Source organism: Cibotium barometz, chromosome 1 (assembly GCF_041138505.1).
Source record: "Cibotium barometz isolate CiBa-2024 chromosome 1, ASM4113850v1, whole genome shotgun sequence".
Taxonomy (NCBI): domain Eukaryota; kingdom Viridiplantae; phylum Streptophyta; class Polypodiopsida; order Cyatheales; family Cibotiaceae; genus Cibotium; species Cibotium barometz.
In genome coordinates this window covers 24,507,650-24,651,828 of record NC_141046.1, presented here as the reverse complement: position 1 = coordinate 24,651,828, position 144,179 = coordinate 24,507,650, and the positions used below count along the sequence as shown (strand labels likewise).

Below are 144,179 nucleotides of genomic sequence, written 5' to 3'. Positions count from 1 at the left end.
CTTTTCAAAAATAGCACCATGCTGGAAACGTATATGTGTTATCCTTGTAGGTGTTATGGAAGAGCATGCATTGCTGGGAAGAACATGGATTGATGCAGCTGATTATTCCATAAAATGGAAAGAACAGACCATCCAAGTGCAAACAAAAGTAGAACCACTCTAGTCCCCGAGTTCTAAGAAATGTTTATCCTCGATAATAGCCCAAGGTTGATCAACCTCAAAGGATGATCCAACAAGTTAAGACATATACACAGACCTGAGGCAAAACAACAATTTAAACCAACCAACTAGAAGGCAATGGGTTCTTGTGAACCTCTTGAAGGTATTAAATTATTATGAAATAAATAATTAGGTTTAATTACTTAAGTCAAAGGATACAAGGGCCTTAGCTCAGAGCCAGAAAGGTGATGGCTCTGATAGCAACAAAAAAATGAACCAACAAAACATAGCCAAGATTGTTGCATAGTACTAAATGTTATGCTGCACAAGAAGGGCACTACCACATGGACCTCAAAGATTTGGATACCATGAGCCATAAAAAGTAAAAGTTGCAAAAATAGAAACACTAAAGGTCAAGCAGAAGTAGAATCAAGGACTTAGCCCCAACAAAAAGAAAATGACCATGGAAAGAATATATACATTTATCTCAAGAAAGAAAATGACCACAAAAAGAACACATACATTTGTCATCAGGAGAAAGAATATATACATTTATCTCAAGAAAGAAAATGACCACAAAAAGAACACATACATTTGTCAGGAGAAAGAAACTACAAATGCCAACTTGATCCATTAACAAAAATGCAACGATAGTTCAAAAGAAACATTGATAAACCAGAGCCATCAGTGTGACGAAGGCAAAAGTAAAGTAAACCCGCTAGATCTTGTCATGGATCCAACAACTAGTTTCATCACAAGTGGTTAGAAGAGACATAGAACTTAAGAAAGAAAGAACTAGAGCATCTTCAACAACAATATCCTTTAACGACAAGATGAGAAAGAGGATGTTAAGGATTTGAAGATGAAGATACCCAAAGGCTCAAAAGGAGTTAAAAAGGGAGGCATGTGAATAAGTTAAATTTTTCACACCTAGGAAGTCTCTCTAAAAGGAACAAGGATCATCCCAAATACACCACACAGTTCACAGGAATCAAGCTATGAACTCATAAGCAGGATACAATGAAGTTCATCTGGCATGGAAAACTACTCTGATCAAGTTTTTCACACCCAAAAAACTTGTTTCAATAAGCGTGAAATTCATACCCCACAAGTTAGGAGGATCATATGAACCAAGGCATCTTTTCAAAATAATGAAACTCAAAAGCTTTTTGGACATGAAAAACCAGTCAAAGCTCATGACCATGAGTATCTTGAGTTTTTCATATCAAATAAAGGTGGTACAAATGTAGTGGGAAGCATGCAAAGTGTTGGACAATAATTAAGTAATTTAGAGGCTCAGCTCAGATATATAAAATTTAAAAGTTTTTTTGATGTGAAAAACCAATAAATGTTCACAACTGTAAAAATATTAACTTTTTCATGCCTAAAAAGTACTTCAAAAATGTCTCTGAGGGAACAAAAAGGTTCTGGAAGGTGGGGTAAAAGCAACTAAATATTGCTTTAAAATCTTGCTACTAAGAGGTATTTCTCTAATGTGTAAAATTTCTTATGGTTCCAATTCTACTTGTCCTTGGGCTAGAAAAACAATTTGATTACTATGCAAAATATGACTGGGACATTTGAGTTCTCCACCCCATTGTTGTTAAAAACTTTTTTCTTGAGCATAGTATCAAATGGCAGGTCCTTTTTCTCCACTCTATGTGTGCGCGTGGTTGGGAGTGCCTTATGTCATCTTATTTGATCATAATCCTTCTTGTTCTCCCATCTAGCAATGAGACTTCAGTTGTCTTGGTCCTCTTATCATAAGTCTTTATAAACTCGGCACAGAGTGAGATGTTGATATCTTTGGCGCATATTGACTGAGCCCAATTGCTTCTATATTGATCTTGACTTTTAGTGTTTCCAAGAAAAGTAGGCATTCCCATCATGAATGGTATTGGAAGGAGACCTTGCCTTTTGGTGTTGGCACCTTTGTTGATGATGGTGTGCCTACCACATTTCTCAGGTATGGGCCTAAGTGGGTAACCATCTATGATGCCCTAGAGACTTTCTTTTTTCCCTTCCTTTTGGTTAGGGGAGTTCCAAGCTCTCTAGAGGCTTTGGGCTCCAAGGATGCATAATCTGAGTCCTCGTATTCTTTTATAGGGTGAGTCATCCTGTAACATTAAAAATTGGATATGTCTTGAGTGTCAAACCTACTTCGATGTAAGGGGGACTCCTCCCTACTCTTATATGCCCTTTTTTTTTTTAAAAGTTAGTGTGTTAATGACACAAGTTGATGTTAGTGAAGCCTTATGTATGATATGTGCTGCTTTAGATTAATTTTTGCTAAGCATTAAAAACCATACCAATTTTTCATAGCCTTGAATATCTAGAGATATTCACGTTATAAAAAGTTAGCAATTTTGAGTAAAATCAAGTTAGAATAGTTCAGTGACATAGGGAGTTGAGATTAAGTGCATGTGAACCGTGAGCAAAACTATCTTTGAGTGACATGAAAAACTTGTTTGGTCTTATCACCATGGTCGTTTATATCTAGAGATATTCTCATCGAGAAAATGTTAGTATGTGATGATAAAACATTGTTGGGATGATTCAGTCAAAGTATGACATTAGTTGGAAACTAGTTAGTTCTAAATAATTTTATTGACATGAAAAACCAAACTGTTCTTTTACAGGCATGAATATCTAGAGATATTCATGCCAAAAAAAATTGAGATCTATTTAATAAATGTGATTAATATTAGTAATGCATGCTATGTCCTTGATGATATAAAGTTAGTAATACATGCAATGTTTAAAAAATTTTGAGCGTGAAAAACTAGGGTGGTTTTTCACGTGTGATTTTCAAGAAGATAATCACGACAAGATAAAGTTAATCTATTTGGTTCAAGAGATGATGTTAGAAAGATGAGTGAGGGTTAGTAAGAGATGAAAGATGACAACACTAAGGTTTTAAGGGTTTTATTCAATGTGAAAAATTAGTGAATATCTAGAGAAACTCACGCAAATGAATTCTTGACCAAAAGTAATAAAAGGTTAATAAGCATACTCAAGGGTATGTTACTGGTCAAATCTTTGAATTTTCCCCTTCATTAGATGAGGTTGGTTTGGCATGAAAAATCAAACTCGTCTTTGAGAGATAGAAAACGAAAAAGTGCTTTGTGTTATGTATAATAAAAAGACTTGTTAATCACAACATTTCTAAGAGAGAAAAAGGAGAAGTGCTTTGCATTACGTATATTAAAAAGACAACATGTTTAATCATCGACATGAAAGACAATATAAAAGATATTTGGCTCATGTGATCCTCCTAACTTGCTGTGGGTATGCATTTAACACTTGTTGGAAAAACAATTTAGGCATGAAAAACTTGAGAATCGACTGTGAGTGTCCACCATCACTAGTTTTTCACGTCAGTTGAACTTTATTGTATCCTATTTTTGTGACTTTACTCTTTTTTAGCTCTTTACCCTTTTAGGTATCCAAATCTTTGTGGTTCCACTATAGTACCCTTGCGTTGTGAACATAACCTTTGGTACTACTCATCTTGGCTATGTTTTGTTGGTTCACTTTTTTGTAGTGGTACGAGCATCGTCTTTCCTGGTAGCCATGGCCTTGGTACAATGAAGTAGTGAGCTTGGGCCTTGTATGTAGTAGGAGTATTGATTCCTACAAAATCAATTCCGCGATTGTTAACGGGTTTCTAGACTATAATGAAAGTGAGGAGCAACTTGCCGTGGTACAATGAATCATTGTGAGCACTTATCCACAACATTTGACAAACTATGACATATATATCCACGGCCACCATAGACCTACTTGGAGAACCTTTTGTGATGTCACTTCTCTAGCAAAGTGTCCTTCTATAATTCCAAACTATGCATCCTTCTAATAGCTATATAAATTTATCCTCGCGAACACATCTCCATAAAATATCATCTTCATGAAGCCAGACTCTAAGAGTAAGACCAACCATCATGTAATTTGACCCATGGTACAAGGTTATTGACAATATATACAATGCCTGGTGACCCACAAAGAATACAAATTTGTTGGCCAAAAGATAATGTTTGTATTTTTTCACTGCATAAACCATGGCCAACCCTTCTCTTTCTATGGCTGTGTAGTTCATCTCAGCTTCATTAAGTTTTCTATTGGAAAAAACAAACAATGTAGTCCAATTTGTGCTCCCTTAGTTATACAACACACATCCAATAGTGAAATTGGATGCATCGATATACACATGAAAGATTAAGTCCCAATATGGGGGTCTTAAGATAGGTGCACTTGCAAGTGTCTTCTTAAGTTCATCATATGATTTTGCTAACATTCCTCAATCCATTGAAAGACCAGTAGTACTCGATACAGTGGCATTGTAATCTCTCCATAGAATACAATAAAGCTTATACAGTACCTGACATGTCCCATAAACTTTTGTACTCCCATGAAATTAGTGGGTGGTGGTAGTTCCAAAACCAATTTGACTTCACTTTCATTCATTGGAGATACCTTTTTTAGACATAATATGTCCCATTATAACCCTATGCCTTAGCCAAAATTGGCATTTCAATGGGTTTAAAGATATTCAATACAATCAACACCTTTAAAATACTTTTCTCAAGAAAGCTAGGTGATCTTTCCTTTTGGAGTGAGCACACAAATTGTCAATAAACTCTTCTAATAACCACTTCTATAAGTAGTCTTTGAAAGCTATGCATATAAGCCACTGAAATGTGGGGGCATTTGTTAGTCCAAAAGACATAACCCAATGGGCAAAAATCTCTCCCATAGTAGTAAATGCAATCTTATGTTGATTCTTAGGTGTGATGGACACTTGATTATAATTAAAAAAACCATCTAAAAAGTTGTAGGCTTCTTCATTGGCTACTCTTTCTAAAACGTGCTCAGTATGTAGCAATGAGTAGTGATCTTTTGGCCATGCCACATTAACCTTTTTTAAGTCCACACCACACACTCATAACTTTTCATTTTTCTTTGGCACGATGATAGTGGGTGATGCCTAATTAGTGGGTGATGCCTCATTAGTGGGTGATGCCTAATTAGTGGGCTTGATTTTATAGCTAAATCCCACATCAATAAGATTGTCAATTTCTTCTTGCACAATGGTAGAATATTTGGGACTTCATCTGATAAGATCTTTGCCTTATTGGTCTTGATCCCTCTATGATAGGGATTGTGTGTTGTGTGACACTCCCTCTATGATAGGGATTGTGTGTTATGTGGTACTCCCTCCAGGTAAAATAATTCTTAAACCCTCTCAACAAGGGTCTACCACTTCCCTTTCCTCATTTAGAGTTAGATCCTTCTAAGCAATTAACACTAGTTTGGGCTCCTCCTCCCTAGGTTCAGCTAGGTCCACCTCCTTGACTTTAGTGGGCTCATCAGAAATTCCTTCTTGCCCTTCCTTAAAGTGTCGGGCTCTAAGGCAAACAACTCTTTGTTCACCCACTGTATAGGATTGATAATGGTCAGGGATTCGTCTTTAGGTCCATTACATCATCTTTTTTTACCTTGGTCTGGGCTAATATCCTCTTGGCTTCTTGCTCTGCATCTTTATGATCTAAAAAGTCACAGTTCAAATTTTTTTAGGACCTGGGATTCCTCTTGTATCTTACCAAAGGTAGCCTTGACGTATCTTAGCCATTGTGCATATGTCCATTTACTTCATAACATGTTATTATGTCTAGCCTGATAGCACTTTTTTCTTAACCATTTTTAAAGGCATTTTCCTTTTGATAATGATTTGCTATCAGATCTTGTTGACAACTTTGTTTGTGACACATCAACAGCACTCCCAACTCTCATCATCATGATAGAAGTTGAAGGAATTTGCTTCATTGAGTACAAACCCATGTACTTAGTCCCCAGCTAGGGAATACATCAATTGTTGACAACACGTGCATCTAGTTTTCACTAAAATTCAAAGGAGGGAGGGATGCATATATCATGTCCTCCTCCTCATTCTTGTTTATAACCATTTTGGGTTTGCACACTTGCATTGACGTGGTATGATCGATGGTGACATAATCATTTCCAAAGAGGTTACCCTCTCTAGGATGAGTCTTCCATGTTTATAAATCCACCTTTAGAACTTAGGCATCTTTTTGTAAATAGATTTAGTCTAAGGCCCAATCATGCACCAACCTAGACTCCCTCATGAAAGGTATGCCAAGTATGACATCATACAAACCCAGTTGGTGCAAAAAAATTCATCACTACAAATGTGTGATGATCAAAACAAAAAGATTTATAGATGTTCCATTGACCATTTTTACAACAAGGTTTATTCGTTCCAAAGAAGCTAGATTTTTCCAACATTTCTTTGTGATGATGATCACCCTCACTTGATATTTGTTATCTCCTCTTGAGGGTGCATTATGTCAAGATTTTTACTGCTCTTTAGATTTTGTTACCTGATATCCATTATCTCCTCTCGAGGGTACATTATGTCAAGAGTTTTATTGCTGTTTAGATTTTGTTCAGAATTTCCCTGGGCTTCTCAAATCAATCCCTTTGTTGTTTCAAGTTTTTGCAATCTCTTTTATTGCGTTGGGATATTCTCCCACACCCTTTGGTGTTGCTAGCCTTTTTTGGGCCATTTGTTTGGGGGGTTTTTTGTATAGAGATGCTCTTTTAACTACAACTATCAACCATCTTTCTATAGTTTCCTTGTTAGAACCATCTTGGATAAGGACCATTGACTCACCCTTATCTACCTTCTTTGTTGGTCACCTTCACCTAGAAGCCAATGACTAGTGAACATCCACCTTATCTTTGTTCAATTAGTAGGCGTGGGCACGAGTTCGTACATTTAGTGGTGCGTGTTATAGGATTGGTGGAAGTTGTTGCTTTCCCGCTTGACGTGTATGGATAGGCCTCAATTAGATGATCCACTCCACACCTGATACATGTAAATATTGCAGTCGTTAATGCTTATTGTGAAACTTGTTGTTGAGCAGGAACAACCATTTTATGTGGGCACTGTGCTACTCCGCGAGATGAGCTCCTTGACAATGATAACATTGCAATGGGGCCCTCCAAGTTATTATATTCTTGTCCCTCCCCTTCCATTGTGTTTATGTGGAAACACACACCCAAAATCATACTCACATAGACACACAAAGATCAAGATGGAGAGAGACAGAGAGACAAGTTCCATCTTCTTCCTTCTTCATAACTGAAAATTGCACGTACAAGAAGGAGGCATGTAACTACTCATGTGCCTCTCCACGTCTCATGTGTACATGTGCCTTTGAAAATGCTAAGACTGCATGTACATGATAACTATTAAAGTGCACAAACACTATGGGCTAATTGGGTGCTAACACCTGGCACAGCCCGGTGGGTGGATTTGAAAAATCCAACCTAAACCCACTTATTTCCCTTGATCAATCTGATGGAATCTAATAGACCCTCAACTTGATGCACCAAGAAGAGCTTGGTGCAGTACCAAGGTTCAAATTAACGGCAAACACAGATGCCTACCAAACCCGAAAGAGACATTTTATTATGAGAAAATAACCTAACATTAGCATAATATTGAGCAAGAAGAAAGTCTCCCTACATTGGAGCATTTTCAAGGCTTTCTTGATAATCCACCTGCTCTCCTACACAATCCAATTCCCACACCTAAACTTTAAATTTCAACATTTCAGGCTGAAAATAATTGAATTTCAGTAGATTAGTGCTACTCATGATGCATCAGCATCTTCAAAGCCTTAATATATGAATTCTGAATTGCCATGACAGCAAAACCAGCTCAGAAAAACATCCAAATATGGTAGAATTGCTGCCCAATCCTCTTCAACTCCAAGAAATCCACTTCATTCCACTTTTTCTTACAGTCGGATCTTGGAAAATAGCAAACCAAATATCGTAACATCAACATTAACAATTTTGCTTAACGTCAATAAAGCATTAACAATTTTGCTTAACATCAATAAAGCATGCAAAACATCAGCAGCATGAACCACTTCGTGTCCTTCATAGTTGACTTTTGGCACTTCAACCAGGTTGACTTCTGGTTGAAGTTCTTGACCTTCCAAGTTGACTACTGGAATGCCATCATCATCATCAAACTTGACTACTGGAATGCCATCCGGGACTGAACCTAGACTATCCGGAGGAAATCTGATGCACCCTAAATCAGAGTTGCTGATAGACTTTGTTGATTAAACAGTAGGAACAGAATCCAACATAAGGAATAACTCATTTATGATCAAATCATCACTTTCCCATGCATGATTGTCAATTTTAGACTGTAGAAAATCACCTCTTTTTTTTGGGGGGGGGGGGCTGGAAAAACACCCTCGGACGAGTTGGTTAGACATATCCAAATCAAAAAAATATTTTAGGGTCATATTAAACTTCCGTAGGACTAACCTGTAGCCATCTCACATCATCCATATCCTTCCATTAAGCCCACTTTTGAAGCTCCCAAATACTGCCACAATTGAACGGCTGCAGTAGTGCAGTCCCCAACAACTAGGTAGGCAGCTTAGCATAGGCTTGAACATAACCAAATTATGTTCAAAAGAAAATCCAAGTTGATGGAAAGGTTGTAAATATTGGCATACCTAAACCTACTTGGAGAAACTCCATCATAGGGTCATTCAAAATGGCATCTGAATCAGCCTCCTGACATTGATATGGACTGCATACTGCAAACTGTGTCCATGGAATCTTCAAAGGATTGTTTGGATGACTCTTTTGTGAAATTTGACATATACACAAACTTTCAACTCGATCTACTAAAAATTTTTCATCAAGAACTCCTAATCATTATTTTGAAACTCTTCTTGTACATTCATAATGGATTGTTGTACCTCTGAGGTTGCATGTCTAAGATTGTCTGAGTTGATGTCAGACTTGTCATTGGAGACTTTGTTTTGATCTAACACATATTTCAAAGAGAGCAAGAAATGCTCCATGACCTCATCTTCATCACAAATATGCTTATCATCATGCAAGCATAAGACATCGAAATTAGCATCATCGGCGGCCACATCATGTAACGTTACCACATACTTAAGATCCGAATAATCCTCCTTGGTTTCTTGATCATGTTTTTGCTAATTTGCAACTTCCATGATCAAAGCGAATACAATATGTGAAATATCCAAGAAACTTAATAACCTCTTTTAGATCAGATTTTGATCTTCAAATTTTGGGTGCAACTCAATGGGACTCATTAGTGTTTGGTACAGGGATAGTGTCTCAACTCTTTTGGCTCTTGGGTTGCTCCTCAGGACTTCCTCCTGCATCCATCATCACCATCTTGCCTCCATGTAATTGGCTATTTTTTTTTTGGAAATTTGCATCTTCTTGCCTTGGAAATTGATTCACATCCACATAATTATCCGGCTCAGCACATAAGACATCACACAAACATTCAGAAACATAAATATTAGGCTTGATAACTTCAGACTTTTGGTATTCGACCAAGAAGACTGAAACTCTGGCACTCTATTGGCTATTTCTTGCACTGCATCAAGTGCATCTATAGATTTTGTTTGGATCTTGGTGTTGGCAACTTCTGTTGGCTCTACTTCCTTTTATTTGGTCACTGCTGAAAGAATTGGTGGTGGGTGGTAACCACCGCTCATCATCACCAGACACACCAATTGATCTTTACAGTACTTCTCCATCAAGTTTTCAACTGCTTCTTGGATACTCTTTGAATACTAGAGCATGACTTCCACTTCTTCCCATCATCGTACTCATGCCAATGACATGATTTATCAAGCAAATCAGCATACTTTTTCCCTTGCTTCCTCAATTTCAGCATATGCTGATGCTCTCCGAAAATGTTTGACAATCCGGTAGAACTTCTTGCAAAAATCAGGCATACAATGCTTTTGGCATACATTTTCCTTTGAGCACAGAGCACACAAGTATGCTTCAAGCATATGGAACACTTCTTCTTCCTCTTCTTTGCCATTTAACCAAGACTAAATTATGGAAAACCAGCATTCAGACCTGAATTTTCTTTTGGAGTCGTTGAAAGAATCATAACACGTTCTTTGCATAGTCTTCTCGAGAGCCATCATCGTGAAATTTTGCATTTGTAGCATCTTTGCACCAATTCTTGAAAAGAAAATTAGGTTAGACTGATCTTCATGCCTTGCTCCAGATCGAGGCAAAATCTCGAAACTGTCCAAAAGTGCAGGAAACTCCTTGGAAGTGGAGGAAATTGCTTGGATGTGCCTGGATCTGCAGGAAAACGCCTGGATCTACAGGAAACTATCTGGATGTGCACGAAACACCTAATAGTGTAGGAAACGCCTCGATGTGCAGGAAACGCCTCGGCATTGGGTCCAGTCTACCTCCCCATATGTAAGACTCACAGTCTCACATATGAGTATTTCAATGATTTATTAAGGTATGAAGTAATTTGATACAATCATACATCAGATCTCTCTCTCTCTCTCTCTCTCTCTCTCATGAAATAATTAAACCATATAAGGAAAACAATAAGAGAATTAATACTCCATGTAGATGTTTGCCTGTCTCAGCCTGACTTGACTCCCTGTATACAAGTACAAGCCTACAACTTTTGTATCTCTCTAGTTTTTCGTCAAAATATAGTCAAGTTGGTACTTAAAATTATGGGAATAGGCCTTGTCTACAAATTTACGTGAGCCGTTTTGCTAAATTCAACCATATGCAAACCCCGACCTAATTTTTGGGAACTCTATCATAAAGATGTTATTTTTATCACAAATTTATTTTCTTTAGATTTTTCTAATTATTTAGAGATATTCATATACTCTCATCTCTAACTATAATTTTTATTGAATAAATATAATTAAATTCTCAAAAAAGTTCACTCACATAACAATCTTCACAGTTAAGAAAGCAACTGTTCTCAGTTGCATAGCTTGCAAAACCTAGCGTGAAAATTTGACAAAAGAAAAGTCCAACAAACTAGCAGGGTTGTAGACATGGTACATTAGATCATACATTACCAATAAAATGTGTTTGGCAAGTCCTACCAAAACCATCAACAATAAAGTATGCATGTTGTTAAATATGTCTTTTTTTCTTCAAAAAAATACTAACAGTTGATAAGAAGCATACCCGTCATAGTATTGTTGTTAAGATACCAACCATCTTGATCCATTGTCTTATATTCATGCCATATTCACCCTAGCTAATGAGCAACACATGCTCACACTCTCTCCAACTATACTAGTTGCCCACCACCATCACATAATGTTAGCAGCTCACAACTACTAGCACCGACAGCAATCATGAGTACTAACCCGTAATCAAGTCCAGTTTTCTCTAAGCCATGGGTATCCCCAATGACCCTAGAGGGTGATCAAACACATCATATCAGTGCCTCTTTCCCGAGAAAACAACTATCATCCAGTATGTGGATAAGAAAATCCTTCTCAGTAATTACTCAAATCATATCACCACCATCACGTCCCAGTCATTCCGGCTTACGAGCACAAAGCCCGTCAATCTCACCAATCTACACAATGTTTTCCATTCAAATACACTACAAGTTAGCAACACATGCTAAAAGTCCACGACAATACATAAGTAATAAATCCAATACTTAGTTCCAGCTAGCCCTAATTTTATATATCCTACACATTGAATATTTAGAATCACACAAGTGCCATGCTACGAACATAGTGGTAATTAGGCATCCCCAATTACCCACAGAAAGATAGACGAACAAACCGTGACATCCCTCCTACCCAGGATATAGCAACTATCCTCAGTTGCATCATATCAAACTGGCCCGTGTTTGAAAGTAAGATTGGGTGAGGTGAGGATAGGTGGCATAAAACCGTTCAAGTATCCATTTAAGAATTGACAAATAGAGTATAATTGTTCTCCATTGTTGTGGTGTGATTGAAATTATCTGTCAAAACAACTTAACACTCCAAGAGATGTGAAACGTTATGGTTTCTATGAATAAGCAATATAAAATTCTTGAACATAATTCGTGTGAGAAACTTAACATCATAACAATGAAAGCTAAATTGATTATGGATACAAGATAATAGATACTAACCTTGAGGGTTGAAAAGTTATCTGAGAGGATGTGAGATTATAAATAAACAATAGATAGAAATGACTTTTCAATACATTGAAAGTTTAAATACAAATATAAATATGAATGACTAGGAACAATTCTAACGATCTTGATTAATAAAATGAAAACTTGAATTTAACTATTTAATAATAACTCACTCTTATGAATGAAAAATATCAAAGTTCAAGACATAAAAGAAAGATAGGTCAAATTAAGCTGAACAAAATAAACTTGTACAAAATGTAAGGCATCACTCTTATGAATTTAACTATTTAATAATAACTCACTCTTATGAATGAAAAATATCAAAGTTCAAGACATAAAAGATAGGTCAAATTAAGCTGAACAAAATAAACTTGTACAAAATGTAAGGCATCATTTCAATGAGGCTTGTATAAATACCTTTATAAGATATTTATAGCAAGAATCTCTCAAATTTGAGGAAAGCAATCCTTAGGTTTGAAATGACTCAAAGCAACAGGTCTAAATATTTGTGCTTACCTTAATGTCAAAGGAGATAATGATCAAAAGATTATTTCCTATTTGAAGTTAAAATAAACTTGAATAATAAATATGAAACTTGGCAATCATAAGATTGAGTTAAGAGTAGAAAGGTAGCACCTTACATAGATTCGATTGCAATGATGTTCTGCAAAATAGCAAAAGCACTATAGTCTAATTATTAATAGGTTAGTCCATAACCCACATCTTTGATTTTCTTTCCCTCTAAGCATGTGAAAAGATCTTGTACTTGGCATGTAGCTCTGATACCACTATTACAAGACCTTTTCTCCAAGTATAAGATTTCAATAAATTTTACAAATTACTTTAAATAAGTTAACTACTACAAGTTAATACATCAACCTTAGAAGAAGAATTAAACGAAAAACTTAAACGAAAAAATAATTTATTGAACACAAGACAAAAGCATTGGGTCCAATTTGCCCCCCATATGTAAGACCCGCGGTCTCACATATGAGTATTTCAATGATTTATTAAGGTATGAAGTAATTTGATACAATCATACATCTTCTCATCAAAGGAGAAAAGAGAAGATAGAAAGAAAAGAGAGCTTCATCCAAGGACCTTGCAATTCTTACAAACCATGTTTAATCTCTCTCTCTCTCTCTCTCTCTCTCTCTCTCTCTCTCTCATGAAATAATTAAACCATATAAGAAAAACAATAAGAGAATTAATACTCCCTGTAGATATTTGCCTGTCTCAGCCTGTCTTGACTCCCTCTATATACAAGTACAAGCCTACAACTTGTAGCCACTGTATCTCTCTGGTTTTTCGTCAGAATATAGTTGAATTGGTACTTAAAATTAGGGGAATAGGCCTTGTCTACAAGAAGTCAAACGCGAGCCATTTTGCTAAATTCAACCGTATGCAAAACCCAACCTACTTTTTGGGATCTATATCATAAAGATGCTATTTTTATCACAAATTTATTTTCTTTATATTTTTCTAATTGTTTAGAGATATTCATATACTCTCATCTCTAACTATAAATTTTATTGAATAAATATAATAAAATTCTCAAGAAAGTTTACTCACATAACATCTCCACATCTCATGTGTACATGTGCCTTTGAAAATGATTAGAGTGCATGCACATGATGACTATTACATTGCGCAAACACTATGGGCTAATCAGGCACTAACACATTGGATATAGGTTTGAAACATGAGCATGCTCCTTGCATAACATAGACATTAGGCATAATATTATGTGGCTCCTCCTAGTAGTCATGATTCAATTCAAACTCACGAGGATATTCACTTTCTTCCAAAAGGTTCTTCGACTAAAACTTGACTGATCAAGGTGATATTTGGTGGAGGTGGTTGTGGTGAAAGGATATGTAGTGGTAATAAGGTCACACTAGGTACCCTATACATTCCCTATGTGTATCCTTATCGTAGCATGGGTGTAGGTCTAGTATTACCTATATGGGAGGTTGGTGGCACTAGTAAAGCTAGGGCTGGTCTAGATACTAGTATTTGTGCTAGCATTTGAGTACTATATTTACACATGGATGTCTCATGGTTTCCCAAGAATCTATAATGTACACAATAGAGCAATTCTATGGGTCAAATGTAGGCATTCAGTACTTGTATAGTTTTATGTACATAGTGAGTACCAAATTAGCCTTGTCCTTGGGCATAGTGTGCATTGTTGGGAGATGGCCATGGTCAACTCATCAACCGTCATATTTTTTACCTACTTTTATCTAGTGTCTAAGTCATGATGATGACGACTTGACATTTGAGATGGCATAGCCAAGGATGGAGTCTCGTTTTCCTGAGGCTGGGGTGATTCTAATATGCTATCCTCAAATTCAATGGCCAATTTGCAACACGCAGCCAATGTGGTTGGTTTTTACAAAAGCATATAGACATGCATTTTAGGATCTCATACTTCCTTTTGGGAAGCACAACAATAACTATTCATCGGTGAGCCTCTCCTGAAGCTTACACACTAAGATTTTGAATGTTAAAGATGAGAGACATAATCTCTCATCAACTCATGCTCTTGTTACTTAAAGTTAAAGAAGTGTGCCATTAGGCTCCACTTGTCACCACTTCTAGTAAAGCTTGACATAAAGGCATTCTTAGGTTGAGTAAACTTGACCGTTTTCTCCAGCTTAAGCATCCTATACCACTAATATGTCTTCGCATCTAATGTTAGGAAAAAAGAATGGATCTTTGTAAGCTCATCGCTGTGTCCACATGGTTCACAAATAGACTGAAATATTTCCATGCATTTGATAGGATCCCCATCCCCATTAAAGCCTTGCATTACTTTTGCTATATGATACAGCTTCATGGGACTTTGCCTTGGGCATAAAATTGAGTAGTCCCCAATTCCCTTGTGATCCCACTGACTATTTTAACCACCATCCTTAATAAATCATCTAGGGTAATTGTGGTTAGAGCTTGCTCATAGGCTGGTTTTGTGAAGTGTATATATCCTCTCCCTCTTCCCCTTCCCCTTCTTAGATTAGCCTCTCGATGATACTCTTCTCTGGTCAAGCTCAAGGTTCTGGGAGGACATGATGGGATTTATGTATTCAGTACTTCTCTCTTTTAGGGGGAAAGCTCTTTGCCCTTAATAGCATTGTTTTCATATGTACACTAATCAAGATTGGTGATCGTTTTGTTTATTTCCTCAATGTAGAGTTATTCTTTAGGGGTTTCCCCTTTTTATGAATTGGGTTTTGCTAGCCCATGAGGGGTAGCCATTTCCCACTCACCCTTTGGTTCCTCTTAATTAGCTCTCGAGGAATCATTCCCTTTGTTGATGCTTGTGTCAATGCTTAGACTTGTGCCATGGCTGGTGTGAAGGATTATCCGAAAGGCGAGCGAGGCCCAAAAAGCGAGTGAAGAAAAACGAGCGAGATCCCTTCATAAAAAAATACTTCAAAATCTAGAACCCAAAATTCATTTAGCTATGAGATGGGTGCATCAAATATTAACGGGAAATTTTACCAAGAGAGCACGTCACATCTTAATCAGGGAACCTTAATTTCATTTAGATATTAGTATTGTGAACTAAAATCTATCATGATATTATCCAAGAAAATTACAATACAAAACATATTCTTGATACAAGAAAGTAGAAACAAAACAATTAAGATGGACCAATTTAGTTGAATCGGGCACTAGCAAGTCGCACTTCAGTTTTCCAAACACAAAAAAAGATACACACGATGTAGCTACCAAAGCATAATAGGCAAGGTTGCATTCTGCACGTGATATGTGGCACTCCATCTCATGTCTCTCTTTGAAACAATGCTTGTGATAACTCCAACTTTGATGAAGCTGCCTAGTGGATGAATCGATGCACCATTTCATCAAGTCTAAAGATCTTAATGAACACATAATATAGTTGCTTGTATGGCATGTAAGCCAATTTACCTACATCTCGTTGTGTGAAATCCTCACAGGAACATCGAGAAAACTAAGAAATGCTGATTAAATAAGTCAATCCTCACAAAGTAGAGCGTTTTGTCTTCAAACAAAACACATGGGTTTGCTTGGCCACAACAATGCTCTCTCGCACCACCTCTGCAGCCGTTGTCTTTGCTCTATTGGCCCTCTCAGTAAATTATTAAATTTGCTTCTCCACTTCAATAGCTTTTTATCCCTTTATGCTGGTCTCTCATGGCTTGCTGGCGGCATGGCATGATCCAATGCCTCACTTGTTGCAACTAGTTCTCCATCTCCCTCCAACACAAAACATGCTCTCTTTAATTTCTCTCTTTCTACGCGAGTTACCATTGTCCCCTAACAATCTTCCATGTTGCAAGAGCATCACCCGGTGGTTCCACCACTAACATATCAACCTTCCATGCATGTTAGACATCATCTTTTCAAAACCAAATGTACTAAGAAATTGTACAACCTGTATACCGTGAAACATGGTACTAGAACACCCATAGTTGCACTCACACCCTTCATATGTATCCCGAGCCCAGCTCAAAGGCCTTGTGGTCTCGGGTCATTCCATCCATCTTGAATCCATGATCCAACCGGCCCGGCCTCATCGACCCGTCGGCTCGGCATGGCTCGCCATTCCGGCACGTAGGCCTTTCCCGGCTCGGCATGGCTCGCCATTCCGACACGTAGGCCTTTCCCGGGTGCGGCTGGGGTTGCGTGGGTGCCAAGTGCCCTGCGGGATGCCCTCCCCACCTTCACGGAGTCAGGACTGAAAACGGTGGAAAAACGGCTGACCGCCGAACCGCTGAGACCGGCGGACCGACGAGAGGTGCCATGCCGACGGGCCGAGATGAGGCCGGGGCGACGGGTCGTGGATGGAAGGCAAGACCCGAGACGAGGTCGAGGGAGCCGAGTCGGGCATGAACGCAAGTGACCGGTGAGACTCGCAAGGAAAACGCGCGAGACGTGCTCGACGGGCCGATGGAGCCGAGTCATGAAGTATAGACCGTGGGAAGCCGCGTGTTGCGGCAAAGGCGTGTTAAGGTGGGGAGGGCATCCCTCGGGGCACTCGGCACCTAGGAACCCCCATTGCAACCCGGGAGGCCTAATGTGCCTACCTGGTGCGTGAGTACGTTCTAGTGTGCCTAGACATGTCTCTTCACTTTTAGGTTCCATCCTATGTATGGCCCATTGTGCTGGATGAAAAACACTCTCCTTACTACATATTTTCATGTTCTCATTTTCCACCACACTTTGCTTGCTACTTCCCCCTATGGTCCTCTTAACAGTTACGGTTGAGTACTCCAATCTATGGCTATCTGTGTGGGTAGTATTACTCTTGGATATGCATTACCTTTCTTCCTCCTGACACTTATCTCCTTTGTATGTGGCTTATACATTTTTGTTGATTGCATACTAGGTTTTGACATAACTGCATGTGTGAGGTCTATCAACTTCTCATCTAAAGCACAGCCATCACCCAACATAAATATATCTCGCAACTTCTCTATTGTAGACCCAATACCTAGTGCTATGAGTCATGAATGCCTCGTAATGGGCAATTTGCAACATTATCAAACCTAAATCTACACTACATGCCTCATAAAGTGTGATATACTTGGTGTGTCCAGGTGTTTCTCTCATGCTACAATTTTTTTTCTTTGACAAATTTGTTGTTGTTTTGTTGGAACAAAGCCCAAGTTCTCGTGTTGCTATAGAAACATTTCTCCCCCCATTAGGTCACCCTTACATCATCCCACCAATTGAACCAATTCATAAGCCCTAGGAGCTCACCATCCTTCACATGGTCTATGGACCAAAAATGCTTTGGAGCTTCTTTGCACTTTGTCTACCTCAACTGTAGAGCTTGTAGCTCTCCACTTCCCACATCAAAAATTGTGCTCCTCTAGGTATAGAGCCTTCACACATATTTTAGCATGTATAACCATGTTCATCTCTCCCAATGGAATGAACATGTTCTTTCCTTTCCTTCCATTACATTATTAGCCCCTCCATTATACACATCAATAGCTCCCTAATATGGGGATCATAAACATGTTCCCACATTGTATTCCAACCCTTGACCCAATGCACATGGTCAAAGTGGATCCATTGCTCTTCTAGAGACCCACCCTTCTGCATCCTATTCACTAGATTGACTCCTGAGCCTAGGCCTACAATTGACATTTTAAATATGTTTGGCATGCTATTATCTTCAAGTTGATCAAGAAACAACACACTATAGAAGTAGGGATACATGCACTTCCTTTTCAAAGCAAGGATTGCATCTAGGCCTGCGTCAAAATTTCCCATGCCTCTTCTAGCGATTTTCATCTAGTGGTGTGTTCCGTCTTAAATGGAATGTAGTAATATATATATGCATCACAAGCTTTCATGCACTCTCACGGTAATCCATAATGCTTACATTATAATGCTTACATTTTAATGTCTCATTCTCCTTACACAAAGTTACAATCAAGGGTTGTCTCCTTAGCTTTCCTTTCCACCACTGACACTCATTGATTGTACATGTCCTCTCTGTGTACAGGACAATCCACATTGTATCATCTTAGGTAACCACAACACCTGCTCATTCTCACAATACCAGGGAAGTTATCTTGTGAACTAGTATTGTACTCATTCCAAACATGTCCATCATTCTTTCGATACCAGGGAAGTTATCTTGTGAACTAGTATTGTACTCATTCCAAACATGTCCATCATTCTTTCGATCTGTGTCATGCATACTATTAATAGTAGCTATAGAAGGCAACTCAAAGACAATATAACCATTTTTCTAATTCAAAGGTAGCTAAGCTATCTCTTGCACATCCTTGGCACTTGAATATGCAACATGAACTGAGCTTAATAATGGAAGACTATCAATGAGAGTTAACACAATAACTATTTTGCTAGGAATCTTTGTTTCAGTCATAGGATTCTTCAAAGTAACATGGTATAAACTGTGTTGCTCACCATCCATCTTGCAACTCAAGGCTTCGTCTCCAAGTTATATAAGTTGCACTGCCGCACTCACATCAAAATGATTTGTAACCTAATTCATCTCAATAGCATCATTATCTGCAACTCCAAAATGCTCTTTTATCTCTTAAAGGCCAATCTCACACAAAGGTGTGTCATATCTTATAGAAAGTGTGTTGTAGTGGTTATATTTGATGCACAATGTGCATGGTGTGATGATCTTCTAGAGCAAGATACAAGTTTGCTCGTTGAAGAATTGCAAAGAGCTAAGGTGGTGTGTTTTTGTATGCAAGCAATGGTAGGTGCAAATTTTTAAAAATTATTCATTCATGTATAAGGAAAATAAGGTAGGTTGTTTAAAGTTTGCTATAATTTTGAGGTTATAATGTTGCTTAAACTTGATTTCCGTTGTGCATATTTGCATCAAGCTCAAAATATTCAACATTTAGTGTAGTTAGTGTAAAAGAACGTATACAAGGATAGATAGAAATTAAATTGATAAATGTTGGACCTTTATTCCACATTAAAGATCAAATACGGTGAAGCCTCAAAGGTGATCGAGAGAGAGAGAGAGAGAGAGAGAGAGAGAGAGAGAGAGAGAGAATTAGTGGCCCCATGGGAAAATGTGCTAGGGTAATTTTCCATCCACGCATGTCTTTGCTTTCTCTCCTTTGTGCTACTTGCATGTCTCCTCCTTTTCTTTCTCTCCTTTGTGCTTTGTGCCTATCTCCTCCTTTTCTTCGAAAGTGTTCTCCCAGGTTTGGTTCAACACAAATGGCCGGCTTCTCCAACATGACCACGTTCACCCCCTATCCGATAAGGTTGGAGCAAATACATCCTTGTTGATTATTTATTTTCTTTTGCATTTTCGGATTTTGTTGAGGCTGGTTATTGGTTAAAGTTGGGCAGTGTCGTCTATTGTCCCCTAAGGTGTGCCCATGGATTCTCTTGTGTTCCATGATATGACATACAATGGTAAGAGGTCTACGCTTTGACATGGCTTCACTGAAAAGTTATTTTCAGTATGAGGGTTATCTTCCAAAAAAGGGGTCATTTGTGATATCTACATGCAAATATGATGCGGGGAGGAGAGCCTTGTGACCCCATTGATAAGCGCATCTTGGTCACCCGTTATGGAGAGAAGTTGATGGAGAGTTTGAAAAGGATATTAAAGGTAGATGTGAATTCAAGTTTATTTCTAGAAAGAGTTTTTTTGGGGAGGAAGAAAACCATTGACTCGTAGCTTGGATGGATCTGATTACTCAAATACACAAGGACACTAGAGCACGCCATTTTCATGGTGTGTGCTCTATGATTGACCCTAAGCAAACATCAGAGATAGCACTTCTTTTGCTGGTTGTTGATAGAGAGTCAAAGCCTAAGAACCTCCTCTCATTTTGCTAAGATAAGTATAGTTTCTTTGTGCTCAATGAAATAGCTTGATTTTAAACTTTGTTGATATCAAATTAAATGAGCATGCCATGTGAAGCCTAGCTTACATGATGTACTGTGGAATTGTAATAAAATATGCAAATGTGATATCAATGCTTTGTTGGAAACCTTGCCACAAGAACAAGTGAAAGTACTTTAGTCATTGAGAGCCAAAGATACAAGTGCAAAAGGGAAACAACAAATTATGGTTCCACTGACTAGAGGATGCCATAAAGATGGACTATACTTTCGAGCTTAAAAAGGCTGAGGAGTTGGTGTCGAGTACAGTTCGTATTGAGAAGCAAGACGAAGCTTTAAAAAAGAGTGCACAAAAGTCCATAAGACACTATCTGATCATATGGCCATGCTATGTATCCACACTTCAAAATTAGCATGCTTAATCTAAGCGGGTGAGTGTCATGGTGTTATATTTGTTATAATATGTGTCTTTATCTTTGGTGTGTAGGTGCTCAATGTCCTCGATCTGAAGCTTGGTGATTAGTGGGTGTCTAGGGTTCTCGGCTTGAGGTTCAATAGTCTTGATTCTGTTATCACCCTATAGAAGCCGAGGGATTTGACAAATGTTTAGATAAGGGAACGCAAACAGTTGATGTCGTTGTCTCTACTAGATTCAAATAAGAGGATCAAGGATATGTATGGTATGCCGCCGCAGATAATGATTATCGAGTGTAAGTTCATTTTTTACTCATGCATTTTTGTACATCTTATACGTAAATTTTACATGAGATTGCATCTAGGTTTTATGTGTAAGGTGTATCTTTCTTAAATGAGCAGGTGGTTGGGTTTTGAATGCTTTTTGGAAAAGGTAGACATGGAAGCAGCACAATCTTTGGAGGACCTAGAGAGGCTGTGTTTACTAGGGAGCCCATTGGATCTTCCACAAGACTAAACCTTACAAGATCATCTGATCATCTGGATGGTATCAGACTAGAGGCTAGAGAAGTATTTATTTGCTCAAGTGACAGTAAGATAACAAGCCTTAGAGGCTAAGGAATCCAGAAAGGAGGAGGGGGGTCAACAAAGAAAGAGAAATGATCTACGCATACCAACATGATGTCGCGTTATGTTCATGTAAAGCTTGTACTTCTATAAATCTCATTTCCTTTAAGCATTGGTATTGGAATTGTATTTTCATTTTTGTGAAATTAGGAAATATGCATTTTTGATAATTTCATGAAGATATCTCACATTTGGTGCAGAGAAAAGATTGGCAAGATTACCCAATCATTGTAAGGGTTGGCTCGTCAGAAGTAATGAGGATACATGTATGTACACAAATAGCATGAATAATCTCTTAAGAGTGGGAGATAGTTCACTATCCATGGTGGATCGATATGGAAGGTGAACTTGTTTTGGCTAGAGAAAGAGATGCACAAAGTTCAATCAAAGGATAGTGCTCATGTTGAGAATGTGCATAGTGTCAGACATGCCCAACAAAAATTGAAAAAAGACAAGAAAGTTAGTTGAAAGTTCTAAATGGCAGATGGATTAAAACCTTGGCATTTCTTTAATTCATTATGCTAATGTATGGCCTTATTTTTCTCCAACTAGTTTTTAGTTGGACACAAATAAAAAATAACCTTATTTTTCTAAACATGGAAAATAGCTATGTCATAAACATGGACAAGGAGAGGAATAAAAATAAATGGTAAAATGATTCAAATGTTTTCATAATTATCATTGAGAAGAGTGCCTTTAAATAGGCTCCATACATGGTGCTAATACAGCTTAACATTTGTGATTAGGTGAGTGATTAGCTGTGTGTGGCTCCATGATTCTCTCCACCTTAGCGGCTTAGCCTTCAACTAGAACCTAGCACGATATGACCTCTATCTAAAAAGATCGACATTTGGGATACCTTGACCTTTGACTAGAAAGGTTAACAATCATAAGGGTATATTTGGTAAGTGTAAGCTTGGGGCGTGTAGTGATAGATTCAACCATGTGTCCAAGTGATAAAGATTATATATATAGAGAGAGGGGAGGGAAAGAAGACTATAGGGATCTTGCAAAGTACACCACACTGAGTGGGGAACAAGCCCAACCCCCTTTCAAGAATTTATTCAAGAATAATCCACGGGCACGATCAATACAACAATTAATATAAAAGCAAACAAATATGCCGATGAAGTATATCCAAGTCGATGTCCCTGTCGAGACACGAGATCTCTAATGATGAGCACACCACAGGGATGACCCACAAGACATTGTGATGCACCTACATACCAGCTTTTCTGTAGTCTTCATTATCCCTCCACCACGGCCATCCAATCTGGTACATTCTATCTCTGCGATATGAACTAATATGCTACTTCCCCGTTAGAATGCCTTTCTGTTGTAAATTGATTCTCAAGGTGTTAAATCCTTGTCTAATACTTCGGTCTCATAGTGGCTCTTTAGAATTCAGATATGGTGGTAATATGTTATATCAAGGCCACACCGAATCAATTATGCTATTGATGACGGCTACTCTTTCGCCTCCACAACAAAGTAATAACAGGAATCTAACTGTATGGTCTATGGTAGATCTGCTAATTTATTTGGAGAGCACCACCAAACCTCCACAAATATTTTACTACTTCACCATGCTTCATATATATCCTAAACTTTCATTTGAACTACTCCACTCAAAACACCTACAATTCACAACATTATTTATTTCTACTTTGTAGTTCTTGTTCGCTTCATACAAAAGTGTGCGACTCGTGCTACTACCAGCCTAGAAGCATAACTTTGTAAAATGCATCCAAGTTTCAAGGGGCTTCTTGCAATCATCTCATCCAATGCAAGAGATACAACACAAAAATGCCTGGAAGGGGGTATTACTTCATGTACTGATGGTAGATGATTGAGTTCCTATCGTAGAATATTTAGCTTTTCATGTAGCATGCACTTTGGGTCTGTTATGGGTCCCGTTAGATTGCCATCACACAAGCAGTACGCAGAAGTCGTAAGAGTGATTAGACATTCCAAGACACGTAACAAGCAAGAGACCAAGGCTGTTTACCTTGACATGTTGAGCATGCTACAAAATCATGCAGTTCCTTGCCTTTCAAAGAGAGGCCCAAGAGAGCACTCATAGGGGATTTACATGAGGTGCAATCAACACGGTACCACTTGCATATAAGGGCATTTGTCATCTCATTGTGTGTGACCAAGAGAAAATGTGTATCGGGGCATCTAATTATGTCACTCAAAGTGGGAAACCCAATATGTGACTTTCGTATCTAAACTATACCTGAAAGACATGCTCTTGATAGACCATGATTGCAAGGAGCCCAAGGAGCCCCTTGATAAACCATGTGACTACCTACACCCAATAACTTTGCCATAGCAAAAACCCTCCACCCATCACCAACCATCCTCTCCTGGTCATATTCCAAGACACTCAAGTGACGAGTAGAAACTAGGGAAGGGGTAGCCCTGCGAAGGACCTGCACCAACGCAAACATACATACCATTTTTTTTTATCTGACCCAGGTATATAGCACATTTAGACACTACTACAACTCTCACGATTCACAAGGAATAGAGTAGAAACCTACCACCTTAAGCTACGGTAGCACCCTTGCAACCTACAATATCATTAGAATAGAAGTATTGAAAGATGTGCAGCAGTAACACAAGTGTGACAACATATCTCGAAAGGACACCCTTGTAACAAAAGTAAAATGACTGGAACACAATCTTTTTCAACATGTACAGCATGGTAAACACTCATGCCACAAATAAGTCCACTCAATTCTACATTTTCTACTCTCCCAAAAGAACAATCCCTTCAACTTGTACCAACAATGTCATTGCGACAGCTACTCAGTAAAGTTGTGAGACATTGATGCAGGTGCAAAAGGGGACATTCCCAAAAGCTTCTAAGGCTTACATAGTCCGTAATACAAAATATCTATCTGCACCTGTGCACTGCAGAGATAAAGGTGCAAAGAAGTCTAGCTATCTCACTCAATATAATAACACCAAATAAAGATCTTGCAATGCACGACACTTTTTCGTTAAGGTTAGATTATAGTCTACAGCCTTCATATCTTTGTAATTATGGTACAATGAATGGAATTCTACTTTTAGTAAGAGCTGGAATTTCAGGGTAGACAACTAGGGAAGGGCGCAACTATAGAAACAACACAAAAGAAAGCCTCAATGCGTTCCAGTTCTCTGCACACAAGAAACTGTTCCGCATTGTTTTATTCTGGGCATTATATACAATCATATGATTGGCAACGAGGATGAACCACTAGTCACCTATAATCAAGCCCAAGTGCCAGAAGAGTTTATGATGGCAGCAACCACATTATGAAGTAAATATTAAAAATTAAGAAACAATACGACACCAACTGCCATGTGCATATATACATTGTGAGTGCCCCTGATTGGGCTGGATGGGACCTATGAGGGCAATGTGGCAAAAGTGGCAAAGAAACCTTCATTTGGACCCTCTCTCAGCTCTTGCGGAAAACTGGCGTAACAAAAGAGTAGCTCAAATAATGAGCAGGCAACTTATAGTAGACAAATAATTCCAAGCCCTCTTCCCATCCAGTATGCTTGCCACCGTATGTTTCACCACGCCTCATAGACCTTGTTGACTATATAAAATACCAAACAACTTCATCAGCCAAAGCTGGATGCTTTCTGAAAGAAATTTTAAAGTAACGTCTGTACAAGACGAGAAACCTGTAGCCCCTTCTAGTCACCCCCCACCCCCATTTGCTAAGCTTTGACAGAGCTGACCTACCCTTCAGACTGCTACACTTGCGTCTGCACCCAGTCAAGCAGCAGACATCCAGAGAAAAACTCCTCGGGAGCCTTGTCCACAGCAGCATCTGCACATCAGCAGGATGCAAGCAAACTATTTACAAAGTTGGATTTGCTGTGTACGCCTCTGTCAATCAGGATTCCCATTAGCTTACCAAATGCTTTTATCTGACAAAATGGCTCAGTCCAAGCCAAAGAATATAATTACAAATTCCTTCCACATCCTCCCTCCCACCACATTGCCTCCATCCACCAGGCATTCTCCAGAGTAGTTTCAGTAAAAACTATGTGCCGTTCTCTATATTGCTAAGACAAATTTGCCACTGGCAAGCATACACCTGAGGCATCCTTCCATGTCATGGAAGGCCACTGTCTCCAGAATAAATGGACACATTTGAGTCAGTAGCCCCTGCAGCTAGATATACTTTATATGGATGGAAAGAGAGTGCACTGACAGGCCCTATCCGTTGCCCAAGGAAGCTATTATGATACCGAATGACACTTAGCTGCTCACCCTGCAGATTGAAAACCTTAATGAATTGCTTGGCGGAACCACTTGCAATGAAAGGTGCATGCCTGTGTACAGCCATAGCTGACAGTGAGTTTTTATGTGCATCCACCTCCAAGTAGGGTGCTGCAGTTTTTCTCAAATCGTGGAACTTCAGATCTCCTGCTAGTGATGCTGACACTATCTGCAAGAGAGGTCACAAACCAGCCACCCAGTACTACCAGGTAAGAGAACTCTACAGCTAAAAAATGAGGAAATACAAAAATCACAAGCATCAGGTGACTCTAGCCCTAACCACGATGGATTATCAAATTAGCCTCTTATGTTTTAAGAGTATAAATACTATACACAGATAGGAATGATATGCTAGTAGAGGATGAGAGTCAAACTCAATGAACCTATTCCACGTACATTGGAAGAGGTACCTGCTAGAGAGAGAGAGAGAGAGAGAGAGAGAGAGAGAGAGACCTTGCTTGAATCAATGCCAGGTAAGAAGTCAATGCTCACAACCTTTTGTTTGTGTGGAGCTGCGGCGCAAATTCTGAAATTCAAAACAGCTCTTTTAAAAGCCAACAGAATAAGAGGCAACAACATTCATAGAAACATCCCCCAAAAAAACAAAAACAAAAACAAAACAAAAAAACTAGCCAAAAAGAAGAAAACTCTATTTTTAAAATTGTTCATGTTATATCCCTTAAAAGGACATGATTGGTTTGGCATAAATGATGAGGGTAGACTAATGCTAGTTAGCAGATTAAATCGAGCATTGGTTAACGAGAGTGCGTAAAGAGACTACCTCGTTTATCTAAACCCATAAGCGAGAAGAGAGTATATTATTGATACTTCTTCCATTGGAGAAACCAATGAGAATTCAAGACCTGGTACTGGCCTAGCACCCAGATCAAACCTAATACCCTGAGGTGGATCCTGCTGATGTGAGACATCATGATTGTGTGAGGAGGTGTGTGCTTGAAGGTGTTGACATGGTATTGGTCTAGTCTCAAGACCAAGGATACTCAAGGAGCTCTGACTGGCAGGTGAGGCAGCCAAACCCCTCAATGGGGAAACCCATGGGAAGTCCAGATGTGGTACAGACCTATTGCCAAGCGAAAGCTTAACAACCTGAGGTGGGTCCTGGTGATGTGAGCCATCATGGTTATGTGAGGAGCTGTTGACATTATTGCTCCCATACATAGTAGCAGGGGAACCCCGTTTCCCCCCATCCGTTTCCCCCCATTGGGAACGGTGGAACACGTTCCCCCATCGCCTGAACTAGTGGAACGTGGGAAACGAATGCTCGAACGTTGAGGTGGTCGAAAAGAGGTGGAACGGCAGGGAACGGTGGTGGAACGGGAGATGGAACGGGCGAGGGAACGCGAGCCTGCCGTTCCCCCACGTGGGAACATGCTGATGACGTGGATTTTTTTTTAAAAAAAATAGAAGCCCGTAAGCCTTGCGCCAGGCGCTTTTCGGAAATTCGCACCGGGTCCCGTACGCCTTTCGCCCGTCGCTTTTCGGAGTTCACGCCTGTACCAGTGTAGTCACCATTGCTGTCCACGACTCCACGAGTCCACTGCCCGTACTGTCCTGCCCGTACGGCAGTTGTTCTGACATTCTGTACTACATAGTACAGTCGCCCCAGCCACTGGCAGCCAGGCCCCCAGCCCTTGCACTGTGCAGACTTGCAGTGTACACTGTACATTGTACACACAGTGACTACATTCATCTAAAAGGCAAGGCAGCAAGAAGCTTTTCTCTTTCTTCTCTCTCTCTTTTTTGTTTGAACTTTGAACTTTTGGTGTTTTAAAAATTACCTATGGTGAATCACAATCTGGACTGCACACTGCACAGTCTCTCCCCATTAAACAGAAGAAAAAAAAAGGACACATTTCTCTGTAATGGTTAACTTTGAAAGCCTATTCAACTTTTTGCCCGAATTTGCAGACATCATGGCTTACTCGGGTTCAAAGCGATCGGCTTCGAATGCTACTTGGTGGGACGAGGTTGAAAGGCTAGAAAGGTGTTCATCTAAGGGAGGTGCAACACGATGGAAATGCAAGCAATGTAACAAAGAGAAGTCAGGAGGAGCAAACCGTGTGAGAGCACATCTATGCCATGTGAACAATGAAAAAGCACAAGTGAACAAATGCCCAGGGCCAACACCTGAAATGCGTAGAGAGCTTTTGGCAAAGTACCCAAGTGAAGAGGAGAAAGCATGTGCACGAAAGAAACCGGCAATTGATGCATCTTACTTCAGTAGACAAGGGGAAGATGTACACTTGGGAGATGGACAACAGTATGGAGGACTTGGGAGCTTTGCATTTTCCCAAGATTCGCAGTCTATGGGTGCAAGTTCCGGCAAGCAGCAAACCTTGGGAGCAGCTTGGGATCCCCGCAAGAAAGAGAGGGTAGATGCAGCTGTTGAAAGGTTCTTTTATCATGATCATGTAGCATTCAATGTTGCCAGGTCTCCATATTTCATTGAAATGGTCCAGGAGATTGCACGGTATGGCCCAACATACAAGCCTCCTTCATATGAGACACTACGCACCACCTTGTTGCAAAAGGAGAAAGCTACAATTGAATGTGCTTTAGAGTCTGTGCATGAAAGTTGGGCAAAGAATGGTGTGTCACTTATTGCAGATGGTTGGAGTGACACTTGAAAAAGGTCCATTCATGGCATGGTTGCTTATTCTGGAGGAAGACTGCAATTCATTTCCTCACATGATGCTTCTGGGACTGGAAAAACTGCAGATCAGCTTGTGGAAGAGTGGGCCGAAGGTATTGAGAAAGTTGGACCAGAGAATGTTATTTAGTTCTTAGCTGATGGTGAGGCAACAAATAGAGCAGCTGGTCTTAAGCTTGAAGACAAGCATCCGCATATCACATTTAGTCCATGCTTTGCTCATTGTTTGAGCAACTTATTGAAGGATGTTGGCAGCTTGCCATGGGTTGATCCACACATTCAAAAAGGTAAGGAGATAATAAGCTTCATTCAAAACCATCAGTTTATTTTGAATGAATTCCGCAAGAGATCGACCAAAAAGGATCTCTTGAAGTACTCAGAGACACGCTTTGGTTATAACTTTCTCATGATGAAGAGGTTATCCAAAGTGCAATTGCCTTTAAAGCAGTTGGTTGTATGCAATGAGTGGATGGGATGGGCACTTTCTCGCTCAAGAGCCGGCATAGAGGTTGCAAGAACCATACAAGACTTCACATTTTGGGATGAAGTCAATACTATCAATGCTATGATGAAGCTGATCATGCGCTTGATGCGGATTGCAGATGGACGGGAGCCATGCATTGGCAAGGCTTATGAGGGGGCTGACCGAATGATCGAGAAAATAGGGGAAATGGGCTTGTCTGATGAGAAATATGCAGAGGTTCGAGAATTATGTGAAGCACGATGGAATGGTTATCATTCTCCTATGCATGCCGCTGCGTATGTCTTGGATCCCGAGTTCCAAGGATGTGGACAAGAGGCCGATGATGAGATGATGGATTGTTGGGAGACAGTGCTTTCTAGGCAGGTTCGTGATGCAGATAAACGAAGGTTGGTGAAAGACCAACTTGGATTTTATCGCAGCAAGTTGGGAAGGTTTGAATCGGCTGATGCACAGAGAGATAGGTTTAAGATAGGGGCTACTTTATGGTGGGAGGATCATGGGGCTCGTACACCACAGCTTCAATCACTGGCAGTAAGGATCTTGTCTCAAGGTGCAAGCTCCTCTCCGATTGAGGAGCTATGGAGTGTGTTCGGCCATGTTGCATCCAAGAAGAGGAACAAATTTGGGACAAAACAAGTCAATGACTTGATTTTTGTAAGTGCTAATTTGCGCTTGCTTGGTGATATGGCATCTCCCAAACCAGAGAAGTTTATATTGCTTGATGAGGAGTCCTCGGATGATGAGGAGACACATGGACTTGCAGATCTTGGTCAGGATGGGATTGAAGATTTGGATGCTGCAGATAATGGTCTTGATGATATGGCTTTCTTGGATGACATAGATGATAGTCTCCTTGATGGCATCACTGGCAATAGCCATGCATGATATCTCCTTACTATTTGCATGTCACCTTGAGGCTTGGACTTTGGGCTTGGATTGTTTCTTTTATCTAGGCTGTGCCATGTGGGCCACATTTTGTGCTTTTTGTCACTTATCTCATCTATGATGTGGGCTAATTTATTTTGACTTGTGAGATCTATTCAGTGTTAGTATCTAGCCATGCAAATTATGGTGCACTAGACTTTAGTGTGTCTCTGATTTGGTTATTTAAATGAGCATTGTATGTTAAGATTTATCGTCATTTATAGGAATTATCTAGGTCGTTCCCTGTTTCCGTTCCCCCTCGTTCCTGTTCCCCCATTTTCTCGTTCTCGTTCCCCTAGTGGTGCTTTTGTTCCGTTCCCATTCCCGTTCCGTTGCTACTATGCTCCCATAGCCTCAGGCTCGGGAGACTGGAGTACTCCTAAGAAAAGCTCTGGCTGGGAGGACAGCTAGGTACACCCCTCCTTGGGTGGAGGGTGCTTCATCTAATCATGCTTGCGAGTACTAATCGCTTAACCAAAAGTTTCAGGTAAAACTGGTGTTGATGCCACATTGTATAATACCAACCACGTGTATGCCGTCTCATGCCAGTTATGTGCATACATTTCTTCAAGAGTGCACACAATTCACTGCCAGCCATGGAAATAAATATAGAAAAATCAACAGAATCTATGCTATGAATCATGGAGTTCATGACTTGAAGCTTTGTGACTAGACGCTTACAGAGTTTAAGATTTCCCTTTGGTTTTCATTTCAGCTCGGGAAAAAACTGACCTTTCCATTTGTATATCTGTGTGCTGAATTACTGGACATGGAAATTTGAAGTCTTTATTCAAGCTCCGGCTAGCTGATTTGTGAGCATGCACACGTAGTGCTAGCCTTCATCATGGCAAGGTCTGCCGTTCACCTCCGTTAAAGTTATAGAAACTCCGTATGGTGGTTAATGCATGAAGATTTGTGTACTAAAGCAGACATATCTTCGTGAATGAACCACCACTTAGTCATGGGCCCTGATAAGGTGAGTGTGGATGACATAGGCACGCGATCCACACTATGCATGATGGAGTTCATGATTCGAAATGTTGTGAGTAAACTCTCATGGAGTTAAGATTGCACCTTGGTTTCTGTTAAGTAACAGAAATCACCTCAACCTTCCATTGGTATATAGTAGCAAACACATACTTTGTGAATTTAAAGTCTAAACGGGGTCAATGCCCCTCCATGTCATACTGTGCACATTGTCTCATGAGTATAATGTCCACACATTTCTCTACCGGCCACATGCGTGCATGGAAATTGATAGGTAGGTGCGTGCTTTTTCTTTATCGAGTTTAATCTTACTGTATCTATTTGGTCCCCTAGCTCTTTTTCACATTATGGAACACGTGCCCAACAAGTTGAAGAAGGCATCGGACAAGAACCATAAGGTTTGCTCAAGAAAAAGCACAAGGCTTGGTCAAAAAGCAACAAAAAGGAAAAATTCAAGCTAGGTTGACCGTGAGCCAGGGACACCACTGGCAAGAGGAGACTGAGTGGACCCAAAAAGCTAAAAGCCGTTTTCTCAAAATGCAGCTATAAGGCCAAAAAGCAAGGCCTTAAAGCCAAAAAAGAAAAGCACAAGAACTTTATCAAAAGTTGAGTAATATTTTATTGATAAAAGTACAAAAAGAAAAAGCAAAGGCAAAAAGGGAAGAGCAAAAGCATAGGCAACCTTTTCAGCAAAGGCTTGAACCACTCCCTTCTCTTCATCGTTGAAGGTTGGAGCTAACTATCGCCTTCTCCTAGAGGGTTTTCAAGGCTGATCACTTGCAAGCAAAGCACATGTGCTGATCGTTGATATCTAAGGCTCCTGGGCTGAAAAGCATCCATCTTACATGCTGTTTTTGACTAAAACACCGACCCACAGGCTGGACAGAGCTGTAAACAGCCGCCTATGGCAGCATGCACAGTTACATAGGTTTCCACACATCATTGTGGATACTGTGGGTTTGCCATGTGCTGAAAACAGGGAATATTAGGCTGGACAGCAGATATATAAGAAAAGCAGCAAGGGTTATCGTGCACTTCTATGGTGCTTTCCATCCCATAACTTATATAGGGGTTGCCTGCTATTGGACAAGAGGATTCAGAGATATTTTGGAGACTTTGGTTGTGGAATGCAAGTTGCTTTTGTGGACCAAGGGTGTTTTCCATATCCACATGTTACTTCGGAGAGTTCTATCGCGAAAAGCAGATTGCTTTTATGGCTCAAGGTTACTTTTCAACCATTCAAGCTATTTCAGAGAGTCTATCGCAAAAAATAGGACTGCTTTTGTGGTCTTGAGTTGCTTTTTGTGGACTTGAGTTGCTTTTCAAACATATAGGCTGATTCGGAGAAATCTGTTGTGGAAAGAAGGTTGATGTAACTCGGACTCGGACTTGGACTAGGATATAAGATCTGGTACTCGCCCGATGAGAGATTCTTGTGGGTCATTCCTATGGTGTGCTTAACATCAGAGATCTTGTGCCTCAACATCGACATCGACTTGGATATACTACATCGGCATATTTGTTTGCTTTTGTATTCATTGTTGTATTGATCGTGCCGTGGATTGTTCTTGAATAAATTCTTGAAAGGCGGCGGGGCTTGTTCCCCACTCAGTGTGGTGTACTCTGCAAAATCCCTATACCCTTCTTTCCCTCCCCTCTCTCTCTCTCTATATATCTTTCTCTTGGACACGTGGTTGAATCTATCACTACAGGCCCCATGTATGGAGCCTATTTAAAGGCACTCTTCTCAATGATAATTATGAAAACATTTGAACGATTTTGCAACAATCATTTTTATTTATCTCCTTGTCCATGTTTATGCCATAGCCATTTTCCATGTTTCTCTATGATCCACCATAGCCTCCACTTTAGTGTTTTCTACAAGGTGACCATCCTATTATAAGATCCAGGGGAGATTTCATTGCAAGTTCCGAGATGGTTTCGGACCTCTCTCTCGAGCCACGCAACAAGGGGGATCCGAAATGTTTAGGCACACATTTACTCGAGCTAGAAAATCATGAGGGCATACTGTGACAATACCCCAGGATCAAGGTCACAAGGTCGCCTCCCATGTTTTAATAGTGAGCACGGAGGACTCCGGCTAATCTCAGCCCAAGCAACCTCAACCTAAAACACTCAAGGGGTGAGACCAAAGAGCGAGCTCGATTTATACCGAGTGCCAAATGGCCCTGACCTCCTTCAAAGGGGCAACCTTCCACCCACCAGCTACAAATCCATGACCTCTTCAGACGACATAGAGAGGTTTGCCTAACAATGTTGTGGCTCTACGAGAGATTATAAAGGAGGATGGTATCACTCTGAGAGCACACATCGGCATAATGTAGCACCACATGGCTATCCTACATCAGCTAGCTCTTTTATCGCACACTTCCATGGTTCATTACTCATCAAGGATACTTGGTACTACATTTGGTCTCATAGACCCTTTAGGTCTTTTGTAGACACTAATCTCTCTCTCTCTCCCTGTCTCTCTCTCTCTCCCTCTCTCTCTCTCTTCACCATGGTTGCCCGTTTCTTTCCCTCTCCCATCGCCTGTACTTGAACCCATGGCGTGAGTGAATAAATGCATGTGCTCTCTCTCTCTCTCTCTCTCTCTCTCTCTCTCTCTCTCTCTCTCTCATGTGCACAGTATCTATCTACCGTGTGCTACACGCACACAAGACTAGCTTTGAGGCTTGGGAAAGCTTGGAGCTAGGCAGGCTGATTGGTGAGCTAGGCTAGGGATAGACTAACGGGCAAGCACCACGCGCGGGCGCCCAACTGTGGACACCCAGTGGCCGGCCAAGAGCCTACAAAAGGTTGGCCAAGGTTACTCAATAGTTCATAGTATCTCGCGTGTCTTTGTGAGAGCTCTATGGTCACGAGCTTGGATCTAGTGGAGACGTGCACCTGCTTTATGGAGACAAGGCCGGCAGCAATCTCGAGGCCCACGAGGGTAGCTTTGTGGCGGTATGGGACGTCACAAGGTAGAGATTGGTCGATACGTCCAACTAGTTAGCTCAGCTCATAGCTCGGTGGGGACAGTCAGGACTTGTGGGTTTTACCCACGGCTTTCAAGGTTGGGAGGTGAGTCAGACCTGCACCCCCTTCCCGTTGCTTGGCTTTGTTTTGCAAGTTTTGAGTCTTGTACCAGGAGCATTCTACGAGGTGATCCTTTGGGGATTTGACAGTGGTATCACAGCAAGCCTAGAGAACATGCAAGTCGGTAGGTAGAGAAGAAACATGGTCATCAATGTCCGTCATAGCATTAGTTGAGCTCGGTATCTCAACATGCCCATGTGTCCGCTCCCCTGAACCTCGGCTCGCTTCATCGTATGCCCAAGCTTCAGTGGGTGGTCTCGGAGTCCGGTCGAGCTCCCTGTAGCCACTACTACGAGCTATGTAACAATTCTATAGTTGGAGCAAGATACCTTAGCGGGGTCACTTGGGGAGGCTGAGGTATGAATTTGAGAAGGCTGCTGTTTTTTGTGCATACTGCTGTTTTTCAGAGTTCACTCATAAGTTGTGGTCATAGAAAGGGTTATCTTGTTAAGCAAGAAGAGGAGTTATTTATTGACAAGGAGTAAAGCATGGGCTGTCGACTGTGTGAACAGCATGAGAAAGAGAGAGGGAGAGGAAAGCAGTCATGCAGCAAAGGAACAGCCGAGAGGTGTTTGCGTATCAAGGCGAACAGTCGGGCTCTGTTTTTTTTGGTATTTTCATTGCTGTTAGTAGGTGGCAAAGGCCTTCTTTCCTTCGATTAACGGGTGGCGATCAACGGGCTGCAGCAAAAAAAAAGCAGAAAGCATCAATCGACCAGCCAACAGGTGGCGATTGGGAAGCAATCGTTTTTTTGATATTTAAAGCATTCGTTTTTTTTTTAACACACGCCTTGCTCTTGTTTTTTGAACCTTGTTAAAAACAACCTTTCAAAAGCGTGTTTTTTTCAAAACAAAAAGGCATGTGTTTTTTTAAATTAAAAAAAATCTTCTAGGCGACTAGTTTATGTAGCTTATGTGTTTTTTTAACCAAGCTTTATGGGTGTTTTATTTTATTTTTTTAACCCTCAAGCATGGTTTTTTTTTAACACAAAAGCAATGCATAAAAACACATGCTTTTCGGAAGGCCTATAAAATTTTCCTCAAGAGCGCTTCTTGCCACACTCCTCCTCGTACTCTCTAGCACTCTTCCTTGTTCAAAGCCAAGCTTTTCTCTCATCTTGCCCTCTTCAAGATGTCGACCCAAGAATAGAGATGAAACCCATTCCCAAACGTGAAGACTTGCCGGCCACTGAGACCACTGATGGCGTTTTGTATCAAAATCTGATTTTCAGGAGTTTAAAGTTGCTTTTGAAGCTTCTTTCTCGGAACGCCAGGCACAAGTCGCCGCGCAATTGCAGACTTTACAAAAATCCATCTCTTTATTGACCACTACCCTGTCTACTCTCTCGGGTATGGATACCTTGGCATCTACTTTAGGCCCCAATATTACTCCGGAACAGTTTGGGGACGAGCAAAAGCAGCGTACCAAGGAGATAGTGGACACATGGCTACATAAGTGATAGGTCCATTTCCAGTTTCATCCATATGATGATGGCAAAAAGATTGAGTTAGCACCAGGTTTCCTCTCAGGTAAAGCTTTGCTTTGGTGAAAAGAACTCAAACCTAAACAAACAACTTGGGCACAGTTTGAAGAGGTCTTCAAAAAAGAATTCCTCAAGGAGAAGGATGACTACGATATCGTTCCTCCGTTTGCTAGTTTGACCATGACCTCGTAGAACCTCACTTATCAGGTCTTCCTCCAGAAATTTAGAGACTTGCAGATGAAAGCTACGAAGATGGATTCTACTACTCTTTTGGGTTTCTTTGTAGTCGGTTTACCTGACTCGTACCGTTTATAGGTTAAAAACAATAAATGCAAAACTTTGGACGAGCCCATTCATTCTACTCGTATTTATGACGATACAATGGTAGGATGTAAGTCTAGACCCAACAAGAAAACAATAACCTGAAACTCATTTTGTGCTATCTTTATGTCCTCTCCTCCTCCCCTCCCCCCCCCCTTCCCCCCCCCTCCAAATCCGAGTCACAGTAATTTAATGCTTTGTCCTAGAAGTAAGCATTTACAAGCTACCAAGTGAGTATTTAGATACTTACAGGAGTGTCCACTAGTGGATTTTGCTTTCACCTTGGTGATTCATGTATATAATAGCTTCGCAACGAGGAGCCGACATTGACAACTTTAGTTGTGAACTTGAGTAAAGGCAACTTTTATAGCGATTGTCGAGTGTATTGCTCAGATGCCTATTGGTAGATCTTGGTATTGGATAGTAGATGCCCACCTCCATCTTCACTAACAACCAAACTGCATTAGCCGTTTTGCAAGGAACCCGATGTTTTAAGCTCGCACAAAGCACAGTGAGGTACATTATCATTATATTAGGGGAGGCTCATTGTTAGAGAGATTAGCTTGGCTTATGTCTGTACACACGAGAATGTGGAAGATATATTTTTTGAGAGAAGTTTGAAGCTTTTCGCAAAGCTTTGGGCTTATTGCCATTTAGGGATGGATAAGCCACATCACTAGGGGTGGGGGGGTTACAGCCACTTATAAGCTAGTGGTTTGTGGACATAGGCCAATAATGGGCCGGGGCACTATTTTTCTCTTTAGAAGGTTTTTTCTCCCAAGCGTATGTATGCACTCTTTTGAGTATGTAAGTGACCTTATTATGTCCTTTCACTTGTGCTTCACGTATTCTCATCAATCTACTTTAAGTGTTGTGCTTATCTTTCCTTGCTTGTTGCATCTATGTGTATGTTGCTACCTTGATCTCCACTCCAGTACTCGGCTGAATCTGAAAAAATGAAGATGTAATCTACATAGAGTAGTTAGTATCCCTGTCAACCTGGAACCAGCCCCGCTAATCTCGCAATGTAGCTCGAGTTCCCATCGATGTAGAGGCCAAAGAGAGTGAGCTATAGAGGGCAGCTCTGTTTCATACCCATGGCAGATTGCCAAATCATCTGCATTGGGGGATGTTCCCACCTGCAGCTACTGTAGCCGCACAATAAGGGACAAGGTTTTTCCTGTGTTTTTTCTCCTCCAAGGACTCATGTATGATGCTTTGCGGGGGTTTGTGTCTCTTCACTACCTCCACCCAATCTTTTTTTGAAGTAAGGTGCTCTTCCCTCAATTTGTCATCTGCAGCCTTGAGCTGCTCCACATCGGTCTCCGAAAGTCCTCACGTGACTCTCCTTCTTTCCTCGGCATGGTCCCTAACAACGGCCTTCGGGGCCTCTATCTTTGCCCTAAGTTCGCCTATCAGTGGGGCAGGTTCTGGGGTTACCTGGGTCTCTTTCAGGGCCTGGTTCCTCCTCCTGTCAATTCAGCTTTGTTTCCAGCTCTGTATTTTGATCATCTTTGCCTTGGATTTCTTTGTAGGCCTTCTAGTTGTTTCTCATACTAATTTAAAACCTTGTCCAGCATCTTCTTTTGCTCAGACAGGGCCTTCTTAGCATTCTCCTTGATTGTTTTGAAATAAGCCTCCAGTTCTTGAAGATTCATCTTGGCACATTCTGTTGTTGCAAGTAAGAAAAAGGGGGCAAATGCAAATTGGAAGGCTAAGGAGAGGATGGAAAATGGAAAACAAAGGCAACATCGATATTTCCAAAATCAACAATGTTGAGTTGGGGGCTTCTGCAGGACGAATGGGTTTGGCAGGTCCGCGGAAGTGGGAGCAGAGGAGCGGCAAGCATTGGTGCTGAGGTGGATGTGCAGCATTGAAAAGAGGGTCTTAACGAATGGTGCAGCGAGTAGAGTGTAGGTGAAGAAGCAAGGGTTTCAAACAGAGAAAGCACCTGAGTAGGGTTTTGAAGAGAGAGAGAGGAAGGCAGTATAAAGCCTGGCATGGCCAACAGCGAATTAGGGTCTAGTGCAAGCTACAGGGCTTAATCCTTTGGGGAGGGAGAAAGAAAGAAAGAAAGATATATTGAGCGTCTACTAAAGACCCAATGGGCGGATGAGACCAAAGTGATACAATAATGTCCATGGCATATCTCATCATGGAATGGAAAATAAACAGAAAGAAAAAACATAGCTATCTGGCTAGGGTGATACAAAACTGTCCATGAAAACTCATCAAGGAATACTAAGAACATAGAAACATGAGAGCAACATCAGCTCCGAGTAGATGGTATACCACTCTCCAAAATATCAAGCATGGGGCTAATGAGTATGGCCAAGAGGTCGCCCTCAGCTATGTCACGTGGAAAGGTAGCTCGATGGCGGTGGAGCATGTCCTAGATTTGGAGCTGATGAGGTGATCGTGGCCGACACCGCGCGGGGGGGGGGGGGGGGGGGGGGGGGGGAGGGTTTAGGGTTTTATGAGGTGCATCTTGATTCCATGAGGTAGTGCCAAGGGATAAGCTACCTCATCAACTCGTAAAACCATACTAATTCTCATCATCTTAGAGTCCTTTGGGACTTGAAGATATACCCACATGCCATCCTATAACACTCTCAGGGTCCATCGTTGGTTAGCATAATACTAAGCGTGATCCTAAGCACTCTTTACGCTTTCGCTTGCAATTTTCAGCATATACTACAAGAAATCCACTGCTAATTGCAATCCCCCCTTAGCCCTAGGCAATGGGTGACTTCGGTTGATACCGTACATAAGCATAAATGGGTTGAACAAATAGCCACATGCTAACTAATGTTATAACCGAATTTAATGTGTGGGAGCTAGCGTTCTCACTCAAACTCTCTCTTGAAGACATAGGCCCTCAACATATCCTCCATAGCCTAGTTAGTCCTCTCTATCACTCAAACTATCTCTTGAAGACATAGGCCCTCAACATATCCTCCATAGCCTAGTTAGTCCTCTCTGTCTCACCATCCAGCTCGGAATGATCTCATTCACTGTTCCTCCAGCTGACTGCTCTACAATGAGACGGCTATCTCATACAAGGGGAAGGAAAGGTGGAGGGAATAACCACATAGGTGGTCTGTAGTGCCAAGTGGGATCACCACCTCTATCTCTGAGAAAGGGCCAAGCTGCCAGAGCCTCAAGAAAGCTTCCCGCCGCTTCCACATGCGTTGAGAGCCACCCTGCAGCTTCCCCCATTGACCACAGAGGGTATGGATGATGTCTAGCCAAATGCTCCTGATGGACTCCGCATGCAGAGTGTGGAAACCCTCAATGGCTCCACTGCATCGAGCTCTCCAAATGTGCGAGGCTGCAATGCTGCTACAAATTTCCCATCTCTTGCACAAGCCCCGAGTCTAATGATCAGTAGATGGAGCTGGGACTGAACTACTGAAATGTGAAGGCGAGAGACCTCAAGGGATAGCCCCCCACCTTCCTCCTCATAAGCCATGACAACCTCAGCTCTGTAGCCCAAGCAACAATGCCCCATGAAATAATACACGTCGAGGTCTCGCCATCGTGAAAATGCAGAGAATCCATTGCCAAATCTACTCAGCCTTCGAGCAATCCCAAAGACAATGTCCCTGGGACTCCCGAGGGTGGCCGCACCTCAGACAAGCTAGTGCTCCACCGCCAATGGCCAACCATGTGCCAACCGCCGAACTTCTGTGTGCCACCGGCCAAAGAAAGAGGGTGATCTTTGGAGACAAAAACTGTCCCAAAGCCTCTTGCAAAAATCTGAGATAAAACATTTTGAGAGGCCTTGTGACTGCCAGTGTACTATTGTTGTCAGGGTGACCTCAACCTCGGGCATCCGAATCTTGTGGCCTAACCCAGCGGTGTATGCGAAGAATGGGGTTTACAGTGTCTCCTCCATGTCAACAAAATCACGCCACGTCCACTCCCACCGGTCCCACTAGAGGCGTGTGAGGGGCCCGCTCTCCCAAATCCATAACCGCTAGAGTCTCTCCTTGGCCACCTTCGTTGGCAGGGGGCCAATGTGCCACTCATGTGTCTGATATCCGATCAACCTCACCCTCTATAAGGTTCAGCTGCTGAAATCATCAAGAGGGGGCTCTGGTCACTCTTACTGACGTGGGGTCCAATACAAAAAGTGAGCAAAGCACAGCTCGGATTCGCACCATGGACTGCCAAGAGAATATCATGCCTAGTAAACACGCCCATCCACTGAACCGGGGGGGGGGGGGGGGGGGGCCGGGTCTGGGACGGGGTCAACCACTTCCAGGGAATAGTAGAGTCGATGTCAAGGTTGAGTCTATCTCTACCCCGAATCCCAACCAGGCCTCTCTCCTGAGCCTCCCAAGGAAGCTGTCTGAATGAAAGCTAGTCTCCAACGGACCTTGTAGGTCCTATGCTCAATGCTCCCCATAATACATGATGTCGGGCCTCCACCATAGTGCCATTGAGTAAACGGATCAGGTGGTTCCAAATCAAGGGCTGCCAAAGACGCTCCTCCGAGGCTACCCGAGCAAACTACTGAAGGGCCGACCTAAGGTGATCCCAAGCTCGAAGTAGGCCAGCTGCAAATTTGTGCTGAAAAGCAAGCCTAAAGCCGCGGGCCCGCATCTCTGTAAAGATCCATCTATGCTCTAAGGCCAAGGGCCCCCCAAGCTTGGAGTATGGACTGAAATCCGGGCCAAGAGAAGTCCTTCCAAGGCTCACCACCTGGAAGAAGTCCTCTGACGATCAACTTGCCCAACAGGGTGCAACTCTGAATAGCAGGGTCAATGATGCCTAGACCCCCTCTGCATCACGGGGCTGAATGATCACTCTCCATGCCACCTTGGCCTTGGCAAACCTCCCATCACTACCGGCCCACAGGAAGTTCCAGATCAAATGTTGTACCTAGCCAATGCATGCTCTAGAGAAGGCCCAATAAGAAATGATGTACCACATGGTGGCAAGAAGGACTTGGTTCGCCACCACCACTCGGCCAACTAAGAAGAACCTCGCAAAGCACCAGTACAAAAGCTTCTTCCGAATGCTCAGAAGAGAGGCGAGCTCCTACTCCGAGGAGATATCAATGCCCACCTGGCATCCGAGATAATGGACTCGAGTGCCCCGTGGGATGCACTGGAATCTGTTCTTCCTCTCAGCCATATCATTTTGCTAAGGTGTATACGGCACTATGCATAGATGTTTTATGGCTCTTTCAGCCTTATATACATGAAACTCCTTTGATGTATACTCCCCCTCTCGATTCGTGCAAAGGGTGCCAATTTTACATGCACACACTTTCAGCCATAGAAACAAAGTATCTAATGCATGTAAAAACCTCCGAATTTGCTTTCAACAAATACGCCCAGATGTGTCTCACATAGTCATCAATAAAAGTCACAAAGTAGAGATATCCCCCAATATCAGTGAAGAGGCCTCACACCAAGATTGCTCGCTGAAGCTCCCGCCTTCACCCCTGCGCTGCTCGCCCATCGCCTTCCCTCCCTCGCGTCCCTTTCCTTCCTCCCCCCGCCTGCCATCGCTTCTTGCCCCCCCCTTCTTCTCGCCGTTGCGCCCCCCCCTTTCTTCTTGCGTTCTCGCCCGCTTGCGCCCCCCCCCTTCCTCGCTGCTGCGCCTCCCCCCTCCTCGCCATCTCGTCCCCCCCCCTCCTAGCCTCTTCGCCTGTTCGCCCCCCCCCCCCCCCCCCTCTTCGCCTATTCGCCCCCCCACCCTTTTTCGCCTGTTCGCCCCCCCCCCCTCTTCGCCTGTTCGCGCCCGCCTCCCTTCAGCAGCGCCCCGCCCTCCCTCCCTTTCGCGTTGCCGCCGGCTTCTCCTTCGATTTTTCGCCCCCTCCCTCCTCTTTCGTGCTGTTTTTCACCCCCGGGGGGTTTTGTTTTTTCCTTTTCATCCGGTCTTCCGCCTCTTTGTGTGCAGCCCGTTTCTTGCAGGATTTCCGCTTTCGCCTCGCCTTCGCCTGAGCTTCAGACTCTGATGGAGACTCCTCCCGCCTCGCCTCAGAGGGACTCATCCGCAGCCCCCTCGCCCGCCCCCGAGGACATCCCCATCAGGCTTTCTCTTTCGCCAGAAGAGGAAGCGAGCCTCACCGCAGAGGTGGAACGCCTCCAGGCTCATTCCACCATCTGCCGTATAGTCGGCACTCGCCCCAGCACAGGGGAGATCAGGGATCTTCTTCAGGCTCGCCTTCTAGCAGATGTGGGCAAGATCCTGGATGTACAGCTCCTGGGCCGGGGACATTATCAGATCGAGTTCGAGGCCGCCCAGAGCGTTGCCAAGGTCCTTGCCATGAGTCCTCTGGACATCAGGGGTGCTCGGGCTTTCTTCAGACCTTGGCAGCATGGATTTGACCCAGCAGCGGCGGAGCAGGGAGAGCGCCTCTTCCATATTACAGTTTGTTTCCCTGGTCTCCGTCGGGAGTATCTTCCGCTCCTCTCCAGGCTCGGAGCATTGCTAGGCTCGGTACTAGAGACGGGCCCCTCAGCAGCTTCAGTGGTGGCCAGAGCAGCTGGGCTACCTTCGGTCAGAGTGTTGGTGTCTGACATCTCCTCCCTTCCTAAGGTCATTCAGCTACCTAGGATAGGGGGGGGGGGGGGGGGGATAGATCAGAGAGTGGAGTTCTCGGGGCTCCCGAACCAGTGCTTCATTTGCAGGCAGGTCGGTCATCTCGCCAAGGCCTGCCCTCGCAGGAGACCTTGACCCTCACCACAGCAACAGGCTACTGATGGCCCGCCCACAGATTCGGCTCGGCAGGCTGCCTCCGGGACACCTGCTCAGGCCACAGAGACCTCGGAGTGGCAGCCTGGACAGGGGCGCCGCCGAGGGAGACAGCCACAACAGCACGCCCAAAGACCGCTGCAGCAGCAGCCACAGTCTCAGCCTCACTGGGTTCCCGTGAGGAACAGCTTTGCTCCCCTTCAGGAGGAGACCCCTGCAGCGACTGAGGACCGGGAGATGCCAGCACCCCCTCCTTCACCCCCCCCCACCCCCGTCCCCTCCCACCGCCTCGCTTCCACCTTCGCCTCCTCCCGTCTCCGCTCCAGTTTCGGCAACGGCTCCCTCTCCACCTCCCTCGCCTCCCCCTCCGCCCGCCTCACCTTCCCGGGAGGCCCTGGCAGTTCCCTGGCGCTCACCTGCAGTCCGGAGAGCGCTGAGCACTGACCTCGCTCGAGCATCACAGAGGAGACCTATGCCAATTAGGGCCTCACGGATTTCATCTATCCGCAGTCGGCTGAGTCGCCTTGGCATTAGACAACGCTCGGAGGCTTTTGATTATACCTTCACACGGCTTTTTGGAGCAGAGGGCCCCCATGAGCCAGCACCCATCCGAGTTCATGTAGTGATACCTCCGGCCCGCGGCGAGGAGGAGGCACTAGACTCAGCGGTGGCCTTCTCGTTCCCTCTATGTGGACCTTGTGACCGGGAGTGGACTCTAGAGCTCGCTCTCAGCAATTTTTTGAAGACTCAGGCAGTTGAGTTTTCTCATCACATGAGCGATCTGGAGGTGACAGATGTGATAGGCCGACTTTGGGAGTTGGCTCATTTTTTCTTGGATCCCGGGAGTGTGGATACCTCAGGGATTCGGCATTTGGTCGTGCGCATAGTGGCAGACTTGGCACGCGACCCTGGATATGTGAGTATACACGAGGTTGCTCTGTCAGAGCAGGAGGCAGTCGCCATGGGCCACAACCACTCGCGCCTGATCCGGGATTCTTGCAGTACACCGGGTGGGCAGATTCGCAGCCGTTCGGATGGGGACTCTCTCCATCCAAGCCGCTTGCGAAGGCCCGCCGTACGGCTGAGACAGCATCCACCTCAGCAGGGCATCCATGAGGATCATCTCATGGAATGTACAGGGCCTTGGCGGAGCACACTTTATACGCTATCGAGGTTGCTTGAGGCAGGAGCTTCACAGATGCTTGGTTGGTGGCAGCATTGATATTTTGATGATGCAGGAGCACCACTTGGGTGAGAGTAGGATCCGGAGATATGGTTCGGTGATGCCTGGTAGATGGGACACTTTTTGGTCTGCAGGGTTTGGTCCTTTGGGTGGACAGGGAGGAGTATGCATGGTTATTTGCAGATGTATGGCGGCAGGCCATTGTGGATCGAGGGATCATTGTGCCTGGTAGAGCACAGTATGTCATTCTGAGGATGCATGATGAGCTATTGGGTGTGCTCAACATGTATGCGCCCAATCATGCTAGTGCCAGAGCAGAGTTCTGGACTCAGGTTACAGATGCATTGCCAGAGGCCGCACATTGGTGTGTTGGGGGAGACTTCAACATGCTTGAGGACCCGGCAGATAGGGTGGGAGGCAGTCATGTTACAGTGCATGGCACGGAGCTTGCAGCTTGGGACCGGTTTTGCATGTCACTGAGGATCACTGATGCATGGCAGCATGGGGCTTTCTCCCGGTCTCGGGACAGTCTTAGTTTCTCTCGGTCGGATCGCCGGCAGGGAGGGACTAATCTATCACGGATTGATCGCTTTTATGTGGGCGACTGGTTAGGGGAGCGAGGGGGCTCCATCGACATTCTCGCTGGCACCTCATTTTCAGATCATGCGCCAGTTATATTGACATTGGAGGAGGGGACACGGGAGCCCAGCTTGCACTTACAGATCCCAGACTCGCTGAGGACATTGAGAGGATCTGGCATGATAGTCAGTGCTCTGACCAGGATGCAGCGGGCCAGTGTGCCCAGGGACTCATTGATCTTAGCTCTTTTCTACAGGCTGCAGCTTTGACACGACTGGGAGAGATTCGCGAGCGGGAGCAACGGCTGAGACGCAGCCTTGCTTCGCTACAGCGCCTTCAGGAGCAGCAGCCTGCATGTGAGTGGGTGGCGTCCCAGCTGAGCCAGGCACGCCAGGAGGTTAGAGAGGTAGAGGAGCAGAGACATGAGTTTTACTATCGTCGTCAGGCCTCTCAGTGGACGCAGCTTGGTGATAGAGTGACTGGAGAGTTTTTTGAGATCACTGGACCCCGTCATGCGCGAGCAGGAGTCCGCCAGCTTGGTAGACCGGATGGATCGGTAGCTACTGAGCTCAGGGAGATCAGAGCCATTGCTACTGCATTTTATAGTGACCTGCTTTCAGCGGAGCCAGCCACTGAGGATCGAGATGTTTGCAGACAGATTGTGCCCATGTGCAGAGGAGGGTCACAGACCATATGCGTACAGTTCTAGGTGCGCCTCTGTCAGAGATTGAGCTTGCCGAGGCCTTGAGGGTCCTGCCGCGACATAGTTGCCCAGGGGAGGACGGACTGACGCCGGCCTTTTTTATGCGCTATTGGGACCTTTTGGGGCCAGGCCTCCGCAGGGGCTTTCAGCATGTTTTGGACACTGGGGTGATGCCGCAGAGCTTTTCAGAGGGCTTGATCTATCTTATCCCCAAGGGGGAGGGAGTATCAGATGACATTCGGCATTGGAGGCCTATTACGATCCTCAATACTGTCTACAAGGTCTTAGCAAAGGCCTTGAGTTTGAGGATCCAGCCCTTCCTGGGGGAGTTGATTCATGCTACTCAGACAGGATTTGTCAAGGAGCGCAGTATCCTTGACAACATCTTTACTTTCTGGGAGACGACGGCCCGAGCTAGATTTCTTGGCGAGGACTTGGTCGCGATCTTCTCGATTTTGAGAAGGCATACGATAGAGTTGATTGGGGTTTCTTAGAGGGCACTATGCTTCGCCTGGGCTTTGAGCCAGGATGGATCAGAGGGGTGGCAGCTCTGTATTCCATAGCTCGCAGCCAGGTGCTGATTGCAGGAGGACGGGGGCCGAGTTTTGAGCTGACTAGATCAGTCCGTCACGGGTGTCCTCTCGCCCCTTTCCTTTTTCTCTTCTTTGCGGAGGCTATGAGTATGTATTTGACGGCAGAAGAGGTTGGTTTGAGAGGACTGCAGCTCCCAGTCCGGGGGGAGGACCTGCTTGATGCTGAGTTTGCAGATGACACGGACTTATTTTTGCATGGCCATGAGGCCAATCTTATTCGGGCTGAGCAGTCGCTCCAGGTTTTTAGTGCAGCTTCGGGAGCACTGATCAATTGGCGCAAGACAGTGGCCTTTTGGATCAGTAGTGCTCCCACTCCGGCATGGAGCCCGGACCCCGGTTTTAGATGGATTCCTCCAGGCACAGATGTGCGGTATTTGGGATGCCAGATTGGCCTAGATTTGTCACCTGAGCAGCAGATTGCCCCGCTTCTTCTGAGCATTCGGAAGAAGCTATTGTATTGGAGTACAGCTCGACTATCCTTGGCTGGGAGGGTGGTGGTGGCAAATCAGGTGCTATTAGCGACCATGTGGTACATTACGTCTTGCTGGATTTTCTCGAGCTCTTGCATCAGCCAGGTACAGAGGCTGATCAGGAACTTTCTGTGGTCCGGGAGGGACGGTCAGCCAGCTCGAGCAAAGGTTGCATGGGCAGTTATTACACTTCCGCTGGCTCATGGCGGTTTGGGCATTATAGATCCAGTCGATCAGAGTAGAGCCTTATTGGGGAAGCTTATTGTTCGGGGGTTGCTTCCAGGCGCTGAGAATTGGAAAGAGCTCGTCTTGCAGCGACTGCAAGCTCGGGCGCCCCCAGCAAGGGGGTACTTGGGCACCAGAGATTCGTTGGATCTTTCATAGAGATGAGGAGGACAGGCCTCAGTAGAGGATGGGAGGACAGATTTGCTTTGAGTATCCTGAGAGCTTGGGAGCTGCTGAGACCGGGGCTCTCTCAGCGGCCTCCTTCTTGTGTTGAGGAGCGGGCCAGACAGCCGCTCATCTGGAGCCCAGCGAGTCGCACGGAGCAGGGTCATATGCTGGGTTCTCGGCCTCGTCTAGCCTGGGAACCTTTAGCGGCAGGCCCAGCTCGTAGTTTTGGAGACTGGCAGGCTTTCTGCAGTCTACCAGAGGAGATCCAGGTGGAGAGGCTGAGTCACTTCAGAGGGGGGTTGATTATGAGGGATGATATACAGGAGGCACTCACAGAGGAGTGGTTCACGCCTCTCGAGCCAGTGGCCCCATGGTGGATGGGAGCCTTTACACAGTTGGAGATCCTGATTGCTGTCAGAGCTAGCACTGAGGATGGCAGATGCCTCTACTATGAGATTCAGGATGAGGGCAGACTCCAGAGAGTGGAGGTGGAGTCGCCTTTGGTTGCACAGTGCACTTTTCAGAGGATTCGGGTAGTGGCCGCCGCTTCTCAGAAGTGGCATATTGACCCCGACCCTGCTGATGTGCTCCCGGATTGGCGCATATGGGCATATGCAGCGCGCCCCTTGGCCCGGCTACAGTGGGACCCCGGGGAGTACGAGTGGCATGATCCTTATGCATCCCTTGAGGCCACAGAGATCACCTTTTTCCAGTATACTGTTCGGCTGGGGCGGCATATTTTGACGGCGAGGAGGACAGTTTCTCCAACGGCAGCGGGGCATTGGCGACTACAGGGACTCTCACAAGAGTTCCTGGAGGATTTCTGGGCTCGGCTCTGGGCTAGTCGGCAGGCCCGCAGGATCTCGGCTTTTCAGTGGCTGGTCGCCCACAGGGGCTCAGCAGTTGGCACTTGGCTTGTTTACAGCGGTCTTCCGACGGCGTGCGTCCGATGCGGCCCCCCTATGGAGACACCGAGACATTGTCTTTGGGACAACCCTCAGGCACAGCAGATTTGGCTGCGGATGTTGCGTATTCTGGCCCCCCTCTCTCCAGAGGGTATGTTTACGTGGGGTGCCGCTGCTTGGTCGACTTCGTCAGGGCCTGCTATGGGCTATGAGATGGAGCGGGGCAGTCAGGCCATCAGATTTATTAGGGGCCAGCCTCGCCTGGTTCCGACACCGGATTTCTCGTCCGCCAGCTGGACACAGGAGAGGGATTTACGATGGGAGCTCCTCAGCAGCCTCACCATCTGGTTCACCTGGAGGGCCCGGTGCTTTACGGCCTTTGAGGGGAGATTGGAGCCACCAGCAGAGACTGTACGGGGGATTTGGCAGGAGTTGATCCACACCCTGCGAGGACGGTATGACCGCATCCGGGGAGACTCGGATGAGGCGATCTTACGGCGCCAGGCCTTTCACACCACTTGGCGCCTTTCTACACCTTACACACGGGATCCCCCCGTTGGCACTACAGGCCGCCTGTTTGGCTCCCCCCCCCTATTGTATGATTTAGCCGCTCAGTTCTTTGTACTGATGCTTGTATTTTGCAGCACCTAGGGAGAGTCTCCCGAGCTGCCATGATGTATTCGCTGCTCTATCTCTCTTAGGAGCAGGAGAGATCTTTTGTAGCCCTACGGGCGTTTTTATATAACTAATGAAATGATCTTTTCTCGGGGGGGGGGGGGGGGGGGGGGGGGGGGGGGGGGGTGTGGAAAGATATCCCCCAATTGATGGTGTCCTCATAGCACCATATACATCACTATGTATAAGTTTTAATTTATGGACAGCCCTAACTGATCCATCTTTCAAGAATGATGCCCGTTGCATCTTGCCCAAAATGTACCCCACATACATGTTTGATAGGGGTCTCAAGCTTTGCAACTCTTACACCATCTCTTGCCTTTTACAACGTAGTAGACTACTAAAATTCAACTGACCAAAGAAAGCAGGCCATAGTTCCGCGTCACACACAGCACATGTGGCAATAACTGATCAAGCATTATGTGTGAATCTCTTGTACCATGTCCATCTTGTAAAGCCCATGGCTTAGAGTATCGAATACAACAATGACGTCTCTGTCACTCCAATCATGAATTGTAAACCTATCATCAACAAATCTAACCACTAGGCCTACCGGATACCACAGTGATGTCTCCATCACTTCGCTCATGAACTGTACACTTATCATCAACAAATATGGACACAAAACGTACCCTACCAATGGCAAAGACTAACAGCAAGTTCCTTTTGATGCTTGAAACAAACAAGACTTCAAAGTGAATGCATGTCCCACCATTTGCAACAGTGAGCACAACCTTACAAACTCATTTTCCTAGATATAAAGGTTGTTTGCACATGTGACCGTGCTTAGGATGGAAAATAAATTACTTTGAGAAGCAATGTACTTGCTAGCACCACTATCAAAGTACCAAACATGCTCATCTGTCACTGACATGCATAATACATCATGGAAAGAAGAATCATAGCTACAGTGCACAATGAATGCCCAATCCTCCTATGCATAGTACGCTCACTCCTCGTTTTCATCGCTTGGTGTTGATGCATCAGCCACAACCATGCCTAACTCTTTCTTCTTCTCCTTCTCCAGTCTTTCTCTGCATTCATTGATATAATGGCCTGGCTTCTGACAGTAGTTACATTTGTCTTTCTCCTTAGGCTTATCATGCACATCCATTCCAGAAGATTAGATTAATTCCACTTTTCACGTATACACATCCTAAGAAAAGGCTTTGCCTTTACCTTTTTGACTTGTAGCAAACGCCTGATCTCCCACACGCAAACTAGTTCCGTTTTTGCCGAGATTGCTCTTCTTACAAGAGTGATGCAACCAACTCATCAAAAGTAAGAGCATTGGGGTTACCCTTCATCAGGAGCCGAATTGTAGTAGATGCAAAACCCTGGTATGCATACGCTAGAGCTAAGAGAACACTAGACACCAAAGAACTGTCAGGATAGGCCTCATCAATACATGCAAGCTGCTCCCTGAGATCTTTAATCCTTGTGAGAAACTTGTCCATTAAATCTCCCCCATAGATATGCTCGGACTCTAATTGCTTGTGCAAGAAGGCTACTCGTGCCTCATAAGGCACAGCAAGTATGCTTGGCAGTTTTACATGAGCAAATATGAAGCATAATGCTCCTTTTCACTAAAAGTGCCACTAATGTGTGGACTTGTGCATCCCTACCATCCCACCTGGCTTGTTCTATTGGAGACAGACACCACAGTTACATCTGAACTAGTGTCACCATCCGAAGTACTTGTACTATCTTCTGGTGGTGAGATAGGGTATGCCTCAATGCAAATGAGGACATTCCACAACAAATAGTTGGTCCCGTCAAGCTTATCCACAGCAGAAAGCATCCCAAATATATCATTGCCTACCATTTCAACCTGCAAGTAACTAATCTCTAGCACAAAATGCAAGTATCCCAACTAGGTATTGGAAATGGCCATTGGATGCAACCGAGATGGCTCCCAGTAGATCACCCATGCGAAGGAAGCTTGCAAAGTGTATGAAAAATTACGGAGTATAGAAAGTGGAAATTATATTTAGAAGAAATGCAAAAATCGATGATAATGTTGTCAAAGATAATACAGATGAGCTCAAAGATGCGATGTCGAATATGCCCATGGCCCTATGTACACACCGAATGTTACTACCGCAGTGCAAAAAACCCAAAATCGAACAAAAGCAATATGAATTGACACTCCTCCGAGATGTATGCGGAAACCTTACAATACGTGAACCAGCCTCGAAACGACCTGAAACGCTTTGAAACATGCAAACACTGCTAAGGTAGTTGATGTTAACGTAGTTGATGTTAACGTAGTTAACATCAACTATCGGATATACCTTCCTCACCTAAGACGATAGCCAAATATGGACTCAAAAGAGCAGCCTAGGAAGAAGATGACAAGGGTCTAAGAGCCAAGAGAACTTACTCTGATACCAATTGTTGGGGTGGAGATCAAGCTAGCAACACAGACATAGGTACAACAAGCAAGGAGAGAGATAGAAGCACAACACTCAAAGTAGATTGATGAATGCAAGTGAAGTGACACAATAAAGTCACTTATACACACTCATAAGACTATGTACATACGCGCAGCAAAAAATTCTCCTAAAGAGAGAAAATTTGCCCTAGCCCATTATTAGCCTACATCCACACATCTGTACCATATAAGTGGCTAAACAGAGGAGCTTCAGAGATATTTGGATGTGTTACGAGATTTTTGCACTCGACGTGAGCTCCCTATTTAACCTTGGTAAAACCAAGGTAGCGGTCTTCAATACGTTCCGCCCCTTCAGATCCAGATTGACCTTCACATATAGAGGAAATCTTGTGGAGATTGTCTCATCCTATGTCTAACTTCGTGTCACTTTCAGTAGCCATTTCTTTAAGCCCAACATGTGGCTTTTTATGTATGGAGCAACTAACTAGGGGCCAAATTTATCATATGAGGATTGGCAGTGAGTTGAGAGGCCCCATGTTCTCCCATATGATCCGCAACAAACCATCAACCCAGAAGAGATTATCCATGCATAGTTTGTTGCAACCTCGATAATAGTCGATGAGCTCTTCTGGACAGTCAACCTCCAACACATCACTGAGATAGATCCGCAAGCACCCCTGAGGCTCGCCTTGGAGTCCTCGAGACAACTAGCAATCAAGGGCCACCCTAGAGTATGGTATTCTCGAGTTTCCACTTGGTTCTCATAATCTGGGCTCCACATGAACCACATCGTTAGATCTTATCAGCCTCTAGAGTTGGTTCTAGTGGTATAGCACGTAAGGACTATTCTATGGTATTGGGCAAGCCTCAAGCTCAAGGTACTCTTGAGGGGAGCTTTAACCAAATCCCTACTTGTAAGCACCCTGTGTTTATCATGTGTTTTTAATTCTCTTGCTAAAGCTGGTTAATTTAATCATTTTATTATTTAGATGATAAATACAAGTATGCGTGTCCCTTTGACAACATATCACAAGAGTATATACACACAAACACATACATAGAATGAATATATCTTTATCATTAATCATTGGGATTTGTATATACATTTATGAAACCTCATACTGTGACTACCAATTGAGTCATCCTCCCTATGAGACCCAAAGCCAATGAAGCACTCCTCCACAAACTCCCCAACAGCTTGGTTTAAGCCAACGCAAGTTTGCGTTAGCAGAGACTACATCATTCGCATTTGCTATGCCAAGGCGATCCCTATTCTTTGACGGTATGTGACCAAATGAGCTCCACAAGCGCTCACAAGTAGAGGAACCAGCCTCCTGGCCAAGAATGCAAATGGCCAACCACTACATCTCCAGAGTGTCAGCTCCACAATCTTCCCACCATAAAGCTAAGCAACTACAAACTGGTCTGTCAAGGCATCTTCATATGAAAATAGGCCCATTTTGTCCCTGTAGATGGTCTGTCAAGGCATCTTCATATGAAAATAGGCCCATTTTGTCCCTGTAGAAGCCTAACCGAGTTTTGATGGTTCTCCTCCGAGGATATGGCACAAATCTCTAGAGAGTCTTCGCCCACTCTCTGGACACCTCTCCATCGGTCTCCCGCTCCTTACCTTGAAACTCTGGGTCGAATACAAATGGTGTTGTCTGCAAATGCAAGTGGTAACTATCCCACTGTGACTTGCATAGCCCCCTCAAATCGTCAGCATCTCACTCAATCTCCCTAATGTACTCCACCATCTTATCATGTCCCTCATATACCTTGCCAATGCAAGGGTCATCACCATCAACAAGTCTCACCGTGCGAATGATAGGTGAGACAATAGCAAACACATGAAGAATCTAATCCCGGAAGCTCTCATCGAGAGCAACCTAAGAGCAACGTGTAAGTACACTAGAGTGAGACTATAGCCAATGCACCCACTCATCACTCACCACAAGCTGCCTGAACGCATTCTTCCACTCATCCAGGCGCTCCAATATCAAGAAGTTATAGGCAAAGCGTGTGTCGATATACTTCAATAGATCCTTGGAGCCAATCTTGCGATATAGACCGCAAGAATATAACGATGGTGGCGTGTGATAAAGGTCACCGCCTCTCTCCCCATCTCAATGACATGCAAGTAATAAGGCAATTTCCCAATGTCCTTCAAGAGATTGTTAAGATAATGGGCAATGCATGGACTTAAACAAATGTGGGGATAGCATGCCTCATCGATTGCTCTTGCTGCCCTGCTGTCATTTTTCCATTTTTTCCATCTCCAATGAACTACAAGACATTTGAGGCCCCAACATACTCAATGGCCTCACTCCAAATATCAACAAGTCTCTCTACGGTCTTCCCTTCCTCGAAGTTCTCAATGGAACTCACAAAGTATGAATTACCTCATGACTATGCAACAAGGTCGTGAATGGAGCGAGACCTTGTGTCGTTGCATCCATCTCCAATGAGAGTGACCCCATGCTTCTGCCACCCCTCCCTAATAGTCTCCAATGCCAGCTCAATGGATGCCTTCTCATCCTGCAAAAGCTTGGTCCTCAAAGCCTCAAAGCTTGGTGGCTCATAAGTGGGACCAAACCTACCAATCTCCTAAACCATCTCCTTGTAATAAGGAGATCTTGCAGCATTGAAAGATATGCCACAACTATAAAAGAAACAAGAAACAAGCGCATCTACCTATGCCTTCCTACCTAGATGCCATGTAGCTGCAAGGCTCGCCTATCTACCTGATGGTATGGGAGCACAAGAAGGAACCGAACCGCAAAGGGCCCTACATGAGAAGCCTAGGAAGAGGGGGCCTGATGAAGAAGAAACAACTCATGCCATAGGTGCTACGGGCCTCGCCGGTTTGGGTGCATCCAATGAAGTTGCGAATGCGGTAAGAGCAACCTTCTTTGCATCTGGAAAGAGAGGGCAACAGTTGATGCAATGGCCTTTCTCTCCAATGAGATGGGCACAGACTCTATCTTCTCCTCCACTCTTCTCGCTGCCACAATAGTGGGGCACTTCACTTCCTTGCTCCTCCCTTGCTAGAATATTTGCTGCTGGTATCAACCTCATCCCACCACTTCGAAGCCATTCTGCTTGGAGACGTATAGTGACAAGTGCTTAAGCCTTACTCTACAGTGTAGGAGGCTAGGCCCTTGGCAGCTACTAGCTAGCCTTGCAGCCCTAGGTAGTAGGACGTGACACTTGAGCGACAGCCAGCTGTCAACAGTGAACACAGGCGATGAGCAGCAGCCAGTGTGCTGGCGATGAGCTGCCAGCAAGCATAGGCAAAGAGCAGTTGAGATGCTGGCAGGCCATGAGCAGTAGCCTACTAGCACATGCAGAGCACTCAGCAGCGAGCAGCTAGCACAGCGGAAGAGCAGGCTGCAGCTAGCAGGTGATGAGCAACAGCCAACTAGCACATGCAGGCAATGAGCACTCAGGAGCAGCGAGCAGCTAGAACAGGCAAAGAGCAGGCTGCAGCTAGCGAATGTGCAACAGCAACGGACGCCGGTGATGGTCGCACAAAGAGTCGGAGAGAGAGTGGCGCGCTACTCAAAATACACGTGCTTTTTTTAGGAGGCCGCGGTTTTCTGTCCACTACAAAACGGTTCCGAAACGGCATGTAAGTGGTTCACAGAACGTTCCGGAAAGTTTCACCTGGCCGCTCCACAAATTGGAACATTCCAAGGGGTTCTTGCAGGGAACATTGCTCCCACGTTCCAGGAGTGCAGAACGGTAACACTGTCTATGAGACCAAAGGTGATGAAATATTGTCCATGTAATCTCATCATGGTACAAAAGAAAACAAACATGAGCTAATGTCAAATCAGCGCAAAATGGGATCATCATCATCATCATCACCATACAACCTATGAAGCTAACCCCCCGGTAGGAGAAGGGGGCCATCAAAGAGGACACACACACACACTCCACCCCTAAGATGTGTGTTTAAGGCCAAAATGCCCTCTGAAATAAAAAAAGTATAGTGTCTTAAAATGTGATAGACGATGTTTAAAGCATCTGCAAAATGCTGTTGCAACAAAGAAATTTAATAAAATAGATGACTTCTACTACTGGTGGAATCCTGATCTATGCTTCTATTTCAATTTTCAAGGCTGCAAGCTCAAACCGTGGCAGAGATATATGGATATCATCATTTGAGGGCCTAGCCGTGAACCCTCCATGTGTCCATGGAACATATCCACAAGGAGCACACCGGTGTGCATAGCCATCAGTTTGTAATCAAAGTTTGCAAGCAATAATATTGTTTACTCTCCACTTCTTTCTGCAATTCAGTGCTTTGTATTGTGAAGATCATGCTTCCACTATTGTGTTTTCTTACAGAAAAATATGGAGCGTGTGTTTGGCTTCGAAACAACTGTTTTCGAGTGGTATGGGAGCTTTGCACACTACCCAAGAGCATAAGATTGCACTACACAGACATGCAATCCCATGCAGACAAACACATGCCAAGGTGGAAAAGCTGGAATGTGTCTGTTAGGCTTCGAAACAACTCTTTTTCAAGTGATTATTGGCTTCTTCAAGGAGTTTTCTGGCTATTTAGGATGTCAATATTTTTTTGGCAATTGTTTTGGCAGATTCAGCAGTTGTACACTAAGAGTTGTACTAACGTATGATCTATGAGCAAAGCTCGTGTCATGGGTGCATGTATAGAACTATTTTTTAGCAGATATTCTTGCTCTTTGGATCTTATCCGGGCAACATACATATACATCGGATTATTTGCCTAAAAGAAAGAGAGATTGGATTTGACATGATAAAGGGGTACTCAGTAATATTGGCTCGTCTTAGATATTGATTAGGAGAATACTATTGGTGAGGACATGTATTCTATACTATTGGAGGACACGTGTTCTATATCACCGAGTGGGAATACTATTGGACGACACGTACTCTATACCATCAAGTGGGCTTAAACTTATGCATCTTCATCAGGACAAAAGAGGCAATTATTACTTCTTAGCTATTTGAACTTCTGAAGTGTAAGCATGAGGAATTCTTTGGTGGGTCATGTATTCCAAAAAAACGGTTCTCCTTCCTATGGAATAAAAGATGCCGTAAGAGGAAGACCAGCCCGCTCCTCCTCGTCCCTAGCATGTGTGCACTATATTTTGCTTTGAATGACTGAATTTTTGTGTGATTTTAATTTACTTTTCAGTTATAATTGTTTGAAGTAAATAAATGGATGTCTTCCAAGCATAAGCTTGTTACAATATGTCAGCTTGTGATTGTGTATCAGAAAGACGTAATGCATCCATAGAAAGTCCATCAGCTTGTTACATTATGTCAGCTTGTGATTGTGTATCAGAAAGAGGTAATGCATCCATAGAAAGTTCATCAGATGTCCACGTAGCTAATTAAATAGAGGAAGATAGGGCACACCATGGAAAATTTTTCCTTCCCTCTATTCTCTCTCCCATGTATGAACCTTTGAACGTATGTAGCCAACTGGAATGATGCATCGCATTGCGCATGCTGCCAGCTTTGCTAGGATGATATGGCGTGAGACAGAGGGCTGACTATAGATAAGGCGTCAAAGAATCATTATTTTAGTCTCTCTATACAACTCCATTGTAGTTGCAGGATGTCCACAGCCCAAAATGACCCACCATAAATTGCTGCTACTCTCACATTGGAATCAAGGAGTGCCTTGGTTCGACCCTGGTGGAAGTGGGCTTGAGAGCACTCCCACTTAAGGTTAATGACGCAAACTCTCGCACCGCTATGATGCCACAGCTCGTCAAGTAAAGAGAGAGATGCACATGATGACAACATGAGGTAGACAATCATTAACTTAGAAACTTGGCCACCTATCCTCACATTAGGATAGCAATTAAATATTTGGTAGAGAAAGAAAGAAAGTAAGTAAGATTTAATTAAAGACCCAATAAGTCTAAGGACCAAAGTGTTACATATGTTCCATGTGTAAATTGAAGTCATAAACAAAAACATGGAACTACAGAAAACACAGGAACATAGAAAAGCCAAAGAAAATAGGCCCACACACTATGAGAGAGAGAGAGAGAGAGAATTATATTAATGTGACTATAAGTAATACAATGGTACCAAGGTTATACTGGGCCGTGGAAGGAAATGAAAAATATGATGCAAGAGTTCAGAGCTTACAGATCTCTGGATCTAATGTCAAACACTTTGACTGAGCCGTCGTAGTAGCCAGCTGTAACATGCTGACCAAGCCCTTGGGAAGCGGACTACGAATCAAAAAGAAAATGAGTGAGTGATGATAATGCAAATGTGCCGCCAGGTAGAGCAACACACACTCACAAAACAGACGTCACTGTGAAAGGTTTGGAACTGACCAAAGCAGAAACAGTGCTGTCTGACTCTGAAACAATATTGAATGCCACCAATTCTTGATTCAAATCCCAAACCATGATCGAAGAAATCTCCCCAGAAGCATACTGTTGCAATTCAACATTAATACTGCTAAACAGAAACACAACTGTACCCCTGAGCATACCTATAACTAAAACCGGCATGAAACTTGTTTAGTTCTCATTAGAGCACTAAACAAGAGTTAATCTGGGACATTACCAAATAACCTCTCAGTTGTTGCCAATCCACCACAGCTTTCATACTGCGCACACCTGGTCTATGTCCCTGGACTGTTTGCCATGCTGTTAACAATTGTTGCTTGTTTTTCTGGGTGTAATCCTTCCAAACCCTGGCACACCCATCACCTTGGGGAAAATTTAAAGTCTTTATCAGGCCCATCAAGTTGCATAAACATTGTATACAGGTTCAGACTATATTTAGTAAACTAAAAACGCTTCTCTATTCTTACTTGAAGCCACAAGGAGAAGGCTATCATCAAGTTCATTCAGAAGACACATCCTTGAGACTCCCTTGTCAGCAGCATTGTGGTTTTCGAACACATTCACTAGTGCACATTCCTCATAATCCCAAACTCTGAAAGGATCAATGCACAGCCATGAAAGAAACATCCATTACTAAAGCATCAAGTAGCACAAACAACTGAGCATTGACCATCAGGTATTACAAACTACACTGGTGTACCTTTCTCCCCCTCACCATGCACGTCCCTTTTCCTTGCTTCACTCTTTTCACACTCCATTTTCTCTCATAACTGTCCCTTATCCAAACAATGCTCTTCGACTACCCTTTCCCATAATTCTTTCCTTGTAAATTCTAAAAGCATTACCCGTGTTAGTGTATCCGAACGACAAATAAAACAGTTAAGAAAATTACAAGGAATCCTGCATAATACTCATTACAGGAATTAATCACAGACCTGATAACCTCATTCTCATCAGCCGAGAACACAATTGGTATAAACGGATGCAACAGAACAGCTTTAACACTGTTTTGAGAGTCCATGTCCCAGCTTGCAATCTGGTCACTAACTCTTGTCACATCTGTATTACACATTAATACGTATGAGCTCAAGCTTACACCATCAACATTCCCATCCACAACAGCACCATGGAGATTTTGGCAACTTACTTGAATGCTGGCATTTGCAAATCCCATCCAAGGCTAGCCTCTCTCTTTCTTCCCTTCGAACCAGAGCCTCCTCATCACAGTCATGAGAAGGTTCCAGAAGTGGGCTTGAAAAATGGCCACAACTCCAATTATATAAGTTTGAGGGAGGTATTGTTATAGTTTCCGGTAAAACTGAAGGCCCACCCCCGACAAGAGCTGTATCTGCTAAACCAGAGTCTGCAGTCTTGCGCATATGAGGACTGAACTCTAAAGAGCACACCCGCCTCATTCCATTTCCACTTAGCAAACTTTGTCCAGTTGGAGGGCTAGCTGGTGGGGTACGAAAGGTGACAGTAAAATTTCCTGCATGACAAAGATATTCTCAAGTGTTACAAAACTAATGATTCAGAGTTGAATCCAAAAATCTTTCAAAAAGCCAACGGGGTGAACCTGACGGTGAATCTATCCAGGAGAAGGAACGTGGCAGCCCAGACAGTACAGCTGGAGGAACAGCTCCTATAGATGAGTTCCTATGATGGCCTGTGCCTGGGCCTGAACCTGGATTTGGACTTAGACCAGCTCCTGCCCTTGCAGGATTCACGACTACAGGCTCAACACCGATAGTTCGTAGGACTTGCCGACCAAGACCTGCAACTCGTGGAGATGGATCTCTTCCAAGCGCATACATAGCTGAAACACAACGAACATAAAACCCACTTTCTTCCATTCGTTGCTTTCTCGGCCTTGGAACTCCATTACTGCTATTTCCATTTCCCAACAATTTTGGCCCTTCTGAAGGGTGCAATGATCCATCTGAAGATGGAGAGCCTTGCAAGACACTAGAGTATGGTAATGAAAGGCTGACATGCACTGGCATGGCACTTTCTGAACCCACTCTCGACCCTGGACTATGATTTATAGCCACAGAACTTCCAACTATCGCCATTTGTGCCACATTGCTGTAACTTCCAGCTGGGCTGCGAATGGGAGCCAACGCAGGTAAGGAGGTGAGCACAGAGTTTGAAGGAGGTTTCAAGTAGGCAGCTGCCATAGGCTTTAAGTGCTTATTATGGCCAATTGCAAGTCGTGAAAGGCCTGCACAACAGCACTAAATTTTCTTAGAAAAAGCCTTCTATAAAAACATCTCACCAAAGAAGTATGTACACTAATTACAGTACCTATGGCTAGTTCAGCTCTCACTAAAGGACTTCCATCATATAAAACTTTCAATAGTATGTTGGCTATTTCCTGCTCAGCCCTGTGCCTTTCATCGTCTTCATAATCATCATCCAAAGAAGAGGTGTCTGAGACCATCTCATTACCAACAATCAGCGTCCCTAGTGCAAATGTAGCAGCAGCTCGAACCTACATACAAAGACATTAAATCTTCTTCGAAAAGCATTTAAAATCAATAAAGACTCAATATTACAACAATCCTTTCTTCTTTACTCTTTGTACTGCCAATTGAAAAAATATTTACCTCAGGCTGTGGCTCTGATAAAAGCTGCGCTAGAATAGAAGGGGCATTCTCTTGAAGACCTTGCTGCTGTGCATCAGAAAAACCATCCCAGAGTTTGCCAAGGCACAAGCAAAGCCATTGCAAGAGTAGAGGTTCTGGTTGTCCATCCACTGTAGAAGAGCATTGAATATGCTTGAGACATATATTAATAAGCCCGCACAGAATACATGCTTCCTGTCCTCTTCTGTGACCATCCACAATGACTGCTAGTACAAAGGCAGCCATCGCCCGCTGTTCTGCATAGATGTCCGGGCTGTCCAGGAACCGGATAAAGTATTGATGCCCACCATCTTTGACTAGATCAACCTGACAAGACTGGAGATGACAAACCACAGTATTAAATTTTGGTTATAGTGCATGTGATGACATGCCAACTGACACAAAAGCAGAGCCAAAACGGAAGGTACCTTATCCAATGCCAGAATTTTTGTCCATATGAAAACAAGAATCTGTCTGAGCTCAGATGCAGTTGTCCGGAGTAACTTCAGTACATATGGGAATATTCCGACAGAAAGAGCCTGGAAAACTATTTTTCAGAATCAAATGAACCAAAATAGGTTTCGCATTAACATGGTAGCTTTCAAACATAACACTTACCAAGTCAACAGCCCATGCTCCCATATCCAAAAATCTGCCTAGAAGCACCAGGGCACGAAATCGATGTGACTGACTCAGAAGCACCTGCAGTTGGTAAATAGAGTCTTCTAAGAACACTTCTTCTGAGCATTACAGCGCCTCACAAACACAGTGTGCACCAAAAATAAAACTCGGGTGTGAAATGATACTTTTGCTTACAGGTCAACCATTATAGGCTTTAAACCTACAAGCAATGTTGAAATTTACTCCAAAACTAGGGCACTTCTTAAAAGAATAAGACAGCAGAGCTAAATAGCTGCACAAAAGCCATGACATTGTTCTCCTCTTCTTTTGTAACTATGAAACTATGAAATACGAGTTTCACCAGGGCAATATTATTTGAAGAGGCAAATGACACTAGATGTGATGAATGCAGGTGAAACCTTGTCACAGTACTTTAATTAAGGAGTTAATTGGGCTGCATTAACATTGGGGGGGGGGGAGAGAGAGAGAGAGAGAGAGAGAGAGAGTTGTATTATCTGTCTTCGAAAGACCCATAGGGACTATAAGACCGAAACATTACATCATACTCCATGTTATATCTCGCCATGGAACAAAAGAAAGAGAATGAAAATGACAATGAAACTCACAATATAACTAACTAATGAAAAACGTGAAGCAGCTTCCCAGAAACTGCCATGAAAATACATCATCATCACAGCTAGTATGATCATCCCCCCGGGGCGGGTGGAGGGTCATCTGGGATATCTAGCATGGGTGATACAAGTAGATCGGATATCGGTGACATATCCACTGGGTTGGAAGGGTCTGATCGGTGTCGGTGGAGCACATCCCATATCTGCAGCTGACGGGTAGATGGTGGGCGTCTAGCCTGCTATAAAGTAATGGCTCGGGCGAGGATGACTGTCACCAGCCTGGACATTTCCAAATATGAAAGGGGTCTGGTGAACTCCAGGATGTCTAAATATTTGGAAAGTACAAGCTTTGAGAATGGGGGATTATCCTAGAATACCAAGGACCACACTCCTAAAATTTAGGAGTTGCTATTTTTGGCCCGACTCCGATGGAAATTCTGTTCGCGTCATTACATCTGGAATTGAGTAGATACCAAGAGTTGGCAAAGTGCCTTTCACAGAATGTCTACCAGTTGGGATATTTTTAGAGAGAAAGTTTATGGAAGGACCCATCTCTTAGATTGGGACATGTGGCAAGAAAGTGGACCAAAGTGAGACAAGTGGCCTGACACCTGTTAGAAAATGGATCAAAGTGAGACAAGTGGCCTCACACTTGTCACTTCAGCTATTGTGTGGCTCTCCACTTGTCATTGTAGCCTTCTCTTGCCATTTTAGCTCATGGGAGGCCCAAATCTATAAATTGGAGCCCTCTTCATTCATTAATAGAGGCTCTCTTGCTGCACACTAGCCTCTACCACCGTTACAGGCTGCCCTAATGATGGCTACTCTCTTTCCCTCTATCTTGAAGGCTGCCCATGAAGAATACCGGCTGTTGGGGACTGTTTTGGAGGCTTCCATCGCGAAGAAATACAGAAGGCAAGGGTATTTAATCATTTATTATGATTTCTAGCCATTGTACTTGTTGTACCAGCCTTTGTACCTGCTGTACCAACCATTGTACTGGTTGTACCAATCCTTGTACTTGTTGTACCACCCATTGTACCAGCTGTACCAGCTTTTGTACTTGATGTACCAACCACTATACCTGCTGTACTAGTCACTGTACATGCTATACCAACATTTGTACTTGCTGTACCTACTGTACCAACCATCGTACCAGCTATACCAACCACTGTACCGACTATACCAACCATTGTACCTGCTATACCGGCTGAATGGAGAGTTATACTTGCTGTACTAGCTCTATTGCATGAAGACCCGTGGTTTTTGGGAAAGAATCAGTACCCACACGGAGGTATATGGATTATATTGTTGCCTTGGCATTTCTACAGCCTATGTTCCGGCTCAGTTGCCTCGTGTTGGATTGTGTTATGGCATTTGTATATGGATAATCCGACATCTCCCGTGGGGAGAGTAAGGCCCTCAAAGCTTGTACATGATATTATTCTCCTTGGGTAATAAAATACTCCAAGGGGAGGGGGGGGAATCGGCCCATTCCGGCCTCTAGCAAGTGTGTCAAAGGCCCTAGTCCCTCGGGCACCGCTGCGAGTCACAATGACTCCCCGTGGCGGTGCCCGATCTCTGTAATACGAAAAGCTAGAGCTGGTGGTTGTGTGGTGGGATCCAATCTCTCATCATCCTGAACCTGTCTCTGAACGAAACTGGTAATAGGAAACTACCAAGGTCCAGGGGGTGCTCATGGACCAGGCTCTCTGAGAAGGGACTCTCTATGTCTACGAAGCTCAAGTAGAAAGTATCCCAAGCATCACTGGTCAGAGTAAGCAATGTCCGAGTCAGTGGACCAAATCCCTCTCTAGAGAGCCAATGGAATCTCCCTCGTATCTCATAATAAGCCGAGCCATGGCAGATATGGTGTTATGGGCTACCACACCTCCAAGAGGGAACTCTACACATTCACCTAATGGATGCGTAATAGATCACAACCGTCGTGGGGTACTTATTACGAATGCTTGGATCTCAAGTCCCTTAAGACCTCCAAGCTCGCTTGTCAAGCTCCAAACTCCAAAACTCCACCTCCACACTGTCACCGTGGAGTCGCTCACACCATCACATAGACCAATCACCCTCTCTCTCTCTCTCTCATACAAGCATAAGTACACAAGCATGAAAGAGGCACAATGCTAGAATGCTCTCACTCCTTACTCTCTCTTCAGTCACAAGGGAAGAGCTCTCAATAGCACAAAGGGGGATTGTGTCTTTTTCATTATGAGAAAATGCCTTATATACAATTGGCCCTTATTCACACTTGGGCGTCCAAAACTACTTACTAGGCCTTGGGTGGCCAATATCTCATAATGCACAACCTTTATAGTGCCTTTTCATGACACTTATTAATGTCCTCAATTGAGGATCATGTTGTTAATCCAAAAGCAAACACTATATGACAGGGAAGATGAGAAACCTCAATGTCATAGTGCTAAAGCTAGAGCACAGTAGTACATAAACGCATCACCGGAAATGCCTGCAAAGATCATGTGGACATCAACTGCATCAAATCAAGGGGCATCACATAGGTTGCAATAAGAGAAGGTGTGTTATAAAATCCTCCAGTAAGGAAAGTAAATATAATACCCCCCTCAAGGTAAGCATCCAAAAGCCAAATTAAACTGCAAGTAATCCACATCAATGACAACAAGAGAGCAAAGCATAGCTCTGTAACAGTACCAGTGATAAGCATAAGAAGTGGAGCAGATATACACACGTGTAAAGGCAATAGGATCCGGAGTCATGCATGTGAGACATGCAATGTAAGCTGCAAGAGGTAAACTCATCAATGGAGAGTCTGATGAGGAAAAATCAGCAATGGTAGGGCTGATTAAAATAAAAATTCAGCAATGGGGGAATGCTGAAAATCAGGAGAAAAAGTGGGAGCTCGGGGCGGGCATCCACCAGGCTATGAGAGCATGGATAAACTCTCAACGATGCCATGATCAATGGCATGTATGGCAAGTGTAAAGATGCATAATCCCACAATAAGTAATGTACATGTGACATGTCAAAACCATGAGGACAAGCCTAACACTGGCCAAAAGTGTAGAAGGCACTCCCAGTAAACATCACATGTGAGAAAGTGACAATGTTAACACTATAGAAACAAACCCGCTCCATGGGAAAGCAACATAAAAGGCGTCTCCAGTAGACATCATATAAGAGAAAGTGTCAATGTCAACACTATAGAACCAATCCCGCTACATGGGAAAGCATCATAAAAGGCATCTCTAGTAGACATCACATATGAGAAAGCGTCTAGCATAGACAAGCATAAGTGACCATGAGGCATCACCAACTACATGTGGGCAAGTAAAATCCCCCCCTAAAATGCATCTGCCAAACAAAGCATACCAAGAAGTATTGACTATAGAGCATAGTCATCAAAGCAACCGCATCAGAAGACATCTCTGCAGGTAATGAAGATGAAATGGTTAAGGCTGATACATTTGTAGCCAAATCGGCCTGATCTGCAACTCTCGAAGAAGATGCTAGCTTCTTCTTTTTCTCTCTCAATACACTTCTTGCATTCCTCTATGGTGTGTCCTGTTTTCCTGCAATAATTAGAGCGCTTTTTCTTTTCAGGCTTGTCCTCTTTCTTGGGAGGATCCGATGGGCTAGGTTTGGCCCAGATCTATTCCCACGAAAGGGAGTAGTCATTGCTGACTCAATAGACATCATGTTGTTCCTGTTGGAAGGGGATTGCTCTTCATTGAGCAAGAGAGTCAAATGGTTGTCAAAAGTGACCGCATTGCCAGCCAACAACCGCAAAGTGGTGCCAAATGCCTGATAAGAGTCAGGCAAATTATGCAAGACTGTCTGAACAAGATAATCATCTGTCAAGACCTCATCAATGTTAATGAGCTCTTCTGGAAGGTCTTTCACATGCGTAAGGTACTGATCGATAGAGTCACCTTCAAGCATGCGGTCAATCTCAAGCTTGCCCCGAAGATAAGCTACACGAGCCTCATTGCGACATGAATACAGCTCCGCCAAGATATCCCAAGCACCCTTAGCTGTGGTGCAAGAACGAATATGCGGAATGATGTGTCTGCCGCACGAGAGAGCAATCAACGCATGGGCCTAAGCATCCCTAGCATCCCAAGTAAGCTGCTACTGGATAAGAGGAGGAGGAGAAAGTTGACCTGCAGGAGGGTGAGCGCGAATCACTCCACCTTCTGCTGGAGCAGGTGCGAGAGGATACTCCTCAGCGACATCCACGAATAACCATACATTCTTGGCACCCAATACATGACGCATCATATAAGCCCACATAGGGTAGTTATCCCCATTGAGCTTGTCCTCTTGAGACAGCATGCCAAAAAGGTCATTGTTACTGTTGGCCATGACGACACAGCCAATCTATCACCGGTCACCACAAGAGTAGACAATGCCCAGCAAAACTGTAAGAATGTGGGAGAGAAATAGCAAGATGATCAATGGACTGAAAGGGAACTCCTTCACCACAAGAAATACATATGCATGTCCCAAATTTGCAAGTTTACCGCACGATAATGCAAATCTGTCAAAATGTCCACAATGGCATACATATACTGCAGCAAACCACAAATGTATACATGTGACATGAAAAACACGATCAGTTGACACCTGTAAGAGCTGCAATAAGGTATCAAAATCTGCTAGAAATCCCCATTGTTGCATACATAAGTGCACAACTCCCAACAAAATCAAAGGTAAATAGATCGAATGCTGCAAAAATGGGCTCAATGTAGAAAAGCCCCAATTTTTGGGTAGCCAATTAGGCAAAATCAATGATTTCGAGAAGAGGAAAAAAATAGCAGAAGAAATCGAAACCACTCCGCTCGCCTGCAAACGTGCCAAATCTGCTAGAACCTCCAAATTTTTGATACATATATGCACCAAACTTGTAAATCTAAGAGAAATCCCCAAAAAATGTTCACATAGACCTGTAGATCCTTGTGAAATAGGCACGAATATGAGTAAAACCTATGATTTGAGTTGTAAATCTCGCAGTTGATGCAAAAAGCCCCAAATTTTAACATACGAAATGTGCCCAAGCCTGCCAAATTCAGGTCAAAATCTACCAAATCCCACAAACCTATAAATATGTAAACCTATATGGGCTGAAATTTTTGAAAATTTTCAAATGCCCCAAATTTTGCATTGTGCAAGTAGACACACATCTGTACGTCGTCAGCTTCGTGGATGCTTGTCTGGTACAGTCGGGCCATGCTACACAGGGCACCAAGGCGGCGCAGGGCAATAGCTTGGCAGCACAAGGCAAGGCAACAGCTCTCAACTCTGCAAACAGTGCACAGTTCAAGGCAAAGACAGTTCTACGTATATGCGTAGAATAGCAACGCGCAAAAGAAAAAAAGGCATTAATGCGTGTCTAATGCGTGCGATACGCTGACGAAAGGCTGAAGGGCAACAGGGAAAACCCTAACCAACAGGCTCTAATACCAATGTTGGGTATGCGAGTAGCTTGCCTGCACACACACACACACACACACAAGCTCGAATAGCAAACGTAAGAGAGATTAGCTGCTGGAAAAATGTACTTGATAATAATAATAATGAAAGTACTAAAAGCCTAGGGCTAAGTGCCCAACACACAAAAGTGTGTTAACACAGAAAAAAATTTCTCCAACCAAGGTGGTTCCAAACGTAGTGAACGATACGTTTAGTACTTTTGGAAAACGTGTTAAAAAGATTCCAAACGCAGTGAACGTTGCCCCCGATATATATGTATATAAAATTTATAGTTTACTTATAAACTTTTGAAATATGAAGTTTGAAGATTCATCAATGAACATTAAAGCACTTACTAATACTATACAAACTTGAATTTCAATTTTGCACAACTTACAACTTACAAGTCAATGAAGTCACAAGTGACAATGGCATCTATGGAATATGCACAAAAAGCAATCAAGAAAATGGAGAAATGTCAAGACAAGTCACGACTCGAGAGTTATAGTATATATTTCAAAACTCAAGCACAATACGAATAAAATTTCAGCCTCTGTGTAGGGGTCCGGGGAGGTGCAGCAAAGAGAGCCTTGTCGAGGAGAGAGAGACTTGCAGGAGGGGGGGGGGGGAGAGAGAGAGAGAGAGAGAGAGAGAGAGAGAGAGAGAGAGAGAGAGAGAGAGAGAGACTGACTCTGAGTGACTTGGGGCCTTGGGCAATGAGCGCACACTAAAGCACGACCAAAGAAGCCCAGCACGTCAGCACGACCAGCCCACGAGCGCCCGCCACCGAAGAGAGAGAGAGAGAGAGAGAGAGAGAGAGAGAGAGAGAGAGAGAGAGAGAGAGACGCACGCACGCACGTAAGAAACCCGAAAAAGAAACTGGATGTTGACCTGCATGGGTTTTTTTTACCTACATTAATCAAAATCCCAAGGACCCACGTTCACTAACATTTCAAAACGTTAGTGAACTTTTCAATCGTTCTAAACGTTTGGATAAGATCCAAACAGCGTTTGGATGCAACCTTGTGTCCAACCACCACAGGACAAAAAATGCTCGTGATTGTTGGGTTTTATGCTGTGTATGCACCCAGAGGAGTGCTAGTGATCATCAGTAGATTACTGGGGCACTTTTTACTTCAGTTAGTGGAGGTTTTTTCCCCCAGTTTAGCTTAGTTTCACTTATAAACAGTTTATAAGTGTTTTGGTCCACCCGACACGTTTTATGGCCGGACATGTGAACACATCTTTTAGGTCACATTATTATGTGGCTATTGTACTTCACATTATTAACTGAATACACAACAAGAGTCCTGTTCTCTCTCTGCGTCCCCACGCTTGTGTTTGCAGTACCTCCAAACCCTAACCCTAACAGCTGAAAGCCTTCATTTGGTATCAGAGCCATCCGTACAGGCCATCTCCACCAGTCACCCTCGCCGTCAACTGTCCGTACGAATTCGCTAACAGCTACTGTCCTTCGCCCTACAACTCTGCCTGCCCGTACTGTTTCACCTCTGCGCAGCAAGACAAGTGCTTCCGTACAAGTCAGCGCCGCCTTCAGTACCGTACTGTACCTGCATACATTCGACTACAGCTGCCGTGTACCTGCTCGCCCAACTCCGTAAAGCACTAGTCGACTATTTCCGTACTGTCCTTGCTACGAGTACCTGCAGCTAACGTACGACGTGTACCTGCTGCCCTGCTCCGTACAATGCTCCGTACAGACCACGACTGCAACCATAAAGTCAACGTACCTGCACAGTACAGCCGACCAGAATCTGCTACGTCAACAGTCGATTGCAGTTTCGCCTTCTGCTTCCATACTGTACCTGCTCGCCCTGCTTCCGTACAGCACCTCGACTGTAGCTGCTGTGTACCTCCACAGTATAGTCGACTGTACTACTGCTCAGCAAGCATTACATATTTTGAATTTTGGGCATTTTTATTTTCTCTGTGAAAATCTTCAGGCAGATACAGGCAGACTTTCTTGCAAAGAAAACTCTACAGGTTTCTTGCAAGGTTTTGGGTGCAGTAATTTTGGGCAATTTTTGGGCATTTTGGCACTGTGTAAGCCATTTTTTGCTGCTCTACTCAGTGACTGGTGCATTGTGTTGCACATTCAGAGGATTGAGAGTGCAGGCATATTTGGGTTAACTGTATTCAGTGGAGTACAGTTGCTTTCAGGGATCATGCTATTGGGTTTTTTGATACACCGGTACAACATTGTGCATTGGCATAATGGCAAATCAACAGCAGAGTGATGTATTCACGTATTTGTCTAAGGAAGACAAATTGGACGGCACGAACTACTCCTTGTGGAGTTTTATGCTGAAAAATGTGCTTGTGGCAAAAGGTCTTTGGGATTTTGTTAGTGGTGATGAACCACATCCAGGTCCATTGGCTCCAGAGACTCCTCCCCAAGGGGGTGCTCGTGGGGACGAGGACAACAGGTACAGGCTCCAGGTCAGTCATTGCCTGTTCAAAGAACAAATGCTCAGAAGACATGGGATGCCAGAGATGCACAAGCCTTGTCACTCATTGCATTGTCAGTACAGAGGTCTATTATACCTCATATTCGTTCAGCTGGCTCTTCACAGAATGCATGGGTGATTTTGGAGCAGATGTATGCTGCTTGTAATGAGGCTCGGATCTCGTTTTTGAAAAGAGAGCTGGAAAATCAGAAAATGCATTAAGGAGATGATATGTCTAGCCACTTAAACAAGCTGCACGATTTGAGAGAGCAACTCATCAATGTGGATGAGATTATTCCTGAGACACAGCTTGTGTCCACTATCTTGCACTCTTTGCCAAGATCTTACTTGGCTTTTCATACCTCTTTGAACCTCAGCATGAGGAATGCTGTTGAACCCCTCAAGTATCAGGAACTTGTTGCTCTCTTGCTACAAGAAGAGCAAATGAGGAAGAATATGAATTTGAACACAAGTGTTGAACAAGCATTTACTACAGGTCAAAAGGGGAAAGGCAAATCTCAGCCAAAGAGTTCAAATCAGAATTCAGGTGATGGTGGTTCAGGATACCAAGAAAAGTGATGGACAGCCCAAGAAGAAGGGCAAATGTCATTACTGTAAGAAGCCAGGTCACAACATCACAGAGTGTAGAAAGAGGATTGCTAAAGAGAAGGCAAAAGAATCTGGGATATCTGTAAATGATGCCTCTAAAGCTCCTCCAGAGACTGCTTCTTTTGTTGAGGACAAGCATTACTGTTTCTATAGATGCAGCTATGATGCCTCTTGGTCTTCACAGGCACTCAGTATGACAGAGCATGCATGTACTTGGTATTTTGATAGTGGTGCTTCAAAGCATATAACATCTCGCAGGGATTTGTTTTGTCATGTAGGCCCTGCCCCTGTTGGCAAAACTGTGCAGTGTGCCAACAATGCTTCATATCCAGTTCGTGGCATTGGGGAGATTCAGCTCAGAGCCAGTGATGGCTCTATTCTTCGCCTTACAGATGCCTTATATGTACCAGGAATAAAGAAGAATTTGTTGTCCATTTCTTCTTTAGCACATTGTGGTATGCAAGTCCACTTTGATGATGACAAATGCATGGTCAGAGACAAAGCTAATGCCTTGACCTTGATGCTTACTGGTACATTATGTCATGGACTTTATCAGTTGGATGCATTTCAGCCAGTGGATCAGTCTGCTTATAATGCATTCACTCCTACTCCAGCTATGGTTGATGCGGAGTTATGGCATAAATGTCACACATGTTGAATTCCTTTCTTGAGAGTAGAGGTATAAAACATCAGTTTACTACTCCTTATACTCCACAGCAGAATGGGGTTCCAGAAAGGAAGAATCGGTCACTCATGGAGATGGCCAGATGTATGCTAAAAGCAAAGAGGCTACCACATATCTTTTGGGTGGAAGCTGTCATGTGTGCTTGTCATATTTTGAATCAATGTCCTACAAAGGCATTGGTTTCCATTACTCCTTTTAAGGCTTGGCATGGCCGCAAGCCTTCGGTATCACATTTTCGTATTTTTGGGTGTCTTGCATATGCACACATACCCAAAGAGTTGAGGAGGAAGTTGGATGATAAAGCCACAAAATGCATTTTTGTTGGGTATAGCCGTGAGAGCAAGGGCTACCGGTTATATGACCCACTATCCAGGAAGATATTCACTGGTCAGGATGTGATTTTTGATGAAAAATCAGAAATATCCATCGCTGGTTATGATGCAAATCAGGCTGAAAATGATGTGTTTGAAGGTCTACTACCTATGGAGTTTCATTCCACAGTTGGTGATCCAACTCATGAGGGTACAAGACAGCCAGCAAATCATGAAGGTGGTGCAGAAATTCAGCAGCAAATTGAGCCAGAAGCTGAACCAAATATGGGGCAGCAGGCACCACAGGTCAGACACATACCTAGATGGTATTTGAGGACATTACAGGACAGCCATCTAGAGGGTCCTCTTGCTGGTCGTACTCGTAGGGAGACACGGACCAATGAACATGCACACATCATGGATTTGAATATGGTTATGGCAGCCAGTTTACAGGATGATGATGAGCCTGATTCATTTGTGGATGCACGAGACAATGTGCATTGGAACAAAGCCATGCAAGATGAGCTTGAATCTATTAAAAGGAATCAAACATGGGATTTGGTTGATCTGCCCAAAGGCACGAAAGCAATTGGTACTAAGTGGGTCTATAAGTTGAGAAGACATGCAGATGGATCCATTGACACATACAAAGCCCGTCTAGTTGCAAAGGGCTATGCACAGAAGAAGGGCATTGATTATGAGGAGACATTTGCTCCTACATCCCGTATGTCGACACTTAGGTGTGTCATTGCATTGGCTGCACATCGTGGTTGGGTTGTTCACCAGTTGGACATAAAGACTGCTTTCCTACATGGGGACCTCGAGGAGGAAGTTTATGTATATGAGCCCATAGGTTTTGCAGAACATGGTCATGAAGGGAAAGTATGCAGGCTGAAAAAGGCCTTGTATGGTTTGAAACAAGCTCCAAGAGCTTGGTATGCAAAAATAGATGCTTTCCTACTCACTCAAGGATTTGTGAACAGTCCATCAGAAGCCACCTTGTATGTAAAGAAAGAAGAGACAGATCTGCTAGTCATCAGTCTTTATGTAGATGATCTCTTGCTCATGGCATCTAATGATGACAAAATTGCAGCTTTTAAAGAGATACTGCAACAGACATTTGACATGTCTGATTTGGGGCTTGTACACTACTATTTGGGCATACAGTCTGTGTAGGATCACAGAGGCATTGGGTTGTTGCAATCTTGGTATGTTGCTAAACTTCTGGAGAAGTTTAAATTTCAGGATTGCAAGCCTATTAGCACTCCTATGGAGCCAGCGATGAAACTGTCACTACAAGATGACAGTATTTCCTTTGATGCCACTACATATGCTCAGGCTGTTGGGTGCCTTATTTACTTGTGTACTACACGGCCAGATATTCAGTAAGCAGTCTCTCAGTTGAGCAGATTCATGCACAACCTGCGGTTGTCACATTGGCAAGCAGTGAAGCGTGTATTCTGATATTTGCAGGGTACCTTGTCTCTTGGATTGCTTTCTCCTGAGGGGGGTGACATGCAGTTATACGCTTACAGTGATTCAGATTGGGCTGGTGATTTTGATACCAGACATTCCACTAGTGGAAATTGTTTCTTTCTTGTCTCTTCATGCATTTCTTGGCTAAGCAAGAAACAGACCACAGTGGCCACTTCGTCTCCTGAGGCAGAGTACAGAGCAGCCTACACTACTACTGTTGGGTGTGTTTGGCTGCGTCGTCTCATGACTGATATGGATATTTCAATGGAGGAGCCTTCACCTATCTATACTGATAGTCAGAGTGCCATTGCTGTGGCCAGGAATCCTGTGTTTCATGCTTGCACGAAACACATTGAGATTCACTATCATTTTGTTCGGGAGAGACTCCAGGCAGGTGATATCAGTCTGATCTACTGTCCTACAGATCAGAATGTGGCAGACATCTTCACCAAGGCATTACCACGTCCGAAATTCGAAGCATTCCGCACTGCTTTGAATTTGTTTCCTTTAGGTGGATGATGTACAGTGATCACATATCACTCCAGGGGGGTTTGTTGGGTTTTATGCTGTGTATGCACCCAGAGGAGTGCTAGTGATCATCAGTAGATTACTGGGGCACTTTTTACTTCAGTTAGTGGAGGTTTTTTCCCCCATTTTAGCTTAGTTTCACTTATAAACAATTTATAGGTGTTTTGGTCCACCCGGCACATTTTATGGCCGAACATGTGAACACATCTTTTAGGTCACATTATTATGTGGCTATTGTACTTCACATTATTAACTGAATACACAACAAGAGTCGTGTTCTCTCTCTGCTTTCCCACGATTGTGTTTGCAGTACCTCCAAACCCTAACCCTAACACTTGAAAGACTTTAGTGATGAGTAAGCTGGGTTCACACCTGAACTAGCCAGGAGTGGCCGGGTGGACATGACCAACAAGCACCACATCCATGTGTCGTCTGAGCTCCATCAAGTACATGCCCAAGCACCTCTGATCCTCAAACTGTATCACCCCTGGGCCTCATCCTCTACTGCTCCTGTGGTGCATACTGTGCATGTCCTCTCCTCATGTGGGATATCCTCAACTCTGCCAATCTCTACTCTAAGGCAGTGGGAGGATACCCTGAGCTTGCCGATCGTGATACGCATAGCATGTGACGTGTGTATCTGTATATATCCCGGGATCTCAAAGAATCCATCCTCGGAGTCTCAAGAAGTGATCTCTATAGAACTCACACTTCTTACCAATCTCTGACGGAGACACCCATGTCTAGTGTATGTGTAGCCCGGGTAGATCTAATCAAATGATCCAATTGATCTGTTGTCATGATGAGAGAACAAGGTAGGGGGAAATGAAATTGGGGGAGGGGAGGGGGGGGCGGCAATCCATCTGTATAACATGTGCATGAAACCACTCGATTACCTCAAAGTACCATGCATGTGTTAGTAATGGTGGTGGCAGTGTCGCTGAGGAGAAGGGCAGACAAGCTCGTCTCAATTGCTCCATCTTCCTCTCACAGTATAATTGCCTAGGGAACTCTAGTGCTAGTCGTGGGAGGCGATCTCTCTCAAGCGTGTATACATGTTGAATATAAGTGATAGTCTGGAAAAGGGCATATGTAACGGAAATCGAGACTCTTACAAGACTATCATGATTGGCCATGCAATGGCCAAGGTTTATGGAGGAGTACTAGAGTCCAAGATCAACTCCTGGTAGGGATGCTTGGACACAAAGCATCAAGGCACACAGGATTTAGGAGAAGCTACTCCACACTTGACCACATCTTTATCCAATGGGCCATCATAGACAAGGCGAAGGCATACAAACGACATGTATATTGCTGCTTTGTGGATTTCTGCAAAGCCTTTCACCCTCTGCCTCGGTCCCACTTGTTGGGATGACCACTTTCAATCGGGCATGATGTTAGGTGTGGTAGCTTTATACGAGGCAATGTTTGGCAAAGTACAGGCACCGCTCTATGGGCTCTAACTTCATCTGCACACTATTGGGGACAAATAGGTCTGCCCACTCTCTCCTACACTATTTGGTTCCTATATTGATGAGATCTCACTCTTTATGGGGACAGATTTACAGGTGGAGGCTCACGGTTAGCCAAGGAAGTGGTGTCCATTCTATTATATGGAGATAACGTTGTTATGATCTCAATCTCTGCAAAGAGATTGCACAGACATTTCAATGCACTCCACAGGTTTTTCAATGACAGAGAGACCTCATGGTCAATCTTGGCAAAACCAAGATCACCGTCTTCAACACATCATATCGGGTCAAGTCAAGCCTATCTTTCTCATACAAGGGAGCCCAAGTGGAGATTGTTTCATCTTATGTGTACCTTGGGGTTATTCTTCCAAGCCTTCTCTTTTCCATGAATGTACGTTTCGCGAGAGGACGTGCATCCCTCGCCCACCTAGAGAGGCATTGTTCCCATCCCAATTCCGAGAACCCCACACCAAGTGTTGGTTGATTGATATTTGTCGCGATAGCATCGATGTATGGTACCCCCTTATGGGACCAGTTCTTAGTGAGGTAACCTGGAAGAGCATAGAGAGATTCCAAGTGATGATTATCTCACGTATGATCATGAGTAAGCCATCTCTGCCACACGAGATTGTGCTGACAAAGTTTGGAGCCACCCCTTTGGTCATAGATGCCCTCTTTCAAACCATTACATATCTTCATCATGTATACACACTTGACAACGATGGCCCGAGTCGTTGATGTAGTTACATTGGAATAGACAAAGCAAATCATGGTACTCTCAACTGTTTAATTGGTTTGATGGACGTGGCCTACAGAAGGACACCCTTCCTACCTTCCAGTACAGCTTGGATTCTTCGTTTTTGGATCTCTCACCACCAAGGAGAGACCGTCTCATTTCCATTGTACTTGCTAGGGCTCCAACGAGCCAAACATGGGTGTCTCCACCAGCCTGCAGCACGAAACCTCAGTTTAACACCAAGCCTTTTTTAAGACTTTCAGAGAACGGGTTCATTGAGGGCCCAAGGTACTTACATATGCACATGCTGCATGCAATGCGGATAACGACTGGCCTGCAGAGGGTAACTTCTCATTGTCCTAGGGTTGAGTCCGGCACAGCCAAGGGCTTCCCACAAGATGCACATACATGCAGATTATACATCACTAGTGAGGTGGAGGATGAGGAACACTATTTGTTCATATGCCACCCTACTACCAGATCTGAGGGAGATTTCAGAGTCTCTTCCATGACAAATTCATGACCCTCGCGGGTTATGTCGCATGAGAACCAGAGGACACGAGGTGTTTAGGCATGTATTTACCAGAGCTTCTCCACAACAAAGATGTATTGCTGAAGCACCACTCCGAGAGACAGAGCCAACAAGGCCCCTCCCATGCCTCCATAGCATAGTCACAAGGGAACGGGAACGTTTTGGGGAACGGATGACTGTTTGGAACGGGAACGAAAAGCTTGAATAAAAGGGAACGGAATCGGGAACGCCACATCATTGCATAAATGTGTTTATAAATTTACTTTATATATCTGTAAATGCTTTGGAAAGAGGCATAGTAAAGAAAGAACCTCAAACCATCTCAGTAGTGGCCATGATAATGCATAGATGTGTTCTACATGATACATAGTTCACTTATATTTCTTACATGGTCTGCGGTGCCATTTTGGAACGGGAACGGGAACGGCTATCTCTATGGAACGTGTTCCCCCGTTCCAAGAGCTTGGAACGACGTTCCCTTGTGACTATGCTCCATAGATTGCTTTGATTCACATCCACCGCCTATAGTTGCCAAATAGGAGTGGCAACTACATGGACGCATGATCCTGTCACCATTTGGCCACCCAATTGGTCCACCCGTGCTTTCTCATCATGTATGTACGTTGGATTAGTGTCATGGCAGTTGTATATGCCGGGGATTGATGCCACTCATGTGATACTGTGGACTTGGCTTTCCATTGGGACTTGTGTCTCTATGTACATGCTCGGAAATGCCGGGAGGATTGGTGTTCCATTGGGTCTGGTACCTCATGTACTTGCCTGGAACACCTCTATTTTGGTATAGTCTCATGAACGGGGTTGTCCATACCAATGCTGCAATAGCATCTTTATGTGCTTGCTTGCAATTGAAATTGCGTGTTGTTTTCAAGCTTGGTTGACCAATGTGTAGTTTCGAGTAAGGGAACACCAGCAACGCGAACCGTGCGTGTGAAACTGTCTGCTGACATGGTTATGTGGCATGTGACAGGTGGTAAGTATTGGTCATAATCCTAGCCTTAGGAGTTAGTACTAATTTATAAGTGAGTTTGTACACACTTCATTAAGTTTTGGGCGACCAAAACTCACTTATAAATTATGACCAACCCTTTGTTCACACACACCGATGTCCCAAGGTGGACAAAACCCAATGTCCACCGCCTAGACCTTATCCCCTTTGTACAAAGGGAGTAACCAGCCATGTGTCCACTCTAGCTTGCTCCACAAAGCACCTGCCTGCCACCTACACTAGACAACTCACCACCTCACTCCTCCTCCTCTCTCTAGAGATTGGCGCCTCCTTCATGAGGGCATTTGGGCTGTATTTTCTGCGCTTTCTCCTTCCAAGTCCATATCCAAGCTTGCTAAGGTGTTTCTCAAGCTTCCAAGAGTGTTTCTGGGTGCTAATCACTCTCCTACACACTCCCAATGATTGAAATTCAACAAAACAGCTCTCTTTATTGCTGTAATTTCTGATCTTTTTACTGAAAACCCTAATTTCAGCCCTCCTTTCTCAAGTTGAACCATAGGGGAAGCTTTCCGAGGGTTCCCTTCATCCTCTTGAAGACTTTTGTCGCGAAGAAATGCGGCAAAAAGAAGATCTCATCACTCCATGGACTTCCATCGCAAAGACTTCCGCTGTCATTGACTCTACTTACAATTGGTAAGCTTTTATGCTTAAATATGGAAGCAAGTAGCAGGAGGGAGGAACCGGATCACAAGATCACATATCCTGTGTAGTGTTCTCTTGTCCTACGTGCTCTCTTGCAGATTGTTGCTACCATGTGTTAGTGGAACAATAGAGAGCACATGGTAGGGAACATGGGCACTTCAGAGGTAGTGTGAGTTGCAAGTCTACATCGACAAACACTTGTTTACAATACTGCATTCATATGCATTGGTATGGAAATCTACTCAGAAATGCCCATGACACTATGTACTTGATTCTCCCAAGATCAATATACTTTATTTGAAGGAGGGGCCAGTCGCTTCGGCTCATTGTGTGTCTCTTGTCAATTCAGCAAATTACTTCTTGTATTGAGCATGTGTCCATCAAATCTTAGTGTATTTAAGTGTATTGATTAGCATTTCCCCGCCTCTCTTCGCTGCCCGCCTGCGCCCCTCCCCCCCCCTCGCTGTTCGCCTCTCTCTGTTCGCTGCCCGCCTGCGTATCTTCTCCCTCGCTCTCTCTTCGCTGCCCGCCTGCGCCCCCCCCCCCTCTCTCTCTCTCTCTCTCTCTTTTGCCCCTGTGCCAAGTTCGCTTCCCCTTTCGCCTCTCCCATTTCGCCCCTGTGCCAAGTTCACTTCTTCCAATTTCGCCTCTGCCCCGCCTCTCTCCCATTTCGCCCATGTGCCCAGTTCGCTTCTTCCCATTTCGCCTCTGCCCAGTTCGCTTCCCCTTTCGCCTCTCCCAGTTCGCCCCTGCCCAGTTCGCATTTCGCCTCTGCCCAGTTCGCTTCCCCTTTCGCCTCTCCCATTTTGCCCCTGTGCCCAGTTCGCTTCTTCCCATTTCGCCTCTGCCATGCCTCTCCCATTTCGCCCCTGCCTGCCCTGTACGCCACACAGTTCTGCTGGCAATGGCCAGTCTATCTATCCGTTAGGCTGTCCGGGCATTTCGCCCCTGCCTGCCCTGTACGCCGCACAGTTCTGCTGGCAATGGCCAGTCTATCTATCCGTTAGGCTGTCCGGGCCCCTTTCCACACCCACCCTTGCTCAGACCCCCAAGGCAGCAGCATAACTCTCTCTCTCTCGCTTCTTCAATGGCTTCCCCCTTGCGCAACCCGATGAAGGCGACCTTTATGGTCACAAACAAGAGGATAACAAATGTGGAAAAGGAAATGAAGGAATGGAAGGCAGAGATGGAGGGATGGTGGAAGGAGAAAGCCAACTTTCTCCAAATGGTATTCAATGAGGGTAAGCGGTGGAAAGAGGAGAAGGAGGACCTCTCAGCGGAAGTCAAAGACCTTCACGGGGAAGTCAACACGCTCAAAGGCATAATTTCAGCTCTTCAGAGGGAGCTTGCAGAGGCCAAGGCAAATGGTGGACTTGAAGAAGGTAAATTCAGCCATCAATGATAGAAGAGCTCAAGGTTATCAAAGAACAAGTACGGGCAATTAGGAAGAAGAGAAGCAACATGAAGCAAAGACTTCCTCATGGGTGGAAGTCATCACCAAGACGCAAAAGAAGATGGATGAAGCGGAGAAGTGGATAGAGGTCGCCAAGAAGGGTAAAGGTAAGGAAATAACAACCCCTACACCTACAATCATTAACATGACTTTGGAAGAGGAACAACGAAGACGTACACGTGCTTTGCATGTGAGGATTACCGACCTTAAAGACACGGATAAAGTTGAAGAGGAGGTGAAAGAGCTTATGGTGTTGATGGGGATTGACAGTCCGGCACACGCAAAAGCTTGGAGAGTGGGCAAAAAAAGCGGAGGCAACGTGGAAACAACAAAGGAAAGAGCTCTCATACTTCGCTTCCCCTCTATTGAGGCGAAGAAGGAGTTCTTGAAGAGACGACCCACTTTAAAGAATACAGGCATTTTTCTTGGTGATGATCTTACTCTTTCACAGCTCGCACATATGAAGGAAGTTATGCCAGAGATTAGAGCGGCAAGAGAAAAGGGAAAGATAGCATTTTATAGAGAAGGGAGGGTGGTCATCGTGGAGCGACGCTCTACATGACGGTGCGAGACCTATGGGACCAAATTAAAGCTGGCAGCCTGGAACTGCAATGGATCCCTCAGACTTGATGTAGGTGCCTTTGAGGACAGCTTTAGAGATAGAGATATAGTCTTCTACTCGGAGACTCACCAGGCTCCTGGTCAGATGATGCCACAGGTGACAGGATACAGATGGGAGACAGCTTGCAGAGTAGGGACGAGATCGGTACACAGTAGTAGAGGATCAGGAGGGGTGGCAGTTCTTTTCAGGGAGGAGCTGCAACCGCTTATACACATCATTCGGAGAGATGATCAGGCCAGATATATGTGGGTGAGACTGAGGGCCGACACAGGCAGATTCCTGTATATTGCCATATGCTATTTTGCTCCTCGTACATCGACATATGCAGCACCTAGAGGACAGTCTCCTTTCTCTGTGCTAGATGATGACATATGGGAGTTCTCTAGGGATGGAGACATCATCCTGTTAGGGGACTTTAATGCCCGGACGGGCAACCGCCAGACAGCCTTTTATGATACCTCGGAGGAGATGCTGAGAGAGCTGGACACTCTGGATATGGGATTAGACAGACGCTCACAGGATGTGGAGTGCACAGAGTATAGGAGATATTTGGTAGATATGGGGACTGCACATGGGTTGGCCATACTTAATGGCTTGCAGAGGTTTCCGTCAGCAGCTGGATTTACTTGCTTTCCACATAGACATGGTGCTAGCACAGTGGATTATGTTATGGCTATGCCCAGCTTTGTTTCATGCATTGAGGACTTCATAGTTGGATCTCGGCCCATTGGGGTAGTAGTGGATCATGCATTGTTGACATTGACTATCTTTTTTCACTTCACCACAGCTCAGAGGACACGAGGGGCAGATCACACTCGATACACTTTTACCTCAGAGACTGATGCTGTCTACACAGATGGGATTTATAAACGTCTGTACACAGAGGAGCCAGGGAGACCTTTGGAGGAGTTGACCTATATACTGACAGAGACATTACATAATGCAGCGAGAGAGGCATATCCACATACTCAGCCTGGACAGAGACAGCGTTCTAGATGTATGCCCCAGAACAGCTGGTATGATGAGGAGTGCAGAGAGACCAGAGCCCGACTGCAGCGGGAGGTTGCTTTGGGAGTCACTACTCACCGACAGTCACGTATTGCCTTCCGACGTCTTGTGCGAAGGAAGAAGCGGGCCGGCCTTGCTCAGCTAGAGCAGGGATTATACCAGCTGTTCTTGAGCCAGGATTCGAGGGAGGCTTGGCGTCTGTTTCATGAGTCCTCCCCTGCTTTGGCCATCACTTCTACAGAGGTCTGGGGTAGTTATGCAGCATCTCTATATACAGTTCCTGGACAGACACCTTTTCCTGACCCGCCAGCACCATGCCCACAGACATGTACTTTCTTTACCGCAGAGATGGTAAGGAAGGCCATTGATAGGATGAAGACTGGGAGAGCATATGATCATGATGGATTGGTCGCTGAGCACTTTATTCATGCGAGAGACATGCTGGCAGAGCTTCTAGCAGTGATGTTCAATCGTGCTATGTGCGAAGGCTTACCCGAGACTTGGAGTAGGTCCACCATCGTGCCTATCTTCAAGTCAGGGGACCCTATGGAACCAGGGAATTATCGCACTATTATGATTGGTCACACACTAGCACGATTGTATGCATCCATTCTTGAGCAGCAGTTGAGTAGATGGGCAGAGAGAGTTGGCATTCGAGCAGAGGGACATGCAGGGTTCAGGAGAGGTTTCTCTACTCTTGACCACATCTTGACTCTCCGGGCCATTATTGAGGAGGGCAGGTCGCATGGGCGACGGATTTATTGTAGCTTTGTGGACTTCCACAAAGCATTTGATACAGTGCCCAGAGCCAGATTGATGAGGCGATTACAGGAGATGGGGGTACCCACAGAGCTCATATGGGGGATTATGGCTTTATATAGATCAGTTGTGCAGGACAGGTACGCACCCCAGAGGGGGTCTCTACTTTGGTTCACTCCACTATAGGAGTGAAGCAAGGTTGCCCGTTATCTCCTTCACTGTTTGGTATGTATGTGGATGAGGCTTCTGACTACATTGAGAGATTGGGGGACAGAGGAGCCCAGCTAGCAGGTACATGGATCCCACTATTGTTATATGCTGATGATATTGTGTTGATCTCTGATTCCCCTGAGGGTATGCAGCGTCATCTGGATGCTTTACATGAGTTTGCACATGATAGTGGATTGTCTGTCAACCTTGGCAAAACCAAGGTTATGGTGTTTAACACCACGCCACAGTGGGTTAGGCGATCAGCTTCCACATTTACATATGGGCAAGAGATTGTGGAGTATACAGATGCATATACATATCTTGGGGTAGTATTCAGTGGGCCAGTGTTTTCGATGAGGAGAGCAGCAGAGACTAGATTGACTAGAGCACATGCAGCCCTGGGTGGTTTGGAGAGGATGTGTTCGCAGGTTCAGTTTCAGGAACCTCGAACGAAACTTTGGCTTTTTGACACTAGTGACATCAGCTATGCTTTATGGAGTGCAGATATGGGGACCTTCAGTGGGCCATCACAGCGCAGGCGGGTGGAGAGGTATGGAGAGGCCTTTGGTATCTATGATTGCTAGGATTATTAGAGCCAAGGCCGTGGTACCTCATGAGATTATTCGAGCAGAGGTGGCGGCTGCCCCTCTGGTGATTGAGGCTCTTACGAGATCAGTCTCCTACATACATGGCTTGTGGGATCTCCCCCGAGACAGATATGCACGCCTCGCCCTGGAGTCCTCCCGACAGTTAGCTTTACAGGGAGACACGGCTTGTTGGTATGGACAGATGACATCTTGGTTCCAGGCACATGGTTTTAGCATGGACAGATTGCCTCCCTTCCAGTATTCTCTGGAGGCACCCTCTCTCTCTCTCACACGGACAGAGATTACCAGACTCATCCGTCAGGATTTAGTTCAGCTGGACATTAGGAGGACATGGATACAGTCGACCGAGGAGCTGGGCACGAAGATGGCTTTCTACAGAGAGCATTTTCTTCAGCTCACAGCAGATGGTTTTGTGATCAGACCCAGTTACATGGATGTACACTTGTCTCATGCAGTACGATGTGCTATTGGTCATATTCGCACATCCTCACTCACACCAGCTTGAGATTGAGATGGGCCGATATAGAGGTATACCAGCTGAGGCCAGGATATGCCGAGTATGCCATGGGGAGCCAGAGACAAGAGCTGCATTATATATGCCATTGTTCTGCATACTATGAGATACGTGGTCGTTTCCACTGTTTATTCAGAGAGGGTTTTGGACCACTTTCCAGAGTCATGGGGTACCAGGACCAGAGGTGTTTGGGATTGTTCTTGCTTGAGCTGCGGAGACATAGAGATAACCTGCTTAGGCGCACAGAGAGCCAGACTCAGAGGCACATTACAGATTTCTTTAGTTGAGCCATCACTGCGCCAGATGGACCACAGCAGCAGCAGGACATGGATACCGCCCACACCAGGGGTACACTGATTGATCGTGCGATTGAGCTTGGGTGGTCCAGACGCCCACGACTACGGAGGGGGGCATCCCAGCATAGACGGAGGTTGCAGCGGCAGATTCGGATTATTCTTGCGAGGCATGCGGGACACCCAGTCAGGGTGCTGACCACAGAGGATATTGAGGAGATCCGTCAGTGTCCGATGCGGCACATATTATGAGATGGAGGCACCTCCATAGTGTACCCCTCCGTCCCACATGATATTGTATCCCCTCACTATACTCCACTCACCTCCATAGCGTACCCCCCCCCCCCCTCGCTATATTCCAGTTCCAGTTTCATTTTCTAGGTGCCGGTAGTATCATCTTTATTTTTCATTTTCTCGGTTTTTTTATCCAGACATTGTATCAGATCCACCATGATGTAACTTTTGGTCTCATAGGTCATTATGGCCTTTTGAAGACGTTAATATAACATTTCATTTCATTTCATCTCTCTCTCTCTCTCTCTCTCTCTCTCTCTCTCTCTCTCTCTCTCTCTCATAGGATGAGTATGGACAGGCTCCCTCCGTTTCAATATGATGAGGACCATGCGACCATGAGACTCTCTCAGGTGGAGAGGAACCAATTGATATGTCAGGGTTTGATACAGCTATACACACGTCATGCATGGATTGATCCTCCACAGCCTTTTCCTATGAAGAGGCAGCACTACCATGATCATTACTTACAACTCACAAAGGATAGGTTTGTGCAGAGACCGTGAAACCGGCCTTTAGAAAACTTGACGGGCGGTGAACACACTTAATCACACTTTAATCACTTTATGAACTGGAATAAATTTGGAAGAAAAGAAAATATTTAAATGGAGCTAGAGTGCTCCTACACAAGAGACCAATTGGCCCCAAAGCATGGCACCCCCGCAGGTATTTATTTATACTTCAAAGTCGGCGTAGCCCTTGTACAACTCCTGAGAAGATTCCTCCTTGATCCACGGGGAGATCTCCTTCAAGCTTTCACCCAAGATGTGTGTTGTGGAATACAAGATCCTTGGCTTCTTATTTATACAAATTTGGGGGGAAAAGCTATGCTTTTCCCCTTGGAAAAATCTACTAGGGAGGCTTTTACCCAAAAACCATCGAGTAGCTTTTCTTTTCTCTTCTTTTCTTTTCTTTTTTGAAATAATAAGAAAAAAAATTCATGCGCTTTTAGGCTGTCCGGCACTTTTCTCATGCGCTATGTCCGTCGCCTTGCTTTTTGCTGCTCGGCGCTTTCGCTCTTGCGCATGCTTTGCTGCCGCCGGCACTTTGCTGCTGCTGCCCACACTGCACTTCTGCTGGCTGCCCGTGCAGCGCTGCTGCTGACGTGTGCTACGAGTACATGTGCCACGTGGCTAGGCCACGTGTCAGTTGTTGACTAGGCCACGTGTCAACTACTGATTGGGATTTCCCACAAGGTATCTCAGTTGCTTCTCTTGCATCAAGGTAAGAGAAACACACATATACATGCATATGTACATACAAATGAGTACTCATACACACACCAAACATGTATCTGCATCCACACACGTGTACAAACTTACACACATGCATTTACTGGATTAATCATGATTAGTGAATGCTTAAACATGCTTAAAACATGATTACAATGCTTAAGACCAAGAGGTAAAATACTCAGTCTTGTAACATACCCTCCTCTTAAAACAAAGCAATCGTCCTCGATTGTTCATTCAAAGGATCTGCCAACTGAAACAGAACCTAGGAAAGCAACGAGAAAACTATGTCCCGCCAACTAAAACAAAACATAACATAAATCAAGAGCATCCACCTCGTGAATAGTCATGTCTCCCTGGATGCTTTGCCTGCTCTGTTCATGGCCATCCCATAGGACCCACAATCAGCAGTACATCATGTACATGAGTAAACACTGATGCATATCAAACGGAAGTCTAGAATAGGCATCCCCATTCTCTGAAGATATTCGTATATCCATCAATCAAACCGTGTGACTAGTACACACATATCATAGAAATCCCATAGGGAGATATACTGTCAGGACAGTATCTCGGGTGTGATGATAAGAACACCAAGTGTCTTCCAGATCTCATCCAAATGAACTCTGTGACAAAGGAGCGGAGTCACCCCCCCTCTTGAGTAACAGGTAGTACTCCAGAATCCATAGCTAAACCCGTTGAAGCACTTTCTAAGGTAGGCTCCAAACCAAAAGCCTCGAGGTAAAGTTGTAGTATCCTTGGTGAATCTACCAAGTCACCCTCCTCCATCCACTTTGAATCCATAGGTGAATATTTCACAAACTTCACCAGATATCGACGTGAAACTTTCCCTCTCACTTTTCTTTCTTTATGTGCCAAAATCTGTTCTCGTTGTAGAATCTCATGAAGTTCTTCTACCTCTGGTTGGGGCTCATCAACTTGATCTATAAGGCATCGCACCTCTGAAAGGTCTAAGAAGACTCACATGTAATGCATTATGAATCTTCCAGTGATCCGGTAACTGAAGACGGTAGGAAACATCACACATCTTCTCAATCACCTGAAAAGGCCCTTAGTACCCCATACTCAATTTAGGATATAAGCTCTGTTTACCCTTCATTTTCCCGAGTCTAGCCTTCTCAAATCTCAAAAGCACCCAATCACCCAAATCAAAAACCAATGATCGACGGTGTAGGTTTGCTGCTTTCCTATGTTTCACTTGAGTCCTTTGAAGAGCCACCTTGACCTTCTTGTAAGCCTCATCCATATTCTCCACAAAACGATCTACCTCGAAGATCTTATCTTTTGTATGTAGGATCGGCACCTTCCACAATCTCGAAAGGTGCCTTTCCTGTCGAAGTGTGAATGGTGTTGTTGTAAGCAAACTCCACCAAAGGAAGATACTTTTCCCATTGTTCCTTATGATCCGAAACATAACACTTTAGAAGATCCAATACAACTGAGTTGGCAAATTCCGATTGCCCAACTGTTTGTGGATGAAAAGACGATGAGAACTTCAACGAAGTCTTCATGTTCTCGAACAATGCTCTCCAAAATAAACTCGTCATTCAAGGATCTCGATCACTGACAATAGATGTGGGCATCCCATGGTATTTGAAAATATTCGTCAAAAATATCCTCACCATTTCCTCTGCATTAATTTTCTTCCTGATTGGAATGAAGTGAGCTTGTTTGCTGAAACAATCTATGATAGCCAGATGCCATCATTCCCACTCTTTGTCCTAGGAAGGTCGAAGATAAAATCCATAGCAATACTCTCCCACGGTCTATCTGGAACAGGCAAGGGATGAAGTAACCCAGGCGTCTTTTGATGGTCATACTTCACCTTCTGACAAATGATACAATCACGAACAAAAGCATCAACATCCCTGCGCATAGTAGGCCAATAAAAGAATGCCTCCAAAGCCTTCACTATAGCCCCAATACCACGATGGCCTGCATAAGGCGGAGCATGGCATTCTGTCAAAACCTTCTGTCTCAGCTGAGATGTGACACACAATTTGTCATGCATCATCAAGAATCCTTCCTTGAGAGAATAATGATCAACTCACTCTCCTTCAGTCAAATGATCAAAAATCCGCTCAAAATCTGAGTCATGAGCATACTGTTCTCGCATATCATCAAGTTCATGATGATTCTACTCTCATAAGTAATAACATGTCCCTCCTGCATAACAACAGCTCTAATGCTATTCCTGCATGCATCACACTGTACCATAAAAGGTTTATGAAGATCTGGTAAAACCAAGACTGGACCAGTGGTTAGCTTTTCCTTAAGCTTGTTGAAAACTTTCACTTCTTTTACTGTCCATCGGAATTTTACATCTTTCTTGGTCAGGTGACGTAAAGGTGAAGCTATCTCTGCAAAGAATCGGATAAACCTCCTGTAATATGAACAAAGTCCTAAGAAACTTCTCACATCATGTATGGTCTGCAAATCCGGCCAATTCTTTATCCAGTGCACATCCGCCAAGAACCATCCTTCTTTTGTACTGAAAGCACTGGTGAACAATAGGGTAAAGAGCTCGGCTGAATCAACTCTTTGTCCAACAGATCACGCACTTGGCCCATAATCTCTTCTTGTTGGGCTGCACTCACCCTATAGGGTGGCTTATTCGGTGGTGAACTTCCAGGAATCAAATCAATCCCATGATCCTCAAGCTTGGCAGGCGGCAATTCCCCTAGCAAAGCCTCTAAAAAACAATCTTGAAAACCTTTGAAAAAATCCAATCTTTTCTTATCCAACTCAAATAAGTTAGAATCCGTGGTATCCTGATTCTCTTTAACAAACAATAAGTATCCTGATTCTCTTTAACAAACAATAAGTAAACAGAAAGATGTTTCTTTATTAGACGAGAAATGGCCGAAGCCAATACAACAGGAATAGATTCTCCTTTAAGCTTTACATCAAGAGTGTGTTCCTTATTCTTATTGGTAAGAGAGATTTTCCTGTTGAAAGTATCTACTACCGCTTTAACGTAATGGCACAAAGATATACCCAACAAAACATCACAACCCTCCAAAGGCATAATGAAGAAGTTATCCTCTCTGTCCGTGTAAGTCTGCACACTGATATGCAGTTTCCCAATGATCGGTGTAACCTCAGCCGATAAAGAATGGGCGCTACTATCTCCTCAAAAAGATATGAATAGGCAACCATAGCCAAGCCTCCCACAGTCCATCCCATTCAAACAAAATCGCAAACCAACAAGCATAGTTGCCAATTTTTGCTAAATCACCGGCACCACATTTCTGAAGGAGAAATAAGATCTCTACTGCTCCATATCAAATTGCTCTAATTCCTCTTGGTCCTAGGAGTTTTCAAGGGTGCTCTACAAACAAGTGAAGACAGATTTTGATTTGATCAAGTCTACAGTGAGATCCAAGCTCTTCATCAAATTTGCAGGTGACTTTGGTAAAACAGAGATTAAGCATTCAATGCTTGGTCAAATCTTGTGTTTCTTGGCTTAATCCTCTACTAGACTGATTGCTATTGATGGCCTTGAAAGGATTTGAGTTCATTTGAACTCTAAGGCCTCAGACCTGGACTACTCTGTTTTCTACACACAAAACAGAGGATTAATTTACTAATCAATGATTAATCAATATTAATCACTATTTTTTGGTACAATTCAGGATTCAAATTAACCATTAAGTATCTGATACAGATCCCTATAACTTCAGATTGCAATTCGGAGATGGTTTGATACTCCAACCATTCCGTACAGATTTGTTACCCTTGGTTTAATGTAATTTTTGGTGATTTTATGATGATAAATCTGTTGTAATCATCACCTAAACACCAGATTGAGTTGTAAAAGGGTAGCCACTGCCCTTGAATCTTGAAATTGGATCAAGAGTAAGACCCCCTTCACATCATCAATCATGAGTACGGCACAAGAGATAGCCAAATTTAATGGGAAGCAGTTTTACACATGGCAGACAAAAACCATGTATCTGCTCACCTAAACACCTGATTGAGTTGTAAAAGGGTTTGGTCTCTTTCGACTCCTTTGATGCTTTCTTGGAGAAGAGACATTGATCTTTGAATCCTGACATCTGACCAGTAAGCATAGCATATCTAGTTTGAGCATTTTCTATCATCTGAGTCATATTAATAACCTTTGTTTTGATATAATCTCGAAGCTCCTTGGGTAACCCACAGCAGTAAGTCTATATCTGCTCAACCAATGACACGGGCCTAAAGGATGTGACCGGTAGCAGAGCATCCCAAAATTTCTTGTTATGATCTTCCAGACTGTTACAATCTCTGGAATCCAATCGATGCCAAGTTGTCATAACATCCACCTCAAAAGTCGGTGTCAACCATAAGGAAGAGAAGATTTGCTTGAACTCCACCCAAGTGCTAGGTGCTATTCCTTGATGAAGAAGTGTCGACCACTATTGAGAAGCATTACCCTTTAGGCAAGAAGCTGTCTTTCGTACCTTAGATGCCTCTGTGAAATTACCACCCGAAAATGCTGCATCAATCTGTTGAATGAAGGTGAGGGCCTTCAAACGATCCTTTGCACCACTAAAAGTATCAAACTTTACTGCAACACCACCCTCTTTATAATCTTTTGGCTTTTCGCCTTGAACAAGATTATTATAGGGATGTGGTTTAAGAAAAGAATTGCCCACAGCATTAGATTCCATGGCCATCATACCACCTCCCATACCAGGCATACCAAAAGCACTTCTACCACTGCCACCATAAGTTCCATACATACCTTCTGGCATACCTCTATACATACCTCCATGCATACCTGGTTGCATGCCATAGCTCTCAGTCATACCCATGTTGGGTACACCCGTCATGGAATGAAAGACAAAGCCTCCACCAAAGTAACCAAGATGAGAAGTATTGAAAGGGTTTTCATGGATAGGTGGGAAAAAAGAAGAAGAAGATGGCTAAAAATTTGGGTGGATGGGAGTCGAATGTTGGGGCTTAGCTTTCTTCTCAGACCCCTGCCTCCGTGGTTTGGATTCAACTTTGAAGTATCGTGGAAAACGTGAGTCCTTTGCGAGTACCATTAATTCCTCCATCAAACTCTGCATCTTTGCTTCATAGGTGGGATCATCATCTTCAAGCTCTGGCATATCGGAAGGTAGTTCTTGCTCACTTTCCTCGTCTTCATCAAAATAGTAGTCGTCCTCTTCTGAAGATAAATCCTTCATTTCCGCACTAGTTCCAGCCATAGAATGAAATGTGTCGACCACAAGCTCGCACTCTTGAAAAGGTTGACGATGGTCCCGACAACGGAACCTTGAAACCGGCCTTTAGAAAACTTGACGGGCGGTGAACACACTTAATCACACTTTAATCACTTTATGAACTCGAATAAATTTGGAAGAAAAGAAAATATTTAAATGGAGCTAGAGTGCTCCTGCACAAAAGACCAATTGGTCCCAAAGCGTGGCGCCCCCGCAGATATTTATTTATACTTCAAAGTCGGCGAGCCCTTGTACAACTCCTGAGAAGATTCCTCCTTGATCCACGGGGAGGAAATCTCCTTCAAGCTTTCACCCAAGATGTGTGTTGTGAAATACAAGGGCCTTGGCTTCTTATTTATACAAATTTGGGGGGAAAGCTATGCTTTTCCCCTTGGAAAAATCTTTTCTTTTCTTTTCTTTTTTTTTAAATAATTTAAAAAAAAATACATGCGCTTTTAGGCTGTCCGGCGCTTTTCTCATGCGCTCTGTCCGTCGCCTTGCTTTTTGCTGCTCGGCGCTTTCGCTCTTGCGCATGCTTTGCAGCCACTGGCACTTTGCTGCTGCTGCCCACGCCGCGCTTCTGCTGGCTGCCCACGCTGCGCTGCTGCTGGCTGCCCATGCTGCGCTTGTTGTGTTCCACAAGCTGGCCAAGTGCCATTGCCTGCATCCGCCACGTGTGCCACGAGTATATGTGCCACGTGGCTAGGCCACGTGTCAGTTGATTGGGCCACATGTCAACTACTGATTGGGCTTTCTCACAAGGTATCTCAGTTGCTTCTCCTGCATCAAGGTAAGAGAAACACACATATACATGCATATGTACATACAAATGAGCATGAACAAACATGTACTCATACACACACCAAACATGTATCTGCATCCACACACGTGTACAAACTTACACACATGCATTTACTGGATTAATCATGATTAGTGAATGCTTAAACATGATTACAATGCTTAAGACCAAGAGGTAAAATACTCAGTCCTGTAACAGACCGGGGTACATGGATGTATATATGTCTCATGCCATGCGCACTACTATTGGGCAGCTTCGGGTATCTTCACACACTCTAGAGCTAGAGACAAGGAGAGCTACAGGAGCCCCGAGGGAGACACGTATCTGCAGATTGTGACACATAGAGGTGGAGACAAAGGAGCATTAAGTTTGCCATTGCCCAGTATACTATGAGATTCGGGGGAGATACCATTGTCTCTTCAGAGAGGGATTTGGTCCACTCGGCAGAGTTATGCAGTTTCATGATTAGAGATGCTTGGGGGGATTTTTGATGGAGTTCAACGTCATAGAGAGCGGCTATTACAGCAGCTCCCACAACAGAGGGATACTACATGTCAGACACGGATCACTACCTTCTTCCAACCACTCAGTGGTGGGACATCCTCCATAGCTCCTTCGGTCCAAACCCGGGTCACTCGGAGACGCACTATCTCGACATCTACTAGTAGAGGAGTGACATCAGCCTGAGCGAGAGAGCTACAATCCAGGAGACGCCCCCATCCACCTCGCCCTCACCCCACAGGTCTCCACCACACACAGATTGATGAGATCTTGAGGAGACATAGCAAAGAGGACAGACCCCAGACTGATCTAGCACAGATTGGGAGATATCTTGCCCCTAACCCGATGTATGACAACCTACACCCAGTCATTGGCACCGGTTGGAGCTAGTTGCTTTATTGGATGTATTTAGCCCCCTCTCTCCCACCCACCGCACAGTAGTTAACCGGAGCCCTGTATGTGATTTACCTCACACATTATAGCGTACTTTGTACTTTTTTTTCCTTTTGTATCCATTTGATGACAAGACATGGTAATGATGAACACAAGTTTTGTCTCATAGGCCGTTTTTTGCCTTTAAAAGACGTTAATAAAATCTCTCTCTCTCTCTCTCTCTCTCTCTCTCTCTCTCTCTCTCTCTCTCTCTGCCTAACAACGACAGCTATATGATGTGCCAAACCAGCCTATACCACAAATGTCACACATCCCTCATCATCTTATCTCTTTTATTCCCCCAATGTCACTAGGGCTCTTAAAAAGCTGCATAATGGGAGAGCAAAAGATCACGAGGATCTACGCGTAGATCATTTCACCCACGAGCACAACGTATTGGCTCCCATTCTTGCCGATCTTTTTAACAGAGCACTTTGTGAAGTGCTTCCCACCCTCCTGGACTACCAACACCATTGTCCCCATCCACAATACGACGCTTGCAGGAGCTCCAGTTCTCACATGTGATTATATGGGGTGTGATGGCACTATATGAGGCAGTACTCGACCAAGTATGTGCACCCGGTGGGACCTCGGGAGATATATGTAGCACTATTAGGGTTACCCAGGGCTGCCCACTCTCACCTACACTCTTTGGCCTATACATTGATGAGATCGCAATATTTGTGGATAGTTTCAGAGGTAGAGGTTCACCATTGGCTTAGACAGTAGGACCCATATTGCTATATGCTGACAACATTGTCTTGATCTCAGATTCAGCCGATGCGTTGGCCAAATTTTGCAGGGAGAGAGACCTTGCGGTGAATTTGGGCAAAAAAAAGGTTACGGTCTTCAACACATCTTATGCAGTCGTCTCACGATTTTCTTTTCATATACAAAATTGCCGAGTGGAGATTGTGCAGAAGTATGTGCATCTAGGAGTCACTTTTGCAGGCCCTTTGTTTTGCATGACCACAACTGCCACTGACTGATTTGCAAGGGGGGCACGCCTCCCTAGCCCGTATGGAGAGACAGTGTTTCCAAGCACATTTCCAAGAACCCCGCACTAATTGTTGGCTCTTTGATACTCTAGTACGACCAACGGCTATGTATCGTGCAGCCCTTTGGGGGCCAGGCCTAGGGATGGATCAATAGAGAAGCATATAGTGGCTACAGGTGATGATGTTGTCACGCATGATCAGGAGTAAGCCATCTGTACCACATGACATTCTACATGCAAAGTTTGGGGTGGCCCCACTGGTTACAAATCCCCTTTTTCAAACTATCACTTATATTCAGCATGTATACACGCTTGACAAAGATCGCCTCCCACAACTAGCACTACAGTCCTCTATGCAATCGAGGAAACAGGCCTATGGTTTATGGGATACAGGTCTTTGGTTTATCGGATACAGGTCTTTGGTTTCATGTGGAAAGCATGTCTTTGGATTCATGTGAAAAGGTTGTAGTTTCTCGAGGTTACATGCAAGCTGTGACTGTAGGAAAGAACATATGGTTTGGTATAGCCCTGCTGCTGTTTGGGAAAGGGTTTGAGGGATCCATGGTAGAGATGGAGAAGACCTTTTCAAGCAAGGAGGTGTTGTACACGTGTGCCTTCTCTATGGTATGCTATGTTGTGATAACAGAGTTCTTATTTGGAAGTCTTGGGTGAAACTATAAGGGATCCTATTGGTGGAGGATTCTACAAGTTGTACTTTGTACTCAAATTTGATCGAGTAAAGAAATACCGCAAGGGACGCCACTGCGTTTTGGGGCCAATTGGTGTCCGTGTAATTTTTGCAGGAGCATTCTTGCTCCCCTTGTTTGTTTCCTTTTCCAGGTCCCCATGGGTGATGAAGTGTTTTGAGTGCGAGTGTTTGTTTCACCGCCCGTCAAATTTCTGAAGGCCAGTTTCAATGTTCCTGCAACAAGGGATAGTGGGCTAGCTTTGCTCACTGCATCTAAGGAGTTTGTTTCTCCTGTTGCCTTGCCTTCAGTTTCTATGCATACTTCTCCTTGCCAAGATGATATCTCTGGTAATGTTTTTGAGAACGACAATGGGCTATCTTTGTTCATAGCTTCTGTGGGGGATTACTCTCCTATTGCTTCGCCTCCAACTCTTTCTTCGACACCCAATGACCAGGATGTCTTGCTGGTCCCTTCACCTTCTATGGAGGAGCCTGTTTCTACGTTGTGTGATGCTATTGAGGAGGCTACTACTACTTAAGTTACCACTACTGTGAATGTTCCTATTTCCCTTACTCTGTGTGAGGATTCTGGTTTGTGGTCAGGTGTGTCCGTGTGACCGTGCCTGGGGTATAGTGGTACTTCCAGGGATTGAAGGATTGGGATTTGGATTTGGTTGGGCTTGTGGAGTACCGACATCAGTTTTGAGAGGGGACAGTTGAGTTCTTACATCTGGCGATGCCGACCTTCGAGGAGGGTGCTATTGTACAACATTTGGCTACTCTTGGTACAGAGTTAGAGCAGATGAACTATATTTCTTTTGAGGGTATTATCTTCTTGGAGCTACAGGCTTCTAGGGATTTCTGTGGCACTGTGTTACATTTGGGTTTGGCACCGATATTTGGAGCAGCACGACGCAACCTACATCGTTGTTTTCTTCTAGAGGAGCAATGTACCTGGCAGCTTGTTCTGTTGCTTTTGTAGCTGAGTTGCTGTGGAGACTGCTTGTGGAGCTTTCTTGGTACCTGTTGTTGCTGCATTCTTTTGTCTTTGACAGAGGGCAACTTCTTCTGCTTCTCAGAGTATGTTCAGCATCTGGTGTTGAGAGGGGGTGTTAGCACATTCATCCCTAGTTTCTGCCCATTTTTGGTGTCCTTTTGGTCCCTTTTGCATGGCCCTCTATTGTGGGCTGGCCACCCCTATTTTACATATTTTTCTGGGATTTTTCCTAGCCCATTTGGTATTTTTCCAATCGGCGAGCTACTCAACTCCAGTCGGCCAACCCTCCTCACCTATAAATAGGTGGGGTTGGCCTCTCACTTTTCATTCAGTCTTGTACATATTCTGCTCCCTCACTTATGAGACTATCTCTATCTCTTGCTTGGGACTGTTTTGCTTCAGTATATTCAGCATAGTTGCTCCATATCTCTCTCTCTCTTGCACTCTCTATTCAGCACACTCTAGTGCCCCTTTGCTTCCGCTCTCTGCACTCTTTCACTACATTGATGAGATCTGGAGCTTCACTTACAAATTAGGCAGGGCTGGTCCCACAAAGGCAAGCATATTGATCCCCATACTACTTTATGCAAATGACATTGTCCTCTTCTCAGATTTAGACAAGGCCCTTCAGAGACAGTTGGATGCCTTACACGACTTCTCCAGTCAACGGGACCTCTTTGTTAACCTTGGAAAAACCAAGATAATGGTCTTCAATACTCCCCGCCCCTTCACATCCAGAGGGTATCCAGTGGAGATTGTCTCATACTATGTCTACCTTGGTGTCACTTTCAATGGCCCATGCTTCCTGCAGCACATCCCAGAGTGACACAGGGATATGCCACCTTGGCCTTCTTTGAGCCCAAGTGTTTCCAAGTACATTTCCAAGAGCCCTGGATGAAGGGTTGGCTTTTTGACACCCTCGTCACACCAGCCTTGATGTGTGGAGCAACCTTCTCGGGCCAGATTTATCCAATGAGGATTGGCGGCGAGTTGAGAGGCCCCAAATCATGATGTTTTCCCCTATGATCTGCAGCAAACCAGCAGTCCCACACCAGATTATCCAAACAAAGTTTGTTGCAACCCCGATGACAGCGGATACACTCTTCCAAACAATCACATACCTCCATCGATGCGCATCAGTCACATGGATCCCCACAGGTACCCGATGCTTGCCTTGGAGTCCTAGAGACATCTAGAACTTGAGGGCCACCCTGGAGTATGGTATGCCTTAGTTTCCACTTGGTTCCCAGTATATGGGCTCCGCATGGACCGCCTACCACCCCTTCAGTACAGTTTGCCCTTTTTTTCGGCTCTCTCATGAGGATACCAACCGGGTTATCCGGTTAGATCTTCTCACCCTCTACACCCATTGCACATGGATCTCACCTTCGAAGCTCCCAACAAAGATGCAATTCTACAGAGATCACTTCCTCATGCTCACTGAGAATGGATTCATCCAGCAGCCTGGTTACCTAGCTGTTCACGTAAATTAAGTACAGAGAATTTCCCTCAAAAGAGCTCTAGATTTGTTTCCACCTCAAAATTTAGGACTCTACAAATTTGGCTAAAGAAAAAAAAACGAAGGCAAACAAAATATAACCATTGGCTATTAAAACTCTTAATCTGCTGAACGTGAGGGACATGGCTAGAGTCCAAAAACACCAAAGTGAAGGACCAACTAGAGTAAGTAGACTCTAGTAAGATGTGTTGTGGTTTCTTACATTTTGTGACTAGTACTTTTGCAGATAGGGACAAGCATTTGTATGATGACGTTTATCTAAATCGATCGAGTATATTTTCCACACTAAGAAAGGAAATCAACAAATGCAAAGCAAGATCAAGCATACATAATTCCATTTGTAAAATTAACGTTACTTCACTAAAAATTGACAAATGCAAAGCAATCTCAGGAAAGACAAATTACATTCTTTTTTTCGAAGGAACAAATGCCTCTAGTAGGTTTTACTTTTGAGTTCTCAAACTCCAAGGAGAATAAAGAAATTGAACGGCAAGTCAAGTATATATAGGTGAATATTTTGTACCAAATTGCATGGGTACCATGCAGTCATTTACCAAGGCCAATTTCTTCATTAAATCAATGGACTTTAACCATGAATCATGCAATTCAAGGTTCCCATTGGGTAAAACTTAAAAGGAAGAAAAACACTGCCAGAGAAAGGAACTAGCATCAGGCTAATAATCACCTGGAGAACGATTGGCAGCTGTTCTGGCGGTTTTTTCCTTTCAGCTCCATGGTCTAGCCATACTTCGAACGCTGTTAATTGCTCAGTGAAAAAGGGACTTGGCTGCAACCATGACAATATGAGTCAAAAACACGTCACAGATACCAAACTGAAGATTTCAAAGAACAAGTGCAAGAATGTTACACACCCTCCAACCCCACACCCCCACATCTTGATCTCATAATGTTAACTCCAAACACAGAACTTTCAAAGATGCAAATCACAGGTTCTACAATGGAGTTCAGAAAATGCCAAGCAAGAATCATTCCACTATTTGCCATTTCCACATCTTGCAGAAATCAACACTGTACATTGAATTCAGCTGAGTCATTCAACAATGCAGGAAGCTGAGAAAGGCAGATCTCGGCGGCCATATCCCAAGCGTGCCTACAAAGACACCATAAAGAAAGCTTGTATTTATTGGTAGTTTCAATGTAACCCAGAACCAAGATGAGAAGCATCATTTTGCTAAAATAAAAAGCATTCCTTTCTGCATGTTATGCTTACCACATGGGGTGCTGATGGGTAGGCGGTAGGCGGGGATATGATAAAGGAGAGCAATTTGCTGCTCGCATAATCCTCTCAGCCAGTAGAAAGTTCCGAAACAAACTTGCAACGAGAAGATCTTGACGAAACAGCCGCTGAAACAGGTCTGCAGAAGTTGCAATCCAATTCAGGCAGCATTATCAATGAGGGGTGACACCCATGGAAACCTCACAAAAGATTGTTGCAAGGCTGTACCTCTTGGAAGGACATTCCATGCAATAGTGTCTGTAATGGCTGTGAAAATCCAGTTCAACTCTCCTAAAGGTGTCTTGCGATCATTCTGCCTTCCTGGAATCTTGTCAATAAGATCAGGATCGAGAGAATCTCGAAGCAATGATCTTGGGCAAAACCTATGTGGCATGCAACCAATTCTATCAAGCACAGAAAATCCCATCTATATGCCTTCATAATGCAACAAAAAACCAACACACTTGTACAAACACAACTCCACCACAACATAATCAAAATGCCCATATCTTGATATACAAATAAAAAGTTCATGTTATTTCCCAAACTCGAAAAAAACCAAAGTGTGACCTTGGCTCCTTTAAAGTCACCTCACAAATCTTCAAATCATCAACTCCATCATGCATAGCACAGACTATGTGCTCTGACATCTCTCTCTCTCTCTCTCTCTCTCTCTCTCTCTCTCTCTCTCTCTCTCATTGAGCTCCACAAACACAGGGACACCTTGTGGAGAGAGCTTCGGCAACAGCCACCCTGCCCCCTCCCTCGCCAGCCAACCAGCACCAGTTTCTTCCGGACATAGGAGGTTGAGGACACCGACATATTGGATCTTGTGGACCCTCCACGAGCTGCTTTGGACCTACCACGACCAAGAGGAGTTACCTCAGACCGAGCCTCTGCACTCCAGCGTGCCCGTCGCCCTCGCCCCCTTGGTCGTCCACGATCACCTCATCACCTCCAGATCCAAGACATGCTCCACCGCCATCGAGCTACCTTTCCACGTGACATAGCTGAGGGAGACGTCTCACCCATACACATTAGCCCCATGCTTGATATTTTGGAGAGTGGTATACCATCTACTCGGAGCTGATGCCGCTCTCATGTTTCTACGTTCTTAGTATTCCATGATGAGTTTCCATGGACAGTTTTGTATCACCCCAACGAGAGAGCTATGTTTATGTTTTCCTTCTATTTTGTTTTCCATTCCATGATGAGATATGGTATGGACATTATTGTATCACTTTGGTCTCATAGACCCATTGGGTCTTTAGTAGACGCTTTCTCTCTCTCTCTCTCTCTCTCTCTCTCATGCCATGGATTCATCCAGCAGCAGCCAGGCTACTTAAGTGTTCACATGTCCCATGCCATGCGGATTGCGATTGGCTAGCTGCCAGATACGGGTTTCATCCCAACGCCTCAAAGTGGAAACGGGGAGAGTTGAGCGCATCTTCAAATCTGGGGAGCTCATATGGAGACCCACCATGGAGGAGAGGGTAATGGCCTTCAAACTCTCTCTCTCTCTCTCTCTCTCTCTCTCTCTCTCTCTCTCTCTCGTGTGAATGCATCCTCACTCTCTAATCCCAACTCCTTGGAAGGTTATGGCATTCACTCACTCCCTCTAATCTCAACTCCTACCCCTCTCTCTGTCACCAGGAGGTGAAACTTTTTGCAGTTGTTTTCTTTATTTACATTTCTTTATAAATATATATTTTTCTTTTCTTTCTCTTTGGTTGCTGTTGTTTTCCCCCGGGATCTCTTGGAAGGGCTTGGGCCATTGCAATGTCAGAATGGGTCAGCCAGTGGGACTTTGGACCAGTGGTTGGCTAAGCCTGAGAACTGCACTGAAAGATGAAGGACAGTGTCCAGGACATGGGCATTGAAAGATGGACAGTGTCCAGGACATGGGCACTGAAAGATGAATGACAGTGTCCAAGACATGGGCACTGAAAGATGAAGGACAGTGTCCAGGACATGGGCACTGAAAGATGAATGACAGTGTCCAAGACATGGGCACTGAAAGATGAAGGACAGTGTCCAGGACATGGCCACTGAATGAGGGTATAGGCCAGTTTACACTAGTAAGTGGCCGCCACCGAAATGTGAATGTATCTTGAATTCTAAGCAAATTCTGAAGTGACCATAGTGGTCAAAGATGGTCAGGAGACCAGAAGGAATGCAGATGACATCATCCCTAAAATTTAGGGAACTGCTATTTTTGACAGTGTCGGAATTGAAAAGTGTTCGCGTCAGTTTGTGCGGAATGTCAAGGGGACCAAAAGCTGGCAAAGGACTGTTGTTAGTATGTGAACCAGTCAGGAGATTTTTAGCCTGGAAGATTGCATGTGGAAAAGGCTTAAAAATGTGCCAAGTGTCAAATTTTGGTACATTTTCCTCATTGAGAAGAGGGAAGCGTGGGAAATTGGGAAAGGAGCATATTTGCAGGAATCGTGTGGTTTTGTTGCAAGAAAAAAACAGCTATGGTGGTGCACTCCCTTGCCCTACAACTCAAGAATTGAGGGTTGAGCTTGCTCCCCACCGCCTCTTTCTCTCTTTCTCTCTCTTGCAGACTATGGAAATGCTTTCATCAGATAAAATCAGGTACAATTGTGTGAATTTCATGCTTATATGCAAAGGCTAGTTGCCTCCTTGAACAGGAACAGGTGTAGTTGGTTCCTACACCAAAGCAGGGACAGAAGAGGGTAATAACCTCTTCAAAACAATGCTGTTTCAGCACTGTTTAGGTGCTGTTTTTGGGCTGTTATGTTGCCCGGTTGATGCCAAAATGCAGTAGGACTTTGCTAAAGTCCTCGAGGACAGTACAAGGGTTATTTTGGGCTGAAAACAGAGCTGAAAACAGGCCTGTGCAGAAAATTACAGCAAGCTGAATTGTGATGTTTTGGACTCCATTGGGTAGCTTGATGCCTATGGAAGTGTGCCTGTCAGTTGGGATTCATTCTGAGATGTTATGGAACAGTTTTACTGCAGTTATGCTGGCAAATTTCTCCTAGAATTTGTAAAATTCAGCTGATGCAAGTAGAGTGCTTTGTTGCACTTGTGCTTTGTAATTTCCAACCTTTTAACAATAAAGAAATACCGCAAGGGGCGCCGGACTTCGGGGCCAATGTGTTGTTGAGCGAGGGAGCGAGGATTCTGTGAATGTGTGTCTCAGTAAGTCCAGGTTATTTGTGAATGAATTACCGCTTTATGTGTCCATAGACCGGTTTTACTCTCTCTCTCCCTCCATGCTAGTGGAGGCACTCTTTCAGACAGTGACATTTATTTAGCGGGTTAGGCACATGCACCTAGATAGATTACCAAGACAAGCCCTAGAGTCATCAGAGCAACAACATCAAGGCGACAGTCATGGTATGCAAAGGTTTTACAGTGGTTTTCACTACATGGTATGAGTATGGACAGGCTCCCTCCATTTCAGTATGATGAGGACCATCCGACCATAAGACTCTCCCATGTGGAGAGGAAGCGATTGATACGTCAGGATCTGATATAGCTATACACACATCATACATGGATTGATCCTCCTCAGCCTCTTCCTGTGAAGAGGCAGCACCACCACGATCATTTCATACAGCTCACAGAGGATGGGTTTGTGCAGAGACCGGGGTACATGGATGTATATATGTCTCATGGCATGCGCACTACTATTCGGCAGCTTCAGGTATCTTCACACACTCTAGAGATAGAGACAAGGAGAGCTACAGGAGCCCCGAGGGAAACACGTATCTGCAAATTGTGCCACATAGAGGAGAAGATAGAGGAGCATTATGTTTGCCATTGCCCAGTATACTATGAGATTCGGAGGAGATACCACTGTCTCTTCAACGAGGGATTTGGTCCACTTAGCAGAGTTATGCAGTTTCATGATCAGAGATGCTTGGGAGGATTTTTGATGGAGTTACGACATCATAGAGAGCGGCTATTACAACAACTCCCACAACAAAGGGATACTACATCTCAGACACGGATCACTACCTTCTTCCAACCACTCAGTGGTGGGACATCCTCCACAGCTCCTTCGATCCAAACCCGGGTCACTCGGAGACGCACTATCTCTACATCTACTAGTAGAGGAGTGACATCAGCCCAAGCGAGACAGCTGCGATCCAGGAGACGCCCCCGTCCACCTCGCCCTCGCCCCCCAAGTCTCCACCAGACACAGATTGATGAGATCTTGAGGAGACATAGCAGAGAGGCCAGACCCTAGACTGATCTAGCACAGATTGGGAGATATCTTGCCCCTAACCCGATGTATAGCATACTACACCCCCAATCATTGGCACCGATTGGAGCTAGTTGCTTTATTGGATGTATTTACCCCCCCTCCCTCCCACCCACCCCACAGTAGTTAACCAAAGCCCTGTATGTGATTTACCGCCACATTATAGAGTACTTTGTACTTTTTTTTTCTTTTGTATCCATTTGATGTCCATTGAGACATGGTGATGATGTACACAGGTTTTGTCTCATAGGCCGGTTTTTGGCCTTTAGAAGACGTTAATAAAATCTCTCTCTCTCTCTCTCTCTCTCTCTTTCGTGAAATGGTGTTTTATATTATATGTAAAATGTACATCAGCCACATGGCTCACACACAACCTATGGCCCCAAACAAAACCCCCACAAAAGATCCTCTAAAGGATCATGACCATGCAAACCTGTACACTAATAAGAAAGCCTCCTAGGCAAATAAGCATCCAAGATAAAAGCATCAAAGATGAGCCAGCTGAGCCGCCGTAGACCATAACGAAATAACATCTGCATCCAGTAGCTGAGCTGAGAGAAGAGAAGAAAACTGCCAAAGCAGCAAACCGCGGATACGTAGAATGTGCCCATGTATTCCAGACAAGGAATCAAAAATGAACCCATTCCGTGTAGTCCAAATATGCCAAAGTCCTGTCCATCTAAGGAAATGGAATATCACAAGGTGACTGTCTGAAGTAATGACTTGAGGACAAATCCCAAATATCCACTGATGAGCCAAAACAGTAGACCTCTCTACTGCCTCCCAAACGCGAGAGACAAAAGACCAAATCTAACGGGCCACTGGACAACTCATGAACAGATGCATAACTGTTTCAGTGCATGTCGTGCAGAAGAAGCAAGAGGCCAGTGTAATTTTACGACGGCTCAGCTGATCCCGTGTAGGTAACCCTCCCACCAACATCCTCCAAATGAAAACCTTACCTTGGTAAGGGAGTTTAGACTGCCAACCACGCATAAGAGTTTTCTGCCACCATGATTTAGACTTGTGCAATCCCCACACCTTATTGGCCTTGGCTGAAACCCAATCTTTCTCTCATACAAGCTTATGATAGACCTGGTTAGTTGAGAGTGATATCAAGTCACCAGATTTACATAGTGCCCAATCAAGCCAAGGCTGATCTGCAGATGGCCGAGGCAATGGAGTAAAAGGCTCAATTGCATGCATGATGTCAACCCATAGTGGCTGAAATGTCCGAGGAACCCTAAAGTGCTGCCGAATACGACAAAACGAATATGGCCTGTCACGACCAGGTATCACAGCATCTCGGATTCTAACCAAGCCTAGCCTGACCATGCGGTTGAGTCGTATGCGTGAAGCATCTCTGTCTGGCCAAACAATAACACGCGACTCCACAAATGTTTCGAACTGCAAAGAGTTCAAAAGTAGTCTTTCATGACCAGGATCCCACCGAGCCAACATTAGAACTTCATGCCAAGAAAGGAGAATATGTGATAAAATGTTGATGAGCGAATACGGACAGGATGAGCCGCATTCACAATGTCCCACCATGAGGCATGCACACGTGTCCACCCATGTGACAATCCCTCCAACTCAATCAAGTCACGAGCCATGAATACCCAAGGCTGCTCCTGCAAACACATATCCTGAAAAAGCGCCCACCTACGCGCCACCATATGCAAGCGGACATCCAGTAAAGCAGCCCCACCCATTCTTTTGGGCGTCGTAATGTGATTCCAAGCTATCCATGTTTGACCCATAATATTTCCTTGCCTCTTCCACAGCATAAACCGAATGGGAGCAACCAAACGGATGAGAGATTTGTGCGTCCAAGGTAGCAAAGACAAAAAATAGGAAATCATGCTAAGCATAATAACCTGAGCTACCTTAACCCTCACATGCATAGGCCACCCTTGAGCTTTCCAATACACAAATTTATCGGAGATCCGAGCAGAAATCCAAGCAAGAAGCGCTTGGGGGTCCACATCCACACCCACCGGATATCCAAGATGACGAACAATGTCTCCTGTATGCACCACACGGCCTCACCACCCTAATGCCTCAAGATCAAATTCCGTGCATACAATGAGGGCTGATTTTGTTGAGTTTATTTTCAGCCCAGAAGCCAATGCAAAATTATTCCAAGCTTCCATTGCTCGATCTATATTGGCTTTTTCGGCCCTGAGAAACATAAAAGTGTCATCCGCAAGGGCTTGAGCAACCAATTGCTTGCCATGAGGGAGGTGCAAACCAACCACTTCACCATGCGATGCCATAGCATCTAGGCGAGATAACATAGGATGAGTGGCAATGGCAAAGAAAAGAGGGCTAAGAGGACAGCCCTGCCAGAGAGAACGGGTGAGAGAAATACCATCCGAAAGTCCTCCATTGAGCATAATCCGCGTGATAGAGCCACAGCCAAGTAAATGCACCAAATTAGCCATTTTGGGACCAAAGCCCATGGCTGTCATTAACTGAGAAAGGAAAGACCAGCTGACATGATCAAAAGCTTTTTCAAGATCCAGCTGCACCATCACAATATCTTGCTTCTTTGCCTTGGCATAATCCACTCCAATTTGAACATTAAGAATATTATGCAAAATATTCTTGCCATGCACAAATCCATATTGATATGGATGAACAAGAGTAGGAAGCACCTTCTGCAAGGTAAAAATCTCTGTAAAGATTTTATACATAATACGCATAAGTGAGATCGGGCGCCATTGAGCCAAAGAAGTAGGCGAAGGGACTTTGGGCAACAAACGAAGTATGCCCAACTTCCAATCGGCAGGCATATATCCCTCATCCCAAACCCTTTGACAAATAAGCGTCAAAGGCTCTGCAAGCTGATCAGCATATGTCCGGGAAAACTCATTTGTCAAACCATCCCAACCAGGGCTCTTTCCCATGGGAAGTTTGGAGAGAACAGCTTCCACTTCCCCTTGAGTAACAGGAGCATCAAGCTGAAACGCCACATCAGGGTCAACTTGATATCGTACTTCAACAAACAATGACTCCCTTGCAGCCAGGACAGCCGATGAGACATCCTCTCGAGGGGCAAGCAAATCTTCATAAAACCTGATGCAATGCTGAATAACCTCAGAAGGTTGAGTAACAAGGTTGCCTTTGGCATCCATCAGCCTAACAATATTCTCACGCATATGTTTTTGATGCAACTTATCATAGAAGCAATGAGATTGACAGTTAGCATCCCGCAAAGCATCAAGACGTGCAAGTAATTTAAAGCGAACATATTGTGCTTCCTGCACCCTAGATAGCTCCTTTTTCAGCCATTCTATGGCATCCGCAACTTCAGCATCCATAGAGTCAGTAAACATAAACGCCTGCAAGCCCTTTAAATGCGACTCAAGAAGAGCCACATGTTGTTTTTGTATAGAGGCATTAGCAAGACCATAATGTCGTGCTAATTTCTGAGTGTTGGTAAGGAACACTGGCCAAGCGTGATAATCAGCCACGAGTGTGATTTAAGCGCAAAGGCAAGCGTCCCAACAAGCCTTTATATGCATCCAGAGGATGATAGACCATTTCAAACACAAGCGGCCAATGATCTTACAAAACCTGTTGTTGATCAACCATCATAGTAAGAATCTCTGGCAAAAAGAGATCTTGATGTAAAATATACATCCTATTCAATCTAGCATAAGTGCCCCGAAACTGTTGTGAGGCATAAGTGTAACCCCTTTCATCTGAATGCAACCAAGACCACATGTCTTGTTTTAGCGACCTTGCTGCAAAAGCTTCCCACGCCTTTCTCTCCGGGCCATCCATTACAGAATGAGGCGACGTGGCTTGCTTCCTAGAGACACACATATTAAAGTCCCCCATCACAAAGCCAGGATGAGAGATTGAAAGAGCACACAAGTCATTCCACAGCAAACGGCGTGCACGAGCATTATTTGGAGCATACACCCCTAACAACCATAAAGGCGTATCATCCCAAACAATCTGTATCACTAGAAATCTTCCATGAACATCTTGAATCACAAGCGAAGGCTGAAACTTCGAACGAACAGCAAACATAACACCTGACTGCGAAGCAGGATGTCCGCTATAGAAAACATGGGGCACCCAGTCAGGGTGCTGACCACAGAGGATATTGAGGAGATCTGCCAGCGTCCGATGCGGCACATATTATGAGATGGAGGCACCTCCATAGGGTACCCCCCGTCCCATATGATATTGTATCCCCTCACTGTACTCCACTCACCTCCATAGCGTACTCTCCCCCTCACTATATTCACACCCTATAAGGGTTTCTGTTTACCTTCCAGTTCCAGTTTCATTTTCTAGGTGCCAGTAGTATCATCTTTATTTTTCATTTTTTGGTTTTTTTATCCAGACATTGTATCAGATCCACCATGATGTAACTTTTTTGTCTCATAGATCATTATGGCCTTTTGAAGACGTTAATATAACATTTCATTTCTCTCTCTACCATGTTGCAGCACCCCATGAGGGATATCTTAGGATAATATGCAAGCCTATGCTCTTTGTACATGGATTAGCTCTGGCATTTCAGCTTTTTCATTTTCTTTCATTTCATTTTAGTACCCATGATGATGTATTCCAAGGACATGATATGTCGTAATCCTTTTTGTCTCACAGGCCATTTTGGCCTTTCATAACGTTAATAAATCTCTCTCTCTCTCTCTCTCTCTCTCTCTCTCTCTCTCTCTCGTGGTTAGAAAGAGGGAGTCAACCCATCCATGAAATCGAGAGCAAACAACCCCTCATCTTAAGTTTTGGAGACTAGGCAGCTAGGACGAATTCCTCAAAAAGAGGGCTACCCTTCGAGGCACCAAAATACAAGTCGAACACCGACCAAATGGCATGGTCGAGGTCATGGAAGCTAGGAAAGCAGGCACGTGGGTAATACACCGTGATATGACACGGGACCTGTGAGACCAAAGTTGACTTGAAAATGGTAGTATGGAATTGTAATGGAACTCTTTGGTCAGAGCTAGGGGGAGCACGTTCAAGCATCTAGAGACTTCATGAGGATGCTATTGTATAACACATTCCATTGAAAGGGAGACTATTGGATGGTTTCAACCTTAGTACATACTACTATCACATGCGTTTACTTGGTTATGTGAGTTTGTAAATGGGTATTAGGATAAGGCGAAAGCTAGAGACAAAATAGAAAAAGTTAGTGGCATGCAAGGAGTTGTGCATGTCAAGCGGAGAAAGAGACTGTTTCTAGGTCTATATATTCATTGTAACATGCGGAAGCTTCGGGGGTAACTTCAATGCTCACAAAAACAGCACACTTGTCGCGACGAATTTAACGTACAAAACTGAATATAGATGTGCAGAAAGATAGAGGGAGAGAGAGGGAGAAGAGGACACAGTATTGGGTCCCAAATACCCTCTGTAAAGCCCCCACCACGAATGGTGTTTTTGCTTTTATTAGAATGATGCAAAAAACTGAAATGAAGACTGATTGAACCTTCTTGGCTGACATGGATCTCTGCCCTTGACCTTCAATCCTTCACCCCTTCTGCATTAGCTTGTTCTTGGTTGTCCTAGCCCTTGGTTCAGCTTCAGCACTTGGTGATTGATGAGATGAATAAACTGATTTGTGGCTTGGGTATTTATACCCTTCAGGACAACCAGTCGGCTGGATCTACAGCAGTCTTCTGTCCTAAAAATGCTCCACGACTAGTAAAATACAGCATTAAACGTTGAATATGCTGCGCATGACTAAAAACAGGGCTGGGCACTATGCGCATTAAATATTGGCTGCTGGGCAGCCTGTGTGGGCTGCCCCACACATGGCCTACAGTCCCTTGGGGCTGTGTAACCAATCGGCTACCTTTCCAAGAGCCCTAGGGCTGTCCTACATGGCCATCAATTGGCTCGTGGGTACAGCCAAGGTCTTCCTGGCCCTTATGGGGGTGGTCTTACACTTTCCCCATGCCCCCACGTGTCCTTGGGATAGCCCTATGGGCTGGCGCCTTTCCTATATGCAAACCCTAACTGTCTACACAGTGATCTAGCATCCAGTATCATACCAGATACACAGAACCACTAACATCATTCCAGAGGGAAACTCACAGCGCGGACTGGCACTGTTTAATGTGCAGGACAATGCACACCTGACCTTGGACTCGTGTGTAGGACAATGCAAACCTGACCTCACACGATTGGCATGCAACCCTGGCTGACTCGTCCTGGACTTGGCTCACATGGGACCAGTTTTCCATCCCAGGTCTTGCACCTTCTGTACAGAAATGTCTACGTGGCATCCAAGTGCGGGATGCACGTGACATTCATGTATACACCTTTCAGTCTAAAATAGAAAGTACACTTTTGCATTCTATTGTCTTTCTCACGTTTATTAAAATGTAGATCATTAACCATTAAGTGTAATTAAGGAGTAATGAATTTCTTCAATATTCGCTCTCCAATTTCCAACAGCCACCAGCATGATATACAAGGTTCCTTTATGGGGGCAAAGATTGGCGATGAGAACTAGAAAAGGATTGACATTAAACATGCATCTAGATATATGCCTAGTGCCATCATCATTGTACATGTATTTAGTTGTTTATTTTTTGTTGGGTATTGTCATTAGCTAATCACAGCATATCTCACTCTACACACAATCAACTGCTGATTACATGAACACACAATAGGGTTAGATGTTTTCTTTTTACCTTTCCTTTCAATTTTCCATGGCCCAGTATATCTGTGGAACCATTGTGTCAGTTTTGCATTCCATTGTCTCTCTCACGTTTATCAAAATGCAGATGTGTAATTAGCAGTAATGAATTTCTTCTCCGATTTCCAACACCCACCAGCATGATATACAAGGTTCCTTTATGGGGATGGACCTTGGTGATGAGAACTAGAAAAGGATTGACATTTAACAGGTATCTAGATATATGCCTATTGCCATCATCATTGTACATGCATTTAGTTGTTTATGTTTTGCGGGGTATTGTCATTAGCTAATCAAAGCATATCTCACTCTACACATAGCAAATACCTAGATGAATCCAGGAACATGCCCAAATTCACCTTATAAGAAAGGGCAATATACCTCATGGTAGTCATTCACAAGACAATAAACCATCAACTCCATCATGCATAGTATGGACTAGATACTATGACATCCCCACTAAAGTCATGAGTGCCCAATATTGGGTGTAGAACTTGGTATCAATATATGCTCCCACACACTCCCACCCCCCCCCCATGCGTACACGTAGCGTACATTCATACAAAGGTCTGTGTACTGAGTTTATGTCAGAGCTCTGGAGATACAGGGCAAACTCAGCCATAATGAAGCCTAGCACCAAGGATCATAACAAATAAAAAGAATTATTACAACAAAAAGGTACACATAGCATATCTCACTCTACACACAATCAACTGTTGAATACATGCACACACACTAGGGTTAGATGTTTTCTTTTTACCTTTCCTTTCCATTTTCCATGGCTTGGTATATCTATGGAACCATTGTGTCACTTTTGGTTTCATAGACTCTTGGAGTCTTTTGTAGACGTTAATATCTCTCTCTCTCTCTCTCTCTCTCTCTCTCTCTCTCTCTCTCTCCAACCTCCTCGCAACTCCTCAGTAAGTGGAGCCTCCATCTCCCAACTTGGAGAGGTTAGAAACAAGCCATGGGTGCCTCTGTAGCACAACGCCCTCCAGCTAAACCTCCAACAGAACCACTTCCTGCCCTGCCTCTGCCTCTGCCTCTATAGGCCATCGGCACTGAAAAGCCTCCGTAGCACAAAGCCCTCCAGCTGCCCAGCCTCAAGCAGCTTCAAGTGGTGACCCGCTCGTGCCTATGCCTCTATAGCCCATCCGCTTTTAAAAGCTCAGCCCAGCCTGGTATCTTGCCCCTACCTTTGGAATTTAGCACCCTCGCGATGTGCAAACCTCTACGGAGGATTCCACGCTCAGCTTGACCATCACATGTACACCATCACATTCGGCCACAAGTCGTATTCCAGTTTGCTCCTATGGCGAGAGAAGTAGCGCTTAGCAGCACTAAACTGAAGGGCACCATCACTTTCTACAAAGATGAAAAACACGAGTGAGTGGAAAAAAACCTTATCTTTAGGGTTTATACTTTTTTTCATAATTCCAAAGAAGGTTTTTACGGTGAAATTGAGAATGCCAAAGAAGCTGAGTTTCATGGCCACCTTGGCAACACCAAGGCCTGTGCAAGCTAACCACTTATTTGTTGGAGCAAATCACATGGTTGAGAGGATATATATATACCTAGATGAATCCAAGAACATGCCCAAATTCACCTTTTAGGAACGTGCATGTTATATACTCATGGTAGTCAACCCACAAGACTATAAAACTATCAACTCCATTATGCATAGTATGGACTAGATACTACGACATCCCCACTAACGTCATCAGTGCCCGATAGTGGGTGTAGAACTCTATATCAAGATATGCTCTCACACATGCAGTCCACACACACACACACAAGAGCATATATTCACACAAATCCCTTTCTCAGTTTTTGTCAAACCTCCGGAGATGCAGGGCAGACTCAGCCATAATGAAGCCTGTTCACAAACTCCAAGATCGAGTCACGACCTTGCATAACAAACTGAGCTCGGCATTTGACCCTTAGGAAATCATCACCAAGGTAAGAAGTTGAGAAGATGATTTTGAAGAGACAGCCACCAACATCAAAACAGTGGTCAAGTAAGATTTGCAAGGACATATCAAGTCAAAAATCATAGCTGAAGTCCAAGAAGAGAATTGAGGTAGTCAAAGGCCCTTCAGATCCGCGTAGTTGTTTACCTGAAGAATGGCATATGGATGGACACATGGATGGAGAGGAGGAGAGATTTTTAGATGAGCAAGTAGCCGAAGTCGTGCCAAGAAAGTGGAATCGCGATGTTTCACAACAAGGCAATCATGCAATACTCACCTACCATACCAAACAAGAGAAGATTTGAGATTCTCGAACAGTCAAAAAGCACTCAAACATCAAGATATGGATCGCAGAAGAACTGACCCAACGCAGCTTAAGCGGATGCCTGCATAGTTAACTAAAGTTTGAGCAACTCGCAAAGAAAAGAAAAAAATAAAAGTGGCAGTGTACTATGAGGGCAAAGGTCTCAATTGAACATTTCCGCAAACCCAACCCAAAAAGTTAGACCCGATGTTGAGAACAGCTGAATGTATTCGATGCGTGGCATCGTAGCTTTAGTAGATTAGGACTTTCTTTTTTTGAAGTTTTTATTTTGCTAGCCCGGACATGTGGCTTAAGACCTTCATGGTCTTCATATTGTGTATTTGGTCTCAAAGGCCATTTTAGCCTCCCAGAGACGTTAATATAATTCTCTCTCTCTGCCTCCAAAACTATACGGGGCAGTTTTGGAGGCAGAGCTGAGCACTCATGCAGAGGTTGGGGGATTGAGAGCAGCAAGCCAGGCAGGCTTCCGACGAGCCTTCTCGACCATCGACCACATTTTTACATTGAGGTGCCTGATTGATCAGGCCAAGGCACGGAGGCAACGGCTCTATTGTTGCTTTGTAGATTTCCACAAGGCATTTGATACTGTGCCCAGAGAGCGCCTCTTTCGGCGACTACAGACACTAGGCATACCTTCAGACATGATGTGGGGCATATACAGGCTATGTGAGAAGGTCTTTGGAAGAGTCCGACGCCCAGGAGGCTTGTCCGACACAGTTGCTAGCACCATTGGTGTCAAGCAGGGGTGCCCACTCTCCCCCACGCTCTTTGGGCTCTATATTGATGAGGTGGTCGATTACATCACACAGGGAGGAGGCTCTGGGTTGAGCTATCAGGTATTACTGTCCATGTTATGCTTTATGCTGATGACATCGTCTTGGTATCCGACACGCAGGTTGGGCTTCAAAGACACCTTGTGGAGTGCACCTTGGGAAAACCAAGGTTATGATCTTCCACACCTCACCCGCAGTCAGGAGCCACACTACTCTCACATTAGCAGGAGGGCGGGTCGAGGTGGTGAGCTCTTATGTTTACCTTGGCATCACATTTACTAGCTCAACTGGACGCTTCTCCATGGCTCAGGCAGTCCGAGACAGAGTGCCCCGGGGGTATGCAGCTCTTGCTGGCCTTGAGCGTCAATGTCATCAGGGACATTTTCAGGAACCCCGCACGAAGGGGTGGCTCTTTGAAACATTAGTGACACCAGCCTTGATGTATGCAGCAGCGGTTTGGGCACCAGGGCTTGCAGCCTCCACATGGGTACAGCTGGAGAGACCACAGATCTTGATGCTCTCGAGGATGATACGCAGCAAACCATCCGTCCCGCATGACATTGTTCGAGCTGAGTTTGCTGCACCACCTATGGCAGTGGAGGCATTGTTCTAGACGATCTCCTTTATATACAAGATGAGGGAGATGCCCACGGAGAGATTATCCCGCCGAGCTTTTGAGGCATCCAGACAGCTGGCCGAGGCTAGACACACTGGATCTTGGTATGCACAGATGGTACAGTGGTTCTCACATCATGGGATAGACATTGAGCGGTTGCCACCTTTTCAGTATGATCACTCTGCTCCACGGGGTTACCTCTCTCTCAATGAGAGGAACAGAGTGATGAGACAGGACATATGGCAGCACTACATACAGGAGACATGGATAGCACCAGAGAGCCCACTACCACCGAAGATGCTGTATTACACAGACCACTTTATGAGCATCTCAAGGGATGGGTTTATATAGCGACCGCGGTACATGAATGTATACATGCCACACAGCTCTTGCGTTGCTATTGGACAGCTACGAGTCTCATCACATCAGCTAGAGATAGAAGCTGGGAGAGCGGCACGGGTTCCCAAAGCTGAGCGGATATGCAGATTGTGCCGCGAGGAGGTGGAGACTGAGGATCACTTTGTATGTAGATGTAGAGCCCACCAAGAGGTCAAAGATGCAGGATTGTTTGAGGAGCACTCTTCACTACATCAATTGATGGAGGCCTCGGACCAGCGACAGCTTGGCAGACTACTACTAGAGCTTCTTAGTTCTCGAGAGACTCCTCCAGACACTCGCTCCCACTAGGGATGGGAGACAGTCCCAGCTCACAAATTTCTTCCAGAGAGCTATGCTAGTGCCAGCTGATGTACCACGTGGGGTGACCGCACAGAGAGCAAAGGAATTGAGAGCGAGGAGGAGACCTAGACAGACTGGACATAGAGCACCCCGACTCCGTCACCAAGAGATACCAGCTATCCGAATGAGACACCAGATGGAGACACAGGAGAGGCTAGCTCGCATTCATTCAGACTCAGGGTACATGTTCACGCCATTCACAGCCTCAGCATCGGCGATGTATGATATCTTATATCCCTCTTATGGCATTGGATGGAGTTAGACATAGATCTGCATAGCATGCTTGTACTACCCCTTCAGCATATAGAGATGCATCTTGCCTTGGCACTCCATCCACATCCCCACCCCCCCTTTATATTGTTTGTATATGGGCTCCACCGATCCATGATGATTCATGGTTGTATCCAGACACATGCACACTTTTTCTTTTCTTTCTTTTCTTCCGATGACCGGAAGAACACAGTTGTATTATTTTTTGTCTCATAGGCCGACTTTGGCCTCTCGTAGAGGTTAATCTCTCTCTCTCTCTCTCTCTCTCTCTCTCTCTCTCTCTCTCTGATTACATGCACATGGCATACACATGGATCATCTTCCCCCATTTCAGTACAGCCTTGATTCCCCCTACCTCAACCTCTCAAGGCATGAGACCAACTGGATCATCTGATTAGATCTACTATACATACATTGGGCGTGGGTGTCCCAGTTTAGAGGTTGATAACAAATCTAAGTTCTACAAAGATCACTTCTTGAGACGCGATCCTGAGATACATACAGATACACATATCACATGCTATGCGTATCGTGATCCTCAGGGTAGAGACTAGCTGAGCCGAGGATATCACGAGAGGAGAGGATATGCAGAGTATGCACTGCAAGAGAGAGTGAGGATGATAGCCGAGCCGAGGATCTCATGCGAGGAGAGGATATGCAGAGTATGCACCGCAAGAGAGAGTGAGGATGATAGCCGAGCCGAGGATCTCATGCGAGGAGAGGATATGCAGAGTATGCGCCGCAGGAGAGAGTGAGGATGAGGAACAGTATATGTTGAGTTGCCCGGCCTACTTTGAGATACAAGGGAGATTTTTCTCCCGTTTCCAAGGGGAGTTTGACCCACTCAAACGGGTGATACGGTATGAGGATCGTGATGCCTGGGCATGTAGTTGATCAGACGACACAAGGATGTAGTACTGAGGCAGCACGTTCAGAGAGACAAGAGCAGCCTCGACAAGACACCTCTCAAAGAGCCATCATAGATTTCTTCGTGGTATAGGCGTCCACATCGGAGTCTACCACCCACGCCAGTGCCTCTGCTCCGACATCAGAGCCCAACACCCATGCCAACGCTTCAGCTCCACGCCCCAGAGGAGTCCTCATCAATGAGCGAGCCCGATCTATTGTGCAGGCCAAACGCCCTCAATCCATAGCACCACTATCCTGCATCTGACAGAGGCAGGTCCAAGATATTCTCCGTAGATATCACATGCTCCCATCACAGAGGCCTATCATCCCCTCCACCATCAGATCAGTTCTAGATGCGAGGGGGGGGGGGGTGTATCATCGTTTGCTAATCCCATGTACATACTCTACTGTTGGGTGTTTTATTTTTATCTTTACTTTCACTTTTCCATGGCTTAGTATATCCATGATACCATTGTGTCACTTTTTTGGTCTCACAGACCCTTGGGGTATTTCATAGACGCTAATATTACTCTCTCTGTCTCTCTCTCTCACACACACACACACACAACTCACACAGGATATGAAACAACGAAGCACAAAATATCTCCACAAAAATGTATAATTTACCATCTTAAAGCAATCTTAATTGGTGTCGTGAGGCAAGATGTAAAAACATCAGCTGGTAACTCTGTATGTTGAGGCAAAATCTCATGCGGTCCACATGCTGCTAATAGGATACAGTCTTTCATAGCAGAAGGAACTGACCCACTGAGGCCCCACTCTGGCCGCTGCACAACAGATTTTCAAATTAACAGGATTACCAATAATATTTTACGGTTTGTTTCCTTGACACATGTCCAGCTTGCAGAACCCACCTCACAAAATGCATTGAGGATCATCCCTGCTGCAGAACAGTCAAGCACATATATGGATGGTGTCCCTAGCCAAGACTCCAACTCATACACAGACAATGGTATGTACTGTGTATAACTCTGGCATCCACCAAACCATCTAAGTCTCAGGGGATAGCATATCATGAAAAGGAAGAGTTTCCTGGAAACCAGTAAACAAGAACACTTTATTCAATCTATCCACCTTGTTAAACAACCAGATCTCTCCATTCATTGTTGGCTTGGGAACCCCATGCCCATTGTAGTGAAATAATACACGCTCTGCTTTCGCACTCTTGCGGCAATGTGCACAGAGCTTCTTTATCTCTTCAACCGTTGGGTCAAGCTGCAATTTGTACCGTGCCTGCCATATAGAAAGGCACTGTCAGAGAACAAAATTATAGGAAGAAGAAACTGCGCCTTTCAATATAAAATCTGAACAGGCCTGTACCCTTGGCTGCCATCGCTCATACTGTGCTTGCAAGTTTTTTCCAATGGCATCAAGAGATTTTTGTGCTGGCATTGAGAATGGATCTGTTACATAGAAAATAAAGTTAATTGACAAAAAAGACTGTATCAGCTAACTGCAAAAAAACAAAAAGATCTTGGATATCAAGACCAGGGAATGAACAACAAGCACATAAGTAAGCTATCAGTTCAAAGAAATGGACAATGTGCACTGAACTTATAAATCCATCAGTCTTCTTTATTTATTAACCCCAGCATGTCCTCTCGATGACATGTAAGCATCTCGACTTAAGGTTCTTGTAGCCATCTATATGGTAGTGGATAGAGAGAGAGAGAGAGAGAGAGAGAGAGAGAGAGAGAGAAATAAAGAAAGATTTTATTAACGTCTTCCAAAAGACCGAACTCGGCCTATGAGACAAATCAGTGTACCTGTGTGGGGTATCCTCTGTCATCCCAACAAAATGAAAAAGTACTGAACTAAAAAGCTGAATCTGGGTGTGCAATAACTACAATGAGAGAGAGAGAGAGAGAGAGAGAGAGAGATGTGATAGCAAAAACAAGACAGAGAGAAAGAAAGAGAGAGAGAGAGAGAGAGAGAGAGAGAGAGATGTGATAGCAAAAACAAGACAGAGAGAAAGAAAGAAAGAGAAAAAGTTATATCAAACGCCTTCAAAAGACCATAAGGTCTATGAAACACAAGGGATTAAAAAGATTGTGTCACAAAAAATCAGTAAACAGACAAAAAAGACAAAATAATGCTGCCTAGCTAAAGCCCCAAGGCCCAGCTGGAGTGTCCATGCCATCCACATCTACATCTATGAGGTGAGACACATCCACTACTAGGGGGGGGGGTGGGGTGGGGGGGGGGGGGTTCCGATACTTCTCAAGTCTATCCCGGGTCTGGAGCTGTTGTTTCAAGGGTCTGCACCTCGGTGGGTATGGACGTCAAACCTATCGGATGTTGGATCTGCCATGCTCAATGTTAATAGAACCACCCAAGTACATGCTTTTATAGGCATCAAGGCTCATCTTTTGACCAAAACCAAATAAGAGTCGTTCACACAAACTCACTCCAAAATACCCACCATAGTGTGCAATCTTGTACAACCTCTCTACTCATTCGCTTGGAAGCTCTATATATACCTTTGTAAGGTTAGCATAAATTCCACCTTAAATTTGAGGGAATAACCACGCTTATTTAGCAACAAGCGGAACACAAACAAGGAAAACACCACAGAAAATTTCAGGAAAGAAAACAAGGACATTAAAAAATAAAAAAGCATACCAAAGGAGAAATCATGTAGCTTCCCAAGCTCAACAAAAGCCAAAGTGTAATCTTGCATCTGTGAGAGTCTTCTCACAAAGCTTCAAATCATTAATTCTATCATATACATAGCATAGACTATGTGCTATGTATGGCATCCCCACTCATGTCAACACCCTAGAAAGGAAGATTGATAGATATATTTACATCTTCAAAAGACCCAGAGAATCTATGAGATCAAAAAGGTAGTAGAATGTATGCGCCATGTCGCCAAAGGATATCCTAAATCTACAACTAGAGGATGAAGGGATGAGACCCCTAAGATCTGAGATGTCTAGAGCAAGTGAAGTCTTCACCATAGTTTCATGGGTAAACCATCAAACTGATTTTCTATCATTTCTTTGGAAGTGAACGGAAAACTCATCCATGATGAAGGCTAGCACTAAAGAAAACGTGTGCACACGCACCAACAGTAGCTCGTTGGGTAAATGCACCTCTTTTGGATAGAAAGAATTAATATAAACCACCTGGCCACAACTCAAACAGAGACTTCATGAGAAATCTGCATGTCCACTAATAGGTAGAAAGGTATACCAAAGATAAGTTCAGGTTATTTCCAAAACTAAACAAAAACCAAGTGCAATCTTGACTCCAAGAGGGTCTTCATCATCAACACCCAGGTCCCAGAGTTGGCGCAGGTTCAAGCATAAAGTTCAATTGATAGCTCCTAAAGAAACTGACTTAGAAAGTTACGATTTAAATCAAGAGAACCAGTTAATTAAAAAAGAGATTGGAAGCTCTAGATTGTCCAAAAATAGTAATAATAATAACCCCCTTATCATGCTTTCTTTCTTTCTCTTGCTATTTTCAACTCATCTTTTTTCCCTACTTTTGAGCTACACTCTACAGAATCACACGTGTACTCAAAACAATCATCTTGAAAACATATTTGCTTCAATTGCCATATCTCCACTAACTTGCTTAAGTTGCCTGAGTAATTATGGCAAACATTAAAGATTCTGTGTGCCCTTCACCCTCGCTCAGTGCACATGCTGCTTGTGAATTTACTGTGGCGTGAATTGGCACAGATTAGATGACTGGTAAATCACTGAGGTTTGTTTCAATGGACACTGTTGCTTTCCCGCATGGTTTGGCCATTTTCTAGTGCTGTCTTTTGCCACTATAGAAGAAAGTTCCTTTCATGCCTTCCTTCTCTTTTTTTCCCCCCCTTCCTTTTAATGATGGAAACCACTAATTTGACAACATGCTTCACCATGATTGAAACTTTAAGCATATTCCACACCACGCTTCCACAAGAGATGGAACATTCTAAACTCACCTCGTCATGGAACATTCTAAACTCATCTTTGTTGGTATTTACCATGATTCTAAAGCTAAAATCCAGTAATTGTCACTTGTCATTGTTTCCACATGTCCAAGACCTAAAGATTCGTCGCCCACAAAGCAAAGCCCAAAAAAACAAAGGCGTGGTGGCCATTTACGTCAATTGCAAGGTGGGCATGTTCCAACTCCTCCTCCATGTGTTTGGGGTTTCACATGGAAGAAGAGGCCATCCTGCAGGTGTTTCCCCTGCTTAAAGAGATCTCACCATACATAGCTGGGCAGCTGAAATTTTATACTCCTTTCAGCCCTTCCTGGAGTGCAGACGATGGCTCTTAAATGGTCAAGCGAACAACCTCGAGGATTTACAACATTGCGGTTACTGGTAGGTCATATAGAGTGCAACCAGCATTGCCACGTAGTATAACATTATATTCTAAAGGAAATCATTTTTATATTAAAAAAATGCTCACCAAGCGTCCCCCAGATCTTCCATTTCTGATTAGTTATCCTAATGCTTGAGACTTCCTTCCAATTCAAACTTCAAAGAGCATTGCCAAAAAGGCAATACGTTTGTTTGTACGACATACTAACAACAGTGGATTCAAGACTGTAAAAATCCAAGCACAACATAGCACCGCCTGGCCTACCTTAGTCTCACACAAAAATGAAGGCCCTGTAAGAAAAAGTTGTACACTTCAATAGCGACAATGCCACTGCGGGGGGGCAGGGGGGTGAGAGAGAGAGAGAGAGAGAGAGAGAGAGAGAGAGAGCTACCTATCCAACATTCCATTCTTGCGCAAGGAGAAATTTTTATTACATCCGGAGGATCCACACCAATGTTCAAGCATAACACCAAAGCCACAGACCCTGTCTTCATCTGAAAACATAGAATGACAGCTTACACAAAAACCAATGAAACTAATAAAGCAACACAACAAGTGAGCACATTAAACTGAATGCACAAGTTAGTACCTTAAATATCTAATTATTTCACTTGCATTTCCTTCTACAGAAACAGAATTACAAACCACTCACAAGTAACACATGCAATTGTGCAGATAGTATACATGCAAATATAGGCACTTTGGGATCAAGATTTCCTCCACAAGGGCGGCAAGATTCAGCAAAAACACGGACCTAATTAGGCTGCAGGACACACACAGTAGTAGGTATCATAAGCGCAGCCCTATTCAGGCTGCAGGACACACACAGTAGTAGGCATCATAAACGCAGCCATATTCAGGCTGCAGGACAGCACAGTAGGAAGCCATCCACAGCAGTAAAACGCATCCGAAGTGTGCTTCCAAGCGGGTCCTAAAGGCCGCCGAGTTTGTGGATGAAGAGGGCAGATGACACGGATGGAAGAAAGTGCATCAAGGGGGGTCCAATGGTGGGCACTCAAAGGCCAGATGTGGGAGAGCATAAGGGCAGCTAGATTCAGCAAAAACGTAGACCAATTCACACTGCAGGACATCACACAGTAGGAAGTAAAAATGCAACCCTGTCTAGGGGGAGCATAAGGGTAGCAAGATTCAACAAACAAAATCATGGACCTATTCAAACTGCAGGACATCACATAGTAGGCACCAAAAATCCAGCCCTATTCAGACTGCAAGACAGCACACAGGAGGAAGCCATCCACAGCAAAAAAACACACTAGAAGAGCGCTTCCAAGGGCCCATACCTGCAATTCATGTAACGCACGGGAATGATGTGTTAACTCCTCGATGGAGATAGCCGAAGCCTATGTCTGGGAAGGTATCTCAGTGACTCACGAAGAGGGAGGGGGGGGGGAGAGAGAGAGAGATGGGTGTCGGGGTTTCTTGAAGAGAGAACCGTTTCTCCGAGGCCTATTTAGAGACCGTACATGCTTGCATCTGTTCCCCTTGATTAGGAGGAAGATTCTTCACGAAGGTCGTGACTCTCCTCCAGAGCAGGTCATCCGAGTGTACACCGGATCCCCCCCCCCCCAAAAAAAAAAAACAAGATCCTTCTATTTAACTAACAAAAACAGCCTCAAAAGGACTAGATACAAAATCGCCTCCATGTGCAAGGCAAGGACCAAAGAAACAAGAGGGGAGAAAGGATGCACTTCTCCTCCAGCTGGCCGCTTGATGAGGAGAAGGCTATCTCTTACAACGGGTGGAGAATGGAATAACCACATAGGTGGCCAGTAGTGCCAAGTGGGCTCACCTCCTCTACCTGTGAGAAAAGGGCCACGTCACTAGAGCCTCAAGAATGCTTCCCGAAGCTTTCGCATACGGTTAAACCCACCCTATAGCTTCCCCCACTAGCCGCGGAGGGTATCAATGATGTCGAGCCAAATGCTCCTTTTCACAAATGGGCACGTGTATAAGGAACCAATTCACTACCAAAACAGCATACATACATCAACCATTCCTAGCATATACATGATTACCATCATTGTGAAACATTGCATGAGAATATACATCCTACAAACATAAACCAACTTGCACATGACACAAGACTAGGGACTGAAGTTGGGCCAGCCCCCCCTAGGTATCTTTATTACCAACAGAAGTATTTATATGTACAAGATGCGGGTGCCTGGGAGTACATACTCATCCAGCCGACACCAGATTTATCCAACTGTGAAAACATAGGTAAACACATTACCTACAACTCCTCGGTCACCAACCACTCCTATTGCAACACCCTCGGTCACCAACCAAGGTTGAGCAATCACCAACCGCTCCTGTAGAAATACCCTCGGTCACCAACCACGGTAGAGTGATCACCAACCACTCCTTTACTTTGATAGAGCGGTCACCAACCCTCTAACAAAGTGCTGTCCCAAACCTGCAAAACAGTAACCAGCCATGGTTTTGGCTCACTGGCCACCCACAAGTTCCACCAGATCACATCCCCAGGCTTGGTACTTGTCTAGGGACATGTTTGCTCAAGTTTCGTCGCGAGAAACCTCCTGCAAACCTGTAACAACAGCCAATAATGGCCCTTACAACAGTCGGCCAGCTCCTGTTGAGGCTCTGTTCACTCCATCCAAGCCCTGTTCTCAGCAGAGTAGCACAAAAACAATCCCAACAGCCATGCGCCAACTTCTGGAAACAAATCTAACAGCCTCCAGCCCTGTAGATGCAGTCGGCCAGCCCTGTAGAGAGAGAGTGAGAGAGAGAGAGAAATAGCAGCCAGCCAACCCTGGGACTCTTGCTCTTGGCATGTACTCCACTTGTAGCTCATGCAAATGAGTGATTCTTTGTTCACGGTAGAGGCCCCCAACCAATCAATTGGTTAAGTATGTTGATGGAGCCACTAATGGGGATTGAAGAAAGAGAGAAGCTCCAAAAACTAGTGAATTATTAATGAATTCACAGTTCTTGGCTTAGGTGGAGTAGAGTAACGATGCATAAACACTATATTTTTTTCAACAAGGGGAGCCTTCTATTTATAGGAAAAATTGAGCTCCTAACCAAACAAACTGATTCTAGAATTTTCCAAGTCAATTTGGTCACTTTTTGACCATTTTTAGGTCAGTTAAACTAACTTTTTGGAACTAGACTTGAATGAGAAGAGAGGAGAGATGAAATATCTCAATTTTTATGAGTTTAAAACTCATTCAAGCATGTGAAATATGCACCTCCTTTAAAGAACTCCCCTTCCTTTGCTGTTTTTCCTGTCCAAACAGCTCCTAAAAGCCCACATTTTTCAGATGAGTGCTCTACAAGTCAAGGCTTGCCCACTTTGGCCCTCCCACACCCAGAATAGCAACTCGTGGAGCTTTTTGGGAGTGCCCGGGTGCCCATCTCTCATATTTGGCCTTGGTTCATTAAAAATAGTCCACCCTGATGTGAACTCACTTATAAAATTGAAAGTGTGTCCGCCCACACTTTAAGTGAATGTGAACCCTGCACCCAATAAACCTTAGTAACATGAAATAATGAATAAATTGAGTTAAGTGTGCACACTTACCATCCGCAAAACACATAAGGAAACCATACGCAAAACACATAAGGAAACCATATGAGTCCCAAACAGGTGTGCACACGCGTATCTACAAGTCCATGGACATTCACAGGCAAAATACCAAGTAATGTCTAGGCATCAAAAATAAGTCATCCATGCATGTGCAACTCACATACATATGCTGGTGCACAAACATAGTGGATGAAATTGTTATAAGTCATCTCCTATCTTTATCAGACACCAGGGCCTCTGTTGTGAGTGTGCCCGCCCTGTAAGGGTGTTTTATCATTTTTCCTCACTCCCCGTATTTTTTCCCCATTTTTCCCTATTTTTCCAGGGTGTGCGAGGCCGTGTAGGACCTGTCGGCTATACCAAATGCTGGCCGACTGGTCACAGGCAGTCCCAGTTGCTCCCTGCTGCTAGCCGGCTGCACACGAGTGATGGCCAACTGCTGTATTTTCAAGTCGTGGGCATTTCAGGTCCAGTCGGCTGTCCATCTACTGGCCGACTGCACTCATGGGGCCATATAAATAGGCCCCATTGCCCCCACATTGTATTCATTCAGTTTTCCTCGGGATCTTGTGTATAGAGAAGAGTTATACGCCTATCTCTCTCCTTCTCTTGTGCTGTCTATTTTCTGCACTCTACTTGCTCTTGTGGTCTTAAGTTTCGTTATCATTTCCACTGCGTATTTTGACATGGTATCAGAGCCCTAGGCTCTTGATAGATCTTGGGAGTTTTCTGAGCAAGAGGGGGATAGTTACGTTGCTGATTGGTGTACTATTTGGACTGTTCGGGACGAGAAGTTGCAAGAGGAAGGCCGGCTAAAGTGCTGGACAGACATTTGCAGGTTTAGAGTTTTTTTTTCCCACCCACCCACCCTTTTCAGTTACATCCCCGCGATGGCAGATTTGTTAGAGATGGTTGAGAAGCATGTGAAGATCCCGACTCTCCCCACGTTCCTACTAGACCGTCAGTTGGACGGGAACAATTACGACATCTGGAAGGTGATGATGGAATCTGTGCTGGAGTCATATGACCTTGCTGATTTCATCGTTATCGGGGTTCCAAGGCCGGAAGCAGAGGAAGGGGAGTTACTGTCGATGAAGAAGGACCGAGAGGCACAGGCACAGATGTGGGATCGTGTCAACGCCAGGGTCTAGTCATTTATTTTCCTCAATTGCACACCACAAGTAATCAATCACGTAAAGCACATGACGCTGGCCAAAGGCATATGGCAGCACTTGGTTTCTCTTTATAATAGGGTATCTACTATCACCCATGAAGAGGATCTCCTTGGAAGTGCAGATGCGGATTATGAACCCTGCAAAGTCATCGACGATGCGGGAGCCCATTAACAAGGTGCAGGCTCTTCAGCAAGAAGTCCTCCAGGCTGGGAAGGAGATATCATCTGAAGACATGGCCATTACTTTGTTGTCCCACTTGCCTGCTCAGTATTCCGCTTTCTACTCCTCTTTGATTACGAGTGGCAGGCTCAGCACCATTACTTGGGAGGAGCTTGTGCCCATGGTCTTGGACCAGGAGGAACGTTTCACGAACCCTCCTCACAGCGGAGGTTCGGAGGCCTTAACTGGCCAACGATCGAAAGGCCGGAATAACAACAAGGGCAAAGGGAAGGCTTCACCGGAGAAGTCTTCTGAGAAGAAGCCCGACACAGAACGAGAGAAGCTGAAGGCCGAACGATCCTGCAATGATTGTGGCAACAAAGGCCACTATTGGAGAAAGTGTCCTAAGCGGACTGGGAAGAGTGCTAATTCTTCAACCTCAGCTGCAAAGACTCCTGCATTTGTGCAATTAGAGATGATGGACTCCGATGCTTCATCGTCTTCGAGCGAGGAGGCAGTTGGCTTCACCGCGAAGGATACTCGGGAATGGATTCTTGACAGTGGTGCTTCCAGGCACATGACTCCGTCCCGTGACTTCTTTTTGGATCTAAAACGGCAGTCAGGTCGCATTTTTATTGGCGACAACTCCACTTTTCCGATACACAGTGAGGGCCGGATGGAGATTATTCCGGACGGCAAGGGGGGCAAGCATGCTTCCCGTGTTCTTTACGTCCCTACTCTGGGTTTTCATCTTCTGTCAGTGCATGAAGTATGCAAGACTGGCTTTCGGGTGGAATTTGAGGAGCATTCAGTTGTTCTACGGGACCGTGAGACTGGCCAGGTTGTTTGGGAAGGCGGTGTAGAGAATGGTATCTACAAGCTCTCTGCACTCTCCTCGTTGATAGGTTCTCAGGTCGGAGATATGTGGCACTTTCGTTTTGGCCACTTAAATGTGGACGCACTGCGGCGAGCTTTCCGAGACCAGATGGTGGTTGGCTTGCCAGATGTTGGCAATAGGCAAGGATGTTGCAGTTCTTGCATACGTGGTAAGCAACACAGGGAATCCTTTCCGAAGCAGGCTTCCAGGCGGGCTTCGAAACCGTTGGAGTTGATTCACACTGACTTGTGTGGACCTCAGCAGACACCATCATTGGGAGGATCTCTCTATTTTATGCTGCTTGTTGATGACTATACCAGATTCACGTGGGTCTACTTTCTTTCACAGAAGGACCAAGCTTTTGCAGGGCTCAAGGATTGGCACGTGATGGTGGAGAAAGAGTCTGGATTGCAAGTAAACACTCTCAGGGCTGACAAAGGGGGTGAATTCTCCTCGACTGTATTTCTCACATTTTGTGCAAACCATGGCATTAAGAAGGAATTGGCCAATACCGGATCGCCTTCAGAGAATGGAGTTGTAGAACGCAAAAACAGGACTGTGGTGGAGATGGTGAGGACCATGCTGGAGCATCGTGATCTTCCTCGTCCACTCTGGGGAGAGGCTGTGGCAACGGCTGTCCATACCCTCAACCGGTCTCCAACAACTTCAGTACCTAATATTTTTCCGTTTGAGGCATACTTTGGCAGGAAACCTGATGTCTCGTACTTCCGTGTTTTTGGGAGTGATGCGTATGTACATATTCCGAAGAAGCAGAGGGGGACGCTTGACTCCAAGTCTCGCAAGCTTATATTCGTGGGGTATAATTCTCTTTCCAAGGGATACAAATTGTATGATCCAGACAGGAATGAGATTGTTGTCAGCCAGGATGTGGTCTTTGATGAGCATGTTCCAATATCCACTGTCGAGGAGCCACCACTTCTTGGAGATCCAGAAAAGTCTGATGATGATTCCCATATTATTGCTCTAGTTGATCACCCTCAGTCAACACAGGAGGTTGAACCCGCAGCTGGAGTAGTGCCCCCGCAATAGCACGAGGCTCCACGATTTGTTCGAGTACCTAGGTGGTTGTTGGACACCCTTCGGGAGTCAAGTGTCACGGAGTTACCCTCCGAGTGGACCACAGAGGACGGCCCTCGAAGATCACACAGCTAAAGCAATACAGCGGAGCTTCTTCAGGTAAACTATGCTCTGATGTCTCGTATTATGCGGGACAAGGAGTCCACTTCCGTCAAGGAAGCCCACTCACAAGATACTTGGAGGAAAGCCATGCAGGTGGAACTTGATGCCATCGAGAAGAACAACACATGGGAGTTGGTACAAAGGCTGTCGAAACGGTCAGTCATTGGTGTCAACTGGGTCTTTAAGACCAAGTATGCGTCAGATGGTCAATGGACAAACACAAAGCCAGACTTGTGGCTAAAGGTTAAGCTCAGTGGCCAGGCATCGACTACGAGGATACCTTTGCACCGACAGCACGGATGTCCACGATTCGGACCATTCTGGTCCTTGCTTCTTCTCAGAGGTGGCTCGTGTATCAAATGTATGTAAAATCTGTGTTCCTTAATGGTGACCTCCAGGAGGAGGTGTATGTTGAGCAGCCTCCAGGCTTTGTTGTTCCAGGATCAGAAGGGATGGCTTACAGGTTACGTAAGGCCTTGTATGGTCTTAAGCAAGCTCCCAAGGCTTGGAATCAGAAGATTGATTTCTTCTTTGTTCGGACTGGATTCCAGAGATCGGTTGCAAATCCTAACCTGTATCTCTTTCGGGAACGCGGCATGGTTACGATTATCATCCTTTATGTGGATGATCTCATTCTCACGGACGGTCATGTGGAGCACATTAGCGTGACGAAGGCTACCTTGTCAAAGGAGTTTGAGATGACCGACTTAGGCTTACTCCACTTCTTTTTGGGATTGGAGATCTGGTAGACCCAGAGGGGGTTTTTTTGTCTCTCAGCAGCGGTATGTTCATGAGTTGCTTGAGGCCTTTGGGATGGAGAATTGCAAGCCTATTACTTCGTCGATAGACCCAAACACAAAGTTAACCGTTAATGATCCTTATGAGCCAGTTGATGCCTCGCAGTATCGAAAGTTGGTTGGTTCATTGATCTGGTTACTGAACACCAAATTGGACTTGAGCTTCTCTGTGGGGCTGTTGAGCTCTTTTATGCAGACGCCATTGAAGTCTCATTGGGACGCAGGATTGCGGATCTTGCGGTATCTGCAAAGTACGAAGGATCTAGGACTCTTTTACACAAGAGGGGATGGAGTCAGACTCCAAGGTTGGAGTGACTCAGATTGGGGAGGAGATCCAGACACGAGGAGATCTACTTCAGGTTACCATTTTACCCTCGTCTCAAGAGCAGTTTCTTGGAGCAATAAGAGGCAGCCAACTATTGCCCTATCTTCGACAGAGACAGAGTACCGAGCTGCTTGTGTTGCTGCTTGCGAGGTTGTGTGGTTGCAGACGCTGCTAGGCGAGAATATATCTCTTCAAGAGACTGTCATTGAAAGCATTATGAATCCACCAATGATCTCGCAACACCAGCCTGTAAGCTACCTCATTGATCTTTTCCAAGATCTGAAATGGTCGATAATACCTGCAAAATAGCTTCGGATAGTTACCATCTTTCCCAGTCTGCTTGCGAAGGCGAGCCTTTTGGAATTTTAATAAAACCCAATCTCCATCCTTCAAATCCAATTGCTTTGTATGCTTATCTGCAGCTTTCTTATGCTCATCCTGGGATCTCTGTATGGCTGTACGGACCTGTGCAAAGGCCGTATCCAAATATACATACTCATCTGCTGCAAATATCTCATCCTTTGTGCGAAGGAAAGGTGGCAAAATAATCTTGCCATAAACAACCCCAAAGGGCGCCTTGCCCGTAGAAGTATGCATTGTATTGTTGTAAGCAAACTCTACCTACTTTTCCCAATATGATTTGCGATCAGCCACATAGCATTTCAAAAGATCAAGCACAGCTGAATTTGCAATCTCACTCTGCCCATCTGTGGCTGGATGATATGCAGAAGAGAAATTCAGCTTCGTTCCCATGTTATCAAACCATGCTCGCCAAAGAGACTTGTGGTGCGAGGATCACGATCCCCCACAATCGTTTTTGGCATACCATGATGCTTGAAAACATGTGCCATAAATATCTTTGCCATATGCTCTGACTTTATGGTCTTCCATACCAGAATAAAATGTGCCTCCTTACTGAACCTATCCACAATAGTCCAGATGGTATCATTCCCTTGCTGTGACTTAGGAAGACCTGTGATAAAATCCATGGCAATACTCTCCCAAGGCTGAATCGGAATCGGCAACCGTTGAAGCAACCCTGGAGTCTTATGCCTGTCAAACTTTACTTTCTGGCAAACCATGCAGTCGACCAGCCCTCATGCACTCCTAAAAAGCATGCGCCCCCCTCCAATATGGAGTTTCGTCAATAATAGAGGCTTCCCCACTGAAAAAAGCCCACACGTGTGCTTTTTTTGGTCCAAAAAGAGGCGCCTACATGAAGGGAGTCCAAATAATGTCCAGCGCTCGGTCTTTCGCCGATGCCACGTGTATTAAAAAAGTCCTGCTCAATCTATACTCACTTATAAGTTGTCCGGTCACTTATAAGTGAGTGTGAACCTGCATCCATAATTATTAACATGTGAACTTATAAAGCTGTAAATTGAGTTTTTGGGAATACTTACCACCTGCAAAACACATGTAGACCACCTGTCAGTCCCAAACAGGTGTGCACATACACATCCACAAGGTGCCCAGGCGTCCCCAGCCCCGTGGACAACACAGGCAGAAATCTCAAGCATTGTCGAGGAAAACAAGACAAGTCATCCAAAGATAAAATCAAAGTCATGCACACACGAGTGCAATTATCTTGGAAGAAACACCCATCTGCTCAGTTGTATCCGATAAAATGTCGAGGGCTCATGATCTTTCCGGAACCTTCCTAGAACATAAATACACGAGATCTCCAAGATAGCTAGTCCCAGAGACTTTCATTATGTCAGGCTCCATGGCCATACATGTACACCATGTCAGGTCCCACAAGCCACACATGTACTATCATGTCACGCTACACCAGCCATACATGCTGTCATGTCAGGCTCCATATGCCACACAGACACACCATGTCAAGCTACACCAACCATACATGTATGTCATGTCATGCTCCACATGCCACACATGAACAGTAGAAAAATAGAAGCTGTAAGGAATTTTGTGACAAAGGCAACATATTTTTAACATATTATAAACTTGTATATAAATTTTGGGGCTTGTACCCCCTTTTTGTATGAAACGTTTTTGAAATGTCTGGGAAACATTTATGAAACACGCTTCATGAAACGTTTGGCAACTATGATGCCTGGATGCCCTGCACTTGGAACATCATGACACTCAAAGATAATTTTTCTTCGTAGATTATTGACATCCGTGCACACCCAGTCGGTGTACAAGTGACATGGCATTCTTAGCACTCATAAGCATCAAGCGGATAGCATTCATGAGCATCAAGTATTATCCTGGAATTTCAGCATTAAGCATGGCATTCAAGCATGGAGCAAGTATTGTGGGCAGCCGACTGGTATGGACAGCAGTTTACACCAGCTGACAGCAGTTATAATGGCTTTTTCTAGCATTTATGGGTCATTGAGATCTGGCCAACAGCAACCTTCTACCCGACCAGCATCAATATTCATATATAAGCAAAGCGCATCATTCATTCAGATCACCTTCTCTTCTCAGCATTTTTGTCCTGAAGAGCAAGGGCATCATAGGCAGCATACAGTCATAGACAGCAGATTCAGCATACAGTTAAGCATTCAGCAATCAGTCATTCTCCTGCCTCCTACATAGAGGAAAGCCATCAGCCAAAGGGTGGACTGCAACATTGGAGAAGGGAACATTCATCATCATCAGCATTCAGCATATGGAGCAGCAATCTTGGCATAATTTCGGATAAACTTTCGAAAGAAGCTTGTAAAACCCAAAAAGGATTTCACACCGCGTATAGTCTGCGGCATTGGCCACTTAAGAACCTAATCATTTTGTCGAGGTTTACACATATACCATCCTAAGTGATGATATGACCCAAATAAAGGAGCTGTGTTTTAAAAAAGTCGCTCTTGGATTCCTTTATATAGAGCTTCTCCTGTCTCAATATTTGCAAGACACTCCTCACATGCTCATGCAATGACTTACTATAAATAAGTATGTCATCGAGACATACTACGACAAACTTTTCAAGATATGGACGAATAAATCAGTCATTATGTGTTGGAAAGTAGTTGGAGCACTGGTCAAACCAAACTACAAGACCAAAAACTCACAGCGACTGTATCGAGTACGAAAAATCTTGTTCGGAACATCCTCAGATTAAATCATGATGTGATGATACCGGACCTCAAATCGATAAGTGAAGCACCTCACTCCCCGAAGCTGATCCATGAGATCACCCATGTGTTGCAAATTGCAATGGATACCCATTCTTCACTGTGAGTTTGTTAAGAACCTTGTAATCTATGCAGAATAGAGACTTACTTGGTTGCACAAACCCCCACTTGCGATAATCTTGTAGTTGCCTTCTCGAGTATAGTTCGGGAGCCCATTTCTTAGGCTGACTTTTGGTGCATGGGTGGGGACTTTAACACGATACAGTCAGCAGAGGATAGGCCCAAAGGAGGCATGGCTATAGTTTTTGTCTCGGGGAGGAGCTGACCCTACTGGACCCTTGGCACTTGCTAGAGTTTGGACGCGGCCCCGAGAGTCCGTGCTTCTCGCGGTCTGGTAGGAGGAGCACCGAGCCCAATCTTTCTCAACTTCATAGATTCTATGTGGATGAGTGGGCTTGTGGTCGCGAGGGCATGATTGGTATCAGGAGCGCAGATCAATTGGCACAAGTCGTGGTTTTAGGGTAGGCTCTCCACCCACCTTGACTTGGCATCCAGTTGAGACTTTTCAGTGGATCTGGAGGGGCACTCTAGACCGTTATCTCGGATGCTCGGTGGGCATCAACTAGCCCCTCTTCTTCTGAGCATTCGGAAGAAGCTTTTGTCTTGGAGTTCAACAAGGCTTTCTTTAGCTGGCCGAGTGGTAGGTCCTTCTTGCCACCATGTGGTATATTACTTCTTGCTAAGCCTTCTCTCAGGCCTGCATTCGTTAGGTTCAGTGGTTGATCCGCAATTTTTTGTAGGCTAGCAGCAATGGGAGGCTTGCCCGGCCCAAGGCGACCTGGAGAGTGGTCTTACAACCGCGCCAGAGGGAACCTAGGCATCATCAACCTCACCATTTACAGCCATGCCCTAGTGGGCAAGGTGATTGTTAGAGGACTTTTCCCAGGCGATGAGTCTTGGAAGGACCTCCTCTTGGCCAAAATTTCAGCTCGTACTCCAAGCCTTGGGAGGTCCTTGGCCGCAGAGCACTAGATGCATCTTCACGGAGATGCAGGCCTACATCTTCAACCTAGCTTTTGAGGATAGATTTGCCGCCAATCTACTACGAGCTTGGGATCTAATCCGTTTACCTAGTGGCCACATGCTAGGGGTCGGGCCTCATGTATCCTAGGGAGCGTTGAGCACAGGAATTGCTAGATCCCTTGGAGATTGGCTTGCATTCAGATAGCTTCCCCCGGAGGCTCAGGACGGGGATCCGAGGTAGAGACAGACTTAGCTTCGACATCGACTCTGCTATTCCTTAGGAGTGGCTGACCCCTATCCCTAGAGAGAGACTGGCATTTATGGATCCCCTCCTGAGCAAACCCTACAAAAATTGCATTTCCACTTTTGTGTGCCTGAACCACCATATTTTGATACAGGAGTGACATGGACCCACATGGCATCCTTGGTGCGAGGCATCTTGACAAAGGCACGGCTGGATTGACACCCTGGCATGAAAACCCCCAAATTTCAAAATCTTTTTTTTTGCAAAATCAAAGAAAAAAGGAACAAACCAACACAACTAACCCAAGAGATGGCATGCACGAAACCTAGGAAGTGCGCACACGACTGGTAGGGGCTGATTTGTGCAAGGCAAGAGCTCCTTCAAACTGTTTCACAGATGCATGTAGGCGTCTTTTCGAAAAACCGGCTCTCTGGATTTAAAAAACGCTAATTGATTTTCCCAAGTAGCAAGAAACGTATGAAACATTTCGTTTCCTACAATTGCAATGAAACGCGTTTCAAACGTATAAAACGTTTCATATAGTTGCAATGAAACGCGTTTCATTACTATGCCAGGCATTCAAAGAACTCTTGCATTAGTCAAGTGAGAGTTCTTATTGGCCACAGATGCTATCAAATGTGGAGGATTTTGTAAGGAAGTGTAATGAGTGTCAAGGAAACAGTACAAGTTGTCTTCCAAGTTTTGAGGTCATTTTGATTTTAGGATCGAAAGTAAGATTAGTGATGTTGTGTATCACTGGAACTTCCTCAAGAGATAATAGTTCGTTTTGACTATAATGTCAGTAAAGTGAAAGCACGATTAGACGATTCCAAAACAATTGTTCATATTCAAGAATTAGTCCGAGAAGAGTGAACCACATATATCCTTGAGAACCCGAAGAGGTTCTAGATAAACCTACCAAGCATACAAGACACTCTGCTTATGATGGGTACTTGAATAAGTGGAGAGAGAGAGATATACCTAGATGAATCTAGGAACATGCCCAAATTCACCTTATAAGAGAGTGCAATTTATAACCTCATGGTAGTCATCAATAAGCCATCAACTCCATCATGCATAGTATGGACTAGATACTACCAGATCCCCACTAACGTCATCAGTGCCCAATAATGGATGTAGAACTTGGTATCAATATATGCTCCCTGTCCAAATAGGAGACTCGGAACAATAATAGACCAACACTTCAAATACCGGACACAAAGCTTGAAAGTACAATTGAAGCAATGAGCCGGACCGGCCCGTCCCCCATAGGAACTTCTTTATTCAGATAGAAGCTTTTACAATAAACCAAGGTGCAGGTGCATACAGCACCAGATTTTCCACAAAGCATCAGCAAATCTCTTGCCCAGATATCTATTGAGTGCCAAGATAAAAACACAGCACCAAAAGCCATTCGAAAACTGTCTCAAAACAATCCCTTGAATTAGCTCATAAACAATCCATAAAACTGCTCGATACGGAGTAAAAAACAATCCCCAAACAGATCCTCAAATCAGCCCCAGAAGAGCTCTCACAACTATCCCAAATTCCTCTAAAACAGCCCCAAATCTGCCCATAACAAGGCCAGAAGAGAGAGAGAGAGAGAGAGAGAGAGAGAGAGAGATTCTGTTGCTGTACGAACATATCCGTACGACCATCAAACAGCAGGTGTATGGCCAACACTCGGAAGAGAGAGTAAACGATTGCCTGATGTATGGCCAGCACACAAAAACAACACCAAAAGCTGCTGTACAACCAGCACAAGAGAGGAGAGAGAGAGAAGGTTGCGTCGGCCAACAGAGAAGAGAGAGAAACTCCAATAGGCTGAGGACGAATGTGCATGATCAAAAATAGCCCCCAATCCTGGCATAAATAGAGTCGACTAGCTCAATAACAGCTGTGCTTTCCCTTTTAGCCCAAAATACATGAACTTGTTCAAAAATATCAGCTTTACGCTTTTCTTGGCTTGATGCCCACCAAAATGAAAATATTGCACCGCACTTGTGCTCGCGTTTCCAGCTAACGTTCCTTGTCATTGCGAACGACACCCTATTCGATCAAGTTTCAACCCAAAATATCAACTTTTCTGCCTTTTCCCAGGCTTGTAGCCTAAGTTTGCTCTAGGCGGCACCTCCTATCCACATATGCATGCCCAAGAAAATAATATGTCCAGCCCTTCATTAATGATGTGTGAAAACACTGACTTATAAACATTATAAGTCACTTTAACGATGAAAATCTCATGTTGCTTTTGCTCAGAAGCCATCTTTCAAGCCAAACTTTGCCAATTAATGCTCCAGCTTTCTTCTATTGGAAATACCCGTTCACACCTTGGTTCTGCTCAGTGTGTGAAACATTGGTCAAGACTGGTGAAGGGACCAAATGGTGACACTCCCACACACACACACACACCCACCACACACACCACACACACGTAAGAGCATACATTCATACAAAAGACTGTGGGAATCTGTAAGGAATATCAAAGTCCGATTCCTCGACTTCATTGCTGAGGAAATCAATGTTCCTCAGGGAGGGAAGTATGTTACATCCATGATAGGTGTACAATAGTGTGGTATCGTGCCAGAGGCCGGACACGAAACGCCTAGTTGAGAGATATTCCTAACGTGGGAAGAGGCTTTATTTGGAGACACAGTTGTAAGTAATTGTAGGGCTAAAGCCTAAAAGCTTATAAAAGCACTAGGGCTAATTATAAAGCCCAATGGCCTTTATAAGTGAAACCTAGGCTCAAAAGTTATTACAATTGTCTGGTTTGACATCGTTGAGTACGGCCCATCAGGGATGTTCACTACAAGACGACAATTGTAGGGTGTAGCTTGGTGGTATGGGACGCAAGGTCTTACTATGGGGGAGCTTCTCCAAGGATGTAGCTATGGCCTCTAGCTTAGGGGTGAGTCCAAAGGACTCTATGGCTAGGACATGAGCCTTAAGCCTCGCTCCTAGGTGGTTCCATGTTAGATAGTGCTTGGTCATGGAACACCTTGCACTGCTATAGGCCGGTCAGTTTGTGGACACAGTGCTATAGGCCAACCAGCTTGTGGATAGAGGGGGCAAACATGGTAGCGTTTACATATATGGGTATGTGCAACATGTTGGTGCACTGCTATAGGCCGGTCAGTTTGTGGACACAGTGCTATAGGCCAACCAGCTTGTGGATAGAGGGGGCAAACATGGTAGTGTTTACATATATGGGTATGTGCAACATGTTGGTGCTTCAAACGCAACCAAACAAAGGTGGAAGAAGGTGCATCACAAGGGTCCAATAGTGGACACTCAAAGGCCGAATTTGGGGGAGTAAGTCATCAAAATGACATACCTATTCAAGTTGTAGGACATCACAATAGGCCAAAAAAAAAAAACCAAGCCCCATTCAAGCTGTAGGACAACAGACAATAGGCGGCTAGCCATCCACACCAACGCATTCGAAGGGTGCCTCCAAGCGGGTGCTACATGCTGGCCAATTTGTGGACAGAGGAGGCAGACAAGGTAGCGTTTACATATGAGGGCATATGCTCCACGTTGGTGCTTCAAATACACCACATGAAACAGGATTTCGTAAGAGCTGTGGCATGGGTACTTAGCTTACCTTCAAGAAAACAATAATTTCATACGTAAAACCTTGAAAAACCTGAAAATAAACGAGAGAGAGAGTAGAGAGAGAAGACACCACACTCGGGGTCGAAATAGCCTTGGGCCAACCCCCCCTCTCCGAGTTATATTGGATAAAACTCCTTGGAGGAGTCTTGAGTACAAGTTCTTAGAGCTAGAGAGCTTTCTTGTCTTTTTACATGTCTCAACAATGAGAGAATAGTTGAATTTATATATATATATATATATACCTATACCTAGATGAATCCAAGAAAATGCCCAAATTCACCTTATAAGAAAGTGCAATTTATAACCTCATGGTAGTCATCCACAAGAAAATAAACCATCAACTCCATCATGCATAGTATAGACTAGATACTACGACATCCCCACTAACATCATCAATGCCTGATAGTGGGTGTAGAACTTGGTATTAATATATGCTCCCACACACACACCTACAAGACCATACATTTATACAAAGGTCTATGTACTGAGTTTCTGTCAGAGCTCCGGAGATACAAGGCAGACTCAGCCATAATGAAGCCTAGCACTGAGGATCATAACAAAAACTTCAAAATGTGAAATTTGCATGTCCACTAATATAGCATAAACATATACCCAGATGAATCCAAGAACATGCCCAAATTCACCTTATAAGAAAGTGCAATTTATAACCTCATGGTAGTCATCCACAAGAAAATAAACCATCAACTCCATCATGCTTAGTATAGAGTAGATACTATGACATCCCCACTAACGTCATCAATGTCCAATAGTGGATGTAGAACTTGGTATTAATATATGCTCGCACACACACTCCACGTGCGCGTGTGCACACACACACTTACAAGAGCATACATTTATACAAAGGTCTATGTACTGAGTTTCTATAAGAGCTCCAGAGATACAGGGAAGACTTAGCCATAATGAAGCCTAGCACTAAGGATCATAACAAATAGAAATAATTATTACAACAAAAAGGTAGTTGATAGGGCATATGCACCACTAAAGATAGAAAGAATTAACACAATATCAACTAGCTGCAACTTGGACGAAAACTTCGCAATGTTGAATTTATAGTTCTTGCACAAAAGCACTTGAGAAAAGCGCTTTAAAACTCACTTATAGTCCAAAAAGCATCTTTTTAATAATAAAAGTTGTTCTCTTTTTAGTTTTTAAAAAGCTTTTAATCTTTTGCTTTCCAAAAACTAGTCGCATCATTCCAAGCTTGTAAGGTGACCTTGCACTGCTTTCTTGCCATGTGTCAATGCCACATCACCATCACCACGTCATAAGCTCCACGCCACTTTTTTTCCCAAAAAAAATAGAACTTTTTTTGCGCGCGTTGCGTTTTTTGTATATCAGCAACCTATATTTTGATGCTTTGGTAACACCACAGAGGAGTGGAAGAAGGCGCATGAGGGAGATCCAGTGTTGGGCACTCAAAGACCACATCTGGGAGAGTATAAGAGCGGCCAGATTCAACAAAAACGTAAACCTATTCATGCAGCAAGACATCCTACAGTAGATGGCAAAAACGCAGCCCTATTCAAGCTATAGGACAACACACAGTAGGCAACCATCCACAGCAACAAATTGGCTGCACCCACCCTTCCTCCATCACGCGAGGATGGAATCTTGACCTAGTCCTTAGCCACAAAAGGATGTTTGTTTTCCTTCACATACATCTACGACATATACAAAACATGGATTTCTAACAGATGTTAACACATGTGGAGCTTTGGAGACATGACGGAAAGGCATTGGCCAAAGGAGGAGATTTGCAAGAAGGGGTCTCAACGAAGGCAAAAAGAGCTCAAACAACTCCAAGATTTATTAGTTGGAGGAGAGCAATCAGATACGAGAGGCCAGGTAAGAAAATTGTCAGTGATGCGAGGAAAAGCACATACAGCTTTAAGAATTTGCCAAGCCTCTCATTGACAAGCTAATGGCAAAATGGAGAAAGATCATGGCAACATTGACAAAGGCCAAGGTGGAATCACGTAGAGTTGTGAAGCAACTCAAGATCCAACCTATATATAGGGCAGATCTAGGACAAGAGAAGGCATCTTATCTTAGCTATCCTCTATAGCAGATACCTCTCAGCCAAGGTCACCACGAAACGTTTCATTGCTGAAACGTTTCGCTGCCGAAACGATCTATTTTGGAAAGAAACGTTTCAAATGTGGATAGGTGCACAATGAAACGGGAGATCGAAACAATATATGCATGACAATATGAAAATATATTGATATAATGTCACCATTGAAGAAAGGAGAGCAAAAGAGACATAAAAGAAGGGAAGTGAAAGGCTTAAAAATATTGAGAGAAAACAGAAAAAGCACGATGTTTTTTTGGTTGAACGCGAACGCGTAAGAGAGAGAGAGCGAGAGAAGTGCTGGTGCAAGCATTGCCATGAACATTCCTAGAGCTAATCTAGAAGGGGCAGCCAAGAAAAAGATCATTAGAGCTAGGATTTGGAGCACAAAGTACAGATATGGCAGTAGGTTGGACTTGGAGCAAGGCTTGGAGGACTTGGAGGGCTCAGTCGGCTGCAAGATAGTGGAGTCGACAGTACAAGAGCAAAGGCGGCTGCAAGCGCTGCATTAATGGAGAAACCAAGCCCAGTCGGCCAACGTTTCATTTGTCCAATGGCCTATAAAAGGGCAAGTGTGCTATTCATTGTAATCATTCACTCCCATAAGGAGTGGGTCCTTAGGGTCACTAGACTAGGATTGTTTTGGTGATGTTCTCCTTTTCAAGAAGGCAGCCTAAGGCTATAGATTGTAGGTACCTTTTTGTACCATCAAAAATATACTGAATTTCCAGCCATCTCTCTCTCTCTCTCTCTCTCTCTCCCCCCTACTGTCTGCGTTTTTGCATCAGCATGTTCTTAGTGGTGCTTAGGGCTGAAAGAAGACTCCCAGAGCTTCCACGTGTTACATTGGTATCAGAGCATCAAGCTCAGCAAAGCTAAACACTGATTCAATCCCATATGATGGTGTACAGGTCCAAGGTACAGGAAAGTACACAGATACAAAGCCCAAGGCAAGGAACACAAGATCGGGAAGAGCTCCCACGAGGTTTGTTGATGGTGTTCCACAAAGCCAGAGGGGATGGCAGTCCTGTGAGCCAGATAGGTTCTCGGGCAACGGTCCCAAGGGAGGATTATCCTCCAAGGGGTGATGTGAGAGTGCCAAACTCATTTCTCAGGAATGAAGACCAAGACAGTGTTCAAAGTCAGGGCAAGAATGGATTGGGGACTAGATGGAACAGATGCATAGATATTATTTAGAGTCAGAGTGGTTTGGAGACCGGGCCGGGTTTTCAGTGAAAAGGGTTGCCATAGTTGGATGGATGACAAAGGGACTCCAGGAATAGAGTGGGATGATGACAGTCATCCAAGGAAAAAGTTGGAATCCCATCATCAAGTTTAGTAGAGGGGGATGTCATGTGCAAGCATTGCCATGAACATTCCTAGAGCTAATCCAGAAGGGGCAGCCAAGAAAAAGATCATTAGAGCTAGGATTTGGAGCACAAAGTACAGATATGGCAGTAGGTTGGACTTGGAGGGCTCATTCGGCTGCAAGATAGTGGAGTTGACTGTACAAGAGCAAAGGCGGCTGCAAGCGCTGCATTAATGGAGAAACCAAGCCCAGTCGGTTGGCCGACCAGCAGTCGACCAACGTTTCATTTGTCCAGTGGCCTATAAAAGGGCAAGTGTGGTATTCATTGTAATCATTCACTCCCATAAGGAGTGGGTCCTTAGGGTCGGTGTTTTGGTGATGTTCACCTTTTCAAGACGGCAACCTAAGGCTGTAGATTGTAGGTACCTTTTTGTACCATCAAAAATATACTGAATTTCCAGCCATTTCTCTCTCTCTCTACTCTCCCTTCTGTCTGCGTTTTTGCATCATCATGTTCTCAGTGGTGTTTAGGGCTGAAAGAACTCCCAGAGCTTCCACATGTTACATATAGAGAGAGGCTAAACCATAGAAAATATCACAACTTTTTGCTCCACATGAAACGAAATGGTTTCAGTGATGCACACGAAACGTTTCAACACCGAGACGTGAAACGAGTTTCAAGGCCACCAAAACGAGTTTCATGGTGACCATGCTCTCAGCCAAAGGTAAGCAAGGAGAGTATTACTCCCAGCCAAGGGGCAAGCGCAGTGCATAAGGAGGGCAACCAGATCACCAAGCAAAGAGCAGCCATCTAACGCACATCATCAAGGCAGCCAATAGAGCGAAAACGCAGCCCATCTTCAGCGCAACAAAACGGACATCGGGGGTAGCCTATAAGGCAGCAATGCGCACCCAAAAGGGGCGCCCAAATCAGGTACCATCTGGGAGGCTCTGCGAGCAGCCTAACACAGCCTAAGAGGCTCCAAATCAGCCCAAAGGCAGGTCCATAAGGTCCAAGAAGGTCTAGGTATTGTGCAATCCCGTGGACAGCAAGTAAGTCAAGTCTTGTACCTCATTTTCTTGCAAGCAAATACACCTATAAGGTGGCGGCCCTTAAAAGGGTGGATTGGGACCCAATATGGTGTTCATGTGTGCTTCTCTCAACCTTGAACTTTGCAATTCAGTTTTCAGCGAGTGTTAAGCATTAATATCTTTTCATTAAAACGCTTCCACAAAGCAAGTGCATGTCACACTGCTTCACATCCGATGATGATGACTACGGTAGAATTTGGCTAGCAACTCGCCTCCAACCATAAGTTCCCAAGCCTGAGGTTTAGATAGCCCTGAGTCAACCCTACCAAGGCAATAGGCCCTGGCATCCTATACCACCAAGACATACTCCACATCTACTCCTAGACCCGGGGATCATGCCCCTAGGTACTCTTTTATAGACCAATTACAATGATAATTAGAATTCAGCCCTATACTTAGGATTTTTGCCTTATTGAGCCACCGGACTACCTTTGACTTGACCCAAAACTATCTAGACCTCACCCTGGCTAGCTCTTGCCTCCCACCGTAAGCCCAACCCCAAATCTAAAGTTTAGCCCCAACCCTCTTAGGTCATCCAACCCACAATTCATCCTAGACTCAGCCCAATTAGCGATCGTATAGCCCGAAGTTAATACTGGACTTGGCCCAATTAGGAATGTAACACCAAACCAAACATAAAGGACTCCATTTGGCTTTGTTCACTCTCCTCATGTGATGACTAACCAACATTGTGAAGAGTGAAGAGGAGTCCTGCATTGGCGCAACAAATTATGCTCTTGGAGACTATTCGACAATTGGAGCAAGTGAAATGGCTTGTGGATGTCTTGAAATTGTCCTTGCACTCGGGCATTCGTGCATATCAACCCCATGATATCTCGGACGCCGCTCCTATTGCTACAATCCTTGAGATATGGGAAGGTTTCAAAGGATTGTAGAGCAGTTGTTAAGCAACAACATGATTAGAAGATAGAGCAGTTGTTAAGGCCACAAAGGAGAAGAACAATACTAGTGGGGGAGTCGTAAGTACAACTCTCTCCAGTAGAGTTCCGAGCTAAGTGACTAAGCAAACAGCTTCCAAAAACAAGTTTGGTAGTCTATTACCTACTCACCTTTCTTCTTTGCAAAGCACTCCACATGCCTTTCAAACTCACGAATATAATCCACAGCAACAAAATGTTTCAAGACTACTTTGCAACACCAAGGTCAAGGGTTCACACAACCGACTTGGGACTCGCGCGATGGAAACCATCTAAACATAGGACAAGCACAAGAATTATCTAAATTAGGGTTCCCCAAGCTAGCTCACCACCCGATCATGGATCCAATACGACACACGATACCCCCCAAGCATATGTGCTCTAAGGCTCGTCCATACGGGCCATACCACTCACCCCTAGCATCTCGTACCACGAGTACTTGCCCCCATTGGTGGATCGTTTGCATCAAGGATGGACAATCGCGAGTGGATGGCGCCCATGGTCTAGGCACATACCATCTTGTCACATGACAGTACAATACAACAATCCACTCATCACATAACCCTCACTTGTAAAGTAGAAGCTATACTTACGTAATTATTAACTTATAAGTCGCTTTAGTAACTGATGAGTCTTTACCCTTATAATCAGCTTGCTTTTTCTAATCTTTTGAGCACCCTAACCCACATATTATCCAACCTAATCCCCAAGTTCAATTTAACCTTGGGGCTAGCCTCGAGTACGTAACAACCAGTTAATTTAATACCATGCAACTAAGATGCAGTTGAAGACATCTAAACCACCTGGTACTAGAAAGTGGTAGCCATCTTCACCCAATGTAATAATTATCATACATAGATTTGTTTGTTTTTTAATTCATTTATTACATGTGTGAAGTGATCTTGGCATATCATTACAATTGTTAAATGTTTAAGTGATGTAAGTAGTTTGCCAAATTCTAAATAAGTAAGGATGCACCCAATACACATGGTCCTAGGATGTTTTATTATGGTTAAACATTGTCGAATCCCAAATATAAAAGTAAAATTATGTTGTATATCAAGGAGCAAAACCTAATGCCACTGGCAACTTGATCTTCACAATGCTTTAGAAAGCTATCCCCCCCCCTCCCACCTCCTCTTTGCCGAAGCTAATTTCAACAATTGGATTAAAAAATGGATTTCAAATCTACATTAAAACAAGTTGCTGCAGATTTTGTTCAAATATGGGCTAACATTACTCTAGGAAATCGTATAGAAGGTTTTTATCTTGCAAATGATTTCCTTCGTAGTAGAAAGACAAACAAGGCTCCCTCTCAACAATTCTTCTGAGCCCCTATATATAATATGTATACCTAGATGAATCTAGGAACATGCCCAAATTCACCTTTTAGGAAGGTGCATGGTATATACTCATGGCAGTCAACCCACAAGACTATATAACTATCAACTCCATTATGCATAGTAAGGACTAGATAATCCCCACTAACGTCATCAATGCCCAATAGTGGGTGTAGAACTTTGTATCAAGATATGCTCTCACACGTGATCTCCACACACACACACACACACACACACACACACGAGCATATATTCACACAAAGCCCTTCGTACTGAGTTTCTGTCAAACCTCTGGAAAATATATTCCAAATATGTTTTAGAAGGCTTGTTATATCAGCAAACTTCTCCCTTCCTGAATCAACAAGCTATGTTGACAAGCTCATCTTGGTGGTAATGACAATGTTTCGTCTCTTCATTTGGAATGGGGGGAGGGAATTTTGAGAGTAAAGACCAGCCTAACTGTACAACCTGCCAATCTTCTCATTTTCCGAACGAAGTCTATCTTTAGGACTACATAGACCTCTTCATCAATGGATGCGCAATTTGTTGCCAATAAACACAAAAACATAATCACACTCCAAAAGAAGACCAGACCCATTATAAATCCATATGCAATTTGTTCCGGAGAAGCACATATCTAGCAGTTCATGATCAGCTACGTAGTTGTGCATCCCCGCAAGCACTAGCAACCGCAACACAATTGAGACTTGCCAAAGCAGAATTGGTTCTCTTCAAACTCGGGATATGAGTACACAACATGGGTGCAACTACCTGGAAAGCATTAAGCTCTCTGGCCAGGTGTCATCACAACCAAAAAACGTTTTAATGTATTAAACAATCAAGGCTTACTTCGGAACTTAATGCTGTCCACAGCTGTAAAAACAGCCCTATCCACTCAAAAGTCACCTTCAACAAATGTGCACCCCTTTGTGTGGAACCTAACCCAAAATTCTTGGTTAACAAACACACTAACTAAAGGGACCTCAGTTCCAAAAGCACATAAATCTGAAATGTAAAATAAGGGAAACCCGCACAGCAGAAAACACAAGAAAGTTCATACCAAATTAAAAAACATTTTTGGAGGGCAGAGCACTTACACGATCCTTCATTCTCCATTTCGAAACCAAACCACTTTCAGCAGGCCCTGCTGATGCGGACGCTTCATAGGCATCTCTACGCACGTCACTAAAGTAAACAGTTTGAGGTAGGTATGCAATGCTTGTATTGCTGACCGCCTCTCTTCTTGTGTCTTGTGCTGCCTCAGCATCCTCACCTTGACTCCCTCTAACAGGCGCGTCACAGTTGTTAAGCGCCGAGAACAGTGGCACCTGCTCCCTAGCCATGATTCCTCCCTCACACACCTGCTTAAAAGCTACAAAATCCCCAAGAGCCATCCACACGACTCTCCTTTGAGCTTCCTGAAGTGAAAGTTGTACAGACCATTTGACTTCCTTTCACCAGAACATTTATGGACTAAAGTTATCGTTAGAGAAATGCATCAATACTTGGCATCCATATTGGGTACATTAACATGACCAAATCAGTGACCCAAACTTCACGTTTTCCCCAGATGAGTAGATTCTGAATGAACCATCTGTAACCTCCGAAAATCATAGTGATCTGCTTTGAAGCTACAAAGAAACGCTAGAAAGGCCATATCCGCACTTCTCTGCAAAATTTTCAAGAAAGACTTTTCCAAAAACTGCACCATGCTTCAACTGAGAAAACGATGTGCATCTCATGCAAGATCTGAAAGAACACGTTCAAAGAGGTCCTATTTCCCTGCTTGAATGAGCTCCCAAATCATACCTGAACGCCTAATCAAGCGAATACAAGTCCCTAGGCATTATTCCCTGTTGAGTGCTGCAACATTGTCGGCAGCCCTGACAGCAATCTTTGGTCAGAATCCACATGCAGTTTGGGATAATGCCACCCAGAGCTTCGGTGAAGTTAAATGCCTGGTACTCCTACATTCTAGCCCTGGAGCTACCGCTGCCTTCCAGCCAAAAAAGCTGTCAAGAATCTCCGTTTTATGTTCACCTTGCAAAAGAAAAAAACATGAAGCCTTGACAATGGCACAGCTTCCGAGCTCGGACACCTCAGGAGACCTCCAACAACTAGGAGGATCTGCGGATAACCCTAAAGACTCTGACGCTGCAGCGCCTCCACCTTGGTCCCCAGTTTAAAACAATCATACAGGAATACAGAAGACCAAACAACGGCTGAAAACCCTGGAAAAATGGTGGAAACCCTACAAAGCAGGCACAAAAGCTGCAGATATCACTCCGTAGCTCGCCTGCTAATGCGTTTCCCCTTTCAGAGACAAGGAAATGAACAATCCGGAATGCTAAATCACGACCTGACAGAGGCAGGACGTACTGGATGTTGGGGGAGAGTCGTCCTGTACTGTCGATCGATGGACGCAGAAAAGCAAGCCTCAATAATGCAAAGGCCAGCTCACAGAGATGGAAAGCACCACGGCTCGTCCTCTTTGATGTCGGCAGGCCTGATCTTGGCGTTCAGCATGCATCCTCCGTATTGAGGTGTGTTCTCCAGCTATGTCACGGAAGCTTTTCTGTTAAATAAGGGGCAAGACAGGTAGGGTAGGCTACGGCCAAGGTCAGGCGGACAGCGGGCACGCAGAAGTAGGGTTGGGTTTAGGGTTAGAGTAAAGGCATGGAGAAACAAGCTACGGTTTAGGGTTAGGGTTAGCGCAAAAACAAATACACAGAAACGAAGAAGCTAGGGTAAAGTGGTACTCGTAGGAAAAGGTGGGGTTCTGTGCTGCTGCGCTGCAAAAGCTTTGGCCGCCGCAGCTGTGCAAATCAAAAGGGCCGGCACCATCTCCGTAGAACCCACCCCTTCCAAATTCCGGCCACGTGTTAATCATGGGTTGGTTACTACCACTAAGCAGTCGAATCCAGCCTGTTAAAATGCGCCACGTAGTTACAGCATGCTCCAAACTCTTTTGACCCAGCCTGGCGAAGGTGTAGGGAGACCGCCCGTGTGAAGGGAGCCCGGGTGTCTCTTTCTGAGAGGCGTTTCGCACATGAACTCCACGTGGAAGACGCGTTACCTTACTATTCACCATTTACCACAAACTCAACATTCCTATAGGCATTTTAAGGTAGCTTTCACATGCCCTAACTCTAATTGCCAAGCTTCATACTTGAATGGGCGCATCAATGGTACTTCAAACAAATGACGACACAGCAAAACACAAGTGAGCCAGCAACTAAAGCAAAGAAACACATTGGGGATCCTAGATGGAGGGGAAAAATGATTGTCTTTCTCGTAAGAAGAAGACAACCCATGTAGGACTAGACAACAAGTTTCCACCAGATGTGATTTCAAGAAGGCTAGCAATCCATGTGTATTCAATAATATAAAGACACCTCATTTGCAAGATTTGGCCAGCAAGTATTACACATACATGAGTGCAATAGGTGACGTGGAGGGACAAGATGGCTTGATGAAAATGGACAATGGATTATCGAAATACATCTGTTATACAAACAATTATTCTCATAGTTGTTTGGCTTTTGAACCACATAGAGGTTGATCCTAATAAGCAAGAAGTGTTTGTTCAACTAGGCATAACAATGAGTTGACCCAACACAAACTCTTTTTTGGAGAGGAAAATCAACAAAATACCTTTTTTAGGTGGAAAAATGAACAAAAGTTTGTAGGTAGTATAGCATTTCTCTATTCTTGATGGACAAGGTGGTCAATCAAAAATCAACGTAAACACATAGCCTACAAGGTCCTCTCCATACTCTCATGATTGAAGGTCTTACCCACTCCAATGCATGGAGTCTCCTCTTAAATTTATCACCTTCTTTTGGGTGATTATTCTCACACAGAGATACGTACACCAAGTGTTTTCAAAATGGTATCTTCATGAATGACCCACTTGTGCTACCTATATACCCAACTCTTAGGATAGATTACGTCGCCTTGAAAAGTTGTTTAGTATAAAGAGTTCATTTTGGACCATCATGGAACCAAACAAGAGAGAGGAATAAGATAAGGGGAAGCATTGGAGTATTGTGTTGCCTTTCTTTATTTTAATCAATTGAAGTTGCTAAGTAGTGACCACCTTATATAAATGTCATCGCTCATTGAGCACTTTGAAAAGAATGTCCTCCAATACATGAATGTTCTTATTTTCGCTTAAAAGTGCTACCATCTTGTAACATTAGCTTTTGCATCATGTGACTCTAAAATGTGCCTTTCTTGTCATTTTTCAACCATGATATTTGTGAGAAACACAATCTAAGAAGTTAAAAACATATAAATAGAGTAACTTGCCAGTATATTGGTGTCCTCTAATGCATTGTTATGTAGGTGATCCAAGAAAACCTCAAAAACCTCATGCAAAATCTTTAATTTATCCTCCTAAGGTGACTAAGGGTTTATC

At 44.3% G+C, this 144,179-nt stretch overlaps 1 protein-coding gene across 11 annotated transcripts; it reads right to left on the bottom strand.

The window, feature by feature from the left end:
* Positions 1-24,556: 24,556 nt before the first annotated feature.
* Positions 24,557-142,625, bottom strand: LOC147641769 (regulatory-associated protein of TOR 1-like). Of its 11 annotated transcripts, XM_086799294.1 has the most exons (26): positions 141,569-142,581; positions 140,857-141,428; positions 117,287-117,389; positions 113,888-113,970; positions 113,642-113,800; positions 113,422-113,538; positions 113,174-113,334; positions 96,252-96,406; positions 96,018-96,162; positions 95,822-95,897; positions 95,472-95,573; positions 60,046-60,129; positions 59,856-59,966; positions 59,410-59,763; positions 59,108-59,294; positions 58,380-59,024; positions 57,951-58,292; positions 57,739-57,862; positions 57,271-57,395; positions 57,021-57,166; positions 56,786-56,887; positions 56,592-56,677; positions 26,310-26,382; positions 25,910-26,025; positions 25,314-25,401; positions 24,557-25,164 (listed from the first exon to the last, which is right to left on the bottom strand). In XM_086799294.1, the coding sequence occupies exons 2-25, from the start codon at positions 141,151-141,153 to the stop codon at positions 25,347-25,349; spliced, it is 3,948 nt and encodes a 1,315-aa protein (XP_086655420.1). In that variant the 5' UTR covers positions 141,154-141,428; positions 141,569-142,581; the 3' UTR covers positions 24,557-25,164; positions 25,314-25,346. The 11 variants fall into 11 exon arrangements, 10 of the variants coding, with proteins under 10 accessions (XP_086655420.1, XP_086655405.1, XP_086655411.1 ...); XR_015266042.1 differs by having other exon boundaries at positions 25,489-26,025; positions 140,857-142,625; XM_086799279.1 differs by having other exon boundaries at positions 140,857-142,625.
* Positions 142,626-144,179: the final 1,554 nt, after the last annotated feature.

Excerpts from the sequence above, each read along its gene's own strand:
- LOC147641769 (XM_086799253.1), bottom strand. The coding sequence starts at position 141,153 with ATGGCTCTTGGGGATTTTGTAGCTTTTAAGCAGGTGTGTGAGGGAGGA. Across the intron at positions 95,898-96,017 it reads ACCCATCAGCACCCCATGTG|GCACGCTTGGGATATGGCCG; the intron begins GTAAGCATAACA and ends GTGTCTTTGTAG. Across the intron at positions 59,967-60,045 it reads GAGCATGGGCTGTTGACTTG|GCTCTTTCTGTCGGAATATT; the intron begins GTAAGTGTTATG and ends ATAGTTTTCCAG.